Source organism: Mesoplodon bidens, assembly GCF_964165515.1.
Source record: "Mesoplodon bidens genome assembly, chromosome: 13".
NCBI classification, from domain to species: domain Eukaryota; kingdom Metazoa; phylum Chordata; class Mammalia; order Artiodactyla; family Ziphiidae; genus Mesoplodon; species Mesoplodon bidens.
In genome coordinates, this window is record NC_138169.1 from 17,503,590 (window position 1) to 17,647,768 (window position 144,179).

The 144,179-nt window shown below is 41.6% G+C and overlaps 1 protein-coding gene across 1 annotated transcript; it reads right to left on the reverse strand.

The window, feature by feature from the left end:
* Positions 1–2,465: 2,465 nt before the first annotated feature.
* Positions 2,466–119,181, reverse strand: SPPL3 (signal peptide peptidase like 3). Its single transcript, XM_081252507.1, has 11 exons — positions 118,979–119,181; positions 43,471–43,548; positions 20,962–21,050; positions 13,682–13,801; positions 12,833–12,911; positions 11,805–11,917; positions 7,330–7,436; positions 6,683–6,846; positions 5,740–5,939; positions 4,571–4,680; positions 2,466–3,597 (listed from the first exon to the last, which is right to left on the reverse strand). The coding sequence occupies exons 1-11, from the start codon at positions 118,999–119,001 to the stop codon at positions 3,526–3,528; spliced, it is 1,155 nt and encodes a 384-aa protein (XP_081108633.1). The 5' UTR covers positions 119,002–119,181; the 3' UTR covers positions 2,466–3,525.
* Between the last annotated feature and the right edge of the window lie 24,998 nt (positions 119,182–144,179).

Here is a 144,179-nt window from a genome sequence, read left to right on the forward strand (position 1 = left end):
AGGAAAAGGTTGGGGAGGAAACAAATTATGGCTTGCCACAGTCAAAAGAAGGAGTGGGAAAAATACTGTCCTGGGAGAGGCTCCATACACGAGAAGCTGGATTCCGAACCTGAAGAAGTTAAGAGCCTTGCAAGTAGAAAGCAGTCTGTAAATTGCATAGGAATAGAAATAATTTCTGGATTAAAAAAAAAACCCCAAACCCCTCTTACCTGGCTTATCCTTCTGAGAAGAGGGGAGGGCCCGAGTTTCACTACTAGATTTGCAGCTCTTCAGTAAAAACTCCTGTAGCAAGGTTGACACCTGTGTTAGGAGCCCTTGTTCTTGATTTCAGTGACGGAAATTGCCAAAAAAATGGAACTGAATGAAGGAAGGAGGTTGTCCAGGCCTGTATGCACTGGAAGACCAGAAGCAAAATGGGCTGGTTTCCTTCTGAGCCTGTGCTGTCTGACCTGTCTCTGTGGAGAAGAATTACAGTTGACATTCACATATGTACAAAACTGCTACATTCCAAGGCTCTGACATAAATGTTAGGCTTTACAAAACACAAATGTCTACATACAACACTGGATCTGGTCAGCAGTAATGTGAGAGCTGCTATGCAGACTCGGCAGATTCTATTTTTAACACTTCATTGGCAAAACTCCCCTCCATTCTTACAGAGAACTAGACCTTTTGTTTTTCTTGTGGGTAACATAACTTACCTGCTTAACCAAGGCTTGTGTTGACAAAGGCAATTCAGATAGTAGCCTACCGCCCCCCTAGCCCCCTGCAAAGCCCCCCCAGTTTCAGTTTGAACTGTTCCTACACAGGGAGCTGTGCAGCTGTCTTATTCAGAAAAGGCGTTAAGTGGTAATAATAGTAGTGGAACGTGCTAGGCTTTGGATAAACTTCGCTGCCATATCTCCATTAGCTCAAATTAGAAAGAAGAAAGTTACTGTGAAAAAGTGAGAGTTCCAACATGCAGACTCTTTGGGGGAAGATCCCCAGACCAGGGAGGGAGGGAGGAAGGGGGTCCATGCTGGAACTTTGTCAACATGCCTTGCCTTGCCTAATGCAAGAAACTTCTTAGATACAAAACCCCAAAACTCAGTATCTGAGAATCCAGGAAAAATAAGACCAGGATGTAAGTATATGAAGCAGGGGAGAGAGGGAGGCTGTAGGAGAAACTGAGAGCATGTGCTTTAACTGCACACCCCACCCTCAACCTCTCCCCATTAGAAGAGCCTGACACTTCCAGAACCGGGCAAATTCTAGCGTGTCTCCTGTGTTTAATTTAAAACAAAAGGAACATTTGCAGTTACTCTGCCAAAGTTTCAAGGGCTCTGAAGACTACAACTGGAATCCAAATTACATTCAGGAGTCCTGTATGGGTATTTTCCCCCGAAACCTGCACAAAAGCAAGGACAAAAATTTACATTCTTTCCGTCTGGAATTTAGTTTTGTAATGAAAAGTTAGAAAACTTAAAATGACAAACTGCCAGGATATTATTTTTAACTATTACTGGCACTTGCCGCTAATCAGAGTCATTCTGGAAGATTCCCCCCACCCCCTGCTCTGCTCCCTGTTTAAGGGGCCCTTAGCATCCCCGAGGGCTAAAAAAGAAGTACAGCTGCTCAGCAGAGAGTACACGGGTGTACTTCTGGTCTTCACTAAACCCAGAGGCTGTTTTGAGTTCTGTGGACAGCAGAAGCCTCCGTTCTCTGACGTTTGTAGGCTGAACCAGAGCTGCAGGGGACCCCGTCTGGAGACAGACAGGGACTTCCTGAAGTCAGTCTCATGAACAGGCAGAGCAGGTAGGAGGGGACGGGAGCTCCATTTGGTACCAACAACCAAAAGTGAAGATGAGTAACAAAGGCTAGAAAGGAGTCATTTATTTAAAAAAAAAAAAAACCCAACAACAAAAAACATACAGCCTTCAGCAGGATCTGAAGACATGACGGAGGAGTGCACCATCCTCACCGCCACGTGCACCACCTGTGAGTGCCATCCACTGCGACCTCCAGCCATGGGGCCCACAGCGCCCCAGTTTATACACAGGTCACCTGCTTAAAGGAGAGCCCGGGAAACATGGGCCCTTCTCCAACCCCTGCTCTCAGGTGGGCAGGCCAATCCCCGGCTTCTCTCTGCCTCCAAACAACGGGCAATTTCCCCTCAGGCTGTGGACACCACTCCCACTAGTCACTGCTGGGACACTGGGTCTCCAGCCAAGGCCATAGCACACAGGCGGATTTAAGGGTCACAGCAGCTCATTCTTGCCACAATTCCTGGAACGTAGGGCCCATTTCCGGGGGTGTTTGACATTTGTCCCCAAAACCCAGTTGTCACAACAGGTAAACCAAGACTATAATCACAACAGCAAGGACAGGATCGTGTTGCTTTTTTCCTTTTTTTTTCTTAAAGGAGTGAGGGCATGGAAAATACAGCACACCAATGAAACAAAATGCCAAAAAAAAATACAAAAAAATAGAAAATAGAAAAATGTATTTACAAGTAGTACATTACTATGATCAGAAAGCACAAAGACACCTGCTGCTATAATACATGCACTGTTTCAAGAAGAAACTATCAAAAACCCTGCGAGGGAGAAGCCTGTAAAAATGAAAAAAGGGTCAAAAAGTTTTAACTTTTCATCCCTAATTTGCTACACTGATCAAAACCAAATGAGCATCCCCTAAAGTCCATGAGTATATCAGTACAAATACTATACTGTTTTTTAACTGCACGTTCAGTTGTGGAGGGAAAGACAGCCGCTTATCCATATACAAGGAAGCCAGAGTGAACTGCTCTACATGCTAAAAATTACAGCAAGCCCCTGTCTGCTATACAGCATGATCTTAGCAGGTTTTAATTTTTGTTGATTCATATATATCCATGTGCATGTGTGTGTGTATGTATAAAAACCGTGCCCTCGTTCACTGCCAACACAACATCTGGGTGGACATGAACTCATTACAACAAATTCTTATGTGTATGTTGTTAAGAAGTCACTCAGTGTCTGTGGATTTAATAAGTCACTTCACACCACAGAAAATATTTAATAAATCCAAAAAACGGAAAGAAGAATATAATGACAGAAGAGTTTCTGTCTCAGTTCTCTGAAACTGAGTCCCCCATAGGAAACTGGTCCCAAAAGTTCTTGAGGGTTCACTGAAGAAACCAGTTTGCTAATGTTTTTCATCCTTTTAGTGTTCAAAGGTATAGAACGACTCCTTGCCCTTGTCAGTTTAAACAGTCACATCTCCGTCCCCCAAAGGTTAACAGTCTGGTGCAGATCCATAAAAACAGGGGAGGGAGGAGCGCTGGGGAAGGCCTGTCACTTCAGGAGGGGCTCCAACCTCTCCAACGGCAGGAAGAGAAGGAACCACGCAGGCTCCAGCACCTCACTCCTGAAAATGCATAATCCGGTCACATGGCAGTCCTTAGACAGCTACATCTCCGAGTACCAGGCCAGCTCTAAGAGGAAACAAAACCACGCGTGGACAGAAAAGGACTGAGAGGCCATTCTGGTCGCTCTCTGTGATCCATCATACTTCCAGGAATCGGGAGCTGCTGGACTTGGAGTGGAATGGCTCAGACCACATCCGCCGTAGGTCACCCTGGGAAAGAAGGAACTTTACTAAGTCATAGATTTCAACTCGAGGCATACATACCTACAAGTCCATTCTGACTCCTGATCTCAGATTAGATTGCTTCTGTGGAGAATCAAAGAACATTCAAATTTTACTCATTGAAAAGTAACCCCTCATTCTTTGAAGAACTCCTAGAAGGGGTCTTAGGCCCCTTGAGAGGGTAAGAGCTTTTACCAACTCCATCCTGGTGGCAGTTTTATCACTTATGATTCAGATGATCTAGGCAAGATAATTAACCTCTGTGCCTGTTTCGTCATCTGTAAAATGTGGATGATAATATAAATCTTGTAAATCAGATAATGCCCTTAGTTTTTACAATGCATTTCTTAATTATTTCCAAACTTTAATGCAGAGTACTAAAGGGCTATTAGGTGGCAACAGGGTGCTGTTTTTTTTTTATTTTTATTTTTTGCAGGAGGCGGGCCTCTCACTGTTGTGGCTTCTCCCCTTGCAGGGCACAGGCTCCGAACGCGCAGGCTCAGCAGCCATGGCTCACGGGCCCAGCCGCTCTGCGGCATGTGGGATTCTCCCGGACCGGGGCACGAACCAGTGTCCCCTGCATCGGCAGGCGGACTCTCAACCACTGCACCACCAGGGAAGCCCCCAGGGTGCTGTTTTTTAAGAGAAGTAGGAAGTCTCTGTTGCGGGGCTTTAGGGATTTCAGTTAATTAATCTATGACCAGGTGGTAAGGGGTCTACTCATTAGTATTGTCAGCCAATGGCTGTAAGAACCTGGAAGAGGTTGCTAATATCAGGTTAGCAAAAACAAGCAAGCAAACAAACAAAATCCTCCCCAAACAACAAAAACAGAAAGATCCCACTCTCAAGATCAAGAGCTTAGGGTCTTAAGCAGAACCACCTCTAGCAAGGAGAATACATACCCAAGTCCAGGGTCAATGCCATGTTATTGCTTTCACTGGTTTATAACTGCCTCTCTCACCTTTAAATAGGCCATCGTGAGGAGTGGCAATAAGGTAAATGGCACCAAGTAGAGCAGGGCGGGCTGGGCTGCTCGGTGGATTCGGGACGCCACAGTAGCAGTGAGCAGACCTGCGAGGAGAGAGAAACATTTGTGAATAACTCCAAGGGGACAGCCCCGAGAGAGGAGAGCCACTGTTACCTGGCTGCTTCTTGGCACAGTCCTGAGATTGTACAGCTGTAATGTGACACATTCCATCCAATGGTGGGGAGTGAAATGCCCAGCTTGAGCAGGTAAAGAAACAGGGAGCAGCACAGCTTTTAAAAGCGTAGAATTCCAAGGACCTGTGAGTAGCCCAAGTCCCACTCCGTGCCCAGGTCCCCGGTTCCAGGCCTCATTTCAGCCCTGGGTGTGCCTGGTCTCCCTCTGTCTCCTGTGGTATATGATGATAGACTTGGAGGCAGAAGATCTGGGTTCAAGTTTCAACTCTGCTGCTTATGACAGCCATATAACCTTGGCTAAGGCCTTTCACATCTTGAGCCTCAGCCTGCGCATCCGTCTAATAGGGATACCACAGTTGCCCTGCCCCCACTCAGAGCCAGTGGAGTGGAGTGGCAATGAACCCACGCCTATGAGAGCACCGTGGACTATGAAGTGCTCCTTCAGTAGGAGGCACAGAGGCAAGAAAGGTGCTTCTTTCCGTTCACTGTCGTAGCGGTTGGAGTACAGACAGGTTACTAGCCCAATTACAACCGTCTCTTACTGTCTGCCCGAAACGGAGCTGGCTAGAGAAAAGCTGGCCAAGGGAGAGTCCGAGGTCAGAGGTGATGGAAATGTTAGAGCAGATGAAGGGAAGTATCTGTCTAATAAAGTAGGAAATAAACGTGACATTCGTTAAACTCAAGCCGAAGATTTCATCGCGTGGTAGGTCTTCTCAGCTTTGAGGCCTGACCACCCTTTTCCTGCAATGTTCTTCAAACATATTATTGGATAGGGAACTAGGCTGCTGGCCAACACATAGAGCATTTTTCATCTCGTGGGTCAGTTTTTTTTCCTTTGTGGTTGTTTATAACAGCAACCAGAGTCACTGCTTTCCTTTCATCTGGCATCTGCAGCTAGAAGACCTGATTTAATTCCAGGGGTAGGACAGCCAGAGAGGGGCCTGCATGCAGTCTCTCTGGTTCTCTTACCTACGAAGTATCCAATGAGGGTGCAGTGAAAGTAGGAAACCTTCTGCATGCGTCCGGAGATGTTGGCGGGTCCAGAGGCACTGCAGGAGTCACCGTTGGCTTGCTTTTTGTAATTGTCGTAACGAAGGACAAAGCACAACAGGAGTCCAGGCATCACGATGTCTCCAATGCCCAACATAGAGAAGTGACTGCCAGTGGAGCTGGAATGTAGTGTCACATGTCAGGGGTGCCGCCTTCTACAACCCCGTTTCTCCTCCTGCGCAAAGTCTGTTCACTTTCTAAGAAGTCAAAGAACTTATCTGAACGGTAGATGGCAATCTCTATGGGTTTAACAACACTCGTTTTTAAGAGTCCAGAGATTAAGAGCCACAACAGTACTGGCGATTGAGGTCTTCAGCCCCACCCTCAGCGCTTCGGGAGAGCACCGCATAAGTGACTGCTGGAGCCATCTGCTTGAGCGCTGCCGCCTCTAGAAACGTCAAGGAGCTCACTATGTGTCACATTCACTGCTAAGACTTCAAATAAGCACCTACTACTACCAGACATGGGAGATTAAAGCAGCACATTAATTTTTCCAAGATTATAGTTTCAGGAACTGTATAATTTTAGCATTAAGACATTTTTACAAATGTCTTAGAAGTAAAAAGATCCAGATTCTCCCATTAATTCCCTCTAGCCAACTTTAAACTATGGTAACAGCGGTAACAGGGTTGTTTGATAACATTATTCAGTATTAAAAAGCTGCACCTGTATCACTTAATGATCAGTCTTTGCAAGTTAAGTCAGTATTCTTGTCCTCATTTGTAAAATGGAGATGACTCACAACCCTTTTCCAGTCCAGCATCAGAATGCTGATGACAAAGACAGACAAACTGGGGAACAGAGGGCCAGAGGAAGGCAGTGTCCTCACCATCATGAGATGAGGCCGACACGCCAGTCTTACCTGGGGAAGACCAGTTTTCCAGGCAGAGACAGGCGAGGAACATCGCGCCCAACATTGGGCCCCAGGTGGAGCTTCCGGGATAGAACGTCAAGGGGATTGTCAGCAGGCTGTGTGGCCACCTTCACCATGACATTGCTATTAAAGATGTAGGCAGAGAAAAACACCTGCCGAGGGGAGAGTCACCTTTACCAGAGGGAGCTGGAAGCACCCCGATCTCAGCAACAGCCCTCTTTGTTCTTAAGAGCAGAGTCTCAGTACTGCATCATCAAGCTTTTTAGACTGCACGCTTTGAGGAGAAAGAAAATCTTTGCTCCTGTGTGTACGTGCAGATTTTTTCTCTCCACACCCACAGAGGAAGCCCTTACAGCAGAGCTGCCAGTGCTCCAGGGCAGAGAACCTTGCCTGCCTGCTCCCTTTTCCACCCCGAGAGTCACACGTGTACTCTCTATTGTAACAAGTCTCGACAAATACAGGCACGGAAAGCTGCCTGCTCACCTTTTAACAGGTACAGTGCAGGCCGGGAGTGGTCTCAGCCAGGAGGTACTCTGGCAAGCAGACTTTGGATATTTAGAGTTAAAAATTTTCCTGAGTGAATGTCCCAATTAAACACAAAGGAGAGCAGCAGCTCTGGGGAAACAGACACTCACCCAGAAGACATCGTAGATTAAAAGCCCTGAGAGAAGCAGGCAGGAGACCTTGAGGCTGGGCAGGCGGACGAAGGCGATCATAGCGACACAGAGACCCATGGCCAGGGCTGCAGAGGATACAGCAGTCAGTGTGGAGCACAGGCTCAGCTTCTCTCCACAAGCTACTCAGCTCATAAACCTAACAGAGTTTGTAAGTCCCCCCAAAAATCAGGCAGCCCTAAACCTCAGTCTAAGATGTTTACACCCTACTAGTGCAAAGTGTCCACCGTTAGCCCACTGTGACCTGCTCGTATTTGGGGAAATCCCTTTTCTCATGCTATAGATGGTGCTCAACTATCTAAGACCCAGGGGACTGTTCTGAATGCTAAAGCTCTAAGCCAAGCTCAGTTCTGGCCTCCCAGCTCTCATCTCCTGCTTCCCCCCATTACTTCAGATGCATTGCCCTTGCTCCTTTAAAGCCAATGCACACCCTAGATCACATCTTTTTCACTTACTTAAGGACACTGTTCCAGCCACTCATTTTACACTCATCCTCCCCACCTGGGTCTAAACTAAACACGACAACTCAGAACTGCTCAATGACAGGATTCTCCATGACTCCACACAATGTCATTCTATCCCTAATCTTCCAAACAAGAAACTCTGGGTTCTTTTTCATCTTATCGTAACCTTCATCATACACACTCAGGCTGCAACCACTCTGGGGTGCTCTTCTTGACTGTCACGGCACACCCTGGTCATGATTCTCATACTTCCTAGTGTGATGTGTGTATCCTTTCCCATTTTCTGTCTCTCTCCCCCACTTACTCTTCACTGCCATTGTCAAAAATCAGTTCACATCATTCCCTGCCTTAAATCACGAGGTCCCCTACTCTCTGATGGATCAAGTCCGACTGTGAAGGCATAACTCACACAGAATGGCACTGCACCACACGCGCTTGGCCTCAAGCCTTTCTTTTGCTCCTATGCCTCCACCTACTCCTTCTAAGTTGGGCGATAACCTCTTTCCAATCATGCCCACCAAGTCTCCCCACCGTACTCCATGTTTGAAGAGGCAGCATGCATCCCATCTGACTTCTTCAGAGAAGGTTCTTAATACAAGCATGTTGAATGAGAATCACTCCCACCCCCAACTGAACAGTGCCACCAGCCATGTCACATCCCTGAAACACACGCTCAACTATTCATCCAGTTTGCCCCTCTTTTTCTTCATTCATCAGCTTTTGCAAACATACCACACCACTTACTGGTCAAATTCTTTCAAGTCTTCCCAAATTTAAAAGATTAATTTGTAAGATGAAACTGAGTAGATAAAAAGTTATAGATTTAGTTCAAAAAACTCTGAAGTACTTTCTTTTTTTTTTTTTTTTTTTTTGCAGTATGCAGGCCTCTCACTGCTGTGGTCTTTCCCGTTGCGGAGCACAGGCTCTGGACGCACAGGCTCAGCAGCCATGGCTCACGGGCCCAGCCGCTTCGGGGCATGTGGGATCTTCCCGGACCAGGGCACGAACCCGTGTCCCCTGCATCGGCAGGTGGACTCTCAACCACTGCGCCACCAGGGAAGCCCTGAAGTACTTTCTTAATATTAATGCTTCTTGGTATAACTCTGAAAACATATTTCATGCCTTGCCCTTTAAAATAACCACATTTATCATTCTGTTTTCAGAAGAACATATTTCAGAATGTTACAGACACGTGCTAGAAAGCTATCTTTTCTGTTAATAGCAGAAAACAAGTCAAACACACATCAAATACCAATCTGAGAAACAAACAACTAAAAAGCTCAAAGACTCCGTTTTTTGTTTTTGTTATTTTTTGAGGGAAAACTAAGCTTGGTCACAAGGGCAATTTAACTAGTGTAAACTGGTAAGAGCTCCTTGGACAAGTAGATATTAGAAAGTAGCAACAATGACAGAAAACGATATAAAAGTTTACAAGTTAAGGCCAGTAAGGGTTTGGGGAGCCTCCCTAAACACTCAATGACAGCACCACTGTAGCTGAGCCATCCTCAGAGCTGCCAGGGACACAGTGCCTGGAGCAGAGGAGCCCCTCGGACCTGGCACTGCCTCCAAAGAGCTCTGTTCCAAGGTCTGGATTAGCCTCGTGGTTGCTTGGAATGGGTAACAGGAAAAAGTGTGATCCATACCCATAATCTCTGCTTTCCAAATTCCTCCCTTAAAAAAATTCTTTAGATAGTGTTACAAACAGTATAAAATTGACTTCTGTGTTTCAGCTTTCTTCCCTTCTGAAACACCAAGAAAGGAAAAGGTGATCAGACTTTGTGGGGCAGAGCAGTTAGATAAAATTTCGTGAGATTAATAAAGCAAACTATGAAAATAAGAGAAGTAATAAGGACTGAACGAAGAAAGAGGTGGAGATGGTTACAGGGTCTTCAATAAAAGTCTAACAATGTCTTAAGGGAGAGAACAGAAGAATAATGGCGGACTTTGAGAAATGTCCTTCTATCAAAACAACTATCAAGATGTTTTGATAGTAAGTATGAAACATACACAGGAGTTCTGTGACTGTGGTTAGTCACTTCTTAGAACCTGTTTCCTCTTCTGTAAAATAAGAACAATAATAGTACCTACTTCAAAGAGCTGTATTCAGGATTACATGAGAAAGTCCATGTAAAGCACCCAGCAGAGTGCCCAATGTATAAAAAGCACTCAATAAATGTTAGCTATTAGTACCTTTATAAAATGATATAGACATGTATTTATATTATTACACAAACGAAGTCTATCATATAGAGACTCTAACATATTATATGTCTCTAACATATTATATGACATACATTATATATTCCACATATATTTATATATAATATGGATATTATATTACAGTGTAATTCCATTTATATTAAGAAAGTATAGTCTACACAAAAATCTGTATTCCAATTTTCACAGTAGCATTATTCACAATAGCCAAAAAAGTGGAAACAACTGATGAATGGATAAATAAAATTGATGCATCTATACAATTAAACCGTATTTGGCCATAAAAAGGAATGGAGTACTGATACAAGTTACAACATGGATGAACCTTGAAAACATTATGCTGAGTGAAAGAAGGCAGACACAAAAGGTCATATGTAATTTTATTTAGGCAAAATGTCCACAAGAGGCAAATTCACAGAGACAGAAAGTAGATTAGTGGATGCCCGGGGCTGGGTGGGGAAACGAGGAAGTGACTGCTACTGGGTGTGGGTTTTGGAGGGTGGGTGTGAAGATGCTCTAAAACTAATTGTAGGGGACTTCCCTGGTGGCACAGAGGATAAGACTCTGCGTTCCCAAAGTAGGGGGCCCGGGTTCAATCCCTGGTCAGGGAACTATATCCCACATGCATGTTGCAACTAGGAGTTCACATGCCACAACTGAGGCGCCAGTGAGCCACAACTAAGACCCAGCGCAACCGAAATAAATTTAAAAAACAAACAAACAACAAAACAAACTGGGGACTTCCCTGGGGGCACAGTGGTTAAGAAGCCACCTGCCAATGCACAGGACATGGGTTCGAGCCCTGGTCCAGGAAGATCCCACATGCCGCAGAGCAACTAAGCCCGCGCGCCACAACTACCGAGCCTGTGCTCTAGAGCCCATGAGCCACAACTACTGAGCCCACATGCCACAACTACTGAAGCCCGCGTGCCTAGAGCCTGTGTTCTGCAACAAGAGAAGCCACTGCAATGAGAGGCCTGCGCACTGCAATGAAAAGTAGCCCCCACTCAGCAATGAAGACCAGCCCCTGCTCAGCAACGAAGACCCAATGCAGCCAAAAATAAAAACAATTAAAAAAACAAAAAAAACCCCAAAATGATTGTAGTGTTGGTTGCACAACTCTGCAAATATACTAAAAACCACCGAATCGTACACTTTATTTTTTTAATAAGTTTAATTAATTAATTAATTAATTAATTAATTTTGGTTGCACTGGGTCTTCATTGCTGCGCGCAGGCTTTCTCAAGTTGCAGCGAGCGGGAGCTACTCTTCGTTGTGGTATGCGGGCTTCTCACTGCGGTGGCTTCTCTGTTGCAGAGCACGGCCTCTAGGCACACGGGCTTCAGTAGTTGTGGCTTGCAGGCTCTAGAGCGTAGGCTCAGTAGTTGTGGCGCACAGGCTTAATTGCTCCATGACATGTGGGATCTTCTAGGACCAGGGCTCGAACTGGAGTCCCCTGCATTGGCAGGCGGATTCTTAACCACTGCACCACCAGGGAAGTACCCTGAATTGTACACTTTAAATAGGTAAATTGTATGGTATGTGAATTACATCCTAAAAAAGCTGTTATTAAAAAAGATCTTAAGAATGTAGGTAAAAATAATAAAAAATTTGATACATAACACCATCTTTGGACATCTAATTTTCATGGTAATCAGAGGTACCACTACTAAAACACAGAAAGTAGAGGAAGAGAGGACAAATTTAACCATAAATGATATTAAAATTTCAACTCGTCACATAGTAGTTACTTACCATCCATGAGAAGCCAATGGCCAGTGAGAACCCAGATGAGGACGAGCATGACAGACAGAGAGAATGATAGTAATTCAGCAGCAGTGAAACGCCCACAACAACCAAAGGAAATCCTGGAAAATACACAACATGTATTGGACTAATGGAGAATAAATTATATTCAGTAATCAAACTCTCCTTTGGTTCTTCATGATCAGAATTTGTGACGGCCAGATTAAAATAGTAGGCAATACCTAGATACCCAGAAATCCAAAATACCCAAATCTCTTTGGAAAAAACTACAGAAAGTTCAAAGGAATTATACTTCTGCACCCATTAGATAATGTACTTTTTATCCCAAGTTATCAACATGGGTATTGAGAGGTTTAAAGTGATAATATCAATCTTTAGAAAATCTAAATGTAGGGGAAATTCTAATTCTTATGAGGAAAACAAAATGAAGAAAGTCAACAATTCAATTCATTAAGCAAAGATGAATAAAATTAAGATGGTACATCTATGGTTATCACTAATTCCTGGGAAAATCAGCTGCCCCAAGTGACTGATTTCCTAAGTGCATACAGCATTCTCCATTAGCACAGCATTTTGTTTCCATGGAGCAACAGCTTTAGGAGTTAAGGTGTGAACACTGGGATTAAACCTAAGTGGCTAGTATATATTCTAGGTCATCAGAGACGAAAGGCAAAGAATGTTTGTGTCAAGCACTATTTTCATATTCCATTAACTAGTAAAGGAATGAAAATGTTGCTTCAAAAGAAAACTATCTTTCAATGTAATCAAAGCAAGGAAGCATATTACAGTGACTCTGACTTCCTAAGATTTGTTTGTATTTCCTCTGCTATGAAAAGGTGCAAAAAGAAGTACTATCTTACAGTTTTAAAAAAATCAAACTTTTCACTTTCCAGTCTTCTGGCATTTGTGTGCTTCAGTCAATACCAAAAATTTAGACCCCTAATACTGCCATCAAGTATGAGACAAAAACATACATATACAAGTTTACAATTTAGAGGAGAATCCCAAGTCCTTACTTGTTCTGAGGTGAACAGGGTCTTGTTAAATACTGGCACATCGGGAGAAGAAGAAAAGCAAAAGCTATCGTTGCAAGAACTAGAGAAAGAAAACGTATGGTTAATTTTTTTGTTTATTATTTTACTAAGCATAAGAAAAATGGCATGACTTAAGGAAACAATCATTGCCCAGAATACTTTTCTCGACAAGTGCATACAATAGTATTAATTAACTAGAGAAGAAAAGTATCTTTCTTTAGCACCACACAGACAACCTCTTAAAAAAAGATTACCTGATTTGAAGTAGGGGTAGCATTGGTAGGTTTTCTCTTTCTCACCTATCTCAACAAGAAATGATAAACAGCGGGCCAGGGTATGATCTAACAAGTCTAGCATTTTGATGTTTCACCCATGTCCATCATCTCTCAGCTTGAAAACTGATCAGATAGCTGACAGTCAAATTACTGTGATTAGCTATGAGTGTTTCTATCTGCAGAAACATGGGTAGGGGTTGCCAATGACTACTCTGCCAAACTGGACTTTCTGGTAACCTATCAGACAAGGAGCCACAGCCAAAGCAATCCTGCTCTGGTGCCACAAAGCTCATGAATTTTCAACCCCTGGCCTTTCATTCAGATTGGGTTGGCAGGTCTGAACTGATGATACAGGTATCAAGTATCTTGCAGGACTGAACTGATGATACAGGTATCAAGTGGTTCAAGGAGGAGTGGGGGGAGAAAAAGCCAGACTTATGAAGAAAAACTTGCACGGTGCAGTGTATAAATCTTAATTTTTGAATGATGATTTTAAAAAAGGTTTAAAAATTTCCTTTCAGCTTAATGTTAAGATCAGATAGAGGAACTCATTTACCTGCTGTACATATTGTAAAAACTACTTGAACTGAGTCAAAGAAGAAGAACATTACTAGGAGAGAGACAGATGCTCCAATTGGAAGGAACAGGGCCTGGGTAGAGTCAATAGTTTGGATACCTGAAAGAGAAAAAGGGACATATCAACAACTTACCTAATAGACACTGTACCCATGTACTTCAGATACATTAACTCATAAAATGCAGACAGTTCTAGGGATTAGTATATAAAATATAGATTATCTAGGCCCTTGGATTCTCTCCTTCCCAGTGAGACTGTGAGCTCCTTGCTGTCCTCATAGTGCCTTTATTATAGTAGGTGCCCAAGAAATACTTGTTGAATTGACTTACTACCTCCTGGTGCTAACCATCTGGATGACAGGGTGCCAAAACAAACAAACAAACAAACAAACAACAAACAAGAACATTAAGAGGTAGTAAAAATTCGTTTTAGTCAGTTTGAGTACATCTGTGGTCCTGTATATATAGGTTTGGTAAAAGAGGTGGTTTAAACCCCCTGACTAAAATAATTTCTCATCATCTGTGGATTTAATGTACTCATGTTAATTCTTCCCCATTGCTGCTAATAGTTGAGACTGACTTTGGCCGGGGAGGGGGGAGAACAAGATGTATCTGGAAACAGTAAATCAAAAACATTTCTTTGTGGGAACATTTTAAAGAGTAAATAGGAGATAAATGGGGGAACCAGAAGCTCTTGGGATAGAGCAGGATTTAGCACAGTGGTTCTCAAGTCTTGGCTGCTCATTAGAATCACCTGGACAGCTTTAAAAAAATCACAGTGCCCGGGCCCAACCCCAGAGCCAACTAAACTGAAATCTCAAGGGGTTAGTAGGTCCAGGAAAAACTCCCCACAAGATTTTATTTTGGGGGCTTCCCTCGTGGCACAGTGGTTAAGAATCCACCTGCCAGTGCAGGGGACACGGGTTCGAGCCCTGGTCCGGGAAGATCCCACATGCCGCAGAGCAACTAAGCCCATGCACTACAACTACTGAGCCTGCGCTCTAGAGCCTATGAGCCACAACTACTGAGCCCACGTGCCACAACTACTGAAGCCTGCACGCTTAGGGCCCGTGCTTCCCAACAAGAGAAGCCACCGCAATGAGAGGCCCGTGCGCCGAAACGAAGAGTAGTCCCTGCTCGCCACAGCTAGAGAAAGTCTGCGTGCAGCAACGAAGACCCAATGCAGCCAAAAATAAATAAATAAATTAAAAACAAAAACTGCTCATCAGTATTCAAATTTACCTGTCCTCAAGAAAGTTATTTAGGGATTTTTTTAACATCTTTATTGGAGTATAATTGCTTTACAATGGTGTGTTAGTTTCTGCTTTATAACAAAGTGAATCAGTTATACATATACATATGTTCCCATATCTCTTCCCTCTTGCGTCTCCCTCCCTCCCACTCTCTCTATCCCACCCCTCTAGGTGGTCACAAAGCACCGAGCTGATCTCCCTGTGCTATGCGTATTTAGGGATTTTTGTGAAATGAATATTAAATATTTCTAACAAACAAAATTGCTTCTTATTGGCTAGGTAGATGAGTCAAATAATTCACTAAGGAATAGGGCAATTCAATTTCAGAAGAGTGAGCCATGTGTCAAGACAAACAGAAATGATCTGGAGAAGAGTCTGACCTGAACTGCAGTCAAACCCATTCATCTTGGCCCGTGGATAGGTTTTCTTTTTTTTTGGGGGGGGGCGCATATCTTAAAGTATCTTATGGGCATTTGTAAGGCAAAACTCTATGAACTCTCTAACTAAATTTCACCTAAATAGTTGTTTTTATTTGAGTGTTCTACAACAGTTCAAAGAACTACTTGAGGAAGCTAGAGTTCAGGTGACTTTCACAACAGAAAATAATGGTTTCTCAAATAAATGATTATTTGTTATATAAGAAACAAATCTTTTTAAAAAAATCTATAAATCTGAAAACACACACTCACACTCCCCTCCTTCTGTAAAACAAAGCATCATATAGGCTACAGATTAATTACACTGGTTTAAAATATGAGAAGAAAAAAAATCAAATGACTGGCTAGAACAAAGACTGTTTACTAAAGCAGGCATATAAGTATTTGTTTATAATCAATCTAAATTTTACAAGTTCAGTCTGCAATTAAAATGTGAAACAGAATACAAAGAACCTTTCTAGAATATTAGATAGAATGCACAGATTTTTGTTTGTTTGTTTGTTTGTTTTGTTTTTTTGCGGTACACGGGCCTCTCACTGTTGTGGCCTCTCCTGTTGTGGAGCACAGGCTCCGGACGCGCAGGCCCAGCGGCCGTGGCTCACGGGCCCAGCCGCTCCGCGGCATGTGGGATCCTCCCAGAGCGGGGCATGAACCCGTGTCCCCCGCATCGGCAGGAGGACCCCCAACCACTGCGCCACCAGGGAAGCCCCAGATTTTTGTTTTTTGAAAGCACAGATTTTAAACCAGTAAGTATTAGACATCATTTCCATTAGTTTTATAGAAGGACTGCCCAAGAGAGTTTATCAAACAGCAACGTCACAGGGCAAGTGAAGCTCCTTTAATCGCTGACAATATGTTACCAAAAATAATGTACACAACTCTAATACTGCACTTCCTAAAGGTCTGGAAATAATGGTCCTGAAGGGGAAGGAGCTAATTAATTAGAAATTTTAGCCAAACTCCAGTGACAAAACAAAACAGAGCAAAAGCAAAACAGAGCAGCCATAATTGGGCGGACTTACTCAACTGCAGTGGCATTATCCTTAAAGGCAAAATCAACGTAAGAAACAGGCATGATGATGGAATTAAAAATTATGTACAGACACATTATTTTTTGTATTTAGTGAACAGGTTGCAGAGCAATACGCCAATGTAGTACTGATAACTGTTTATGAAAGTTACTGATTTTGCACCTCCATGAGAGAAGCAACGGATTTTTTTTTAAAAACTCATTTCCAGAGCTTATGGGGTTTGCAGTCTAGGTGGGGAGATTAAGATGTGTTTCTCTATTAATGAAGAGAATTCTAACTGTACATCTCCATCAGTCTTCACAGTTCAAATAAATTATAGGGGAAGCCTAGTAAAGAACTTCAAGATATCAGATAACTGGAGGTGGGGGCAGGGTTTAAACCCTCTTAATGCTAATTAGATGAAGGAGTGGTGTGCCAGAAGGGGAAAATTTCTATATAGGTTTCCTGGGGCAGATTCAGGGATAAGACAGGAGTTAGAACAAGGTTAGGGAAAATCAGAGAGGACCTGGAAGGAACTCCCTCCCCTCCACTTTCTAACCATTTTTACTGTAAAACATAACACACATACAGAAAAGTACATGAAACAAAGATGTAGAGTTCAGTGAATCATCACATGGCTAATACCACCCAGGTCAAGAAAGAGAACCTTGCCAAGGCCATAAGTCTTTCTTTTGTCCCTCCCAATCACTGCTCTTTCTCTTTCCCCCAAAGGGAACTACTATTATATCCTGGCTTTTACAGTACTTTTTATTTGCTTTATGTTTTCTACCAAGCATGCATCCTAAAATACTAATATTTATTTTGCCTGTTTTCTGAACTTACTATATACACTGAATTATGTAGTATGTATTTTTTTGTGTCTGGCTTCTTTCACTCAACATTGTTAGAAACATCCATGCTGTTATACATAGCTGTAGTTCACTAATTTTCATGTCTTTTTCACAAATTCCTTGATTCGTATTTTGGGAGTAGGCAACTGCAACTTTTAAAAAACCTATATCTACTCTTTCTCCTTCATTAATTAGTTCATTACACTTGGCCAAATCTTAACACTAAAGTCATACTCTCCTTTTCTTAGAACTCCCCCCAGTTCTTCTTCATTGTTAAGCATTTCAATCTCCTCAGCACCTACACCATCTCATGTTTCTGTTCATTTTTCTGGCTATTATTATTTCTTTGATTTTTGATGACTGCATCCAATTTTCCATGCCACCCCTTCAAACTGGAATGATACCATATTCCATAATCAAGTTCTGGCCTTCTCTGCAATGGCCATTTCTTACATTATGTTTTTCCTGATTATGTGGAAGTGGACTGCATTCTGTCCTGGTCTGTGCTTATCCTTTTTGGTATCCATGGCCCAGATTAGGCACTGAAGAAATACTTTTGTTGAGGATAATTTTAGCACAACACAGGAGGTAGATTTAAGGAAATTACCATTAAACAACCACCAACTACTCTTTAGATGCTGATTAACAATGAGAAATACAAAACTCATGTTACCAGGTAAATTCCTTCCACTGCATGGACTGACTTAACCATTTATTTATTTGAGGATAAAATGGTACTTAGATACATACTATTGATTTCTTTTAGATTTATGTGATGCAATGCACAACAGATTTGTAATCTGGTTTAAGCACATCATTTGTATATATGCTATATAACAGGAATTTAAAGGAGTTTCAAGTGTATGTAGTGATTTGGTTTAAACTATTGATAGAAGGTAAGCTGCTATGTAATAATTTAACCCTAAAATTGGATACTGACACTGGGTTTTACCTGGTTCCTGTGAAGTTATTGGTATGGTATTTTACTTAATATAAGGATCTGTGTCATAAGTTTTTGTGTGTGTGTGTCATAAGTTTAAGAAAAGGCTCATTCTATTTAAATGATTCTACTTACTGTATTTGTCATGCCCTCTTTACATTGCTGGGGACAATGAAACACATTTAACTCAGTGAAAATTGGGCAAGTATAATTTAGTTGATGGGGTATTATAATAACTAGAGAAAATGAAATAGATATTAAGTGATCTCTTTTCAATTTAGTTTCTAAGATCCTCCATCAATATTCTATTAAACTTTATATTAGATCTCCAGTCTTTCCTATTAGGCGGTGACCTTGATTTGTCCTACAAGTCACGCTTATTCTCCTCCTCTGTGCCTGTATTATATGCTCTTCCCACCTGGAGGAACTTCTCCAGCAATCCAAGTTCACTGTTTCATGTCAAATTCACTTTCTCCAGGAGAGTCCCTTACTAACTTGATCCACTGTTGCTCACTTTGGCTTGCCTTTCTCTTTTTTCTCTTTGTACATGGATGTCAAAATGACTTCCCTCTGGTGCTTACTCTGATCGACTGATAGTAGATTCTTGTTCAGAAGGATTCTGAGGCTATGGTAAGGGTCCATGAGAAAAAGTACCTGCTCTAGGTATAGTATGGAAAGTGGTATTTGCTCTGTCTTAGCACTTTATTAACACCTTGGGAAGTATTTTGGCCACACTGCCTACGTGACGGCTTGAGTACCAGCTCTTGTACTTTTGCATCTTTCAAAATATCTCTTAGTATTATCAAATCAAGTCTCCTTACTTCCAATTCAGTTCTCTTTCTATAATAAGCATTACCAATTTTCTAGTACAATTTACATACCATAAAATTTACCCAGTTTAAGTGTGTAGTTCAATACCTTTTTTTTTGTTTTTGGTAAGTTTACCAAGTGTGAAACCATCACTATAATCTAGTTTTAGAATATCTTCATCACCTCAAGAAGATCCCTCATGCCAGTTTACTGTTAATTCTCCTTCCCATCCCTTGCCCCAAGCAACCACAAATCTGTTTTCTGTCTCTATATAGTTGCCTTTTTGGAAATTTCATATAAAAGGACTCATAAAATACGTAGTTTTTCTATCTGGCTTTTTTTACTTAACAATTTTTTTTTAATTAATTAATTTATTTAGTTATTTTTGGCCGCGTTGGGTCTTTGTTGCTGCACGTGGGCTTTTTTTTTTCTAGTTGGGGCGAGCGGGGGCTACTCTTCCTTGCAGTGAGCAGGCCTCTCATTGCGGTGGCTTCTCTTGTTGCGGAGCACGGGCTCTAGGCGCGCGGGCTTCATTAGTTGTGGCACGTGGGCTCAGTAGTTGTGGCTCACGGACTCTAGAGCGCAGGCTCAGTAGTTGTGGCGCACGGGCTTAATTGCTCTGCGGCATGTCAGATCTTCCCGGACCAGGGTTCGAACCCGTGTCCCCTGCATTGGCAGATGGATTCTTAACTACTGCGCCACCAGGGAAGCCCTACTTAACAATTAAAAAAAAATTAATTAATTTTATTTTTGGTTGCGTTGGGTCTTCGCTGCTGTGTGCGGGCTTTCTCTAGTTGCGGTGCGTGGGCTTCTCATCATGGTGGCTTCTCATTTCGGAGCATGGGCTCTAGGTGCACAGGCTTCAGTAGTTGTTCCTTGCGGGCTTAGTTGCTCCGTGGCACGTGGGATCTTCCCGGACCAGGGCTCGAACCTGTGTTCCCTGCGTTGGCAGGCAGATTCTTAACCACTGCGCCACCAGGGAAGCCCTTAACAGTGTTTTGAGGTTCATCTATGTTGGAGCATATTTCAGTAATTAACTTTATTTAATGCTGAATAGTATTCCATTGTATGGACATACCGTATTTTGTTTATCCATTAACTAGCTTATTGATCTTTGAGTTGCTTCTACTTTTTGGCTATGATGAATAATGCTGCTGAATACTTGCCATATAGCACACTTCTGTTTTTTCAAAGCAAATATTCTTTAAAATCTTAAGTATCAGAAAAGATACAATAGTTTTACAATTACTTCAAGTAGCTATCTTTAAGAATCACTAAATGAATTTATGATCAACACCTACAAAATTATCAACCTCACCAAAGGATTTAAATGAAGTTATAAGCAGGCAGATACCCACCTATCCTGTTCGTCTTTAAGAAAATAAAGAGGGCTTCCCTGGTGGCACAGTGGTTGGGAATCTGCCTGCCAATGCAGGGGACACGGGTTCAAGCCCTGGTCCAGGAAGATCCCACATGCAGCGGAGCACCTAAGCCCGTGTGCCACAACTACTGAGCCTGTGCTCTAAAGCCCGCGAGCCACAACTACTGAAGCCTGCGTGCCTAGAGCCCATGCTCTGCAACAAGAGAAGCCATCACAATGAGAAGCCCGCGCACCGCAACAAAGAGTAGCCCCCGCTCGCCACAACTAGAGAAAGCCCGCACACAGCAACGAAGACCCAATGCAGCCAAAAACAATAAATAAAGTAAAATAAATTTATTAAAAAAAAGAAAATAAAGAATCTTGGCAGCAAGCTTTTAGGCATGAATTAAAAGCAGTACACAAGGAATCCGTAGTTCAGGTTCAGAACATAAGACTTTAACAAATTATACCATATAGATTTAATTTTATCATTATACCAAACATAATCCTTGAACCCAGTAAATTATCTACTGGGATTATAGAAAGAATCAAATTAAGATAACTACATGTAGAAAACTAATTGTCATAAAATGCCTTACTATTATTGGTGCTGTTGCCATTGAAAGACCCAGAAGAACTGTTACTGTCTTTCTCCTTATCTTGATTTTCAAAGTCCATATTAAGGGACCTGTGGGAAAAAATTGTATAAGTAAGTTTTAGTTTTACTTAAGAAGCAGACCAGAAAAGTCAGTAATGAAACATACTTTTAAATGCTAAAGCATTAGGAAAGAAAGGAAGATCTCTTTGAACAGCTCTGCAAAACACTTCTTGATGCCACATTTAAAAAAACAATCTACATTCCTTACAGTGTCAGTTCAAGAGCTTTCCTGACTGCAGGTAAAAGCATTCCATTGTGGCTGAATATTCCAGCCATATCTCTGTGCACATCTTTAATTACTTCCTTATGCTAAATACCTAGAAGGAGAAATATTGGGTCAAAAGGCAAGCACAATTTTGAGACTTTTACATACCACACAATTGCTTCCAAAAAGGGTGGACCAATTCACTCTCTGAGAACAGTGTATAAGAGCACTTGTTTCTCTACACCTTGCCAGCTCTCATTCAACAACACGGATTTGAGTTTTTGCTATATCTGGGAATATCCAAGGTACTGGAGAGACAATAAAGAGTGAGTAAGATATGCTCTCATGGATTTTACATTCGAAGAGGGGGGAGACTGACAATAAACAAGAAAAATAAGTTAAATATAGGGTATGCTAATTGTAAGAGCTAAGGAGAAAAGGCAGGAAATGGAGAGGGTAGATCTGACATTTTAAACAGGGTAGGCAAGGGAAGGCCGCACTGGTGTGATTTCTGAGTCAAGACCTGAAGGAAGTAGACACAGTCAATCTGGGGGGCTAAAAATGCTGTCTCTGTCCTAATTTAGAATTCTTTAACTATTAAACAATTTTATGTACCTGAGCTTGCCCATTTTCTCTTTTTGTGAACTAACTGTTCAAGTCCTTAGCTCATTTTCTACTACTGCGTTCCTTTAAAGTGTTTGTGCGTCCAAAAGAACTTCCTGTGATGGTGGAAATGTTCGGTACCTGCACTGACCCATTTGGTAGATATTAGCCACGTGAACACTTGAAATGTGGGAGCACAACTGAGGAACTGAATTCTACATTTTATTTCATTTTAATTAATTTAAATTTAAATAATTGGAGAGCTAAAACTATAAAACTTTAGAAAAAAATCTTCGTGACCTTGGATTTGGCAGTGGATTCTTACATATGACACCAAACACACAAGTGAAAATTTGATAAACTGGATTTCATCAAAATTAAAACCTTGTGTGCTACAAAGAACACTTTCAAAAAAATGAAAACACAACCCCAAAGGATGGGAGAAAATATGTGCTATTATGTATCTGATAAGGGCCTTACATTTAGAATACAGAAAGAACTCCTCCAATTCAATACTAAAAAGACAACCCAATTAAAAAGTGGGCAGACTCTGAATAAATATTTCTCCAAAGAAGATAAGCAAATGGCCAATGAGCACATGGAAAGTTCTTTTGTTTTTTACACATATATACATGTACATGAAATATTTTTATTGTTGTTAGTTTTACAAAAACAGGGTCATATTATTCACATTTTCTGCATCTTCTTTTCCTTTTTATTTTGAATTTTATTTTTATTTTTTTAAACAGCAGGATCTTATTAGTCATCCATTTTATACACATCAGTGTATACATGTCAATCCCAATCTCCCAATTCAGCACACCACCACATCCACCCCCTGGGGCTTTCCCCCCTTGGTGTCCATACGTTTGTTCTCTACATCTGCGTCACTATTTCTGCCCTGCAAACCAATTCATCTGTACCATTTTTCTAGGTTCCACATATATATGTTAATATACGATATTTGTTTTTCTCTTTCTGACTTACTTCACTCTGTGTGACAGTCTCTAGATTCATCCACGTCTCTACAAATGACCCAATTTCGTTCCTTTTTATGGCTGAGTAATATTCCATTGTATATATGTACCACAACTTCTTTATCCATTCATCTGTCAATGGGCATTTAGGTTGCTTCCATGACCTGGCTATTGTAAATAGTGCAGCAATGAACACTGGGGTGCATGTGTCTCTTTGAATTATGGTCTTCTCTGGGTATATGCCCAGTAGTGGGATTGCCGGGTTATATGGTAATTCTATTTTTAGTTTTTTAAGCAACCTCCATACTGTTATCCATAGTGGCTGTATCAATTTACATTCCCACCAACAGTGCAAGAGGGTTCTCTTTTCTCCACACCCTCTCCAGCATTTGTTGTTTGTAAATTTTCTGATGATGCCCATTCTAACTGGTGTGAGATGATACCTCACTGCAGTTTTGATTTACATTTCTCCAATAATTAGTGATGTTGAGCAGCTTTTCATGTGCTTCTTGGCCAGCTGTATGTCCTCTCTTTGGAGAAATGTCTATTTAGGTCTTCTGCCCATTTTTGGATTGGGTTGTTTGTTTTTTTTTAATATTGAGCTGCATGAGCTGTTTATATATTTTGGAGATTAATCCTTTATCTGTTGATTCTGAGGGTTGTCTTTTTTTGTTTTTGCGGTACGTGGGCCTCTCACTGTTGTGGCCTCTCCCGTTGCGGGGCACAGGCTCCGGACACGCAGGCTCAGCGGCCATGGCTCATGGGCCCAGCCGCTCCGCGGCGTGTAGGATCTTCCCAGACCAGGGCACAAACCCGCGTCCCCTGCATCGGCAGGAGGACTCTCAACCACTGCGCCACCAGGGAAGCCCCTGAGGGTTGTCTTTTTGTCTTGTTTGTAGTTTCCTTTGCTTTGCAAAAGCTTTTAAGTTTCATTAGGTCCCATTTGTTTATTTTTGTTTTTATTTCCATTACTCTAGGAGGTGGATCAAAAACATCTTGCTGTGATTTATATCAAAGAGTGTTCTTCCTATGTTTTCCTCTAAGAGTTTTATAGTGTCCGATCTTACATTTAGGTCTCTAATCCATTCTGAGTTTATTTTTGTGTATGGTGTTAGGGAGTGTTCCAATTTCATTCTTTTACATGTAGCTGTCCAGTTTTCCCAGCACCACTTATTGAAGAGACCGTCTTTTCTCCATTGTATATCCTTTCCTCCTTCGTCATAGATTAGTTGACCATAGGTGTGTTGGTTTATCTCTGGGCTTTCTATCCTGTTCCATTGATCTACATTTCTGTTTTTTCGCCAGTACCATATTATCTTGATTACTGTAGCTTTGTAGTATAGTCTGAAGTCAGGGAGTCTGATTCCTCCAGCTCCGTTTTTTTCCCTCAAGACTGCTTTGGATATTAGGGGTCTTTTGTGTCTCCATACAAATTTTAAGATTTTTTGTTCTAGTTCTGTAAAAAATGCCACTGGCAATTTGATAGGGATTGCACTGAATCTGTAGATTGCTTGGGGTAGTACAGTCATTTTCACAATATTGATTCTTCCAATCCAAGAACATGGTATATCTCTACACCTGTTGGTATCATCTTTAATTTATTTCAACAGTGCCTTATAGTTTTCTGCATACAGGTCCTTTGTTTCCCTAGGTAGGTTTATTCCTAGGTATTTTATTCTTTTTGTTGCAATGGTAAATGGGAGTGTTTCCTTAATTTCTCTTTCAGATAGTTCATCATTAGTGTATAGAAATGCCAGAGATTTCTGTGCATTAATTTTGTATCTGCAACTTTACCAAATTCATTGATTAGCTTTAGTAGTTTTCTGGTAGCATCTTTAGGATTCTCTATGTATAGTATCATGTCATCTGCAAACAGTGACAGTTTTACTACTTCTTTTTCAATTTGTATTCCTTTTCTTTTTCTTCTCCGATTGCCATGGCTAGGACTTGCAAAACTATGTTGAATAACAGTGGCGAGAGTGGACATCCTTGCCTTGTTCCTGATCTTAGAGGAAATGCTTTCAGTTTTTCACCATTGAGAATGATGTTTGCTGTGGGTTTGTTGTATATGGCCTTTATTATGTTGAGGTAGGTTCCCTCTATGCCCACTTTCTGGGGAGTTTTTATCATAAATGGGTGTTGAATTTCGTCAAAAGGTTTTTCTGCATCTACTGAGATGATCATATGGTTTTTATCCTTCAATTTGTTAATATGGTGCATCACATTGATTGATTTGCATATATTGAAGAATCCTTGCATCCCTGGGATAAATCCCACTTGATCATGGTATATGATCCTTTTAATGTGTTGTTGGATTCTGTTTGCTAGCATTTTGTTGAGGATTTTTGCATCTATATTCATTAGTGATATTGGTCTGTAATTTTCTTTTTTTGTAGTAACTTTGTCTGGTTTTGGTGTCAGGGTGATGGTGGCCTCATAGAATGAGTTGGGGAGTGTTCCTTCCTCTGCAATTTTTTGGAAGAGTTTGAGAAGGATGGGTGTTAGCTCTTCTCTAAATGCTTGACAGAATTCACCTGTGAAGCCATCTTGTCCTGGACTTTTGTTTGTTGTAAGATTTTTAATCACAGTTTCAATTTCATTACTTGTGATTGGTCTGTTCATATTTTCTATTTCTTCCTGGTTCAGTCTTGGAAGGTTATACCTTTCTAAGATTTGTCCATTTCTTCCAGGTTGTCCATTTTATTGGCACAGAGTTGGTTGTAGTAGTCTCTTAGGATGCTTTGTATTTCTGCAGTGTCTGTTGTAACTTCTCCTTTTTCATTTCTAATTTTACTGATTGGAGTCCTCTCCCTCTTTTTCTTGATGAGTCTGGCTAATGGTTTATCAATTTTGTTTATCTTCTTAAAGAACCAGCTTTTAGTTTTATTGATCTTTGCTATTGTTCTTTTTGTTTCTATTTTATTTCTGCTCTGATCTTTATGATTTCTTTCCTTCTGCTAACTTTGGGTTTTGTTTGTTCTTCTTTCTCTAGTTCCTTTATGTGTAAGGTTAGATTGTTCATTCGAGATTTTTCTTGTTTCTTGAGGTAGGCTTGTATAGCTATAAACTTCCCTCTTAGAACTGCTTTTGCTGCATCCCACAGGTTTTGGATCGTTGTGTTTTCATTGTCATTTGTCTCTAGGTAGTTTTTGATTTCCTCTTTTATTTCTTCAGTGATCTCTTGGTTATTTAGTAATGTATTGTTTAGCCTCCATTTGTTTGTGTTTTTTACATTTTTTCCCCTGTAATTGATTTCTAATCTCATAGCACTGTGGTCAGAAAAGATGCTTGATATGATTTCAATTTTCTTAAATTTACTGAGGCTTGATTTGTGACCCAAGATGTGATCTATCCTGGAGAACGTTCCATGCGCACCTGAGAAGAAAGTGTAATCTGCTGTTTTTGGATGGAATGTCCTATAAATATCAGTTAAATCTATCATGTCTATTGTGTCATTTAAAGCTTGTGTTTCCTTGTTAATTTTCATTTTGCATGATCTGTCCGTTGGTGTAAGTGAGGTGTTAAGGTCCCCCACTATTATTGTGTTACTGTCGATTTCTTGTTTTATAGCTGTTAGCAGTTGCCTTATGTATTGAGGTGCTCCTATGTTGGGTGCATATATATTTATAATTGTTATATCTTTTTCTTGGATTGATCCCTTGATCATTATGTAGTATCCTTCCTTGTCTCTTGTAACATTCTTTATTTTAAAGTCTATTTTATCTGATATGAGTATTGCTACTCCAGCTTTCTTTTGATTTCCATTTGCATGGAATATGTTTTTCCATCCCCTCACTTTCAGTCTGAATGTGTCCCTAGGTCTGAAGTGGGTCTCTTGTAGACAGCATATATATGGGTCATGTTTTTGTATCCATTCAGCAAGCCCGTGTCTTTTGGTTGGAGCATTTAATCCAGTCATATTTAAGGTAATTATCGATATGTATGTTCCTATGACCATTTTCTTAATTGTTTTGGGTTTGTTTTTGTAGGTCCTTTTCTTCTCGTGTTTCCCACTTAGAGAAGTTCCTTTAGCATTTGTTGTAGAGCTGGTTTGGTGGTGCTGAATTCTCTAGGCTTTTGCTTGCCTGTAAAGCTTTTGATTTCTCCATCAAACCTGAATGAGATGCTTGCCGGGTAGAGTAATCTTGGTTGTAGGTTCTTCCCTATCATGCCACTCCCTTCTGGCTTGTAGAGTTTCTGTTGAGAAATCAGCTGTTAACCTTATGGGAGTTCCCTTGTATGTTATTTGTCATTTTTCCCTTTCAATAAGTTTTCTTTGTCTTTAATTTTTGCCAATTTGATTACTATGTGTCTCGGCGTGTTTCTCCTTGGGTTTATCCTGTATGGGAGTCTCTGCGCTTCCTGGACTTGGGTGGCTATTTCCTTTCCCATGTTAGGGAAGTTTTCGACTATAATCTCTTCAAATATTTTCTTGGGTCCTTTCTCTCTTCTCCTTCTGGGTCCCCTATAGTGCGAATGTTGTTGCGTTTAATGTTGTCCCAGAGGTCTCTTAGGCTGCCTTCATTTCTTTTCATTCTTTTTTCTTTATTCTGTTCCACAGCAGTGAATTCCACCATTCTGTCTTCCAGGTCACTTATCCCTTCTTCTGCCTCAGTTATTCTGTTATTGATTTCTTCTAGTGTATTTTTCATTTCAGTTATTGTGTTGTTCATCTGTTTGTTTGTTCTTTAATTCTTCTAGATCTTTGTTAAACATTTCTTGCATCTTCTCGATCTCTGCCTCCATTCTTTTTCCAAGGTCCTGGATCATCTTCACTATCATTATTCTGAATATTTTTTCTGGAAGGTTCCCTATCTCCACTTCATTTAGTTATTTTTCTGGGGTTTTATCTTGTTCCTTCATCTGGTACATAGCCCTCTGCCTTTTCAACTTGTCTATCTTTCTGTGAAGGTGGTTTTTGTTCCGCAGGCTGCAGGATTGTAGTTCTTCTTACTTCTGCTGTCTGCCCTCTGGTGGATGAGGCTATCTAAGAGGCTTGTGCAAGTTTCCTGATGGGAGGGACTGGTGATGGGTAGAGCTGGCTGTTGCTTTGGTGAGCAGAGCTCAGTGAAAAGTTCTTAACAACACTAGTCATCAGGGAAATACAAATCAAAACCACAATGAGGTACCACTTCGTACCCACTAGGATGGCTGTAAACAAAAAGTCAGATAATAACCAAGTGTTAGGAAGGCTGTAAAACTGAGACCATCACACGTTGCTGGTGGGAAATGTAAACTGGTGCAGCCACTTCGGAAAACAGTCTGGCAATTTTCAATTTCTTTAATAAGTATAGGGCTATTTGGGTTACCTATTTCTTTTTTAATTTTTGATTAATTAATTTTTGGCTGCATTAGGTCTTCATTGCTGTGCGCAGGCTTTTCTCTAGTTGCGGCCAGCGGGGGCTACTCTTCGTTGCGGTGTGTGGGCTTCTCACTGCAGTGGCTTCTCTTGTTGTGGAGCATGGGCTCGAGGCACGTGGGCTTCAGTAGTTGTGGCGCATGGGCTTAGTTGCTCCGTGGCATGTGGGATCTTTCCGGACCAGGGCTCGAACCCGTGTCCTCTGAATTGGCAGGCGGATTCTCAACCACTGCACCACCAGGGAAGCCCTACCTATTTCTTCTTGAGTGAGCTTTGGTAGATTGTACCATTCAAAAAATTTGTCCATTTCATCTAAGTTGTCAAATTTATTGGCATAAAGTTGTTTATAGTAGTTCCTTATTATCCTTTTAATATCTGTATGCTCTAGTAATATCACCTCTCTTACCTCTGATATTAGATTTGTGTCTTCTCTTTTTTTCCCCAGATCAGTCTGGCTAGAGGGTTACCAATTTTATTGATTCTTTAAAAAAATCAGCTTTTATTTTCACTGATTTTTCTCCAGTAGAGGAAATCTATTTGATTTACTTTGGCTTTGATCTTTATTCTTTCCTTTTGTCTACTGAATTGGGTTTCATCTGCTCCTTTTTTCTAGTTTATTAAGAAGGGTAAAAGCTTAGATCATTGAAAGTTTTTGCTCTATTCTAATCCAGGCATTTGGAGCTACAGTTCCCTAAGCATTGCTTTTGCAGCATTCCATAAATTTGGTGTGTTGTGCTTTCACTTTGTTTTAATTCAAAGTATTTTCTAATTTCCTTCTTGATTTCTTATTTGATACATGGAAGCATGTTATTTTTGTTTCCAAACATCCGGGAATTTTCCAGAGCTCTTTCTGCTCAATTCAATCGTGACTTGTTAGTCACAATTCACAAACTGAATGTTTGTGTCCCCCAGAAAGTTCATTTGTTGAAGCCCTAACCCTCAATGTGATGGATGGTATCTGGTGATGGGGCCTTTGGGAGGTAATTCTGCTGAGGTCCTGAGGGAGGGGCCCTCATGATGGGATTAGTATCCTAAGAAGAGAAAGCAGAGAGTTTGCGTGTGCACTCTCGTGCTCTCTCCTTCTCTCTCCTGGAGCATGCGCGCACTGAAGAAAGACCATGTATGTGAGCGCACAGTAAGAAGCGGGTCATCTGCAAGCCAGGAAGAGAGTGCTCAACAGAACCCACCCATGCTGGCACCCTGACCTTGGGTTTCCAGCCTCCAGAACTTGAGAAAACAAATTTCTGTTGTTTAAGCCACACAATCTGTGGTATTTTGTTATGGCAGCCCCAGCTGACTAACAGAGATCAGAGATCATACTTTGTATGCCTTGAATCCATTTACTGAGACTTTTTTTTATGTCCCAAAATACATTCTATCTTGGTAAATGTTCCACATGCACTTGAGAAGAATGTGTATTCCATTGTTGAATGGAGTGTTCTATAAATGTCAATCAGGTCAAGCTGGTTGAGAATATTGTTTAAGCCACTATATCCTTACTGATTTTCTGACTACTTTGTTCTATCGATTACTGAGAGAGAGGTACTAAAATCTTCAGCTACATTTGTGGATTTGTTTTACTTTTTCCTTGAAGTTATATCAGTTTTTGCTTCATGTATTTTGAAAATCTCTTATTAGATGCACAAACATTAAGGCTTATTATGTCTTACTCCTTAACTGACCCCTTTATCATTATGAAATACAGTTTTTTGTCTGTGGTAATATTCCTTGCTCTGAAAGTTGCTTTGTCTGAATCAATATAACCACTCCAGCTTTCTTTTGAAGAGTATAATGTGTATCTTCTCCCAACCTTTTACTTTAAATTCTTTTTCTGGCTTTATATCTATAGTGTGTTTTTTGTAAGCATCATGTAATTGTATCTTGCTTTTTAATTCAATCTGACAATTGCTGTCTTCTAACTGGAGTTTTTAGGCCAATTTCATTTAATGTGATTACTGTTACAATTAGGTCTGAGACTATCATGTTTGTCCTATCTCTTCTGTTGTTGCTCCCCTTTACCTGCCCTCTTTTGGATTAACACAGTATTTTTTATGATTCTGTGTTATTTCCTCTGTTGTCTTATTAGCTGTAGGTCTCTGCTCTTTTGTTTTAGTGGCTGTTGTACAGTTTATAGTATACATCTTTAATCAGCACAGCCTACCTTCAAGTTATATGGCAGTACTGCATATATAGTATTAAAACCTGATAACAGGGGCTTCCCTGGTGGCGCAGTGGTTGAGAGTCCGCCTGCCGATGCAGGGGACACAGGTTCGTGCCCCAATCCCGGAAGATCCCACATGCCGCGGAGCGGCTGGGCCCACGAACCATGGCCGCGGAGCCTGTGCGTCCGGAGCCTGTGCTCCGCAGTGGGAGAGGCCACAGCAGTGAGAGGCCCGCATACAGAAAAAAAAAAAACAAAAAAAAACCTGATAACAGTTTATATTTATTCCCCCTCAACCTTTGTACTATTATTACCATGCATTTTATTTTTACATGCTATGCTATGAACGCCATACTATATTATTATTTTTGTCTATACAGTCAATTATCTTTTAAGGAGTTTTAAATAATAAGGGGAAAAAACCCTTTTATATTTATCACTGTAGTCACCATTTCTTTTTCTTTTCTTTTTTTTTGGCTACGTCCTGCACGGCTTGCAGGATCTTAGTTCCCTGGCCAGGGTCTGAACCCAGGCCAGACCAATGAAAGCACCGAGCAAGTCCTAACCACTGGACTGCCAGGGCGTTCCCATGTAGGCGTCATTTCTGGTGATCTTAATTCCTTTGTGTAGACCCAGACTTCCAATTGGTACCACTTTTAATCTGCTTGAAGTACTTCCTTTAACACTTCTTGTGGTGCAAGTTGGTTGGTGAAGAATTCTTTCAGGTTTTGTGTGTCTTGAAACATCTTTATTTTGCCTTTTCTTTTGGAAGATACATTTGCCATAGAATTCTATGTTGACAGTTTTTCTTCCTGTACTTTAAAGCTGTTGTTCCACTGTCTTCTCACTTATATTGTTTTCAGTGAGAAATCAGATTCCCTCCCACCTCCCATCCCCTCACCCCCTCGGCTGCTTTTTGGATTTTTTAAATCACTGGTTTTGAGCAATTTGATTATGATGTGCCTTGGTGTAGTTTTCTTCACTGTTCCTGTGCTATGGGTTTACTGAATCTGTGGGTTATAGTTTTCTTCAAGTTTGGAAATATTTTGGCCATTCATTCTTCAAGCATTTTTCAGTCCCCCTCTTTCTTCTCTTCCTTTCAGGGATTCCAATTACCATATTAGGCCACTGGAGATTGCTCTTTGATGTCCAATGATAGCTCAATAACACTTTTCATTAAAAAAATTATATTTTTCTTCTCTAAGTCTCTTTGGATAGTTTTTATTGCTGTGCCTTCAAGTTCATTAATCTTTTCTTCTGTAATGTCTAACTGCTGTTAATCTAACCCTATTTTTTTTTTTTTTTTTTTTTTTTTTTTGCGGTACGCGGGCCTCTCACTGTTGTGGCCTCTCCCGTTGCGGAGCACAGGCTCCGGACGCGCAGGCTCAGAGGCCATGGCTCACGGACTTAGCCGTTCTGCGGCACATGGGATCTTCCCAGACCGGGGCACGAACCCGTATCCCCTGCATCGGCAGGCGGACTCTCAACCACTGCACCACCAGGAAAGCCCCGAACCCTATGTATTTTTGATCTCAGACATTGTTGTCTTCATCTCCAGAAGTTTGATTTGGGTATTTAAAAATATCTTCTATGTACCTATCTAACTTCTTGTACATATGGAATATATTACCATGGGTCACTATTACACAAAACAGAAACCTGGCTAAATGAGGTTGTGAGGCCCCATATATTTGTTCAAACACGGAAGATACATGCATTCCAGCTTTATAAAATGACATCCTGGACCTAAGTTTAGCAGATCCCAGGCTTCTATGACTGGGGTCTAGTAATGGTTACCCACACTGCATAGCTGACAGCAAACTTAAGCTGTTAAATAGAGCCTTTGTAGAAGACCCTGCCTCCTGAGCTATCCAGGGACCATTGTGAATTATGGATCTTTATCCCAACTTACTTGGTAATCTTTATTAACTCTACAGATATGAAATTGCTTGGCTGGACCTAGAACAGTTTGTTCCATCTTCATAGAAGACTACCCTTCAATCCCCCCACCCCTGCCATCACAACTCTATTGTTATTACTATGCAATAACATACAATATGATATTTATACATCATAATGTTATTACTAGATATTCCATCCAGATTGTATCTTAGCTATCTGCTTAACAAACAGCAAGTCTAGGTTACTGAAATCAATGTTTAAGTAGTAACAGAAAGACCTGAGCTATGGCTGTTCCATCACAGACAACCATTTACCATTACGGAAAAAGCCATCTAAATTATAGCATATTATTTGCTATTTTCAATTTGTCTTTTCACCAACTATGACTAAACAGGAAATAGTTACGGGTGTCAGTTGTAGGAGGCAGACAAATTTCCAATTATCGATGCTCATATAGACCTACATTAAGAACCTACTACTGAGCTTCCCTGGTGGCGCAGTGGTTGAGAGTCCGCCTGCGGATGCAGGGGACACGGGTTCGTGCCCCCGTCCAGGAAGATCCCACATGCCGCGGAGCGGCTGGGACCGTGAGCCATGGCCGCTGGGCCTGCGCGTCCGGAGCCTGTGCTCCGCAACGGGAGAGGCCACAACAGTGAGAGGCCCGCGTACCGCAAAAAAAAAAAAAAAAAAAAAAAAAAAAGAACCTACTACTAAGAATCCAAGTAGAAGAGATGGTCTTCTGACTATGCAGCCGTGGATTAAAATATTTTTAATAGTCAACATTTATTGAGCTTATACTGTCAGGCACTATGCTAGGAGCTTTGCAGTCAATATTTCTTTTGATTCATAGAATAACTATAATTAAAAATGTGACTGCATTTGGAGACAGAGCCTTCAGAGAGGTAATTAAATTAAAATGGGGTTGTTAAGGTGGACCCTAATCCAATATGACTGCTGTCCTTATAAGAAGAGGAGATTAAGACAGACAGAGAGACAGATACACTAGACACATGCACACACAGAGAAAAGACCACAGGAAGGGCACCATCTACATGTGAAGATGGTCATCTATAAGCCATTTCAGAATGAAACCAACTCTGCCAATACCTCAATCTTGGACTTCTAGCCTCCAGAACTGTGAGAAAGTAAATTTCTGCTGTTTAAGTCACCCAGTCTGTGGTACTTTGTTATGGTAGCCCTAGCAAACTATACAGAGATGCTCTATTATTATCCCTATAGTAAGGAAACCAAGGTTATTATACCACTCTGCCTTGGCTGTATCATCTCCCCTTACAAAACAACCAAACTTCTATATTTTTTTCTGAAAAAGTAATATATATGATTATTTAAAAACTCAAACAATAGAGAATGGTACAAAAGACTCCTATAATCCCTATCTCCAGAGATATATATGTTTGGTATATATTTTGCCTTTTAAAAAAATGAGGATTAATATGTCATCTCACAAGTTAATTTTCATTCAGTAGTATACCAAGACTATCTTTCCACATCAATACATACAACTCCTTTTCATTTAAAAACAACAACAACAAAAGCTAAGACTACTTCTCCTTGGGTTAACTTGATCTGACATTATTTTTGGATGAATTGCATATATCCTGCCTTATTAGAGAGAAATAGTAAGAAAAGCAACCTTTTACAGGCAGATGATATGGTTTGATCTTGATGGGTGGGGTATAACTGACAACTGAGCCTGCTAGATAAGTAGTGTCAGAAAGAATGACAACTGATCAACATTTTTCAAATTTAAGTTGATGTATAAGTATAAACCCCAGGGTGCATTTTTTGGTCACTTTGATGTATATTTAACAAGTAGTTTATCACAGACAGTACATCAGGAAGGAGTTTAACATTCTCTGAGTGCTTTAATAAGGTTTCATTGCGGCTGAGGTAGAGATCTGGTTATATTTGCTCCAAATTTTTTTCAGGCTAAAACTAATTCAGTTGTAAGGAACAGAACTTGAGGAAGTCAACTATTAGTATCTTTAGGTACTAGACTGGATTATACAGGGTTTTCTGAGAAAGTCCTAGGCCCATGAGAACTTCCACACCTTGCTGAGGACAAGGGGAAATATGGGCTTATAGTTAGGCCATTTTACGTTCCTTGGTTGTGACAAAAATGCAAATGTGCTGTAAGAACTGTTAAGACAAAGAGGTCTGTATTCAGCCAGCCACAGAGTACACATCTGGACCACTGCCCACAGTTATCAAGAAATCAATATTCAGGAATAATCAGTTGAAGAATTAATAACCCATTAATTTCTCCAGGTATTGTACAATGTAACATTAGACCACAGTAAGCTAGCAATCTAGACCACAGCTTTCTGTTGCTGGCTGTGTCTCCCCAGTTTTGGAGAAATTGCTTTTGCTGAAATCTATTTTCACAAAATGCTACCAGCTAATACTGAAGGGTACTAATTCATTCAACAAACAATGAATGCTTATTATGAATGCTATGAAATTCAATGTTGCATCCTCTTTCTGAGGGTCTTTGGGATAAAGGTCTGTCTAATCTTAAGACCAAGAATAACTGCAATTCACCTGAACAACTGGGTTCTTTTTATTCAAGGACATTGTAAAGTTTTTCTTTCTTTCTTCTGAAAGTTGGCTGCCAGAAAGCTTACTGTGGTGTCCATGGACCACCAGTAGTAAGGGTGCTGGCCAATATGGTATACATTTTTAGGCTTATTTTTGGCTCTACTTTGTCTCCACCCATACTTTTCTTTGGCCCCATTTTAATTTACCTTATCTCATCACAACTTGTAAAACTTAATAAATGGTCTGAAATCCTTTTGCACAGGGCAGAGCAAAAATAAACAATTGCAGGAAGCAAAATGGAGCTGAGAACACATTTACTGAAAGTTATACTTGTTCATCTGTTTGAATTCTGATAACGGAGTACAACTGTGAATACTGGAGGAGAAAGGCAAATTGAAATTTTTTATTTTAATATTTTAATTTAAGAGTACCATATTTTTTGATCATTTCAGTTTTGGAAGCAAGCACAATGAAGGGGAGAATTCACCTGGTCAAGGTAAACACTATACGGCTGAACTTGGCTTTATGCTAAATGTATGTTCCTAGAAAAGTTACAGTGGTTTTGATAAACGGAACAGTGAAAAAGGAACTGACAGAACTGTTAAATATATCAAGGAACTTGTCCATATACATTACAAGGTACATAACCATTCCCTACATTATCTAATAAATTCAGATTTCTGTATGTTTTCTTAAAGTAGGACAGGTTATGAGAGGGCAAAAAGAACAATTCAAAAGATAAGCATATCACACATCAGTGTGTGCTAAACACATCATGACATTTGTGAACCATAGTCAGACTTATTTTGGTTAACCTGATGTAACTTAATTACATGCATTTAGTATGAAGGGCAACACAATCATATAAAGTGCATTTCTTATCATCTCTGTGGTCTTATTAACTTGAAGACATTGTCTTCCTAGAGTAGGTTTGGGTATAAGCAAATAAACTATCCTCACCATTAAAGAAAGTGCAGGTAGGTGCTTGCCTTAAAAAAAAGGTAGTAGTTACTCTAAAAGTTCCATTATTCCTTTATATAGCAACTTCACATATACAGAGATATATGTATTATAATTATATATTAGCTATTTGTCTATTGATCATAAAGTATATCTTCCTTTTTTTTTTTTTTTTTTTTTGCGGTCCGGGGGCCTCTCACTGTTGTGGCTCCTTCAGCTGCGGAGCACAGGCTCCGGATGCGCAGGCTTGGCGGCCATGGCTCACGGGCCCAGCCACTCCGCGGCACGTGGGATCCTCCCAGACCGGGGCACGAACCCACGTCCCCTGCATCAGCAGGCGGACCCTCAACCACTGCGCCACCAGGGAAGCCCTATCTTCCTTTTGATTTCCTTTTACATCTACTTCATTTTTTAAAAAATTAATTAATTTATTTATTTTTGGCTGCACTGGGTCTTCGTTGCTGTGTGCGGGCTTTCTCTACTTGTGGCGGGGGGCTACTCTTCGTTGCAGTGCGCAGGCTTCTCATTGTGGTGGCTTCTCTTGTTGCGGAGCACGGGCTCTAGGCATGTGGGCTTCAGTAGCTGTGGCAAGCCGGCTCAGTAGTTGTGGTTTGCAGGCTCCAGACTGCAGGCTCAGTAGTTGTGGTGCACAGGCTTAGTTGCTCTGTGGCATGTGGGATCTTCCCAGACCAGGGCTCGAACCCGTGTCCCCTGCATTGGCAGGCGGATTCTTAACCACTGCGCCACCAGGGAAGTCCCTACATCTACTTCCAACCTGTTATTTTTTTGTCTATGATTCCTGATGGGACAGAACTTAAGTGTCCTGACAGTAATAAGCTGCCTAAGAAATTCTAAATCATCCTCACATTGTGATTCTTGGGTCCATATGCCCATCAGGACAGTCCCTTTCTCCTCCCCTCTCCCCTCCATTAATGTTCTCCTGTTGATTGGTCAAAGGCTTTGGGGACATACATATTAGATGAGTAATTATGCTATTTTTTTCCTGAGCAGCTGGAAAGATTAAGGAGAGACAGGTGTCATCTTTAAGAAATATAGGAAGTCCAGCTAGCAAAGCTCAGCCAAGGGATGGCGAACGTTAAGGGTTCCTAAATCAAGGAATTGTTCTGGGCTTTAGAATCTCATTTTATTTGGCACAGTTTTCCCCTCTGTACTTTGAAATGTGAAAGCCTGGGGGTAAATAACCAGTACCATTCACAAATCTTTTATCCTGTATTTTATGATTTTCTCCATGTCATCCCAGCTCTAAACAAATAAAATGGAATAATTTTTTTTTTCTTTGCGGTACATGGGCCTCTCACTGTTGTGGCCTCTCCCCTTGCGAAGCACAGGCTCCGGACGCGCAGGCTCAGCGGCCATGGCTCACAGGCCCAGCTGCTCCGCGGCATGTGGGATCTTCCCGGACCAGGGCACGAACCTGTGTCCCCTGCATCGGCAGGCAGACCTTCAACCACTGCGCCACCAGGGAAGCCCAAAATGGAATAATTTAAATGAGCAAATAATATATTTTTATGGTCCCAAATCAGAGGACATAAGAACATATTAATATTTGGCTGGGCATTTGGAGGGGCAATAGGGTTAGGGATAAACAAATTCAAGAAGCATTTTTTTTGTGCATATCCTATATGGAATGGAGCATGAAAGTGAATCATGGAAGCCAAGGGAGGAGAAATTTGCAATAGTAAGTGGTGGTAAACCATCAAGGCTTATCAAGGATGAGGACTGAGGGGAAACTTTTTTGATCTAGCAAAAAGGGAAACTCTGAGAACTTCAGGAGAACTTCAACAGAGTTGTAAAAGTTAAATAACATATCAGTGAATGGATCCGTAAAATGCTACCAGCAATGAAGAACCAACAACTTAAGTGTTAGGTAAGAGTTTATCAAAGTGTGCTGTGTAGGTCACCTGAATGAGGTGCTGGGCCCCCCATCCTAAGCCTACTGAACAATCTTCCCCAGGTGATTTTTATGCACAATAAGGTCTGAGAACAACTGCTGAAGAAAAAAAATCACCAAAAAGGGGTTTTTAAGAGAGCTTCTCATTCCTTCTGACTTTACTACCAGATCAATTTATTTGCTTCATATTTAAAATTTTACTATTATTCTCAATAGCCAGCAGCAGTAAAGTACTGCTTGAGTTTGAATCCCAGCTCCATCACTTATTACTTGGGTAAGCTACTTACATTTCTGGGTCCTAGTTTCCTCATTTATAAAATGGGAATAACAATACCTATCCTGCTGAATTGATGTGAGGATCAATGAGACTTTATGTAAAGCACTTAGCACTGTACTTGATACATAAATGTTCAGTAAAATGTTAGCTATTTTCTTCATCAGGTTTCTTTAATATAGTCAAGGTCTAAGTAAAAAAAAAATTATCATAGCCAATAAAAATCATACATCTCTACCCAATCCCCTCAGAGTAGGAAAAAGAAGTCACTCACAACAATTGAGAGGCATCTAAACTGGTAGAAATGGTAGAAGTCAGAGAGCAAGATAGATTGGGAAGCATCATTCAGCACCCTAGGGTACCCAACTGGCTGTGTCTTAATGAAGAACTCCCGTAAGTATTTTCATCAAGGAATCCACATCCAAATAAGTAACAGGTCAGTTCTTCTTCTAGCTATCCCTTGTTTACATTAAAGCAAGAATCAAGGAAATTACCCTGCTACCAGTTTTACCTCACTGACTACTTTTGATAAGAGGCATTCCTAAAAGCCCCCACGTGATCACAGGTCAATGAGTAAAAAGAAACTATCAGTTGAACTACAATATTTGACAAGTTTTGACCTATCAAAACAGTATGGTTTGTTTATTAAATACTTAGAAAGAGATGTGAAAATTTGTTGTAAAACTATTTGGTTAAGCACTACTAAACAATACACTTACAAATCACTCTGGAAAGCTTAAAGAGAGAGTGTATTACAAATCAGAATATAGTTAACCCTATGCCACTATTGTTATAAATTATAGTTATAGTACTCATAATTAATGAAATAACAACTTTCAAGATATGGGTTCACAGAGGTTAAGTTACTTGCCCCAAATTGAACAGTGGCAAGAGCCAAACTGGAACCAATATCAGTCTCTTAACAAATTGTGTCTGCTTTGTGTATCAAGTTTCCATGAAAAATCTGCTTGTCTTACAGAGCTTCCCATCTCAAAAATGGCACCATCACTGGGTCCAGCTGTTTCAGGCCATAAACCTTGGAGTCACCCTTGACTCTTCTCTCTCACACACTATATCCATTCCATCAGCAATCCTGTCCTAAATCCACTGATATCTCATTCCACCATTATTAGCTTAGTTAAAGCACCATCATTTTTTGCCTATACTAGGGCAGCAGTCTCCCATGTTTCCCTTATTTCACTCTTTCCTCTTATTCAACAATCTATTTCCCATACAGAACCTAGACCAACCTTTCTAAAACACAAACCAGATAATATCACTCCCTGCTCTCAACACTCTGTTGTAGGTTGATTTTTCCAACTGCATATGGAACATTCTCCAGGACACATCATATGTTAGGCCATAAAACAAGTCGCAAATATTTAAAAGGATTGAAACCATAAAAAGTATGTCTCTGAGCACAGCAGAAGTGAGCCTGTTGAAATTCTTTTAAATAACAGAGAGAATTTTGACATATTCCAATTATTAGGAAAGTAAGCGACACATTTATAAAGAACCCACAGGTCAAAGAAAAAAAATCACCAGGAAAAATATCTTGAATTGAATGAAATGAAAATACAACCTAACAAAATTTATGGGTTGCAGTTAAAGCAGTGTTTATAGGGAAATTTGTAGCTTTAAATGCCTATGTTAAAAAAGAAGAAAGGTTTCAGGGCTTCCCTGGTGGCGCAGTCATTGAGAGTCCACCTGCCGATGCAGGGGACATGGGTTTGTGCCCCAGTCCGGGAGGATCCCGCATGCCACGGAGTGGCTGGGCCCGTGAGCCATGGCCGCTGAGCCTGTGTGTCTGGAGCCTGTGCTCCGCAACGGGAGAGGCCACAACAGTGAGAGGCCCACGTACCGCAAAAAAAAAAAAAAAAATCCCAAACAAAAAAAATGAATCAACAAAAATATAAGGGAAAACAGACAAATTCCAATCACAGCTGAATACTTTTAACTATCCTAGAAATTAACAGATAAAATAAAAGGCATTCAGATTTGAAAGGAAGAAGCAAAGCTGTCTTTACTTGAAGGCTGCATTATCCTGCATGTAGGGAACACCAAGAAGTCCATACACAAAAAACTACTAGCACTAATAAATGAGTTCAGCAAAGCTACAGGATACCAGGTTAATATTTTTAAATCATTCATAGTTCTATATACTTAGCAATGAAAAATCTAAAAATAAATCAAGGAAAAATTCCATCAACAGTAACATCAAAAAGAATAAAATACTTAGGAATAAGTTTAACAGAAGTGGTGCAAACCTTGTACACTGAAAATTACAAAACATTACTAAGAAAAATTAAAGATTATCTAAATAAATGGAGAAACATTCCAGGTCCCTGGATTGAAAGACTCAATACTATTAAGACAGCAATTCTCCCCAAACTGATCTATAGATACACAATACCTATCAAAATCCCAGAAGAGGGCTTCCCTGGTGGCGCAGTGGTTGAGAATCTGCCTGCCAATGCAGGGGACACGGGTTCGAGCCCTGGTCTGGGAAGATCCCACATGCCGCGGAGCAACTAGGCCCGTGAGCCACAATTACTGAGCCTGCGCGTCTGGAGCCTGTGCTCCGCAACAAGAGAGGCCGCGATAGTGAGAGGCCCGCGCACCGCAATGAAGAGTGGCCCCCACTTGCCGCAACTAGAGAAAGCCCTCGCACAGAAAGGAAGACCCAACACGGCCATAAATTAAAAAAAAAAAAAAAATCCCAGAATTTTTGTAGAAACAGACCAGCTGAACCTAAACTTAATAGGGAAATACAAAGGATCCATAATAGCCAAACACTTTTGAAAAAGAACAGAGCTGTAGGGCTTATACTACTAGATTTCAACATTTACTATAAAAGCTGTAGCAGTCGGACTTCCCTGGTGGCGCAGTGGTTAAGAATCCACCTGCCAATGCAGGGGACATGGGTTCGAGTCCTGGTCCGGGAAGATCCCACATGCCACAGAGCAACTAAGCCCATATGCCACAACTACTGAGCCTGTGATCTAGAGCCTGCAAGCCACAACTACTGAAGCCCATGTACCTCGAGCCCATGCTCCTCAACAAGAGAGGCCACCGCAATGAGAAGCCTGTGCACCACAACAAAGAGTAGCCCTCACTCACCGCAACTAGAGAAAGCCCGCGTGCAGCAATGAGACCCAACACAGCCAAAAATAATAAGTAAATAAAATAAATTTTTAAAATAAAAAATAGATAGTAACATGTGTTTTAAAAAGCCCTTACCAGCTACTGAACTGTATGCTTAGAAATGGGTTAAAATAGTAAATTTTATGTTATGTATATTTTACTGCACACACACACAAAGCCTTTACCAATTCTTTAAAAAAAAAAGATGAATAAAGCAGGAAAAACCAAAGCCAACCCCCCCCAAATCTTCCATCTTTAGATGGCTTCTCTGGTGATTTCTATCAAATATTTTAAAAAGAAGTAACACAATTTCACGTAATCTTTTCCAGAAAACAGAAGAGGAGGAAATACTTCCAAATTTACTTAAAATGAGGTAAATTTAAATGTATAATTAAAGGCATCATGATTTACTTTTTGCAGAAAGTGCATTATTAAAGTATAAAAGACATAAAGTATTGGACCACAAGTCTTAAGAACTGGGTTCCAATCCAGATTTTGTTACCAACTAGTTGTATAATCTTTAGCAAGTTACCTCATCTTTTTTTTTTTTTTAAATTTAATTATTTGTTTATTTATTTATGGCTGTGTTGGGTCTTCGTTTCTGTGCGAGGGCTTTCTCCAGGTGCGGCGAGTGGGGGCCACTCTTCATCGTGGTGTGCGGGCCTCTCACTGTTGTGGCCTCTCCCGTTGCGGAGCACGGGCTCCAGACGCGCAGGCTCAGTAGTTGTGGTGCATGGGCTTAGTTGCTCTGCGGCACGTGGGATCCTCCCAGACCAGGGCTCGAACCCGTGTACCCTGCATTGGCAGGCAGATTCCCAACCACTGCGCCACCAGGGAAGCCCAAGTTACCTCATCTTGTTGGGCCTCAGTTTCCTCATTTGTAAAATAAGGAGACGTACCAGAGAAATCCTTTCCATCCACATAATATAATTCTATGGTATATTTATTACATAAAATTTTGTTTAAAACTTGCCCAATTCTAAGTTGGTGTAACCCTTCTGGAAAACAACATGGCAATATGTAGTAAGAGCCAGTTCATACTCTTTGGAGAAGTTTTTCAATTTTTGGATACTTATCTTAGGGATATTTTTCAGCCAAAGCAAAAGAATACATAAAAAGATGGTCACTTTAACAACTCACATGTCCCAAAAGAGTGGAATAAGATAGTAATACAAAGAAATATCAAATTACTAAAAATTAGTATGAAGAGGATAATGAAAAATATTTTTGTTAGATAATAATCAGAATATAAATTATTTAAACTATAGAAATGTACACAGTATATAAGTATGTGCCAAATAAAATGTCATATGAGCTAATGAAAGGAGTATTAGAGTTGTGAGTCTAAAGGTTTTTTTTAATTATAAAGACTTTTGAAATGTTGAAACATTATATACTCAAAAAGAAAAACCCAAAAACTTGTCCAAAGGATAGAGATACCAAATATCAGGGTTATGCTGATGAGGTTCTAAATCGCCCTGGCTTGACTAATGCTTCCTAAGAGTGGTTATGAACCTAGGGCTCCCAGCTGAAGTCTCAATGATTAAAACTTTTATCAACTGATACTGGAATTATCAACAGTATTTTACTTGTCCTACTCAGTGTTGGGATAAAGCCTGGAAGTCTTATGATTTTACCAAATACCCATTAAAATCCAGATATAATACTGGATAGTTCAAAATCCTTATGCCTGATTATTTTATCACTGTTGCTCCCTTTCAAGTTCTCAATTTAAAATTTCTCAGGCAGCCTTCATTTTTAAATGTATCAGCCACAAAACTATTTGAGTTATACAACCACCAAATTTCCTCTAAAGTAAGAATAGTGAAAAGAAGGGAGTACCTAGCTTCCTGATTTTCCTTTGTATTTCTATGGCTGTTTGCTAGGATGGGAACTTCGAAAAGGTCAGCAGAGAGAATACTTGGTAGATGCTACCATGCACAATCCTCATAAAAGCAGGTTGAACCATATGATATTATTTGTGTAGGTCAAAAATTTGACTATCAGCAGTCTCATATGGCTCAACGTAGGTCAGTGCCTTTTCTTTAATTAAGAAAAACTTTATGTCCCCTTTGAGACTCTGTAGAATCACTGTCAAGGACTCTCCTTAACCCTCTCAGTGAGTGTATTTACATGAATCCTTTTTTTCAGAACCAGAATTTAAGCAATTAGTTTTTGCTTGTTTGCATTAAAATGCCAAAGCCATAAGCAAAACCAAGAAGTGTTTTAACAGAAGCCAACCAAAGAATAAATATCAGAAATATCCTGTTCAACTCAATTCCTGTCAAAGTCATGTTTTTCCTCACAGAAGCAATAAGTTTGGGTGCCAACATTTTTAGAGCAACGCTTCTTTCACTTCCAACAGAAATCAATCCCATTTTGAGAGCATCTTACCTGAAACTACCATAGACTATAAGTAGAATGGAAATCAGAAATGTAGACACTTGACTGGAATCCACCAGGGAATAGGCCCTAGAGAAATAAGAGGAAAAAAATTTTAATCACATGGCAGCAAGTCCTCATGGAGTTTACAGTCTAGTGGATTTCTATAAACCCCACTAAGTTTTATTTTTGTCTTTAGGAAGGAAAACAGGTATAAATTAGCAATTAACAAAATACATAATTAAAACATAGATCTGCTAGCTTAACATTAAGAGTAAATGTATGACTCACAGCTATTATTAGTTAACATTCACAGGATGTTAAATGACATTAATGTAAAAAATGCCATCTCCGTATGATAGGCAGTATGTGCTTCCACTCCCAAGTTAAAAAGTACCGGGCTTCCCTGGTGGCGCAGTGGTTGAGAGTCCGCCTGCCGATGCAGGGGACACGGGTTCATGCCCCGATCCGGGAAGATCCCCCATGCCGCGGAGCGACTGGGCCTGTGAGCCATGGCCACTGAGCCTGCGCGTCCGGAGCCTGTGCTCCGCAACGGGAGAGGCCACAACAGTGAGAGGCCCGCGTACCACACACACACAAAAAAGTACCAAAACATCTACCAACTCTGTACACTTGAATTATCAATAGTATTTTACTGGTTTTGCTCAGTGATGAACTAAAGCCTGTGTCTCTCTCCTGGATTCTAGTTTTATTTTTATAACTGCCTATTGGTTGTCTCCATCTAGGTGTCCCACAGAAGGTTCTTTAAAGTCAACAAGCCCAAAACTAAAGTCATTATCCTTACCTTCATACCCAAATGTCTTAAGGAATGATATCATGATTCCCTCAGCATTCTTGACACCCTGTTCTCTTACTTCCCACATGTGACGACAGTCAGTAAGTCTCACAACTTCCACTTCCGCAAATACCCTACTTCTCTCAGGCCTACTACCAATTCCTTAGCTCCCTTCTATGGCTTGACTATCAGAGATCGTTTTTTTTTTTGGTGGGGGGTGGCACACATCGTTCGGCTTGTGGGATCTTAGCTTACGGACCAAGGATCAAACCCAGGCCCCCTGCAGTAGAAGCGAAGAGTCCCAGGGAATTCCCAATGTTTGCAAGTCTGTCTTCAGGAATTCACCGTTCACACTATCCATTCATGTTATGGATTTTCCTAAAACAAATTTCTCTTCATTTTTTTCCCTCAGTATATATTAATGATGCTTCTGTGCCCAGCACTCTGCTAGCCCCCAGGGACGTAATAAAAATCAAGACTGTCTTGGTCTTGTCCCTGAACGTCTTTTCTAAAGGAATTTAAAAATTACATTTTGTTCTAAAGCAATGAAAACAAAAAGTTAACATAAGCAAGTGAATATAATTGTTGAAAATGTTATAAATTTTCAACAAGTATAGGGTACCTTGAGAATGTATAATAGGTGGATTCTACCTAAGAACTAGGGGTGGGGGGGCTTCCTTAGGGGGCAGATGAATGAGAGAGATACAAGACTCAACAAAATAGGATTTGTTGATTGTTTATGAGGCTAAGAGAGGATCCCCAGGTTTCTGCTAAGCAGCTGGTGGATGGCTATACCATTTGGCAAAAAAGGCAACAGGAGGAGCAGATCTGAAGTTCTGGATGTGCTGAGGAAACAGTTGGCTATCTGGGTCTAGAGTTCAGAAGCAGCTCTAAGCTAAGGATACATATTGGGAGCTCATAGCCTTCCACATGGTAATTGAAGCCACGGGTATGGGTGAGAAGAGGACCCAGGATGAAAGCCTGAAAATTCAGAAATTTAAAGATCAGAAAGAAGGAGGAGCTGCAAAGAAAACAAAATGAAACAGTGAAAGAGGAAGAAAACCCAGGATAGCAGGTAACTGATGAAGTGTCTTCAAAGAGGAGCAGGATCAGAGATGCTGCCTGAACTTAAACTGCTCTACCCCTTACCAGCAGTTAGTTTTCATTTGCGTTATTAATTACTTTTCTGATGTAATTAATTTTAAAGTGAATTAAAGTGAGATTGAGCAGCTTTTCATATAATTAAGGGCCAATAGGTATTTTAAAAAGCAACTTAAAAGTTTTTCAGACTCTTGATCTATAAAATATGAAGGGAGCCTGTTTTTGTGTGTGGGGGGGCACTTTTCTTTTGACGGTGTTTTACTTAGATGACTTAGCTTTTCTGTACCCGTCATGTTCTGAAGCATATTGCCATTCCCTAAAAGGTAGATTAAACATTTAAACTTCCCAAACTCAGTGTCTTAAGGTTTGGTACTATTGTTTTTTTCTTTTGCTATAACTCTCAAATCAATGGAGACCCTCCAGAGACATCACTTAAGACTTCTAGAAGTCTGGGTTGAATTTTGGTTAAACCAGCTCTTTCTTCCTCCTCCACAGTTTCTCTATGCTGTGCTCTACTCTGTGTGACTAACCATACTTAGTCACTGACTTTCCTCACAGTCTGTTTTTCAAGGTGCAGTCTTGGCCATGTGTTAAATAAATACCTTACGAAGAGGCTGATTAGCGCTACCAGTTCTCATCTCCATTTTCTGGCGATAAGCATGCTACCCACTACAGAGCAAAATGCATGGTTTCAGAAAAAATGTTCTGATGTTTCATTTAATGGTTTCTTCTATACTGGACCAGTTTATTTTTCAAATAAATCTGTACCAAGAAAATATGGTTAAAACTGACTCCTAATATAGTTCATGGTATTTTATAATTTACAGTAAAACTTTTTAAAAAGTTTGAACTTTGCAAACTACCAAATATCACAAAATTAGAAGTTATAATTTATTTCACAGTGTTATTTGAACTTTCATATATTTCAACTCAAACTACCATTATGGAAGTTTTACAAAAAGCCTTTTAACAAAAAGAATTTATTATAAAATACAGAACATGGATTAAAATCAAAGGCCAGCAATCTTTTTTTTTTTTTTTTTTTTTCTCTTTGCGGTACACGGGCCTCTCACTGTTGTGGCCTCTCCCGTTGCAGGGCACAGGCTCCGGACACGCAGGCTCATGGGCCAGCCGCTCCGCGGCATGTGGGATCTTCCCGGACCGGGGCACAAACCCGCGTCCCCTGCATCGGCAGGCGGACTCTCAACCACTACACCACCAGGGAAGCCCCAGTAATCTTATTTTACAGCCCCTCTGTATCCTATACTTCAGACTCTACCAAAGCATCAACAGAAATGTATCATCTCTCAGGCCCTCCCATTGAGGTGACTGTTTCCAGAGACGCTGCATTCACGATAAAGAAAGGAGGAATTACTCTACACTCTGAAGTAAAGGAATTCTTACAGAGATGCAAAAAAGAAGCTACATACATGCATTTGAGACACGCTGAAAGCAGGTTAGCCAAACGCACTAAAAACAGACTTGAAGACTTTGCCAAATAATGTATTAGTATAGGTCAGCTGTTGAGTTGAAACATTTTATATGGTCATTATGAAAACCATTAATTCTTTAACTACACTCCCCCAAGTCTTAATAGACAAAGAGCTACCAGAAAGTTCTCTCATATATAAGGTTATATTTCACACCCTAAGATTTTTAGAACCATGCTGGATTTCAGGAGCTGCTCTACAGTCAAGCATCTATTTCTAGCTGCTTTACCAGCAAGTGCTTAGACACATATCCTGCTAAAAATCATGCCAAACTGAGACACTGAGAGTTCTGTTCTATAACGTGTTCTATGTGTCAGCCTGCCAGCTATACAATGAAAGCATTCTTGTCCACCCAACAAACCAAGCAACTACTATTCCAACCCTGCACACTGACCTAGAATAGCACTTGGCAAACTTTTTGGTCTTGAGACCATCTATACTCTCAAGGACCCTGAGTGCTTTTGTTCCTGTGGGTTACAACTACTGATATTTACAATACTAGAAATTAAAAGTGATAAAAAATTTAAATGCTTATTTACTAATTCATTTAAATATAATAAAACCATTACACGAGCACATAAATTACATTTTTGAAGGAAAGATAACTATTTCCCAAAACAAAAAATTTAGATGAGGGGCATCCTTTTACATTTTTGCAAACCTCTTTAATTTCTGGCTTAAACAGAAGATAGCCAGATTCTCATAATTGCTCCTGCATTCAATCTGTTGCTATATGTTACTTTAGTTGAACTTTATGAGGGGGAAAAAATCTGGCCTTACACAGATGTGTAGCTGGAAAAGGGAGGAATATTTCAATAACCTTTTCAGATAACTGAGGATATTCTTCTTTGATACTACACTAAAATTCAATAAGTGGTAATTTCTTAAAGGTTACTTGCAGTGTGGAATCTGAAACCTTATCAGTGAATTTAAAAAAAAATATATTACATTAAAATCCCATGGACTATATTATAGTTGAATGGATCTTTTACCCATGGATGATTTTGTAACATCACGCACTGGTCACCTGGAAGACACTGGTCACTGAGTTATGCAGCTCTTCCAGATGTTGTTACATTTCATTACACAATATTTGAAAAACCACATTTGTTAATTTCACTTTTTAAATTTTTTTATTTATTTTTGGCTGCTTCGGGTCTTCGTTGCTGTGCACGGGCTTTCTCTAGTTGTGGCAAGTGGGGGCTACTCTTCGTTGCACTGTGCGGTCTTCTCATTGTGGTGGCTTCTCTCGTTGCGGAGCACAGGCTCTAGGCATGCAGGCTTCAGTAGTTGTGGCACGTGGGCTCAATAGTTTCAGCTCACGGGCTCCAGAGCACAGGCTCAGCAGTTGTGGCACATGGGCTTAGTTGCTCTGCAGCATGTGGGATATTCCTGGACCAGGGCTCGAACCCATGCCCCCTACATTGGTAGGCAGATTATTAACCATTGCGCCACCAGGGAAGCCCTGTTAATTTCACTCTTGAGGCTAATGATAATGGGCACAAAATTTCCAAAATTCCTATTTTCATGCAAATTTTATCACTGGCAAAAATAACTTTTTTCCCCCTTGAAGTAACAGGCTCACTTCATTCATTTTTGAGAAACTGTCTGCCACACACCCAAGTGTGAATAACTCCATAGTTTGTCCACTAGTCATCCTTCAAGTAAAAATGGAAGGTTCCAAGAAAAAAGTAGCTAGTTTAGCTAGCATTTTAAATGACTGCACAAGTGTTTTTCTTAAGAAAACCAATGGTATTTTATTATATAGCAGAAATGCTTAATAAGAACTTTAAAAATTTTAATTGAAGTATAGTTGACTTACAATATATTAGTTTCAGGTGTACAACATAGTGATTCAGTATTTTTATAGATTACACACCATACAAAGTTATAAAATATTGACTACACTCCCTTTGCTATACATCTCTGTGACTTATTTATAACTGCCGGTTTGTACATCTTAATTCCCCTCACCTATTTCGCCCTTTTCTCCCCTGTGGTAACCACTAGTTTGTTCTCTGTATCTGTTTGTTTTGTTATATTCATTTGTTTGTTTGGTTTTTTTTAGATGCCACATACAGTATTTGTCTTCCTCTGTCTGACTTATTTTACTAAGCAAAACACCCCCAGCAGGTCCATCCTTGTTGTCACAAATGGCAAGATTTCATTCTTTTTTATGGCTGGGTAATATTCCACAGTGTGTGTGTCTATGTATACATACACATGCCTCCACATCTTCTTTATCCATTCATCTGTCAGTGGGCACTTAGGTTACTTCATGTCTTGGCTATTGTAAATAATGCTGCTATGAACATTAGGGTGCATTACCTTTTCGAATTAGTGTTTTTGTTTTCTTCAGATAAATACCCAGAAGTGGAACTGTTGGATCATATGATAGTTCTATTTTTAAATTTTTGAGGAACTTCCATACTGTTTTCCATAGTGACTGCATCAATTTACATTCCCACTGACAGTGCACAAGGGTTCCTTTTTCTCCACATCCTCACCAACTCTTGTTATTTCTTGTCTTTTTGATGATAGCCACTCTGACAGGGGTGAGTGATACCTCATTGTGGTTTTGATTTGTATTTTCCTGATGATTAGTGACACTGAGCATCTTTTCATGTGCCTGTTGGCCATCTGTATACCTTCTTTGGAAAAGAAGGTCCTCTGCCCATTTTTTAATCGGGGGAAACTCTGTGTTTTATTAGAAAAAAACAAGTGTGCTCAAGGATTGAGATTTAATAAAAGCAATTTTCACTGCTTTGCTCTAAGTGAAACTGCCTTTCTTTTTTTTTTAAGCAGTGTGTGCATAGTGGTGAAGAATACAATGATTATTAGCTCAGTTTGGTGCCACTGCGTTGATGCATGTTACAGCAGCACAGCAATGGTTTTTTTAAATGCGCCACTGCTTTTCACTGCAAGAAAAAAAATGTCAAAATGAAAAAGGCAAATAACTTTATTAGCATTATGAAAATAGTCTGACCTTGTAGACTCCCTGAAAGGGTCTGAGTAAACCCCAGTGATCCACAGGCCACAATTTGAGAACTGCTGCCTTATACAGTTCCCCACAAGCCCCGGCTATATAAACTGCTAGTATTTTCTCACATGCAATTCTAACACATCACAAAACACCAAGGGTAGCTACAATTTTTTTGTGCTTTGCAAAATATTTGGCTTCAAATACAATATGCAGAAAATGACATATTCCAGGCCTAAGAAATGTTACAATCTTTCTCTTCATGATGGAATATATTGAAACAGAATTTAATTTGTATTTTTATCAAAAATATTGTCTATCATAAGGTCCACAATAATTCTCTTCCACATTTTTTCTTATTTTAAGGGAAAAAAGCAAGTATGTATTCTAAGCATAGTAATGGAACAGGTGTCTCATCAAATAAAATTTTAATAAATTAAATCCATGTTTAAGATACAAAAAGACAAGAAGTAAGACAGTCATTTAAGAAGGTTACAATCTAGTAAAGACACACTGTACAAGGCGGCAGAATGTAATGTTTAATAGGAAACAAACTGCTATGGGACCTAATCAAACATAAGCTTTTGCACAGAAAAGGAAACCATAAATAAAACGAAAAGCTAACCTATGGACTAAGTCCCCATATAATCAAGGCAGCTATGAAGCAAACACGGCATTTCTTCCTACAAGAGATTACGTGGTGCAAGCTCAGGAGCAGATGTTGGGTTGCTTTCCAAATGAGGGTGGGATGCGGTTTGGGGAACCTGGAATTTAAATATGACCTGTGTTATAGTAGCTGCTTAAATTTTTTTTAGCTGCCTTTTGATGAATTAAGGTATGGAAGTTTGCTGCTGTTTCCTATGTGAAAAGCTGTATCAGTAATCAGAATAGCAATAGTATTTAGTGCTGAATCAAGATATCAATTGATGTGATGTGACTAAATAAATCTTAAAACACATATGTAATTGCAATGTTGGTGCTTTTAAAATTTTAGAAAACCTTCATCTTTAAATTTGGCTCTCTGAAATAAAATTCTACTATAGATGGGATGTTACATTTAACTGTAAAACAAGCTTCTAGCATTTGGTCAAAAATAAATGAAGGGGCTTCCCTGGTGGCGCAGTGGTTGAGAGTCCGCCTGCAGATGCAGGGGATACGGGTTCGTGCCCCGGTCCGGGAGAATCCCACATGCCGCGGAGTGGCTGGGCCCATGGGCCATGGCCGCTGAGCCTGCGCGTCCGGAGCCTGTGCTCCGCAACAGGAGAGGCCACAGCAGTGAGAGGCCCGCCTACCGCAAAAAAAAATAATAATAATAAAATAAATGAAAAGTATAGCCAAATCAGAAATCACAAACACTTCTTTGTCCTTTTCTTAACGTGCAGATCTTAAACACATTTTTGAAAAATTCAGTGTTATTTAAAAAATTCAAATAATAAAGAAATGTGAAATGATGAGTACCATTTTTAATAAAAGTGGGATTATGTGATATATTGGTCTTCAGCCTGCTTCTTCCTGTAACAGTTTTCCACGCTGTTCTTTTAAATTTCTTCATAAACAAAACACAATGACTGTAGGAAAAAAAAAAAAAAGTTGAGGGAATTCCCTGACGGGCCAGCGGTTAGGACTCTGCACTTTCACTGCCAGGGCCTGGGTTCGATCCCTGGTCGGGGAATTAAGATACTACACGCCACGCTGCACGGCCAAAAAAAAAAAAAAAAGTTGATTCACCTCACTTGTTTCAGTTAACTTCATCTATAGAAGGGGGATAATAATGTAAAGTATTTAATACAGCACTTGACACACTACTCAATAGAAGACGGTTGTTATTACTTAGAGGAGGGAGTCACCAGCCTATATATATAGCGCTATGGGTTGCCACACACCAGGAGTGGACAAACCATGACCTACTGCTATTCCAAAAAACAGAGCCAAGCTCATTCATTCGGGTACTGTCTATGGCTGCTCTAGAGCTTCACTGGCAGAGGTGAAAACAGTTAACCCCTGAACAACGTGGGGGTTAGGGGTGCCGGCTTAGAGTTGGCCCTCTGTATCCGAGGTTCATCTGTATCTGTGGATTCAACCAACCACGAACCGGGTAATACTGTGGTACTTACTACTGAGAAAAATCTGCCTTATAAAGTGGACCCGCACAGTTCGAGTGGACCCCCATGTTGTTCAAGGGTCAACTGTAGTTTTGACAGCGACCATATGACTCACAAAGCTCAAAATATTTACTATCTGACCCTATACAGAAAGAGTATGTCAACCCTTGCTGTTTACTATTGTTACTGCACAAGGGTACCTGGCCTAAGTTAGTAACCTCCACCCCAATCACCTTAGAAGTACTAGGTGCTTGCTACCCTGCTCTATCTTCTGCTGGCTTGTGCCCAGGGATGAAGGACTGCCGTTTCCCTGGCTCACCGCATCCCCTTGCTTCTGGGTCTGTAAGTAATAAATCTTATGACTATTTCCTTGGTGTGGGGGTATTGAAACTGCACCTTCCATCAGAACGACCCTGTGGATTTCACTTCCCCAAAGTGGGAGCTCAGATGCTGAGGAAACTACCTGGGGACCCCGCGTGGGTGGTTTGTGCCCCCTCATCCATCAGGTCGAAATCTACATGTTCTTAATTCAATACACCAGCTCCAGCTTCACAACACAGTAGGTGACAAAGTGTGGATGCAAATTCAGACAGTTTGAGCCCAAAGCTCTAAAGTACTCTGTGCTAAATATCTCCCGAAAGCAGACACTCCGCTGTCTGGAGAGGGCTCTTCTGTCCTTAGCAATAACAAGAATATTTAATACCTTTGTTTTTTTCTAGAGATACACACAAAGAATTAATGACTGAAGTCTTTAGCTGGAATCAATCCACTATCACGCCTTTAAAAAGATTCAGATCAAATAACTACTGTCCAAAGACTCCAAGAGGAGGGGAAAAACCCCAATACAAATATACTGTTAGAAACCTAAACAATAATGAAAAGTCCTGGGTGATTCTACTTGTGAATTTTCTAATTAATCTTGACAAAAAGTGAGACATTCATAAGATGAATGTCCAAATTTTAAAGTCACACTAAGAAAAGACTACTTTTAAGTTGGTAGCTATAAAGGATGCTGGACTCTATTCTATAGTTGGAGACTTCTGCCACTTGTGAGAATATTTTCAGAGAAAACTGTTGGTTTAGTATGAGTCGAACTCTTGTTTACAAACAGAGATTAAATTATGGTGTTTTAAAAGGTTGGGCTATATAAATTCCCCAAAACTTGCAGTCTTCCTCTACACACAGGTGCCGCAAACACTCAGACAAATGTTACCTGGCCTCCCATAAATAATAAATATGAGAACAACCTTTAAAAGGTGAGTAATTCATTAAAAAGTGTCCAAAGCCCTATCTGAAAGGCCTATGAGACTGAGAAATAAAACTGCTGTTAGAGTAACAGTAACAGCAACAACAATAGCTAATGCTCTTGGGGCTCTCACTATGTGTTTAGACACTGTACTAGCTGTTTACATCTAACTCATTTTATCTTCACAACATTCCTCTGAAAAAGGCGCTATTATTATCAGCTCTAGAGATGAAGATAATGAAGCAGAGAGAGATGAACTAATTTGCCCAAGGAGGAATAAGAGCTAGCATGCCAACCCAGGTAGTCTGTCTCCAGATCTAGAGGTCACTCACACTCTAAACCATTTCACAATATAGTAGTTACCCCCTTATCCACAGTTTCACTTTCCACAGTTTGCTACCTATGGTCAATTGCAGCCTGAAAATATTAAACAGAAAATTCCATAAATAAAACAATTAATAAGTTTTAAATTGCACATCGTTCTGAATAGCGTGATGAAATCTTGCACCGTTTTTCTCTGTCCTGCCTGGACGTGAATCATTTCTTCATCCAGCATATCAACTCTGTATACCTACCCTCCCATTAGTTACTTAACCTTCTCAGTTATCAGATCAACTATCATGGTGTCACAGTACTTGTATTCAAGTAACCCTTATTTTACTTAATAATGGCCCCTAAAGCGCAAGAGTAGTGACACTGCCACAGTAAGATATTCTCTTACCGTGCTTAATTTATAGCAAAATGGTACAGTCACTTTAGCAAGTTTGACAGTGTCATATAAAGGTAAACAAGTTAGCATATTGACCCAAGAGAAATGAAAATATATATCCACACAAAATCCTAAATGTGAATGTTTACAGCAGCTTTATCCAAAATTGCCAAAAACTGGAAACAATCCAAATGTCCATCAACTAGTGAAAGGATAAACAAACTGTGGTACCTTTATACAGTGGAGAACTACTCAGCAATAAACAGACACAAACTACTGAGCAATGCACTATGTATGGATGAATCTCAAATGCATTACGCTCAGAGAAAGAAGGCAGACTCAAAACACTACAAATACATCCCATTTATATGACATTCTAGGAAAGACAAAACTAAAGGGAGAAAGAAGAGACTAATTGCCAGGGGTTGGGGGTGGGAGGAGGGATGATTACAAAAGGGCATAAGGGAATTTTGGGGGGCAATGGAAATGTTCTATTTCTTGACTATGATGGTCCAAGACTATGTGTGTTGTCAAAATTCACAGAACTCTACTCCTAAAAAGAGCGAATTTTACTGTTTGTAAATTATACCTTAAGAAATCTGACTTTTAGAAAAGTAGGGATGACTGGCTGATGTATTAAGAACATATTATGACTTCTCTGGCGGCCCAGTGGTTAAGACTTCACCTTCCAATGCAGGGGGTGCACGTTCGATCCCTGGTTGGGGAGCTAAGATCCCACATGCCTTGCGGCCAAAAAACCAAAACACAGAACAGAAGCAATGTTGTAACAAATTCAATAAAGACTTTAAAAATGGTCCACATCAAAAAAAAATCTTAAAAAAAAAGATTATAGAAGCAACCTAAGTGTTCAATGACAAATGAATGGATAAAGAAAATGTAGAACATATATATAAAATATATTTCATATAAAAAAATATATAAATAAAATGGACTACTACTCAGCCATAAAAAAACAATGAAATTTTTCCATTTGCAACAACATGGATGGACTTGAAGGGTATTATGCTAAGTGAGATAAGTCAGACAGAGAAAGACAAATATTGTATGACACCACTTATATGTGGAATCTAAAAAATACAACTAGTGAATATAACAAAAAAGAAACACAGATATAGAGAACAAACTAGTGGTTAACAGTGGGGAGAGGGAAGGGGAAGAGGGTAGAGGGTTAAGAGGTACAAACTACTATGTGTAATATAACTAAGCTACAGGGATATATAGTACAACACAGGGAATACAGGAATACAGTCAAAAATTTATACTAATTATAAGTGGAACAGAACCTTTAAAACTGTGAATCACTATGTTGTGTACCTAACACTTACATAATATTATACATCAACTATACTAAATAAGTAAGTAAATAAATAAATATCAACCTTGGGCGGGGGGAAGAACAGATTATAGTGCGGTAACGCAGAAGCAGAGAGAACGGGCTACTGTGATAATTCAGGCACAAGATGACAGATGACAGATGATGGCTGGCACTGGGGTAAAAGTCATGGCAACAGTGAGAAGTGATCTGATTCTAGTTATACTTTGAAGATAAAGCTCTGCAGAATTTCCTGATAGATTGAACATGGAGCACGAGAGAAAGAGGAGCAAAGGATGACTACCATGGTTTTAGCCCAATCAAGTGGAAAGATGGAGCCACCACCAACAGAGATGGGAAGGCTACAGATGGAACAAGTTGGGGGTGGGGGAGGAAGGGAGGTTGGGGAGTGGGGATCAGGAACTCAGTTCTGAGTTCTAATCTGCTGTAAAATAGAGATTATGCCATTACTTAACTCATAGTTTGTTCTGTTTCTGTAAACATCACTGCATTCTCCATTTCAGTTGGAAGTCCTACTATGCAGACTTTGCTGTGATCCTAGAAGGAAGCCCAGGCATCATATAGTTCTGCTCATTGCAGCTTGATGGGTCTACCAGCTCTCACTCCCAAGTTAAACATGTTCCTCTTTTACAAAAGGGAAAAATGTGTTCACTATCTTTGGCTCCTTTAATCAGGTTCCACTTACACCCCTCTTGAAGAAATTCCTCCATGTTACTATTTCTATATTTCACTCCTTATGTTCAATGTTTATCCCACTAGTTTATGCGAAGGAGAGGTTGTATACTTTGGGAATTCATGTCTGAATCACTTATATTTCTGATACAGCTTTTCCTTCCTATTATGGAGTTTTTCATTTCTACTAGTAAAGTGCGTGCTTAATAGAAAAAAAACAAAACCTTTTTGTTCTCATTTCTCCCTTCTGTTAGCAGTTCCTCCTAAGTTCTGTAGCTCCTGATCCTTTTTGCAGAGTCTCTCTATTCTCCCCTTTACATTGACTATCATTTTAATCTGAGAGTTGAGAAGAAAGAAAAAGCTACTATAGATTCCTACTGAAAGGTTTTCTTCCCTTAAGAGAATGCCAGTGCTGTTTCCTACGGTAGCACTGTCACCTAGAAACCAAAATTCTCAGCTGACATAACATTTCAGGGCTAATCTAATTCCTAGGAAACTACTTGGCACAGTTCAATACATAAAAACCAGCAGTATACTTGCCTTTATACCACGAACAATCTTAACTCTCCAATTGTAAATTCCTAATAGTAATTATAGCTCCTTGGCTTTACCGACCATTTAATATGTGTGGGGTGCTGTGCTATGTGCTTTATTTATTTTTTAAGCAACTTCATTGGAGTATAACTGCTTTACAATTGTTAGTTTCTGCTTTATAACAGAGTGAATCAGCTATACATATACATATATCCCCATATCTCCTCCCTCTTGCGTCTCCCTCCCACCCTCCCTATCCCACCCCTCTAGGTGCCCACAAAGCACGGAGCTAATCTCCCTGTGCTATGCGGCTGCTTCCCACTAGCTATCGATTTTACATTTGGTAGTGTATATATGTACATGCCACTCTCTCACTTAGTCTCAGCTTACCCTTCCCCCTCCCCATGTCCTCAAGTCCATTCTCTACATCTGCATCTTTATTCCTGTCCTGCCCCTAGGTTCTTCAGAACCTTTTTTCTTTTTTTTTTAGATTCCACACATATGTGTTAACATACGGTATGTGTTTTTTCTGACTTACTTCATGCTGTATGACAGACTCTAGGTCCACCCACCTCACTACAAATAACTCAGTTTTGTTTCCTTTTATAGCTGAGTAATATTCCACTGTATATATGTACCACATCTTCTTTATCCATTCATCTGGTGATGGACACTTAGGTTGCTTCCATGTCCTGGCTATTGTAAATAGAGCCGCAATGAACACTGTGGTACATGACTCTTTTTGAATTACGGTTTTCTCAGGGTATATGCCCAGTAGTGGGATTGCTGGGTCATATGGTTAGTTCTATTTTTAGTTTTTAGTGATGTTGAGCATCCTTTCATGTGTTTGTTGGCAATCTGTATATGTTCTTTGGAGAAATGTCTATTTAGGTCTTCTTCCCATTTTTGGATTGGGTCGTTTGGGTTTTTTTTGATATTGAGCTGCATGAGCTGCTTGTATATTTTGAAGATTAATCCTCTGTCAGTTGCTTCATTTACAAATATTTTCTCCCATTCTGAGGGTTGTCTTTTCATCTTATGTTTTCCTTTGCTGTGCAAAAGCTTTGAAGTTTCATTAAGTCCCATTTGTTTATTTTTGTTTTGTATTTCCATTTCTCTAGGAGGTGGGTCAAAAAGGATCTTGCTGTGATTTATGTCATAGAGTGTTCTGCCTATCTTTTCCTCTAACAGTCTGATAGTGTCTGGCCTTACATTTAGGTCTTTAATCCATTTTGAGTTTATTTTTGTGTATGGTGTTAGGGAGTGTTCTAATTTCATTCTTTTACATGTAGCTGTCCAGTTTTCCCAGCACCTCTTATTGAAGAGGCTGTCTTTTCTCCACTGTATATTCTTGCCTCCTTTATCAAAAATAAGGTGACCATATGTGCGTGGGTTTATCTCTGGGCTTTCTATCCTGTTCCATTGATCTATATTTCTGTTTTTGTACCAGTAACATACTGTCTTGATTACTGTAGCTCTGTAGTATAGTCTGAAGTCCAGGAGCCTGATTTCTCCAGCTCCGTTTTTCTTTCTCAAGATTGCTTTGGCTATTCGGGGTCTTTTGTGTTTCCATACAAATTGTGCAATTTTTTGTCCTAGTTCTGTGAAAAATGCCACTGGTAGTTTGATAGGGATTGCACTGAATCTCTAGACTGCTTTGGGTAGTATCGTCATTTTCACAATGTTGATTCTTCCAATCCAAGAACATGGTATATCTCTCCATCTGCTTGTATCTTCTTTAATTTCTTTTATCAGTGTCTTACAGTTTTCTGCATACAGGTCTTTTGTCTCCTTAGGTATGTTTACTCCTAGGTATTTTATTCTTTTTGTTGCAATGGTAAATGGGAGTGTTTCCTTTATTTCTCTTTCAGATTTTTCATCATTAGTGTATAGGAATGCAAGAGACTTCTGTGAATTAATTTTGTATCCTGACACTTTACCAAATTCATTGATTAGCTCTAGTAGTTTTCTGGTAGCATCTTTAGGATTCTCTATGTATAGTATCATGTCATCTGCAAACAGTGACAGCTTTACTTCTTCTTTTCTGACTTGGATTCTTTTTATTTATTTTTCTCCTCTGATTGCTGTGGCTAAAACTTCCAAAACGATGTTGAATAATAGTGGTGAGAGTGGACAACCTTGTCTTTATTCTGATCTTAGAGGAAACAGTTTCAGTTTTTCACCATTGAGAACGATGTTGGCTGTGGGTTTGTCATATATGGCCTTCACTGTGTTGAGGTAAGTTCTCTCTATGCCTACTTTCTGGAGGGTTTTTATCATAAATGGATGCTGCATTTTGTCAGAAGCTTTTTCTGCATTTATTGAGATGATCATATGGTTTTTCTCCTTCAATTTGTTAATATGGTTTATCACATTGATTGATTTGCATATATTGAAGAATCCTTGCATTCCTGGGATAAACCCCACTTGATCATGGTGTATGATCCTTTTAATGTGCTGTTGGATTCTGTTTGTTAGTATTTTGTTGAGGATTTTTGCATCTATGTTCATCAGTAATATTGGCCTGTAGTTTTCTTTCTTTGTGACATCTTTGTCTGGTTTTGGTATCAGGGTGATGGTGGCCTCATAGAATGAGTTTTGGAGTGTTCCTCCCTCTGCTATATTTTGGAAGAGTTTGAGAAGGACAGGTGTTAGCTCTTCTCTAAATGTTTGATAGAATTCGCCTGTGAAGCCATCTGGTTCTGGGCTTTTGTTTGTTGGAAGATTTTTACTCACAGTCTCAATTTCAGTGCTTGTGATTGGTTTATATTTTCTATTTTTTCCTGGTTCAGTCTCAGAAGGTTGTGCTTTTCTAAGAATTTGTCCATTTCTTCCAGGCTGTCCATTTTATTGGCATATAGTTGCTTGTAGTAATCTCTCATGATCCTTTGTATTTCTGCAGTGTCAGCTGTTACTTCTCCTTTTTCATTTTTAATTCTGTTGATTTGAGTCTTCTCCCTTTTTTTCTTGATGAGTCTGGCTAATGGTGAATCAATTTTGTTTATCTTCTCAAAGAACCAGCTTTCAGTTTTACTGATCTTTGCTATCGTTTCTTTCATTTCTTTTTCACTGATTTCTGATCTGATCTTTATTATTTCTTTCCCTGTGCTAACTTTCGGGGTTTTTTATTCTTCTTCCTCTATTGCTTTAGGTGTAAGGTTAGGTTGTTTATTTGAGATTTTTCTTGTTTCTTGAGGTAGGATTGTATTGCTATTAACTTCCCTCTTAGAACTGCTTTTGCTGCATCCCATAGGTTTTGGGTCGTCGTATTTTCATTGTCATCTGTTTCTAGGTATTTTTTAATTTCCTCCTTGACTTCTTCAGTGATCTCTTGGTTACATAGTAGCATGTTGTTTAGCCTCCATGTGTTTGTACTTTTTACAGTTTTTTTTCCCTGTAATTGATATCTAGTCTCATAGTGTTGTGGTCGGAAAAGATACTTGATAAGATCTCAATTTTCTTAAATTTACCAAGGCTTGATTTGTGACCCAAGATATGATCTATCCTGGAGAATGTTCCATGAGCACTTGAGAAGAAACTGTATTCTGTTGTTTTTGGATGGAATGTCCTATAAATATCAATTAAGTCCATCTTGTTTAATGTATCATTTAAAGCTTGTGTTTCCTTATTAATTTTCTGTCTGGATGATCTGTCCATTGGTGAAAGTGGGGTGTTAAAGTCTCCTACTATGATTGTGTTACTGTCAACTTCCCCTTTTATGGCTGTTAGCATTTGCCTTATGTACTGATGTGCTCCTATGTTGGATGCATAAATATTTACAACTGTTATATCTTCTTCTTGGATTGCTCCCTTGATCATCATGTAGTGTCCTTCTTTGTCTCTTATAATAGTCTTTATTTGAAAGTCTATTTTATCTGATATGAGAATTGCTACTCCAGCTTTCTTTTGATTTCCATTTGCATGGAATATCTTTTTCCATCCCCTCAGTTTCAGTCTGTATGTGTCCCTAGGTCTGAAGTGGGTCTCTTGTAGACAGTGTATATATGGGTCTTGTTTCTGTATCCATTCAGCCAGTCTATATCTTTTGGTTGGAGCATTTAATCCATTTATGTTTAAGGTAGTTATCGATATGTATGTTCCTATTACCATTTTCTTAATTGCTTTGGGTTTGTTATTATAGGTCTTTTCCTTCTCTTGTGTTTCCTGCCTAGAGAAGTTCCTTTAGCATTTGCTCTAAAGCTGACTTGGTGGTGCTGAATTCTCTTAGCTTTTGCTTGTTTATAAAGGTTTTAATTTCTCCGTCAAATCTGAATGAGATCCTTGCTGGGTAGAGTAATCTTGGTTGTAGGTTTTTCCCTTTTAACAGTTTAAATAGGTGCTGCCACTCCCTTCTGGCGTGCAGAGTTTCTGCTGAAAGATCAGCTGTTAACCTCATGGGGATTCCCTTGTATGTTGTTGTTTTTCCCTTGCTGCTTTTAATACTTTTTCTTTGTATTTAATTTTTGATAGTTTGATTAATATGTGTCTTGGTGTGTTTTTCCTTGGATTTATCCTGTATGGGACTCTCTGTGCTTCCTGGACTTGACTATTTCCTTTCCCATATTAGGGAAGTTTTCAACTATAATCTCTTCAAATTTTTTCTCAGTCCCTTTCTTTTTCTCTTCTTCTGGGACCCCATAATTCAAATGTTGGTGCGTTTAATGTCGTCCCAGAGTCTCTGAGACTGTCCTCAATTCTTTTCGTTCTTTTTTCTTTGTTCTGCTCTGCAGTAGTTATTTCCACTATTTAATCTTCCAGATCACTTGTACGTTCTTCTGCCTCAGTTATTCTGCTATTGATTCCTTATAGAGAATTTTTAATTTCATTTATTGTGTTGTTCATCATTGTTTGCTTGCTCTTTAGTTCTTCTAGGTCCTTGTTAAATGTTTCTTGTATTTCCTCCATTCTACTTCCAAGATTCTGGATCATCTTTACTATCATTACTCTGAATTCTTTTTCAGGTAGACTGCCTATTTCCTCTTCATTTGTTTGGTCTGGTGGGTTTTTACCTTGCTCCTTCAACTGCTGTGTGTTTCTTTGTCTTCTCATTTTGCTTAACTTACTGTGTTTGGGGTCTCCTTTTCGCAGGCTGCAGGTTTGTAGTTCCCATTGTTTTTGGTGTCTGCCTCCAGTGGCTAAGCTTGGTTCAGTGGGTTGTGTAGGCTTCCTGGTGGAGGGGACTGGTGCCTGTGTTCTGGTGGATGAGGCTGGATCTTGTCTTTCTGAAGGGCAGGACCACATCTGGTGGTGTGTTTTGGGGTGTCTGTGACCTTATTATGATTTTAGGCAGCCTCTGTGCTAATGGGTGAGGTTGTGTCCCTGTCTTGCCAGTTGTTTCACATAGGGTGTCCAGCACTGGAGCTTGCTGGTCGTTGAGTGGAGCTGCGTCTTAGCATTGAGATGGAGTTCTCTGGGAGAGCTTTCGCCATTTGATATTACGTGGAGCCAGGAGGTCTCTGGTGGACCACTGTCCTGAACTCGGCTCTCCCACCTCAGAGGCACAGGTCTGACACCCGGCCGGAGCACCAAGACCCTGTCAGCCACACGGCTCAGAAGACAAGGGAGAAAAAAAAGAAAGAAAGAAAGAAAAAAAGAAAATAAAATAAAGTTATTTAAATAAAAAATTAAAAAGTCATAAAAAAAATAAAGAGAGCAACCAAACCAAAAAACAAATCTACCAATGATAACAAGCACTAAAAACTATACAAAAAATAAATAAAAAAGGACAGACAGAACCCTAGGACAAATGGTAAAAGCAAAGCTATACAGACAAAATCACACAAAGAAGCATACACACTCACAAAAAGACAAAAAGGAAAAAATATCTATATCTATATATAAAAAAAGAGAGCAACCAAATCAATAAACAAATCTACCAATGATAATAAACTCTAAATACTGAACTAAGATAAACATAAAACCAAAACCAAATTAGATGCATAAAGCAAACCTCAAGTCTACAGTTGCTCCCAAAGTCCACTGCCTCTATTTTGGGATGATTCGTTGTCTACTCAGGTATTCCAGAGATGCAGCGTACATCAAGTTGATTGTTGAGATTTAATCCGCTGCTCCTGAGGCTGCTGGGAGAGATTTCCCTTTCTCTTCTTTGTTCGCACTGCTCCTGGGGTTCAGCTTTGGATTTGGCCCCGCCTCTGTGTGTAGGTCGCCTTTTGGCATCTGTTCTTCCCTCAGACAGAACGGGGTTAAAGGAGCAGCTGATTAAGCAGCTCTGGCTCACTCAGGCCGAGGGGAGGGAGGGGTATGGAATGCCGGGGGAGCCTGTGGCGGCAGAGGCCAGTGTGACGTTGCAACAGCCTGAGGCGCGCCATGTGTTCTCCTGGGGAAGTTGTCCCTGGATCACAGGACCCTGGCAGTGGCGGGCTGCACAGGCTCCCAGGAGGGGAGGTGTGGACAGTGACCTGTGCATGCACACAGGCTTCTTGGTGGTTGCAGCAGCAACCTTAGCGTTGCAGCCTTAGCGTTTCATGCCCATCTCTGGGGTCCGCGCTGATAGCCACGGCTCGCGCCTGTCTCTGGAGCTCGTTTAGGTGGTGCTCTGAATCCCCTCTCTTCACACACCCCGAAACAACATTCTCTTGCCTCTTGGGCAGGTCCAGACTTTTTCCTGGACTCCCTCCCGGCTAGCTGTGGTGCACTAGCCCTCTTCAGGCTGTGTTGACGCAGCCAATCCCAGTCCTCTCCCTGGGGTCTGACCTCCGAAGCCTGAGCCTCAGCTCCCAGCCCCCACCCATCCCGGCAGGTGAGTAGACAAGCCTCTCAGGCTGGTGAGAGCTGGTTGGCAGCAATCCTCTGTGGGGGAATCTCTCCACTTTGCCCTCTGCACCCCTGTTGCTGCGCTCTCCTCTGTGGCTCCGAAGGTTCCCCAACTCTGCACCCCCACCCCGCCCCTGTCTCCACCAGTGAAGGGGTTTCCTAGTGTGTGGAAACTTTTCCTCCTTCACAGCTCCCTCCCACTGGTGCAGGTCCCGTCCCTATTCTTTTGTCTCTGTTTTTTCTTCTTCCCTACCCAGATACGTGGGGAGTTTCTTGCCTTTTGGGAAGTCTGAGGTCTTCTGCCAGCGTTCAGTAGGTGTTCTGTAGGAGTTGTTCCACGTGTAGATGTATTTCTGATGCATTTGTGGGGAGGAAAGTGATCTCCACGTCTTACTACTCCGTCATCTTGAAGGTCTCCCCTGTGCTATGTGCTTTAAATAAATCAGCCCATTTAATACTCAAAATAATCCTGTGACAAAGTTATCATTACTGTTATTCCTATTTTACACATGCAAAGATAGCATTCAATTTAAGATAACGTTCATAAAAACAGGAAGTATTATGTCAACCTTAGAAATAAAATAAGCAAGCACCAAGTACCTAAAATTTGGTTTGAATGTCCAATATTTAGGCAGTATACTAAGGAGTATGGCATTTAATTAATCCCCAAAGGATCATGAGAGATCGGTTTCTGCCTTATACTATTATTTCCTGGCTCTAACATTAAAAAAAAAAGAAAAAAAAATAGAGGCATGCTCCTCTTAAAGAAAGTGGATCATATGAAGATGTCAAGCTGCTCTCATAGCAGTTCAGAGCTCACTATACTATACAGGCAACTTGTTGCCACGCTGTTGTTTAATATTAGATATCTGAACTACAAGGAAGACTATTTTAAACAGTGTTTGGGACAGATGTTTTACCGAGCCCTTCCGAAGTATAAGGAATGCTTTATGCACTACATCAGCCCTATGGGGATATGGTGATAACTCACAGCTCCTGACTTCAAGATTACAATCTAAGTGGGAAGAGAAAACGCACATAAACAACTCTAAATGAACCAGAAAGACATCTAAAATTCTGTAAAAGGAACAGACAGACAGCTACAGGGGAGGAGGAAGAGACTACTTCTAACTGCAGAGTTCAAATTAGCCTCTTCTGAAGACGTGACATTTGAGTTGTTCTTGAAAGATGAGTAGGATCTGGATATGTGGAATCCAACAGGGAGAACATTCACAAGCAAAGGCTACAAGACGAATGATGGCATAATGACAAAGAAGTATGGGGTGTGCTAAGTACCTGGAGGTTACTTGGAGCACGGGGACCAGAAAGGAAATAGCGGAAGAGAAGCCTGGTCAGGTTGGTTAGGCTGGGCGCAGACAGGCCTTAAAAAAGGGAGAGAGACTAGGAGAGAGTCTAGACAGGAAGAATATCTGAATCATTTTAAGAGGTAGAAGAGAAGTAGAATGGACAGCATTTGGCAGCTGACTTGGTATAGCAGAGCAAGAGAGAAATAGGAGTGAAGCTGGGTAAATAAGAAGGTGGTAGTACAGTAAAACAAAAATAATAAAAGTGTGGTGCAAAGGAGGAGAAACGAATGCGTGCAAGTAGGGACAGGGAAAAGAGTTGCTCTTTATATACTAAGCTTCAAGTGATAGATATATAAGCGGTGAGATCCACTTTTGTTTTATACAACAAAAGTGGGCTGCAAACGTGGGGCTAGAGCTCAGGATTGAGATTTCATTTTAACATACACACAAATATGAAAGGTGACTGTAAATCTGCACAGCACTGACCTTCAAAGACTCAGAATAAATGTGTCAAGGATCAGACACTTTCACTTATATTCTCCTTTAATCCTAATGAGATAATACTTATTTCACAAGATTACTTATCACCATTTCCTGAAATTTTAATATTTGGCCTATAAATTCTTCCTAGCTAATGAGTTCACTAGTTGTGATTAACATACCAGTTTATGTTAATCACAATATGGAATGCAGAAACAAAGGAAACCTCCCCAGACTGAGTTTTAAAAGTCTTCAGTTCATAACAGGCAACCAAGCTAGCAAGAGAATCTTTCTGTTCATTTTCAGCACAATCACCTGTGCTAACCAATTTCAAGACAACTGTGCCATGGTTAATAAGGGGGCCACAGAGTAGTGAGAGGGGCTCAGTGGTCCAGAAGTCTTCTCAGTCATCTCCAACAGGGGTTGTGAGTGGGGTGGTGGGTGAGGATCCTGCCCTCTGAAGCACACTTTGAGAGACTGCCTGAAAGACGGACAGATGGGCCATGACAGCTTCCTCCTGGACACCTAACATTCAGGAGGTGGGAAGCAAAAGAGGACCATGGATGTTGCCTAAGAAAGAGAAGTTAGAAATGTCTACTAAAACAAGGGAAGACATTTCCTCCCCGTTGTCTATGTCTTGATACTTCTTTCTGCAATTTAAGATTCATTCTCCTTTCCTATCACAGTGAATATGGATCAGCTGAGCTATTCTCACCATTATGAATGGTATGAAAAGCACTAAATGAAGGTCTTGAACCACTCTGGTTTAACCAAAGATAAAAACAACCTTTGTGTTTCCCTTTCTGTAATTCTATATTTCATTAATGAATAATAAAACAAGTGTTCACCTGTGTGCACCGTGGGTAAAATGTGCCAAAAATACGCAGTAATACATCTTCCACACCATCACATGGAATCTGATGCATCTTATAAAAAAAAAGTGTAAGCCTCTAATAATTGAAACCTATGTTTCAGAATCACAATACTTTAGAGATGGAAGAGAACCTGTCCACATTTATTTTACAGCTATGGAAAAATGAGGTTCGGGCAGCTTACTTAGCTTGCTGTCTGTAACATTCTCTCCTTGTTTTGAACTTTATAACAGCTATTTGTGAACATCTTATTAGCCCCGTGGGACCACAATCTCCTGGAAAATAGGGACCCTGTTCTAACTTTCTTTTAATGATGTCTAACAGAGTATCCCATGTATAGAGAGTGCATAGTAAATGTCTGTGAAATCAGTTACCACTCAGAAAGGAAGGAGGAAAGGAAACTCTCAGCCAAATAACATATTGTTCTAAAGCTCAGAGTGAAAGGTCATTTCTATATTGGCAACCACACTATACCTAATCATCCCCATGATTTACTAAAGGCTCTCTAAGCATGTAGCCCTCACTGAGCACTAGCTTGAGTTACCTCTCATTCCACAAATTCTATGAAAGCTCATTCCTTACAATATAATAGATGATCAAGAATTTTTCTGGCAAAGTTCAGAATCTCTAACCTTTAACCCATTCTACTGCCACTCTCAAACAAAACAAAGGAAATGTAACATTTGATAGTAAAAAAAAATCTTAAAAGAAAAATGCTCTTCTGGTTTCAGATCCTTAGCTGAAATGAGTATGTATCCCTTTCCTTCTACAATCTTATTCCCTCTTAAGAGATCTATTCTATGAAGTTGAAAATACCTTGAAAAACAATATCCTTACATCCTACCTAAAAAAGCTTAATGAAAGGAGGAAAATCTGTACGGTCTCTTAAAGTTAGTAATATAGAAAGCTGGAACTATGTATACAAAGCCCCTGCTATTGTAAGATCACGAGAAAACAGCTAGCCTGGGAAAATAAAAGAGAGGTGAACCATTCCTAACATCTTAACAGACACTTCAAGCAACCACTTGTTCTACAAATACCACAGGTCCCCTGGGAATCCTCAGATCTGGTTGCTAACTTGAACTCAGCAACTTGCCTTGCAAAGGAACCGTTCTCTGCACACACCTGCTGCTCCTCCCATCAAGACGCAGAGTCTGTTTCCCCTCTCCCTCGAACCCTGGTTACCCCTGTGACTGCTCCAACCAACAGACTACTACAGCAGTAAGGCTGTGCCAGTTCTGGGCCTAGGTCAAAAGAGACTCGGCAGCTTCCATTTGTGCCTTCTTGGAGCCCTGAGCTGGCATGTAAAAAAAAAGAGAAGTCCAGGCTCTACTGCTAGAAGCAAGAGGCCACATGGAGAGAGAGGCTCTGGAGGAGAAGAGACTATACGAGAGGCCGTGGGGAGGAGCACTTCGACACCCTAACAGAAAGCCAGCACCGAGGCTCCAGGCCTGCGACTTGAGACCACATTGGATTCTCCAGTCCCAGTAGAGTCCAGCAGATACCACATGGAGCAAAGACAAACAATCCCAACTGAGCCTCGCCCCAAATGCGGATCCACAGACAAATACACATGAGCAAATACACTATTTCTGAAAGGAGAGAATTTAGAAATGGCAGACAGTGGCTGCCTGTGGTAAGGAATGAGACTGAGAGTGGCAGCTCAGCATCGAGAGGGAGGTGGGTATGGGGTATGCTCATAAAAGGGCAGTATGAGGGGTACTTTTAGTGTTGTTAGTCCTGCCCACTACCTTGACTTGGTGGTGGATGCAAACACACACAGGTGATAAAACTGTACAGACCTTAACACACACACATGCACACACACCTGTGCAAGTAAAATTCGTGAAATCTGAATAAGATCAGTGGATTGTATCAATGCCAATATCCTGTGATATTACACTAGAGTTTTGCAAACCTTACCAGTGGGTAAAGGATACACAGCAATCTCTCCATATTACTTTCTTTTCTTTCTTTCTTCTTTTTTTTAACCACTGCATGTGAATCTACAATTATCTCAATTAAATTTAATGTCAATTAAAAATGGTTATTTTAAGCTATGAGATTTTGAGGTAGGCTGTTATACAGTAATAGAAGTGACACAGAGTAGTAATACTTTAATGTAACTAACAGCTCAGCTTTATAAGAGAAGACTTAACAAGTGCTATTAGTAGTGGTATGTTGCATTATTTTTACCTAGTTTATTTGCATTTGAACAAACAGCTCTCAATTACACACAGTAAAGACACCTCCAACAGGCTAGGTAGAGAGAAATGGAAGGAGACAAAAGCCAGACATGAAAATGTTTAATACTGTCAATGACACACTTTCCCACATTTTAACATCTCTGAAATTGAAGTGTGTTTTACAGTTGACAGTATATTTTTTAGTGGCACAAAATAATGAGCCATTTTAAATTAGCAGTCTAGGTTAGCTGAAATACATTATATTAAAATATGAGCCTTTTTAAAGTCCAAATATTTATTTAGCTACATTTTAAACACAAAACATTTGTGTTTTTTTTATAGTTGTTTCCTGTATAAGCCACTATTACCTTGAGTTTTTATTACATACAGTTAAACCTAATCCTAATAAATAAATATGGCCTACAACAGTATTATCCAAAATGTACCTCATGGAAGCTTAGTTTTTCAAAATATCCTTTTCTTGTGGAAAAGAGTTCCATAGTTCAATTAGTAGGGAAAATACTGTCCTAGCCATTAAAACCTAGATTCCTCAAAGTCTACAAAAGTCACTTCTCTGCCAGCACTGGAAACTCTCAAAAAAGACAAAAACAAATTTATAATTCTTTCTATGGGAACTACATACAACGTTCCTGAAATGTTCCTTAGATGACCTAGATGTTTCTAAATATAATTTTAAATGCCTTACCTTTTCACTGCTTCTATATTCTAGCTGTTATGAAAGTCTTATAACGGCTGATGTATAAACTGACCAATTAGTAGTTTGCCAAGTTTTAGAGAAAGAATGGGAATAAGAATTGGTTAATTAAAAAAAAAAAAAAAAGAATTGGTTAATAATTTAGGACTGACCACAGGCTGGCATTTCAGGCCCTATTACAATTTACACCAGAGGGGACTTCCTTGGTGGCACAGTGGTTAAGAATCCGCCTGCCAATGCAGGGGACACGGGTTCAAATCCTGGTCCGGGAAAGATCCAACATGCCGCAGAGCAACTAAGCCCGTGCACCACAACTACTGAGCCTGCGCTCTAGAGCCCGCGAGCCACAACTACTGAGCCCGCGAGCCACAACTACTGAGCCTGCGAGCCACAACTACTGAGCCCACAAGCCACAACTACTGAGCCCGCAAGCCACAACTACTGAAGTCCACGCACCTAGAGCCCGTGCAACGCAACGAAAAGTAGCCCCCTCTCGCCGCAACTAGAGAAAGCCCGTGGGCAGCAACGAAGACCCAACGCAGCCACAAATAAAATAAATTTAAAAAAAATTTACACAAGAGGCTAGTATTAAAAATTGCTAAGCAATTTAGCAAGGGTCTTCAGACACTGAGGTGAGGAATTGAACACAGTACCACCACAGTTGCTTTCTCAGACAGCAGTAAACAAAACATCATTTATTAATTTAGTGTGAACATTACTAATCATTTTAATCAGATTATTAAAATGTACCCAAGTATATTCTTACATAATACTAATATACTCACTCTACAGAGAAATCTGCTTTTGTCACACAGTTTTATGCACCTTTATTCCTAGGATAATACCTATGGCTAAGTAGATTATCATTCCCAATTCTTCACTCCATCCTTATTAGAATTATACACCCGTGTTGTGTGACTTTGCAGTCTCCCACTGTGAGAGCAGTATTTTCCTGGCTCCACTGATACTGGGCTTAGCCATAAAATTTACTTTGTCTATTAAAACTGGGAGAAAGTTATCAATGTGCTAGTTCCCAGATGAAGCCTTAAGAGACAATGCATGTTTCTACTCACCCTTCTTAAACTCCTGCAAATCTATATAAGAAGATCATGTAGCCACATGCCCAGGGAGCCACTGCTTCTCAGCCCAGGCTCCAGAATACAAACTCATGAAAGAGAACTGAACCTGGCCAGAAGTTTAAGCCCAGCCTGGCCTAGACTAGAAAAGCCTAGATCAGCAGAACTACACCAACCTGAATACCCATAAACAAAAATAAAAGTTGTTGGTTGTAATTCACTGTGAGGTTTTGAGGTTGTTACCCAGCAGGGGGAAAAAAAGGCCAACAGAGCTATACAAGGAAAGTTATTAAATTGGATACAATTCACATGATATGCCGAAACTCACCTAATGCTCGTCTCATTCTCCTCACTGATGCCCAGACGGGGATGTTTAAAGCCACCTAATTCAGTATTATTATTATTATTTTTTTTTAGTTCTTTATAGGAATTTACAAGGTATTTCACACATAAAACCTTTGAGCCTCACAAATCTCTTATAAGACTGATGGAACAGCAGGTATTATCCTCATTTTACAGCTAGAACAATTAAAGCTGAGAGAGCCTGTTTTTGTCAGCCAACTCAACCAGTAATGACAAATCTGTTAATAAAATCAGGAAACCGGGGCTTAGACTTGAGGTACCCTAGGATGGGGGGCAATCAGATGGGCTGGTACGGCAGTGACACGACCTGGCTGGGCACAATAAAAACTAGGGCCAGGGCCAGGATGTAGATTAGAACTGCAGGTGATCAGGCTCTGAGATTCCAGATCCCAGGCAGGAAAGCAACACAGGTCAGGAAACCTAGAAGGGGTCCTCAGCACAGGTGGAGACCACAGCTGTACTTCCGGTCAAGAGCAAGGTGGTAGTTAATACCTAAAAGCCAAATAATACTGTGGTACTCTTTCTACAGTGGGGGTGAACATAGAACTACCACTACAACACACAAAAAAATCAGCACCTAGTTGGTCACTGACGTGTAACAATCAAAGTACAACTAGTACTGTGCATCCCACCTTAAGACCGCAATTTACTGTAAATTAGCATTGCTTAATCGTTTGTAATCCGCCCACTTCTTTGTCCTGTTACTTATTAGAATTAACTGGAAGGGTCATGTAGAGAAGCTGCTTCAGACAAAACTCAAGTTGCACTGGTCATTAAAAGCCCAACCTTGTATCAAACAAGACTATGGTTGAGCAAAAGTAATAAAAACATTATTCACTGTTTCTTTAGAATTAAATCTCAGACACAGTGATTATGAATACAGCCCACACCTACCACTTAAAACAAAGGAACCAGTTTTGTCTAACAAAGCTATAAAATACTTAACCAAACAAATACTTAATAATAAAAAGGCACAGACATCCAAAGGATCTGCAGGAGACGCTAGAAAAAGAAAAGGGTTGGTCTTTTGAGGAAAGATGGGCTTTCTGAACTCAGTAGGTTATCAGATACAGACTCAAGTGCAGTGAATACGTACTTATTTTTTCCTTATCAGCTCTACAGAAAGAGAGGTGTGGCTCTGCAGTGCACCCTTGCTGGTATTTTTCCAGCACACATTCCTCCTTCCTTTCCTAACAGACACTGACATGGATTGTACCCATTCCCAGCTCTAGCTTATTCCAAATCCTGACCAAAGATAAGCACACAACCCAAGGGCGAAAAAGATTCAACTGGGCCTTCTGTTTAAGCCACCAGGGAACTCTAAGAGTGAAGGAACAAGTCTTGCCCTAAGCCAGCGCTACCTGGACTTTTCAGTTATTGTTCTAGAAAAGCCTCATTACTGCTTAAGCCATTGGGCTTTCTATCTTATTATTTGCTTCCAAACATTCAACTGATAAAATTTTAGAGTTACCAAGGAGCAAATGTGAAATGAGAATTAGAGTACCAAAGTACTATACATAAGTTATCATTCCAAGAAAGCGGGCAGACTCGAAAAACCCCATGAGCTACCTTGAACTCATCTTTAAGAGTCTTTCTCTTTAAATAACCAAAGGTGGAAAATAGTATAATAATACCCCTAGCCCCAGGGTTAAATTATTTTTTCACTATGTAGATACATCTGATAATTTAATTCAATGGACTAGTCGACAACTATATTACTTAACAATAAGATAGACTATAAAATGGAGCAATTCTATTCCTAGGTATATACTCAAGAGAATTGAAAACACATGTTCACACACAGAAAAAACATGTACATAGATATTCATAATCACTCAAAAGTGGAAACAAAGTCCACCGCTGAGGAATGGATAAACAAATTGTGGTATATCCATGTGAAGGATAATGTGGGCCATAAAATGGAATGAAGTACCGACACATGCTACAATGTGGATGAATCCTGAAAACACTATGCTAAGGGAAAGAAGTCAGACACATAAGGCCACATATTGTATGATTCCAATTACATGACATGTCAGAAGAGGCAAATCAATAGAGACAGAAAGTAATTAGTGGTTGCTTAGGGCTGGGGTGGGGGATGGGGGATAGGAGAATGGAGAGTGATTGTACATACGAGTTTCTTATGGGGGGCATAAAAATAAGATCATGATGATGGCGACACAACTAAAAACCACAGAACTGTGTACTATGAAAGGATGAATTTTATGGTATGTTAATTACATCTCAATAAAGCTGTTATTTTAAAAAAAGAAACAATAAAAGTTTTGAATTGTTCATATCTTTATTATCCACTGGTTTTCTCTGCTATGCACTTTTAAGTGAAAATAATACTTATATGCAAGACATCTGGGTTGTCTCCTTCCTGCAACTCAGTTTTTCATTATTATAGATTTCTGAAACCTTCATGTTGTAAGAGGATGAAAAATAAAAGGCTAAGTTACATATTTTCCTTAAAAGAGTGAAAAGAGAAAACTGCCTCAGTTTGTTCCTTCATGTGAATTAGGTTAAATTACTTGACTGTGTAAGTCAGAAGTTCTGGATTATGAAATAAAATGTGTTAACCGGGCAAGTCCCAGTCTGTGCTTTATACAATTAGCCCAATGTTACAGAAACAACTACCCTTTGTTATCCAAATCTATTCAGTTTCTGAGTTTGGAAAGTGAAAGGTCAGACACAAGAGTGATAACTGAATTTTCCTTCCGTTAGACAGTCTCAGTATCTGACTACCTAGCAATTACAACTTCTTTCTTCAAAGCAAAATAAGCATCAACATAACTTACCTTTCTCCTATTACTACTAATCAACAGCCTGAATCACAGAACTACTGGCTTGCACATTTAAATGTGCACCAGTACTGTCAGGCATTTAAGGCAAAATATGACATAATAACTATTACATTCTAAGCTTCTAGCACACCACAATACTAGCTTACTATCTGGAATAGCAAATCTAAGGATCTGCAGGCTGAATTTATTTTGATCACCAACACAGACTGTCTTGTATCCCTTCTGCTGGACTATCTCAGTACAGATAGAAAATAAAGTGCAGCTATAAGCTGTGATGGCAAACAGAAAAGAATAGCTCAATTTTTGAAATGATGGGTCAGAAGCACACACAAGAAGTCAATACTTTTTAGGTAGAGTAATAAGAGAAAATAGTCATAAAAGTTCTCTGATGGTCTACTTGATTGATAAAATAATGCCAACGGGCACCACAAAGTTAAAGACATCTACAAACAAATATCAGAAACTCTTGTTCCTCAACCTAAGATAGTGGCAGAGCATTATACTACTCTCCAAGTTACAGAGAGTGGGGGGAACCTTACCAATAGCTTAGAAGATGTTCCTATGTAAAAAGGTTCCTGAACAAATTATTTTTCAAAAATACTGGAAAAGAAAAAATATAGTATTAAAGACAGAGCTCTAACAAACATTCAGTTAATGGAAAAAACACCAAGGAGGCATTTTTTTAAATACAAAACAGGACCTGATCAGTGATCTGGAAGCTGCAGGAGGCAGTACACACATACATACATACACACACACCTTCCAACTATGCATTTTACACTATTTCTAGCGTGAAATATATTGAATTACAGCCTCAAACTAGTAGAGTGAGTTCCTTAGCACATCCCCAGGAGTGCAGCTACATGAAGGACCACTGTGCCTGTGCTCCATTCAATAGCATTCACACCATGAGACTTTGCAGTTCTAATCTGTGTCTGGGTCCCCAGGTGGCGGATACACATGTATAAATTATATAGTGATATTTCTGTTGATTTACATTAGGAACACAGTATATGTTTGCTATCCCTGTTCTCTCTTAGAAAACATAATTACCTGTTATATCTACTCTTGGTATAACCCTTTGTGATTCAAGAGTTGTGTATAATCACTGTCTCCTTCCTCACGTCTATTCTCTCCTTGACTCCACTGAGAATGCTGGTGTCAAGATCATGAGTGATTCTCAAAACCAATGTCTCTGTCGTTCTTATTTAACTTGATCTCTGAGTAGCATGTTGGTTTCTAGGCCTCCTTCTTGAAACTTTCAACTTTTGGTTTCTCTGATGCCACAATCCACTGGCTTCCTCCCACCTCAATGGTCATTCCTCCTCAGTCACCTTTGCTGGCTCTCTCTCCTGAAGTCCCCAGGGTCACCTACAAATTGGCACTTGCCATCTACCTCTACAAGGATTAAATTATGAGCCGCTGCAGCTGCTGACCTTCAACAACCCCTGAAAGGAGTTCAGGGCAGAGATCAGAAATGAGGCCCTCTGTGCTCTGCGAAAAACCGGCAGAACAGGTCTTCAAACAGTTAGATATTTTCAGGAGATGATTTTACGAGCCCTATTCTTGCATCTCCTCATATCTAGAAAAGCACTAAAATCCTTCATGGTGACATCTGCTCCTCGTGACTACCAGAAAACTTCTCCACAACTATGTGCTTGATTACATGTACTCCACCCTTCACCAAAATCACATATATACTAACCTTCCCCCCTACCTCTTTGGAGCATGGAGCAGTTTCTCAGAGTATCTGAAATGCTGTCTCCCGGGCTACAGTCCTCATTTTGCTCCAAATAAAACTTAACTCACAACTCACGTTGTGCATTTTTTGTTTCTTTTTTAGTCAGCAGTACTAGGTCTTCTCCTCTTCTCAATCCACACAATTGCCCTCATGATTTATAAAGTCCAACGGTTTTAAATAGTACCTGCTCTCTACTGCTTAATCCTAAATCTACACCCACAGACCTGGTCTCTCCTGGGAACTCCTGAGTTCAAATTAGCAATACTCAATTGCTAATTTGAGATCTACAGTTGGCTATCTAATAATAGGTATCTTGAGCTTAGAATGGACAAAACAGAAACGCTTGATTTTTCCCAAAAAGCTGCTCTTCCCCCCGTTTTACCGTATCAGTAAAGACACCAGCCATCCTGGTACTCAGGTCAATATCTACAACACAAGTGAATCAACCGTACCTCCAAAACCTATCCCAAATCCTGCCAGTTCAATCTCCAGTGTAAAGCATCCTAATTCAAGTCACCCCCATCTCTACCCTAAACTACTGCAATGGCTTCCAAACTGGTCTTACTTCCATTCTTTATGCCTGTTAAAATCCTCCAATGGCATCTCACTGTACCAACAAAATCCTAGCTCCTGTCTGCCTATCTGACATCAAACTTACCCTTATTCCCTAAAAACATCCCCTCCCTCACCCCATGCTATACACAAACACTTTCAGCCTCAGCGACCATACTTCTGTTTTGAATACCCAACTTATTTCCACCGTAGGACTAGGCCCCCTGCTTAGAATATGCTGCCTCTGTTGCATGGCTGGCTCTTGTTAATAAGACATCAGCTTAAATGTCACCTTCTCAGACAGGCACTTCCTGCCCACCCAATGTCAGGGCCATCCCAATCACTATATATCATTCTCTATTCATGCTCTGCTTAGAATTCCTTCCTGGTACCTTCTTTACTTGTTGACTGTTCCCCATGAGCTAGTAAGCTCCACTAGAGCAGGGGCTTTGACACCTTGGTCACTGCTGTATCCCTACCACCTACAACAGTGCCTGGCACATAACTGGAGTTCAGTAAATATTTTACATGACTGAAAAACTGAAAAGTAGGGCCACACCAAGGGGACTGATAAAATAATTTTATAATTTCATAATGCCATTTGCAGCAACACAGATGGACCTAGCGATTGCCATACTGAGTGAAGTTAAGTCAGACAGAGAGAGACTAATATTATACTGCTTATATGTGGAATCTAAAAAAAAACAGTACAAATGAACTTATTTACAGAACAGAAATAGAGTCACAGATGTAGAAAACAAACTTATGGTTACTAGGGGGGAAAGCGGAGGGGGTGGGGGATAAACCGGAAAAGCGGGATTGACATATACACACTATACATAAAACAGATAACTAATAAGGGTCTACTGTACAGCATAGGGAACTCTTCTCAATACTCTGTAATGACCTATATGGGAAAATAATCTAAAAAAGAGTGGATATATGAATGTGTTAACTGATACACTTTGCTGTAGAGCAGAAACTAATGCAACATTGCAAATCAACTATACTCTAATAAAAATTAAAAAACAAAAACAAAAAATAAAGCATTTGAAGTGAAAAAATTTCTAATTTCATAAATTCATTTCAAATACATGCACAGTATGGCACATTTGTTTAGTGTGTCACTTAATTTTATCAAAGGTATATGTCGAGCTCTTCAAATAGATTTTTAATTATAGTAAAAGCAATATTTTACTGTTTTGGGACTTCCCTGGTGGCTCAGTGGTTAAGAATCCGCCTGCTAATGCAGGGATCGAACACGGGTTCGATTCCTGGTCCCGGAAGATCCTACATGCCACGGAGCAACTAAGCCCGCGTGCCACAACTACTGAAGCCCATGCGCCTAGAGCCCGAGCTCCGCAACAAGAGAAGCCTCCGCTTGCCGCAACTAGAGAAAGCCTGCATGCAGCAATGAAGACCCAACACAGCCAAAAACAAATAAGTAAATAATAAATTTATTATTCTTTTTAATTTACTGTTTTAAGATGATGAAATATCCTAGTTTCTGGTTTACTCACACAGCTGCTATTTCACTTTAAAGTAGTCGTGTGAGAATCCTAAAGCCTGAACACATTTTATCCTATAAAGGCTTTGGAGAGTAAAGTAGTGAGCCAGGGCTGTTTTGCTTATTTAGTGTATGCTACTTAAGACTAAAAAGAGAAACAAGTTTTAAAATTGGAGTTTTAAAAACTTGCAGCAGGGACTTCCCTGGTGGTGCAGTAGTTAAGACTCCGCAATCCCAGTGCAGGGTGCTGGGGTTTGATCCCTGGTCCAGGAACTAGATCCCATATGCATGACGCAACTAAGAGTTCGTGCGCCACAACTAAGGAGCCAGTGAGCCACAACTAAGGAACCCACCAGCCACAACTAAGGAGCCCGCCTGCTGCAACTAAGACCCGGTGCAACCAAATAAATAAGCAAATATTTTAAAAAAATCCTTGCAGCAAATTAGGTAAAATACAGTAGGTTTTCAAGAAAAATAACCAATTTTTTTTAAATAACAAAAAATGGCTTGGAGAAAGCTGGCAAAACAGAAAGGAAGTAGTAGAGTTTTGAGCATTTAGTTGAGCCATTTATAAGGCTTCTAAACCAGCTTCACAGAAGCTCTTGGATTGGATTTCATAACTAAATGGCTCATTTAGTTGAGCCATTTATAAGGCTTCTAAACCAGCTTCACAGAAGCCCTTGGATTGGATTTCATATTTTTGTTTGCCAGACAGAGGGCAGGATTAGAAAACCCACCAGAGTTCACGGGGGTGGAAGTGTGGAGGCTTTTCTCAGGCTTTCATCTGGGTATTTATATTGTGACAGCAAACTCTGTGGGTTAAGCTTGTGCAGTAATTAAGCAGTGTGTTTATAACTTAAATCTCAACGGACTTTTCTAAGATTTTCCCCTCAGGCTCAGGAATAAGTGAAATAGGATTCTGACTTACAAACACAAATAAATGGAAGTTTTATGTCACTGAATACCCACACCAACAGCCTCAAGCTTCACTATGCACAGAACCAAACATCAGGAAAAAGGAGATTCAAACAAACAAAGGAGATCTTCCACCAAAAAAAAAAAAAAAAAGATGTAACACTGATTTCAACACTAACCAGAGAGAAAGAAAACAAGAAAAAGGGGGGCGGGGAACTAATTTAGTTAGTCTCTCTGGGGAGGCTGGAAATACAGATTAGGTTTATTTTTAAAGTAGCCATTTGACCGGCTTTTAAACTAATTTTAAAAACAATGCCAATATTCATAATTAATGTTCCATGGCAGAGCAGTGGTTTTCCTGTTCTTCTGTACCTACATGCCATCATCAGCTTGGGTGTGTACCCCTACTTTATAAATGCCACAGTGAACATGAACCTGTGTTCACCTGAACTGCTCAGATAAAGGGGAAAACCTCTATTTGGACAGAGAGTCATTTTTGTGTGTGTGTGTGTGTGATACGCGGGCCTCTCACTGTTGTGGCCTCTCCCGTTGCGGAGCACAGGCTTCGGACGCGCAGGCCCAGAGGCCATGGCTCACGGGCCCAGCCGCTCCGCGGCATGTGGGATCTTCCCAGACCGGGGCACAAACCCGTGTCCCCTGCATCGGCAGGCGGACTCTCAACCACTGCACCACCAGGGAAGCCCCGAGAGAGTCATTTTTATAAGCAGTTGAACGTCTGGTGACAGAAAAGGGGAAGTACGGCATTATGCAACAAAACAAAACTAGTCTTGTTCACCAACACTGGAGTGGGATGAGAAGGTGGTATATGTGTACAAGAGTAGATTCTGACCTAGACTATAAACCACCTCCTGATGAAAAGAGCAGCCAGAATCCATTAGAGGGAAGGAACAATTAAAGAACAGAGAAACTCAAGGCTGTTCTAGTTGGCACTGCAAGCAAAGTTGTACTTGCAATGTCTAACCTCATTTTCTCCAATGGCTTCTTTCTAATATACCAGGATCAGGACGTAAATCTCAAGGCAAGAGTCTCAGAAAACAGGCCAAACCACAGCCACTGGATCCTAAAATCCTGGAGTGGGCTGAGAACTACAGGGATGCGTATGGGTCTAGAATTATTGTCATAGGCACAGAACCTCAAATTAAATTCTCTCAACAGGAGGGGTGCAAGGAAGGTGGGACATGAGCACTGCTACTTCTTGTCCAGTCTGAATGACTGAGAGTAGTGGTGCCATTGAGAGAATGGCAAGAGTTTATTTTAACTAATTTACCTGCCCCCACTCCCCCCACCCAAGTGAGCTAGCTTAATAAGTATTATTTTAGAATTGCTATACTACTTTAATCATCTGCATATCTCACATATAGATTAGTTGTGGAATTAATCTATATACTTAAGATAAAAGAAAACCAAATTTATAATTTTTATAACTACTTTATATTGGTTTCATTTCCAAACATCAAACTTTAACCCAGAAGGCTACAAAGGGAAAGGCTAGGTTTTTCACAGGTGTTTTAAAATACTGCTCTTGTAGCATATCTTATTATATCTAAAGAATAAGGAAATAATGAAGGAAATAAGCAGTCAGGAAAAGAATTCAAAAAAAATCTGCATATAAACTATTCTTTATCACCTCTGTGATATATAACACCAATGACAAAAAAATGAGCATGCTAAAGATGATCTGTATGACATTCATTCATTCATTTATTTATAACCATCTTTCGGGGCCCAGGATGTAATGCAAACTTGATTAGTGTATGTAAATATTTTTACATTAATGAAAGTAGAATTAAACTTACATATACCACCCCCCCAATACTCTCCCTTCCCTCTAACAAAGTTACCAGAGATGGGATCATCAACTCTAAAAAGATTTCTTGTATATGAAACCATCTAAGTCCGTTTTCTAAAGGTAAAAAAATTCATGTAATTTGTACCAACTTCTACAAAGTTGTAGCCAACTGACAGAACATTTCCTAAACTATTGTTTAAGTAGCTACTAATGGATTAATGGGCCATCATAGAGGCAGATGAAATGGGTGATCTGTTTACAACAGTAACTGTTTAAAAAATCATGAGTTTTACTTAGAAAATCAAAGCTGCTCTAAAAAACAGAGTCCAACATATTCTGTGATTTCTGCATGTGGCATCTGAGAATATCTCCAAGAAAATATCTGGCTTTGTCCCAGGCATTCTAGTTAGCTGTGAGTAATACATGTGGTCTATACCTTTTAGGACTGGGCAAATCCTATTTAGCTGAGATTCCTGAAAACAACTCTGGGTTATAGACTCCTAATCTTTTCACACATACCCTCCCCCTAAAGTTTTCATGTCCTCAAGCCTCACCATTTCTTAATGATAGCCTCTGCTTTATAAATCCATAACTCTAGTGTAAAATATTTTCATTGGAAAAGTTAAGACTGAAAAAATGTGGACAAGGATTCAGTAAAAATAACCATTCCTAACAGTGTAACAGATACATTTAGGCAGATTCTGGTCAGATGCTTCCCTCAGCTGAATCACCAGGCCATGCAAAACCCCAAGTTTGCACTCAGAGAGGTTCTGAAATACTACCCTCTGGTGTGCAAACTTAAAGTATATTAAGCTTGGAGAAACTGTTTAAAGTAAGTTGCTGGACCAAGCTAGATTTGGAAATATGATGGATGATCAGTAAAGGATCAGCTCCAGAAGCTACCAAGGGAACTCAGTTCCTAGAACCTTTTCCATTAGATTAAGCCTTCTGGAGACACTCTTTTTTTTTTTTTTTTTTTTTTTTTGCGGTATGCGGGCCTCTCACTGCTGTGGCCTCTCCCGCTGCGGAGCACAGGCTCCGGACGCGCAGGCTCAGCGGCCATGGCTCACGGGCCCAGCCGCTCCGCGGCATATGGGATCCTCCCAGACCGGGGCACGAACCCGTATCCCCTGCATTGGCAGGCGGACTCTCAACCACTGCGCCACCAGGGAGGCCCTGGAGACACTCTTTATCTCAGAGGTACCAGAGGCTAATGAGTCCTCCCCACTGCCCCTTTCAAATCTAATTACTTACTCAGTCTCTAGAGCCACCCGAGTGTTAAGGCCAAAGGAAATCACCAACATGCCCACACCATGGAAGTTTATGCCACAGTGCAGGGAAGTCTAAAAAGCCAACTGCTGCTATTCCAGACTTCACACTATGAAAAAGAATGCTGAATAATGAACTAATGGTTTCTTAAAGGAAATTTCCCTGTTTCAACTTGAGTAATACTCTATTTTTGTTTTCTATTACTCCTGTAACAAACTACCACAAACTAAGTGACTTAAAACAACACAAATTTATTCTAGAGGTCATAAACCTACAACAAGCCTTACGGGGCTAAAAATCAAGGTGCTGGCAGGGCTGGTTCCTTCTGGAGGCTCTGAGGGGAAGATTAGTTTCCTTGCCTTCTTCAGCTTCTAGAGGCCTGCCTGTACTCTTTAGGTCACCTACTCTTCATCACATCGCTCCAACCTCTTGTTTCCATCAAATCTACTATGCACTCTGATCTCCTGCCTCCCTTTTCTAAGGACCCTTGTGATTATATTGGGCCCACCTGGATAATCCAGGCTAATTCTCCCATCCCAAGATCCTTAAGTTAATCACATCTGCAAAGTCTCTTTTTACCATATTCACAAGTAACAGGAATTAGGATATGGACATCTTTGAGGGGCCATTATTCAGCATACCACACACCTGTATAGAGATTTTAAATTCTATAAAGCATATTTATCTACAGTATCTCATTTAAACCTCATGCAGTACTATCATTACTTTTTTATTAATGATCAAGTAGGTCTAGAAAAGTTAATTTCTCGGGCATCATAAAGTTAGCCAAAGAACTAAGACTCAAAACCAGAACCATATACTGCCTTCTCCTCCACAGTGCTGTTTATAATTCCCTGGCCTTTCTCCCTTTTTTTTTTCTTGAACAACTTCTTAACACACTGAAAGTCCAAAATTCAAGTCACTAAAAAAATTTAGACCACACCAGAGGTTCCTAAACCTTCTCAGGTCACTGCTCTCTTAGAATGTAGGTCACTTTCTCATGGCACGCCCTAGGCCAAAAGGAATGCCTAATAGTCTGTTAGGTCCAAACTTAATAAGCATTTATGGCCTAACAACTTAACTTCGCATCTTTTGGGTACTCCACAACTTCTCAACTTCTGATTCTAATAACATGAAGTAGACTTTCCCAGTAGAAGAGCTTCCAGATAGCACAATAAATGAACAGAAATAACACAGATTAATGGTATTTTTCAACCACCCAACTAGAAACTGGCAAATATATATAAACAAATTTTTATCAAGTAAATCATAGGTCCCTGCTATTTAAAATTATGACTTAAAAGCTTTATTTTCTTTTTTTATAAATTTTTTTAAAATTTATTTTTGGCTGCATTGCGTCTCTGTTGCTGTGCCCGGGCTTTCTCTAGTTGTGGCGAGCGGGGGCTACTCTTCGTTGCAGTGCGCGGGCTACTCATTGCGGTGGCTTCTCTTGTTGCGGACCACAGGCTCTAGGCATGCGGGCTTCAGCAGTTGTGGCACATGGGCATAGTTGCTCTGCGACATGTGGGATCTTCCCGGACCAGGGCTTGAACCTGTGTTCCCTGCATTGGCAGGTGGATTCTTAACCACTGTGCCACAAGGAAAGTCCAAAGCTTTATTTTCAAAAAAAAGTTATCGGTCTCAAGTAAAATAATACTTGCTTCAGAAATGTGCTGTTTTCTTTCCAGCAGTAAAACAACCTTACTCTTTTTCATCATGGAGAAAATATGTCACTCCTCCAAGGAGTGGAGGAGTACCTGAAGCCCAAGAGCCACACCAGGATGTTATCATTTTCAGATACTGTGCCTATCCACCACATAGATGTCCCTGGGAGGCAGCTGAGAGAATTCCAGTCTTAAGAGTGAGTGGAATTCTGAAAGGCCCAAAGGGTGACTCATGATTAATGTAATCCAGCACTGTCTAACAGAACTTTCTGTGATGATGAAAACATTCTATATCTGCACTGTCCAACAAGTCAGCACTTGAAAAGTGGTGAGTGCGACTGAGGACCTGAAACTGTAATTTTGTTTTATTTATTTATTTTTTTTTGCAGTACGCAGGCCTCTCACTGTTGTGGGCTGTCCCGTTGTGAAGCACAGGCTCCGGACGCACAGGCTCAGGGGCCATGGCTCACGGGCCCAGCTGCTCTGCGGCATGTGGGATCTTCCCGGACCGGGGCACGAACCCGTGTCCCCCACATCGGCAGGCGGACTCTCAACCACTGCGCCACCAGGGAAGCCCCTGTAATTTTATTTCAATGAATTTAAATTTAAATAGCCATGTGCAGCTAGTGGCTACCTTATTGGACAGCACAGATTTAAGAAAATCCTGGGGATTCCAGTCCCCTTGGCAGTGATCTGGCTTAGGCGTTTGATGCAATTCTGACCAATGAGATATGGGGAAAAGGCTTCTCTTGTACCAGGAAAAAAAAAAAAAAAGGACACACCACAAGGCAGAGAAGTTTCTTTTTTCTGCCTCTGGATGTGGTCTTGAGATGTAATGTCTAGGAAATGCTGCAGCCATCTTGCAAATAGTAGCGCAGCAAACCTACAGATGAGACAAATACGCTGAAGAGAGCAGAACAGAAGAATGCAAAGAACACGACCCCTTGAAACTATCAATGAGCTAGCTGCCCGACCACTGTTGAAGAAATAACATTTTAATCTATTTATTTAAGATATTTTAGATATTTCCATTTATTCAGATATTTCCTAAGCACTGACTAGAGATACAGCAATGAGCCTAACAGATAAAAATTCCTGTCCATAAGAATTAAACAAATTCTTACTGTTTAAGTCAGCCAAATCAGGATTTTTTTGGTTAACCATAGCTGAAGATATACTAATTCACAAGAGACACAAAGTAAAAGTAGATGAAGTAAACTGTCCTCCTTGGAGCAGTAGTGAAATAAACCTAGGTATTTAAAGATTAGATACTGATGTCAATTCCAAAAAGAGTAATTCTAGAACAAATATATCCTAAATAATGGATCATAAGTACTTTGCTAAAGATCATTTGTTAGCAAATATTAAGGCCAGACTACTAAGGAACATAAGTAAATATGGTTAACAGTAAACTAACCACCTGTACACTACCATCCAAGGACTCATTTAAAGTTATCACTATTAAGATGTAGGTACAAGGTTTCCCTGGTGGCGCAGTGGTTAAGAATCTGCCTGACAATGCAGGGGACACGTGTTTGAGCCCTGGGCTGGGAAGATCCCACACGCCGTGGAGCAGCTAAGCCCATGCACCACAACTACTGAGCCTGCACTCCAGAGCCCGCGAGCCACAACTACTGAGCCTGCGTGCCACAACTACTGAAGCCTGCATGCCTAGAGCACATGCTCTGCAACAAAAGAAGACACCGCAGTGAGAAGCCTGCGCACCAAAACAAATAGTAGCCCCGACTCGCCGCAACTAGAGAAAGACCGCAGCTACGAAGACCCAAAGCAGCCAAAAATAAATAAAAATAAATTAATTTTTTAAAAAAAAGCTGTAGGTACAAACAGAAAAATTTTCTAATTTACTTTCTCCTCCATTCAACTCCCTCTCTACCGTTTTAAACAATTACAAAACGTGCATTATTTAAATTCTAACTGTTCTCAAACCAAATAATAGTCCAATAACACATTATGAATTTTACTAATCATGTAAACACAGACTAAATCATGTTTCCAAAGTGAAATAACTGAAATCTGTTTGGTACCCCTAATGGATCAAGTAAGTGTATCACACCAGAGCTTTTCCACCATATTGTGTTAAACAGACTACATGCACATTTGAAGTTAAAAAACAAAACCCAAACACTACTGTCCTCAATTTTTGCCACTTTTCTGCTTAAAAAAAAAATTAAAGAAATTTAATTATGGGACAGGATTCTAGAATGATGGCAGCAGCCAGGGCACAGTTGTTTTTGCATCCTCCTGAATTCTCCCATAAAAATCACATGGAGCAATCTGGATAGCAAAACTGAAAGCCTGCATTTACAACAATGCTAAGTGATAAGGTATTCTCATGAAACCCAGAATACAACTGGTGGGGACAAACTACTGACTGCTAAAGACTCATGTGGAACTACCATCTGCATGAGAAAAAACAGAGGGAAGCAACAGGGTATTTGATGAACCTGAACTTAGGAAAACCCTAAAGAGACAACAGATACTCACTGGAAAGTGCACTGGGCCAAACTGAGAACAGCAGTTGAAAAGGAAAGGAGTTTTGCATATTTCAACTTATGCGTGAGCACAAGGAGACTGGCAGTCTGAAGGGGATGAAGTAATCTGGGCCCTATAAACTCAAAGTTAACCATCTGAAGCTCCTTTCAGAACAAAGTCTTGTGCTGAGGAAAAACTACTGGGAACAGAATCCAAATTAATAAGCAGAATAGAGACAAGAGCGGTAAAGCAAGAAGGCAGCCCAGATATGGAACTGGGAGGAGAAAGGGCCAGGAAATGTATGAAAGTACAAGGTTCCCACAAAAAAACTCAGAAGAGGGAGCTCTAGAACCATGAAGCTAGAAAAACTTTCACGACTCACCTCTTTTTTCTAATAGTTTAGAAAAATTAATCTAACTTTAAAATGAGCACGGGAAAGCAGTGTGGTTACACCTAAAAGTCATTATAAGGAAAACAAAAAACCAAAAAAAAGGGGACGGGGGTACAGACAGCATTCCTAAAAACAATGAAAGCATACTAGAAAAACAATACTTTAAAACAGATGAATATAATTTTATATTTCAAAATCAGCTTTAAAAATTTAAGAAAATGACATAATAATGCCAATAATGCCCCAAAAGGGGAAAAAAAAATCAAAGCAATGCGACGTAAGAAATACTAAATAATTACAATTTAAGAAAAATTTCACAAAAAAAATTCTATATTGAATCAATCAATCCCTAATGACCAACTCTGAGAAACATTCTAGTATAATTACTGGATCTTTTAAAAAGCAGAAGTCCTGGCATCCTGGCAAAAAGTCCAAGTCACTTGTAATGTTAAGACTATCAGGCTATCATTAGTCTTTGACAGCAATGCTACATGGCAGAAGACAACAGAGGAAACCAAACGTGAGCCAAGAACTTACAGGCAGTCAAACTAGTAGGAGTGAAACTGTAGGGTCATATGGTAAATTTGTTTAACTTCTTAAGAGCCAGTTTCTTTTTAGAATCTATTAGTGTTCCCCTTATTTATTAACTGTATTTAGGATCCTTACAGTACAGTTATATTTTCATTTTTTATTCTGTCTCATCATGTTTCTCAGAGACACAGTAAAACAACTTTCCAATGGGGAGATTTTATGTATAAATTTATAGCGCGCTACAAGCAAAATATAAAGATAAGTGCTAACACGTCACCTAAATAAGATAAAGACTGCCGAATCTAAATGCTTTTATCAAGCAGTAACTGAGGTTAAAATTGTGGTAGTATAGTATACATACTATATATAATACTGTGTGTGTGTACGTAGTTTACTTTGCCCTCCCACCAAAAAAAAAAAAAAAAAAAAAACAAGAAAAACAAAACAGGGGCTTCCCTGGTGGCACAGTGGTTAAGAATCGGCCTGCCAATTCAGGGGACACGGGTTCGAGCCTGGTCTGGGAAGATCCCACATGCCGTGGAGCAGCTAAGCCCGTGCGCCACAACTACTGAACCTGTGCTCTAGAGCCTGTGAGCCACAACTACTGAGCCCACATGCCACAACTACTGAAGCCCACGTGCCTAGAGCCCATGCTCCACAACAGAGAAGCCACTGCAATGAGAAGCCCGTGCACCGCAAGGAAGAGAAAGCCCAATTCACTGCAACTAGAGAAAGCCCACGCACAGCAACAAAGACCCAACTCAGCCAAAAATAAATAAATATTTTTTTTTTAAATTAAAAAAAAAGGGCCTCCCTGGTGGCGCAGTGGTTGAGAGTCCGCCTGCCGATGCAGGGGATACGGGTTCGTGCCCCGGTCTGGGAGGATCCCATATGCCGCGGAGCGGCTGGGCCCGTGAGCCATGGCCGCTGGGCCTGCGCGTCCGGAGCCTGTGCTCCGCAGCGGGAGAGGCCACAACAGTGAGAGGCCCGCATACCGAGAAAAAAAAAAAAAAAAAAAAAAAAAAAAAAAAAAAAAGAACCTACTAAATTCTTTTTTTTTTTTTTTTTTTTTGGCGGTACGCGGGCCTCTCACTGTTGTGGCCTCTCCAGTTGCAGAGCACAGGCTCCGGACGTGCAGGCTCAGCGGCCATGGCTCACGGGCCCAGCCGCTCCACGGCATGTGGGATCTTCTCGGACCGGGGCACAAACCTGTGTCCCCTGCATCGGCAGGCGAACTCTCAACCACTGCGCCACCAGGGAAGCCCCTCTACTAAATTCTTAAAAAAAACCAAAAACCCACCAACAGTACCTGAAACAGAAATTCTTTAAGAACCACTGATTTAAAAGAATTTTTTGAACACTTATGCCTACAGTCATCATATTGTCCCTATTAATAAGGAAGCTATGTTAAGTTTCAACACAATAGAAAAACATATAGAGTCCAAAAGTCCTCTCAATCACTGAGGTGATAAAAGTATACATCAAATGACCTAGGAAGGATCTGGCTCACCACGGGAAGAGTCACATCACTTTCATGATATACCTTCATCATACTTAACCACAAGTGTATACAACGTATAATATACCTGGTCTACAAAAATACTTGCATGAAAGGGGTGAATAAATTGTATAAATGTCAAAGTTTTCTAGTAATACATTGACTACTAAAACAGGACTATTCAAAGGGTGGTTCAGCCCTGGTGTTGGTCCACGAACCATTGGTAACCGATCCACTTCAAGGTAAGTAACAAAAAAGAAAAAAGAAAAACAATAAATGTTTCAAAACCTTTACAGCAATTTGGTAATTTTATGCCTGTTGACCCTGATAATGAAAATTTGGGGCATGCGTTTTGTAAGGTTTTTTAATCTGGTAATTTATTTTTAGTGTATTTTAACAAAAAAATCTGTTTGTGACAAACTGGGAGGAGGGAAGAAGGAGGAACTGGTACATTACCAGAAATAATTTGAGAAGCAGAAGCCAGCAAACTTTTTATGTAAAGGGCCAGATAGTAAATATTTTAGGCGTTACAAGCCATACAGTCTCTGCTGCAACTACTCAACTCTGCCATTACAGCATGAAAGAAGCCACAGATGACATGTAAACAAAATGGGTATGGCTGTGTTACAAGAAAACTTTATTTACAAAAACAGACGGTGGCTCAGATTTGGCTTGCAGGTCACAGTTTGCTGATTCCCATACTGTAACATTCAAGAAAAACAGAATAAGAAAGGAGGCATAGCACAGAATGTTCCAAAAGGACAGAACCTTGGAAAGGGTTCTGAATAAAGTAAAAGGAAAAGAGTAAGATTTTTGGAAACCAATCCTGAAGAGACTGCTATCAATGTGGTCTAGATCTCATTTAGCAATGCCATCAGCCATGTTTCTAGTCATATGTTAAACAGGCTGTGGTGGATTCTTGCTTTGTTATAATAAACTACAGTGTCCTATGATGATACTACACAGGTAAGATGTCTTTGTTTATATACTTCTTAGCAAAGGACTGAATCCTAGTTTAACTGGCAGAGGAGAACACTGTCTGACATTACACTTATATAATCAAATCTCTGGTTGATTTAAAAAAAAATCACATCCTTGAAATCATAACATATAAAACAATCCAATCTCCTAACAGATTAGTTCTGTCCCTCATTATTTGTGTTTTGAAATAGTTTTTGTGCCTAAGAGTTGCAAAGCTCTGCTGGTGGTATGCATTATTAAGGGTATAAAAATAAGATTTTGCCTTCAAAAAAGTTATATTCTAGTGATTAAAGTAAGATACATCCATAAATACCCAAAATGCAAAGCAAAAATGACACTACTTTTCCTACTAGACCCTAAGTTACTTGAGAGCAGGATTCTTCTTTCCATCTCTTCTAACAAGCACATAAAATCAACCAACCAACCAACCACCCAACCATTTGTTGAATGAGTAAAGTGTGAGTAAGGGTGAGTAATTGCTACCTGCCTTTCACAGATGAGGAAGCTAAAGGAACAAAAATTTTATAGCTGGTTAAAAGCAGATTCAAGACCACAATCCAGATTTCCTAACCCCTATTATTCAGTTTCCCACCAGACCCTGATTTCCTCAATATATGTAAAGAACAAAATCCCACCAGCAGCAGACTTCCAACCATCTTAAATAAAATTAGGAAACTTAAGAGATACCTAAAATATCTCTGAAGAACAATCTCTCAACTGTAAACTGTAAGCCAGTAACTATACTACAGGAGTAACACAGGTAATTGATGTGGCAGAAAAGGAGGGAAGAGCAGAAAGTACCCTTCAAAATATGACCCGGATCCCTGATACCCAAGAGTTCCAAGATACCAAAGAAGAACAAGAGGGCTACAAGAGAGTTAGAGGTAAGAGATAACTCTCAAAGGATTGAGACCACAGCTTTGGGTGGTAGCTTTCAACATTTTCATGTTTTCCTCATGGTTTCAATTCTAGAATTTTGGGCAACGTACTTGAAGGGACTAAGACTCAAAAACAACAATAATTTAATCAACAATAAGTTTAATGCAATCAGTACTACTGTAAAATAATGTCCATAATGTCTAATGTAGCTAGCTGTTCTCAAACTTTTGTTTATGTACATTATATCTATTGATATTTATGTCAGAATTAAAACTGTGAACGTTAAAAATATTTATTTTGAAACAATAAAAAGTATTACATATTACATAAATCACATGTTTTAATGAAACATAACTTTTCCAAGACAAACAAAAAATAGAATGGCACTGTTTTACATTTTCGCAAATATCTTTAATGCCTACTTTAACAGAAGTCAAGTGCATTCTCATATCTACTTCTGCATTTAATCTGACGTGATCATTTGTTTTGGGTGAAGTATATGAAGAAGATCCAGCCTCACCCAAATCTGTAGTTTAAAAGGGGAGTACTGGGACTTCCCTGGTGATCCAGTGGTAAAGAATCCGCCTTACAATGCAGGGAACGTGGGTTTGATCCCTGGTCAGGGAACTAAGATCCCATGTGCCGCGGGGCAAGTAAGCCGCACCAGGGCACGAACCCGTGTCCCCTGCATTGGCAGGCGGACTCTCAACCACTGCGCCACCAGGGAAGCCCTGAAAGGGGAGTCTTTTAATAGCCTTTCGGATAACTGATATTCTTCTTTAATACTGCAACAAAACTCAACAGATGGGGACTTCCCTGGTGGCGCAGTCGTTAGGAATCCACCTGCCAATGCAGGGGACACGGGTTCAAGCCCTGGTCCGGGAAGATCCCACATGCCGCGGAGCAACTAAGCCAGTGTGCCACAACTACTGAGTCTGCGCTCTGGAGCCCGCAAGCCACAACTACTGAGCCCACATGCTGCAACCACTGAAGCCCACATGCCTACAGCCCGTGCTCTGCAACAAGAGAAGCCACCGCAATAAGTCCGCGCACCGCAATGAAGGGTAGCCCCCGCTGCTGCAACTAGAGAAAGCCCTCGCGTAGCAACGAAGACCCAAAACAGCCAAAAATAAATAAATATTAAAATAATTTAAAAAAATTTTTTAAACTCAACAGGGTAGTTTCTTAAAGGTTACATGCAGTGTGGAATCTGAAACCCTACCAATGAACTTTTTGTTCTCTGTTACATTAAAAACCATCAGTCTATTTTGCACTTTGCACGAATCTTTACTCAGCAAATAGTTCACTAGTGTTGTGTGACTCCTAAAACATTGATACACTTCATTATTCAATACCAAAAATCCATATTTAACATCACTACTGATCTCATCAGAGAAGTCTTTTTTTGTTGTTGTTTTGTTTTGTTTTGTTTGCGGTACACGGGCCTCTCACTGCTGTGGCCTCTCCCGTTGCGGAGTACAGGTTCCGGACGCACAGGCTCAGCGGCCATGGCTCACGGGCCCAGCCGCTCCACGGCATGTGGGATCTTCCCACACCGGGGCACGAACCCGCATCCCCTGCATCGGCAGGCGGACTCTCAACCACTGCGCCACCAGGGAAGCCCCAGAGAAGTCTTTAAATAGTGGTAATTTGTCAAACTCAAATTTTATCATTGGCAACAAATACTACCAGCTCCTTCATTTTTGAGAAAATGTTGCCAAATATTCAAATCTGAATAACCACAGTTTTTCTGTCAATTATTCTCTCAAGTAAAAATGGTATCCCATGAAAAATGTTGCTAGGTCAGCGTGCAACTCAAACAATCCTCCATGTTAAAACCACCACGGAACTTCAACTTGCAGAAGTAAGTGCCTTATAATTTAAGGTACTTATAAGAAGTTATAAGCGCCTTATAACTTCCCACTACATCACACAGACTATTAAAAAGAGGTGTGCTCTAGTATCCACCTGTTAGTCACTTACTAGCCAGCCATCTAGCTCTGTTGAGGTATCACAGTGCTTGTATTTAAGTAACCCTTATTTTACTTAATAATAGCTCCAAAGCACAGGAGTAGTGATGTTGGCAATTCGGACATGTCAAAGACAAGCTGCAAACTGTTTCCTTTAAGTGAAAAAGTGAAAGTTTTCAACTTCATAAGAAAAACAATCATATGCTGAGGTTGCTAAGATCTACACAGTACGAATGAATTTTTGAAATTGTACAGAAAGAAAAAGAAATTCATGCTCATTTTGACGTCACACCTCAAACTGCAAAAGTTACAGCTACAGGGAGTGATAAGTGCTTAGCTAAGGTGGAAAAAACATTAAATTTGTACAATAAAGTATTTTGAGAGAGGGACCACATTCACATAACTTTTATTACAATATAATTGTTCTAATTATTAGTTGTTAATCTCTTACGGTGCCTAATTTATAAACTTTATCATGGGTATGTACGTATAGGAAAAAGCATTTAAAAAAAAAGTATATACAGGTTTTGGTACTACCATGGTTTCAGGCATCCACTCGGAATCTTGGAACAGATAAAAGGAGACTATACTATATCTCTACAACAAAAGCAGACTTTGGAACAAGGAATATTAGGAGAGATATTACATAATGAAGGAGGGGTCGATTCATCAAAAGGACATAATCCTAAATATGTATATACCTAATAAGGGGTTCAGTACTCACAGAACTGAAAGGAGAAACAGGCAAAGCTGGAAACTTCAACGCACCTTTCTCAGTAATTGATAGAACTTTAAAAAATCAGCAAGGATCTGAACACTGTCAATCAACTTGACCTAACAGATATTTATATAGCATTTCAACACACGTAAAGCTGCTCAATATAATCAGTCACCATGGAAATACAAATTTAAACCAACAATGAGATGCCATTACACACCACTAGAATGGCTAGAAAATGAAGCAACTAAAACTCTCCACTATGAGAATGGAGCAACTGGAACTTACACATTGCAGGTGGGAATGCAAAATGCTACAGGCTTTGAAGAACAGTTTGACAGTTTCTTTAAAAATTCAACATATAGGGCTTCCCTGGTGGCGCAGTGGTTGAGAGTCCGCCTGCCGATGCAGGGGACGCGGGTTTGTACCCCGGTCTGGGAAGATCCCACATGCAGCGGAGCGGCTGGGCCCGTGAGCCATGGCCGCTGAGCCTGTGTGTCCGGAGCCTGTGCTCTGCAATGGGAGAGGCCACAACAGTGAGAGGCCCGCATACCACACACACACAAAAAAAATTCAACACATACTTACAATATGACCCAATATTCCCACTCTCAGGGTTTTTTTTTTTTTTTTTTTTTTTGCGGTACATGGGCCTCTCACTGTTGTGGCCTCTCCTGCTGTGAAGCACAGGCTCCAGACGCGCAGGCTCAGCAGCCATGGCTCACGGGCTTAGCCACTCTGCGGCGTGTGGGATCTTCCCGGACCAGGGCACGAACCCATGTCCCGTGCATTGGCAGGCAGACTTTCAACCACTGTGCCACCAGGGAAGCCCCCCACTCTCAGGTTTTATGCAAGAGAAATAAAATCATGTGTCCAGAGAAAGACTTGTATTTGAATATTCATAGCAGCTTTATTTATAATAGCCAAAAATAAAAATAAAAAAACAGCATCCATCAACTAACTGGTGAATGGTAAACAAATTGTGATATATCCACACAGCAATTAAGAACAAACTTCCAGGGAATTTCCTGGAGGTCCAGTGGTTAGGACTCAGTGCTTTCAGTAAGGGCCTGGGTTCAACCCCTGGTAGGGGAACTAAGATCCTGCAAGCCTTGAGGCAGGGGAAAAAAAAAAAACAAAAAAAAACAACTTCTGATACACCCAACAAAATACATGATTTCAAAAACATTATCCTGGGCTTCCCTGGTGGTGCAGTGGTTGAGAGTCCGCCTGCTAATGCAGGGAACATGGGTTCGTGCCCCGGTCTGGGAAGATCCCACATGCCGCGGAGCGGCTAGGCCCGTGAGCCATGGCCGCTGAGCCTGCGCATCCGGAGCCTGTGCTCCGCAATGGGAGAGGCCACAGCAGTGAGAGGCCTGCGTACCGCCAAAAAAAAAAAAAAAATTATCCTAAGTGAAAGAAGCCAGAATCAAAAGACTATTGCTGTATGACTCCAGTTATATGAAACACTAGAGAAAGCAAAATTATATATATATATAGAGAGAGACAAAATGCAATCAGTGGTTGCTAAGGGCCTAGGAGTGAGAGGAGAAAATTAACTGTAAAGGGGCACAAGGGAATTGTTTGGAGTGATGGAAAGAAATGTCCTATTCTTGACTGGGATTGTAGTCTCACAATAATAGCATGTATTTGTCCAAAGCTCACAAATTATTACTTTAAAATGAATGAATTTTATTGAGGCAAATATACCTCAGAAAGTTGATTAAAATTTTAAAAATTAAATGGGAAAAGAAAAATCTCAAAGCTGGAAGTGGGAAAGAAATCATAAGAGCCAAAGTAAAAGAGCTCAGAATTACTGGAGAATACCATACACATTTACATGCTAATAAATTTTAAAACTTGAGTTCAATGAGTAGTATGCTAGTAAAATGTTAAATACCAAAACTGAAACAAGAAAACATGAAACAAATCCGTAACAGAAGACGCTTACCAATATAACAAAAAATTACACAATCATCCCTTCTTTACCTCCACGAGAGCACTAAAACCCAACAGCATTACACGAAAATTTAAAGATTTCTAACAAAAATGTGGCAGGTAGGGCTTCCCTGGTGGCACAGTGGTTGAGAGTCTGCCTGCCGACGCAGGGGATATGGGTTCGTGACCCGGTCCGGGAAGATCCCACATGCCGCGGAGCGGCTGGGCCCGTGAGCCATGGCCGCTGAGCCTGCGCATCCAGTGTCTGTGCTCCACAATGGGAGAAGCCACAACAGTGAGAGGCCCACGTACCGCAAAAAAAAAAAAAAAAAAAAAAAAAAAAAAAAATGTGGCAGGTATATTCACCTCCAAGTGCTGTGGAGGAAACACGTCCTTAAATTGATAAGATAAAATGAAAAAAGAAAACTATACGACAATCTTGTTTACAAATAATGATGTGGAAATCTTAAATAAAACTCAAACAGTTAAAGCAATACCTCAAGAGATTTATTAAATACTACTAAACAGGTTTTGTTCTAAGAATGCAAGGGTTTTAAATAAGTATAACTATTGATATCATACAAGCAAAAGATTCATGCAAAATGTCATGACAGGACTTCCCTGGTGGAAGAAGATAAGAAGTGGATAAGAATCCGCCTGCCAATGCAGGGGACACGGCTTCAATCCCTGGTCTGGGGTGATACCACATGCCATGGAGCAACTGAGCCCATGTGCCACAACTACTGAGACTGCGCTGTAGAGCCTGTGAGCCACAACTACTGAGCCCGCATGCCACAACTACTGAAGCCCATGCACCTAGAGCCCGTGCTCTGCAACAAGAGAAGCCACCACAATGAGAAGCCCACGCACCGCAACTAGAGAAAGCCCACGTGGCAGCAACGAAGACCTGTCGCAGCCAAAAATAAATAAATAAATTTATTGAAAAAAAAAAGAATGTCATGACAGCAAGATTCTAACTTTTAGGGACTTCCCTGGGGGCGCAGTGGTTAAGAATCCGCCTGCCAATGCAGGGGACACAGGTTCAATACCTGGTCCGGGAAGATCCCACATGCCGCAGAGCAACTAAGCCCGTGACCCATAACTACTGAGCCTGCGCTCTAGAGCCTGCGAGCCACAACTACTGAAATCTGTGTGCCTAGAGTCCCTGCTCCGCAATGAGAAGCCACCGCAATGAGAAGCCCGTGCACCGCAACGAAGAGTAGCCCCCGCTCGCCACAACTAGAGAAAGCCCACGTGCAGCAACGAAGACCCAACGCAGCCATAAATAAATAAATTAATTTTAAAAAAAGACTAACTTTTATAAAATTCAATGAATCCCACACTTTTAAAAAAAGTGATTCAGGGCTTCCCTGGTGGTGCAGTGGTTGAGAGTCCGCCTGCCGATGCAGGGGACACGGGTTCGTGCCCCGGTCCGGGAAGATCCCACATGCCGTGGAGCGGCTAGGCCCATAAGCCATGGCCGCTGAGCCTGTGCGTCCGGAGCCTGTGCTCCGCAACGGGAGAGGCCACAACAGTGAGAGGCCCGCGTACCACAAAAAAAAAAAAAAAAAAAAAAAAAAAAGTGATTCATAATTTTTATTGGCTCCTCTCCCTTTTAAAATTATTTATTTGTTTGTTTGTTTATTTATTTATTTATGGCTGTGTTGGGTCTTCGTTTCTGTGCGTGGGCTTTCTCTAGTTGCGGCGAGCGGGGGCCACTCTTCATTGCGGTGCGCGGGCTTCTCACTGTCGCGGTCTCGCTTGTCGCGGCGCACAAACTCCAGACGCGCAGGCTCAGTAGTTGTGGCTCACGGGCCTAGTGGCTCCGTGGCACGTGGGATCTTCCCAGACCAGGGCTCGAACCCATGTCCGCTGCATTGGCAGGCAGATTCTCAACCACTGCACCACCAGGGAAGCCCTCCTCTCCTTTTTTATAAAAAGCAATAAAAAACTTTTTAAATATAATTAAAACAATCCACATTACAAATATGATGGTTAAACATTAGGGGTCTTCCACTTAAAAGACCAAGGGACACCTGATTCAATTAGTTATAATAGTATATTACAGATTCTTTACTCCAGAGTAATTTTTTTTGAAGGGACAGATAAAACAAGAGAATTACAAAAATTACTGAAAAATATATATCACTACTTGATTCTATATAAAATTTAAGCAAAGAACCATTAGAATAATTTGTCCACCATAGTTGTTGGATATAAAGCAAATCTGCAAAAATCAATGTTATTTCTATACACCAGTAATAACCACCTAGAAAAAGAATGGGGAAATATCTCCATTAAAACAGCAACAAAAAGTATAAAATACTTGGTAATTAGTGTAGTGAATATAAACTTTAACGGGAGAAAAACTTGGTTAGTTGCAGAGAAGAAACATACCATAACATCATGAAAGAGACAATTCTGCACAAGTTAAAAAACAGTTGTGTGGGGGAGCAATAAATTAGGAATTTGGGATTAACAGATACAAACTACTGTATATAAAATAGATAAACAACAAGGATCTACGACAGCACAAGGAACTAAATTCAGTATCTTGTAATAACCTATAATGGAAAAGAATCTGAAAAAATACATATATGTATAACTGAATCACTTTGCTGTACACCTGAAACATTGTAACTCAACTATACTTCAATAAATACATACACAAAACTTAGAAAACAGATGTAATGTACTCCCAATTAAAAACACTAACGAGGGACTTCCCTGGTGGTCCAGCGGGTGAGACTCTGTGCTCCCAAAACGAGGGACCCAGGTTCAGTCCCTGGTCAGATCTCGCATGCTGCATCTAGGAGTCCGCATGCTGCAAGTGAGAGGTCCACGTGCCAAAGCTGAGAAGTCCGCTTGCTGAAACCAGGAAGCCCGCATGCTACAGTTAGGACCCGGTGCAGCCAAAATAAATAAATATTCTTTAAAAAATTAAATAAATAAATAAAAATAAAAACACTAACAAGGGAATTCCCTGGCAGTCTAGTGGTTAGGACTCCACACTCTCACTGCCGAAGGCCCAGGTTCAATCCCTGGCCGGGGAACTAAGATCCACAAGCATGGTCAGGCAAAAAAACACAAAAAACAAAAAAAACAAACATTAACAAGATACTTTACACAACTTGAGAACTTGGAAAAATAAATGGGAAAAAAAATCAAAGAGCAATCGGTGAAAAAAAATAGGATTAGCCCTTTGGAATACTAAAAGCAATGCCTAATCGAGGGGTTGGGTCTCAAACTGATAAATGACTTTCTCTTACAAAATAAATGCAAATAGATGGCTGATTCATTCATTTGCTGACCATATCTAACACTAGTTTCTGTCCAGTGTTTAAATGTTACCCTCATAATAGACACAATCTTTCATTTCCTAAATCATAGCTTATGCTACCTGTGGTACAGCTAAAATGAACAATTCATGACCAAGACAGAATCTTTAACACAAAGCTCATGTGTAAGAAGTACTGCAGGTCAAATGTTATTTTTTCTTAAATATCTCTAAATGAATGTCTTAGATCCTTTTGTTGTATTATAGTTTTATCATACCATACACACTGAAATAAAGCTAGAACTTAATACTCGTCATGTGGACAAGGGAAGTTGTAGTCACATGCAATTCACCTCTGGAAGAGCACCTGTCCTTCTGAGTTACCTCACAGTAGACTATGGGGTATAAGCTGACCCTCACTCTCCAAAAAGCTATAAACCTGGTCTGTGTTTGGTAATTCTATAGGCTGTTCATTTTCACCAAGTTAGGATTTAATTTCCTGTCCTTAGCCTTTGAGATTTGATACAAGAGAACACAACTGTGAGTGGCACTTCCCAAAACAGTGTTAAGGGAGAGCTGTTCCAGGTACTGTTAAGATGCCAAGCAAACTCCTCCCTTGAGCAAGTGTCTTTTAACATTTAAAATAAAATTAAACAGGTTTCTTTTTTATTGTCCAACTTACCAGAGCTCATAATATGCTAATTCAAACTATGAATTTCCAAAAGAGGGATTTAACAAGCAGCCTTTCTCAAGCTTACTTGATTAAAGGTTCCCTTTATTCTCAGAGAACCACTAATGGCAAAGAGCCCTGGCTTTGGAGTTAAAAATACTTGTGTTCAAATTCTAGCTCTGCCACCCAGTAACTATATAATCTTGAGTAATCAGTTTTTTCAACTGTAAAATGGGGGAAACAATACATAAACTTCAGAGGACTTGACTTAAGGGTAGGTTATACACACAGCGTGTTAACAAATGTACCTGATAAATTTTCAACAATACTGCAATTTGTCCTCCTGAGAACAAAAGTTGATGATACTTATTCCCATACACTCCCTCTCTCCTTACTTTTGTCTTTTCCTTTCAGTGGTCATTCCTGGGCTTAACATTCCTATTTGATTTTCTTTTAATTTAACTATTAAAGTCATACTCAAAAGCTCTCCTATGTATTGACTCACACCTTTCAACTGAATACTAGAGTAGAGAACAAAAGGAAACAAGTTAGTGGGGCTGAGATACACTATTAAGTGAAAAAAACAAGACACAGCATCATAGTGTATAGTATGCTATCATTCTGTTAAAAAGGCATTACACAAAAGAATGAAGTTGAACACTTACTACCATCTACAAAAATGGACTCAAAACAGATCAAAGTTTTAAGTGTAAAAAGCCAAAACAATAAAACTCTTAGAAGAAAACATATGAAAAAGCTTCATGGCTTTGGATTTAGCAAGATTTCTTAGATATGATACCAAAAGCACAGGAAACAAAAGGAAAAATAAATTGAGACCTCATCAAAATTCAAAACTTTTGTGCACCAATGGATACTATTAACAGAATGAAAAGGCAATCTATGGAATGGGAAAAATATTTGCAAATCATACAACTGAGAAGGGATTGATATCCAGAATATGTAAAGAACTCCCACAACTCAACAACAAAACTAAACAACCTGAATAAAAAATGGGCAAAGAACTTGAATACACACTTCTCCAAATATATACAAATAGCCAAATAAGTACATAAAAAGATGCTCAACATCAATAGTCATCAAGAAAATGCAAATCAAAACCACAGTAGATACCACTTCACACCCATCTGGACAGCTATTCTTTTTAAAAAACCAACCAAACAAACAAAAAACCAGAAAATAACAACTGTTAGAGAATATATGGAGAAACTGGAACCTTTGTGCATTGCTGGTGGGACTGTAAAATGGTACTATGAAAAATGGTATAACTTCTCAAAAAATTAAACAGAGAATTACCATACGACCTAGCAATCCCACTTGAGTATGCATCCAAAAAATTTGAAAGCAAAGTCTTTAAGAGATATTTGTACAGCCATGTTCATAGCAGCATTACTCACTATAGCCAAAAGATGTAAGCAATCCATGGCCATCGATGGATAAATGGATAAACAAAATGTGGTATATCCATACAACTGAATATTATTCAGCCTTAAAAAGGAAGGGAATTCTGACACACGCTACAACATGGATGAATCCTGAAGACATTATGCTAAGTGAAATAAGCCAGTTACAAAAGGACAAATATTATATGACTCCATTTATGTGAGTTACCTCGAGTACTCAAATTCATTGAGACAGAAAGTAGAATGGTGGTTGCCAGGGAACGGGGAGAGAAGAATGGAGGAAATAGTGTTTAACGGATATGGAGTTCCAGTTTTGGAACATGAAAAAGTTCTGGAGATGGATGGTGGTGATGGTTGTACAACAATGTGAATGTATTTAATGTCAATGAAATTATACTTAAAAATGGTTAAAACTGGGCTTCCCTGGTGGCTCAGTGGTTAAGAACCCACCTGCCAATGCAGGAGACACGGGTTCAAGCCCTGGTCCGGGAAGATCCCACATGCTGAGGAGCAACTAAGCCTGTGCGCCACAACTACTGAGCCTGTGCTCTAGAGCCCGTGAGCCACAACTACTGAAGCCCACACGCTAGAGACCGTGCTCCGCAACAGGAGAAGCCACCGCAATGAGAAGCCTGCGCACCACAACGAAGAGCAGCCCCCACTCGCTGCAACTAAAGAAAGCCCGCACACAGCAACAAAGACCCAATGCAGCCAAAAATAAAATAAATAAAATAAATTTATTTTTAAAAATGGTTAAAATGAAAAACTGTTTTGTATATTTTACAATAATAAAAAAAACAGGGTTATACACATACATGTGCCTATATGCATATATTTCTAGAAGAATGGAGAGAAAACACATGTTATAAATTTTCTTGTAGAGGGAGGCTGTAGGATCAGGAATGAACACAATAAAGAGGGGTTGAGTATAGTGGTCTACTCTGTATACACTAAAAACCAATCTATAAAATATTAATGGTATGAAAAGATGTTCATGATATATTAAGCAGATAACAAAATACTATTTACCATTTAACCTTACACTTACATACACACACACACACACACACACCTGCCCAGAAAGAGTCTAAGAAGTGACATTAAAGATCATTAGGGAAAGATGGGACTATTCAGTAAATGGTGCTGGGACAACCAGATTCCTAACTCACCCACAGACAAATTAAACTTTATTCTAGACATCTTAATTTAGGCTTATCTAAAGCCATCTCAATTTAGACTAAATTCTAAGTTTGTGAAAGGCAAAGCATTAACCCTAACCCATTCCTACTTACAGAAAAATATAGGCGAATATCTTTAAGACCTCAGGCCAGAAAAGGATTTCTTATGACACAAGAGCACTCGCCATAAAAGAGACTGATAAATTCTAGCCCTAGGTATAAACCCTAGGAAAACTCATAAACACGAACACCAGGAATACATACAAGAATGCTCATAGCAGAACTCTTTGCAATAGCCCCAAACTAGAGGCCTAAATATCCATCAACAGAAGAACAGATAAATAAAGTATGGGATATGCACAGGATGGAACAATATACAGCAGCGGAAATGAGTACAGTAACTCAGACAAGTCTTGGAAACAATATTTATTGAAAAAAGCAAATTATAAAAGATAATATATATCTTTATAATACTCAAGTTTATAAAAACAGAGCAAAACTAAACATTATGTTGTACAGTAAAACATAAAAACACAGTAAACGTAAAACTCATTTTTTTAAAAAGCAAAGAAATGGTAAACACAAAATCACAACAGAGGTTACCCTGCAGGGGTAGGGGACAGAGGCAGGAGGAGGGATCAAGGAGTATATAGAGAACTTCAAGAGTATTCGTAATCCTGTAGTTATTTAGTTATTTGGTGATGTTCATGAGTGTTGATTATGCTTCATAACTTACATACACAGAACACATTCTTCTGTAGATATTAAACATCACATAAAAATGAAAACACAGTATGAAGCTGTTCCTATTTTTGTGTAAAAAATGATCTACCCCAGGGGTTTCCCTGGTGGCGCAGCGGTTGAGAGTCCGCCTGCCGATTCAGGGGACACGGGTTCGTGCCCCAATCTGGGAAGATACAACATGCCGCAGAGCGGCTAGGCCCGTGAGCCACAGCCGCTGAGCCTGTGCGTCCGGAGCCTGTGCTCCGCAACGGGAGAGGCCACAACAGTGAGAGGCCCGCATACTGCAAAAAAAAAAAAAAAAAAAAAAACTACCCAAAGGATAATATGAAATGTTACCGTGAGTTTTCTAGGCAATTTAAATTTTCGGTAGCTATAATTTTTAAATTACTCCTTATTTGGTATTTCTGATTGTCAGTGAACTTTTGTGTAAACTTTTTAAAAGGGGGGGGGGGGTCACAAGCATATGCCTTTTTTCTTTCTTTTTTTTTTTTTTTTGCGGTACGTGGGCCTCTCACTATTGTGGCCTCTCCCGTTGCGGAGCACAGGCTCCGGACGCGCAGGCTCAGCGGCCATGGCTCACTGGCCCAGCCGCCCCGCGGCATGGGGGATGTTCCCAGACCAGGGCACAAACCCATGTCCCCTGCATCGGCAGGTGGACTCTCAACCACTGCGCCACCAGGGAAGCCCGCATATGCATTTTTTTTTACAGAACTGAAAAACAAGCAACAAATTTAATGAAGGATTTCTGTGGGTTCGTGGGACCCTGAGTAGTGTTTTTACCGTTTTCTGTTTACCTACGTTTTCCAAAACTGTACCAATAAAATACGTATTACAGTTCCATAATTCCTTATCTGATATTCCTGCAACTAAAGATGTTTCAGAATCCTGATTTTTTCACTTTAAGAAAGGCAACACAGTACATACATTAGCACTGCCCAACATCCCGAGAAGGGTTTCAGGCAGTACTCCACAATCAAACACAAACATTCCTGGGAATTCCCTGGCGATCCAGCAGTCAGGACTCGGTGCTTTCACTGCCAGGGCCGGTTCAATCCCTGGTGGGGGAACTGAGATCCTGCAAGCCGCGTGGCATGGCAAAAAAAAAAAAAAAAGCAAAAACAAAAACATTTCTGCAGCAAAGTGAAGTTACACTAAGTGGGATAAATAGGTCATATAACTAACTTCACATCAGTTAAGGTCTTGTGTTTTTACTACCAGAAGAGATCTAAATTAGGTTTTACTACCAGAGGAGTGGAATTATTTAGTATACAAGACCAGAGAAGAGGTAAGGCTTCCAATTCTGTCCACACTGGCCCAACAAACTTGAAGCTTAGCCACTTGCAGACTGTGCATTCAGCTGAGAACAAGTAAAATAGCCCTTAAATTAATATTTCATCATACCAACAAACCAAAGCATTTAAAACTCAACAACTAAAAAACATTATTATTTGTCTCTTTGGCTAAAGCTTTCAAGACCATTTCAAAAAATGAAGTTAATGAACAAGAGACAAACTTTATTTCGAAATTATCAAAATCATAATGTATATCAAAAACACAACAAAGCCACCATATAAACTGTTCACCAAAAAAAAATAGTACCACTCACAGTATTCTTTAATCCCACAATTGTGCACTGAGGACCTACAATACACAGAGATTTCACGTGGCCTTCAAATTCAAATCCATGAACTCACAAACAGGCCCTGGGTCCACACTATCAAAAATGTAAAGAGCTCAAAGTTGAGTGCATTAGGCTATTCCATGTAAATTAAGTACTGATCTTTGTTTTCTTGGTCAGGATACCATTCACAGACCCCAATCCAAAGGCATGTGAATTCAACTTAGAATAACTGCATGTTAACACTTAGAAAACCAGAGCAATGGCCGATGGAACAATTGTTAGAACATTAAGGTATCCGACTGTCAGTGATACTTAATGCAACGGTCAAATTTGGTGAAAGTATTTGTGTCTTCAATATGCAAGTGCCCATATCCAGTGTCATTGGGGCACTGATCGCTATCTCCTTATCCCTAGCCCATCCTTGAGGCAACGAACTGATCACAGGGGGCCACAACCTGATTGCTTTCAGGGGCTAGGTAAATAATATAAACTAGTGATGTAGAGACTCAGTGTACAGGAGCAGAATGTGGTAGGGACTGAGGCAAATTAGAAAATGTACTCCATGGGGGACTTCCCTGGTGGTCCTGTGGTTAAGACTCTGCAGTTCCACCACAGGGGGAGCAGGTTCGATCCCTGGTCAGGGAACTAAGATCCCACAGGCTGCAAGGTGCAGCCAAAAAAAAAAAAAAAGAAAAGAAAAAAGAAAATGTACACTATGAGTAAAGGCACTCAAATATTAAGACACTTTTGACCAAATTCAGTCCTTCCAGTAATCAAATGATTGGGACACACAGTCTATATAATGGCCCACCCTGAAATCTCCTTTCTCTCAAAATTGTTTTAATTACATTTGCTGGCATTTAACACAGCAAATGCCAAACAGTCTCTAACAACACTGCAAACTCATGGAAGAGAGAGGATCCTGCTTATTCTGCTTTAGTTACTATGCTGGAGTCCCAGCAGGCATAAAGTCATTCATTAATTATAGAGATCAAATCTACTTTTTCTGTCTAACCAAGTGAATTATGTGGTCAAACAGTACAAGTAGTGCATAACTGATAAAGAACAGGCCAAAGCAGACCCTGAACATACAAAACAATTAGAATTAGGACCAAACAACAGCAGATCCAACAGATTTCTTTCAATTGCTAAGAACAATGGAACCTCATACATCCTTAATGATGAGGGAGACCAATGTTTTTCTTCCTCTTGCTAACTAATCCCTACGCACAATAAAAAATTTGACCTGTAAGGAGCTTGCCTCTCTGTACCCTTCTAAAGACTGTCTTCCACATTAAAAAAAACAAAAAGGGGCGGGGGGTCAGTAACAACATAAAATTAAAGAACCAGAAATACAGGCTGATCAAGCACTCATCTGTTTTTCCTAAAGATACACAATCATCGTTCATGTGAGCAGAAATCTAGATCATAAACTCTTAGACCTCCAGGACTGTATTGTAAAATATGGTAGCTGCTAGCCACATGTAGCTACTGAGCTCTTGAAATGTGGCTAGTCTGAACTGAGAAGAGTTCGTGCTAAAAATATAACAAAATATTTTGTTAATAATTTTTGTATTGATTACATACAATAAACGATACGATAAATATTTTTGATATACTGAGTTAAATAAATGACATTATTAAAATTAATTTCACTTATTGCTTTTAATGTGGCTACTAGAAAACTTTAAATTATATATGTTCCTCACATTTCTACTGGACAGTGCTTCCCCAGAGAAGGTCATATTTTACAACTAATTCCTCTAGTGAGTACCTTCCTGGCAAAAAGAGATATGGAGCCCCACCCCACCACACACACACACACACACACACACACAAAACCACAACTTCAGTCATTAAACCAGTCCCAGGACTACTGACGATGCAGCAGGTTGTCAGAGCAATCTGGTCATTCACTTACCCAAAGGGAAGTAACAATCATCTGAGGCTAATTTCTTCCTAAATGATCCTAGCACGTAAAAAATACAAGAAGTAGTCTGCAGAAAAATCTGTGAGCCAGAAGATTATATTTTTTCCCTCAATGCTAGATTTTTAGGTAACTAAAACTGAGGTTCAACTTTGGTACTACACTGTTAAGAACAAACAGATCTAACCTTCTAAAACCACTGCTTTTTTCCTCTTTTATAAACCCTAAGATATAAATATTACCAAAAAAACTACTCACACCCACTAGGATGTCTATAATTAAAAAGATGGACCATGACAAATAACAAGAATTGGTGAGCATTTGGAGAGATTAGAACCCTCAGACATTGCTGTGGGAATACAAAATGGTGCAGCCGTTCTGGAAAACAGCTTGGCAGTTCTTCAAAATGTTAAACACAGAAACCCTAAGAGCCAGCAATTCCATTCCTAGGTATCTACCCAAGAGAAATGTAAACATATCTGCACAAAAACTTTTACATAAATGTTCACAGCAACATTATTATACATAATAGTCAAAAAGTGAAAACCCAAACAACCATCAACAAATGTGTATAAATAGAATGTGGTATATACATACAATTGAATATTTGGCAATAAAAAGGAATGAAGCACTAATAGATGCTACAACATGATGGACCCTGAAAACATTAGCGAAGTGAAATAAGTCAAAAGACCACATATTTTATTACTCCATTTATATGAAATAGACAAGTCCACAGAAACCAAAAGCACATTAGTGGCTGCCAGGGCTGGGGAAAAGGGGGAAACGAAGTAGTTGCTAACAGGTACAGGGTTTCCTTTGGGATGAAAAAAATGCTCTAAAATTGACTGTAGTGATGGTTGCACAACTTTGTGAATGTACTAAAAACCACTGGATTGTATATTTTAAATTAGTGAGCTGTATAGTATGTGAATTATATCTCAAAAAAGCTATTTTAAAAACATAAACCATTAGAATGAAAACCATAATGTTATAGAAAGGGACCTATATGAAATCCTTCATTTTAGATAGAACAGAATGAACAAGTGAAAGCTAGCCATATGAAAAAGAAGAGAGAATTTCAACTATGGCTGTCTGCATTACTGGCCCGAATTCCTCACCCCTCCCCAAATCTGCTCCTTAGCCCTGTGATTCTGCAGCTCCTCCCACAAAAAGGGCAAGGTTTAGTTTTGTGGCTCCTTGTCTTTGGGTTCCACCACATGACTTGTTTTGGCCGAAAGAATGAAGCAGAAATGGCAGTGTGCCAGTTCTGAGCCTGAGCTTCAAGAAGCCTTGCATGTTCCCACTTGCCCTCTTGTGCTTCTACCACTGTCATGAGAAGAACTTCCCTTGGGCAGCTGCTGCCCATTCAGCCTGGGCTCCAAAATGAACACACATGAAGCAGTCACCCAGCTGACTTATAGATCTGAAGCAAGAAGCAAAGTTGTCCGAGCCAACGTGCAGATCAATTGCTATTTTAAGCACCGAGTTATGGGGCAATATGTTATGCAGTATTATGGTGGCAATAGTTAACCAATACAGCGGCCAATTCTCCCACTGTATTTTGAAAAGGTTCCAAGAATGAAAGTGATTATCAAGGTAGGTCCAGCTTAGCACCTTGAATAAAAAGTTTCATTTACTCAGCTTAAGAGAGCGATCTATGTATCTCAAAAGATATTTAATGCTTGTCCCTTTAAGCTCTTAAACTAAAGGTTGAGAGCAATTTAAGATATTACATACTCTTCCATCTTACTAATTTTATTATTTTAGGATTATTATTTTAAAAGATTAAAGACAGAACACTACTAATTTAAATAAACTAGGTACCAAACCACTGAAGATAAAGACATGAACAAACTATAACTCATGTCCTCAAAACTTTACGGGGAGATAAACAAGGAAACAAACAACTGAAAGAGGCAAGTGCAGTGTACTATGAGAACACAAAGAAGGGTCATCCAGGAGCAAAAATGAGAAAGAATGAAGAGGTTACCTATTATTCCCTTTTTTCTAAGTTGGTTGATAACCTTTAGTTTGGCTTTTAGAATTTCTGCTATCCATGAATACCAGCCTAATACATCACCCTTAGGCCTGCAGGTTATTTTCACCATCGTGCAGCATGCAAAGGTTCAAAAACAAACTCCTAATTCCCCAAACTTCTGGTTTATGCCTAATACATCACCCTTAGGCCTGCAGGTTATTTTCACCATCGTGCAGCATGCAAGGGTTCAAAAACAAACTCCTAATTCCCCAAACTTCTGGTTTATGCCTATTCCAGATGACTAGGTTATTTACTTACTTACTTAATTAATTTATTTATTTGGCTGCATTGGGTCTTCGTTGCTGCACGTGGGCTTTCTCTAGTTGCAGCAAGTGGGGGCTACTCTTCGTTGCGGTGCACGGGCTTCTCATTGCGGTGGCTTTTCTTGTTGCGGAGCACGGGCTCTAGGCACGCGGGCTTCAGGAGTTGCAGCACTCGGGCTCAGTAGTTGTGGCTCACGGGCTTAGCTGCTCCGTGGCATGTGGGATCTTCCCGGACCAGGGCTTGAACCTGTGTCCCCTACACTGTCAGGCAGATTCTTAACCACTGCACCACCAGGGAAGTCCCATCACTACTATATCTATGAAATTTAAAATATGCACACACCGGGGCTTCCCTGGTGGCGCAGTGGTTGAGAGTCCGCCTGCCGATGCAGAGGACACGGGTTCGTGCCCCGGTCCACGAAGATCCCACATGCCGCGGAGCGGCTGGGCCCGTGAGCCATGGCTGCTGAGCCTGCGTGTCCGGAGCCTGTGCTCCACAATGGGAGAGGCCACAACAGTGAGAGGCACGTGTACCGCAAAAACAAAACAAACAAACAAACAAAAAAATATGCACACACTAAGCCATATATTTTTAAATTGCCCTTTCTGACAAATATCATATGATATCACTTATACATGGAATCTAAAAAAATGGTACAAATGAACTTATTTACAAAACAGAAATAGAGTCACAAATGTAGAAAACAAACTTATGGTTACCAGAGGGGAACTGGGGGAGGGATAAACTGGGAGATTGGGATTGACATATACATAATAATATATATATAAAATAGATAACTAATAGGGACCTATTACATAGCACAGGGAACTCTTCTCAAAACTCTGTAATGACTTATATGGGAAAAGAACCTAAAAAAGAGTGGATACATATATATGTATAACTGATTCACTTTGCTGTACAGCAGAAACTAACATAACATTTTCAATCAACTATGCTCCAATAAAAATTTTAAAAATTAAAATTAAAAAAAATTTAATTTCCCTTTCTGAATATTAATTATTAAACAAGAGACAATAAAATGAGTCAAAAGAGAAAACAGTCTTTTAGAAACAAGAAAAAAATGAAATATAAGTTTCTACTTTTAAAAATGTTAACTTTTGGGCTTCCCTGGTGGCGCAGTGGTCGAGAGTCCGCCTGCCGATGCAGGGGACGCGGGTTTGTGCCCCGGTCTGGGAAGATCCCACGGCCGCGGAGCGGCTGGGCCCGTGAGCCATGGCCTCTGAGCCTGCACATCCGGAGCCTGTGCTCCGCAACGGGAGAGGCCACAACAGTGAGAGGCCCGCGTACCGCAAAAAAAAAAAAAAAAAAAAAAAAGTTAACTTTTTAAACAGAAGCTTAAATACAAAAAAATATGAATTTCTGAAATAGAACCTAAAGAGAGAAATGTTAAATTCTTCAGAAGCTAGTTTCCATATAGCTTATAGCTCTCCTCACACCTCAAAGGAAGGTTCCTGCAAAATATTTTCATTTGAAAAAAATTTCCCTAAAACTGTTTTGCTAATTGCAGAAACAAAATAGTAGAGCTTTTCCACTTACATAGGTGTCACATATGTCACATATTTAACCAGTACCTGTTTGGGAGATAAATTATAAATAGTTAGCAGTCAGCCTGTGGGCAGCTGAAGAAGACTGGAGATAAATGGAGATGACTACTCTAAAGGGCCTGTGGTCCTTTGTAAATGTGTCCCTTAGGAGATCAATTCCCAGGCTGAGCCACTTTCATTCTCTAGGTGCTGTATGGATATTAAGAAGTTAGGGGAATCTGGCCACAACACATGACCCAATTTAACAGTAACAATTTTACTTTTGTATTTTCTTCAAAGAGGAATGAGACATTATGCAAGTTATTATTTTCTCTCTTCTATGTGCCCTGTCATTTTATTTTTAAGGAGACATTCTATTCTAAAATCCTGCACCTGACAAACTTCACCTCTAAAGTGGTCATTCTTTAAAAGAAAAAAAAAAAGGGACTTCCCTGGTGGTACAGTGGTTAAGAATCCGCCTGCCAATGCAGGGGACATGGGTTCGAGCCCTGGTCCAGGAAGATCCCACATGCCATGGAGCAACTAAGCCCGTGCACCTCAACTACTGAGCCCACAAGCCACAACTACTGAGTCTGTGCTCTGGAGCCTGCAAGCCACAATTACTGAAGCCCATGCGCCTAGAGCCCGTGCTCCGCAACGAGAAGCCACTGCAATGAAAAGCCCACGCACTGCAACGAAGAGTAGGCCCCGCTCGCCATAACTACAGAAAGCCCGCACTCAGCAACGAAGACCCAATGCAGCCAAAAATAAATAAATAAATAAAATTTTAAAACGGTCTGAGTCTCTATTATGCATATAGGTCGTTAAACCATGAAATTAATGCCTTTGATCCTACCTTTACAGAGTTCACTGACAACGTGGGAAAAGAGCCACATAAATACATTCAATACAAGGTCAGAAAATCGTAAAAGCACTGTCATCTGACAGGATCAGATAAAGAACTACACGCATCAGAAGAATATTTCTCCTGGGCCAATCAGAAGGCTCTGTAACAAGAGGACAGCACTTCAGCTGGACCTTGAAAAGACAGGTAGGATTCACATATTTCAGAGCCTTGGGAGAAAGGCTAACCAGGTATACCAGCCAGCTTAAAGAAAAGGGGAAAGAGCGAGTAATCCAGTTTGGCTGAAATAATGAATTTTTAAAGAAAAGTAGGGTTACAAGGCCAGATTATTTTGAAAAGCAGACCGAAGATCGGATTTTATACTGTAGGCAATTAAAAAAGCCCTAGGAATCCAAATGTAATACAATACAAACTAGTGACAATGTAAAGATCAAAAGAAACAAAGACTGAATGTACACTACATAGCATTCATTCCCCATTAAGTCCTCTTCACAACTTCTAACTGAAATCCATGACTTAAAAAAAAAAAAAAGTAGAAATCTCTAAAACTTTAACTACAGTAAAAAACCAATTTCTTTCCAAGATCAATTTCTCCTCCTTGGCTTCAAATACACAGTTCTCTCCCTTATATAAAATAAATAAAAACAAAAGATCCTTATGACTCTGCTGTCTATATCAGCCATCCTCTTTCCTTATGTCTTTCACATTCCATCTCTCAAACAAATGGCCAGTACCCAAAGGACACCTTTATTTCTTCATTACCCATCCCTAATTTGGGTTTCACCCTCACTACTCTGATCTTTATTAGAGCACTCTCAGTAACGACTTCCTTTGCAAAGTCAACAGCCTGTTTTTTCTTCATTCTCTTTGAATCCTGAAGCTTTTTACACTACTGCCCCTTAAAAATTCTCTGTGTCTTTTCTTTAATCACCATTGATTGCACTTTCCTAATTATCCTACCTCTGATGGAGCTTCCCTTGACTCCTCCTCTTCCTCCCATTTCTCAACTGTGAGTTTCCCAGGCCTCAACTCTAGTCCTCCATTCTGTCCTCTCTACACTCTCCCTCTTGGTTAACTGACCTCACCTCAAATCTTTAACTAACTTTAGCTAACCTAGCTGTGGTCCCAGGATGTATTCCTGTAATAAGACTAGATTGAACCCCATGAAGTTAGGTTTGAAAATGCTTTTTAAGATATTAGACCTTAATATTTTTAAGGTATCAGTGCTTGTGCTAATCAGTAGCGTAAGTAAGAGCATTCACTCTCTAAAACTAGCTTTTACTTCCAACAGTAGTATTTTTGCAAGCACTTTCGAGAAATGAATGTAAATTTCTGGGCATTTATAAAATCCGAGTGTACAAAGGTTTAAAAGTTAAGGCTGTCAGGCAAGGCGTGAAGATTTAGTCAAGTTTGGAAGGTCAAGCTAGACAATTCTGGGCAAAAATTAAGACAAGGAAATAACAAAAGGTCAAGCACTGTACTTAGCTCAAAATGTGTGTATAACCAGGTTGAAGAAACAATTAACAAAACTTTGCTACACATGTCTTATTTAGGTCAAGAGTGAAGCCCAAGCCTGAAGCCCTCAGATAAAGGGAAGTGAGTGTGCCTGGCAGACTTGGTGTGCAGTAAGAAAAACAGATAACCCACCACTAACAGCCCCTCCTCAGGCATTTTAAGGTAGAAAATTTTCCTGTGCATTTAAAAACAAAACAAAAACAGGGCTTCCCCGGTGGCGCAGTGGTTAAGAGTTCGCCTGCCGATGCAGGGGACGCGGGTTCGTGTCCCGGTCTGCGAAGATCCCACATGCCGCAGTGCGGCTGGGCCCGTGAGCCATGGCCGCTGAGCCTGCGCGTCCAGAGCCTGTGCTCCGCAACAGGAGAGGCCACAACAGTGAGAGGCCCGCGTACCGCAAAACAAAACAAAACAAAAACAAAAAAGAGACAAAGACTAGGATTATCCACAATTATGAGGGAAACTGCCTTCAAAAGATCAAAATACAATTATTACGAAAAAATTTAGCCTTTATTCAAGTCACAATTTTTCTTGTTTTGTGGTAAGCAGCACTGGACTATGAAACTTGGGACTAAACGGAGATGACCTTATAACACATTTCAAAGGCAACAACAGAAATCAATGACAACTTGCAAACTAATATTTCTATTTCTTTTTATATGGCATCATTCAAACATCTCCATAGAATTCTTACTAAAATAGATACCTCAAAGTTTAAATGCTGTTTAAATTGTGAAACAAGAAAAATCTTTTTTGTGGGGGAGGGGCAAGATAGGGATAGGAGATTAAGAAGTACAAGCTACTATGCATAAAATAAATAAGCTACAAGGATATACTGCACAGCACAGGGAATAGAGCCAATATTTTGCAACAACTTTAAATGGAGTATAATCTATAAAAAATACTGAATCACTGTGTTGTACAGTGGAAAGTAACATAATGTTGTAAATCAACTACACTTCAATTTAAAAAAATATTTTAAAAAAGAAGAAAAATTTTTTCTGCAGTGAGGAACTCTATCTGGAGCTGATCCGGGTCTAAAAATGTAGAGAACAAATAACTTGCTTCTATATTGCATGTAGCAATTTTCAAAGCACTTTCACATATATTACCTCACTGAATCCTTGCAGCAACCCTGTGGAGTATGACAGGCATAACCATTGTAAAAAATTCAACACTGGGGCTAAGACTAGGTCACAGTTAATCAGAGATGAAAATCACCTTCAAACTAAAGACTTCTCAATTTAAAGAAACCAGAACATGGGACTTCGCTGGTGGTACAGTGGTTAAGAATCCACCTGCCAATGCAGGGGACATGGGTACGATCCCTGGTCCGTGAAGATCCCACATGCCATGGAGCAACTAAGCCCGTGTGCCACAACTACCGAGCCTGTGCTCTAGAACCTGCAAGCCACAACTACTGAGCTCACGTGCTGCAACTACTGAAGTCCACGCACCTAGAGCCCGTGCTCCACAAGAGAAGCCACTGAAAAGAGAAGCCCATGCACCGCAACGAAGACTAGCCCCCACTCGCCGCAATTAGAGAAGCCCGCACACAGCAACGAAGACCCAACACAGCCAAAAATAAATTAATTAAAAAAATAGAAAGGAAAAGAAAAAAATAAATCAGAACAGAATTAGATCCTATCTTAGGATTTCAAATAAAAATTTAATGAGTGGTACTGACAGAACTGAATACTTTGAGTGATCACTTATATTCAGTATAATTTATAAACATGTAAAAAGCAATTAAAACACACCTCTACTTTAGTGCATTTTTTTAATCCTTTAGTGGTTCTTCATTATCAAACCTGGAACTCCAAAACAGAGATTATCAAGTTTTCTTACCAAGTTAGGGTGAACCGGACCAATCAAGAAATGGGATTTTCTCTTAGGTCTCTATTTGGCTAATACATATTCATCAGTCTAATGCCTTAAAAGTATTTTCAAACGTTACTTTTTCATAGGAGCTCAATCTAGTCTTATCACAGCAAATGAGTGGGTCTGATTTATTTTAAGCTGTGGCCCTAATGAAACCTACTAACAAAATCTGAGAGGTAATTCATTGTGAGCATCATGGGAACTAACTGTAGATTTTCCCTGTAAAACTGAATTTGGTCACATGGAGCCCCTCTAGACATCTAAGAGGTTAAAATTCCAGAAAAGGAGCACTCCGCCTCTAACTCTTTAAGCGAGGATTAGAAAATATGCTATAGAAACTCAAAGTTGCAAACGTTTCTTGATTTATACACACAACAAATAAAACCACTCTTTTCCTTTAACTCCTAAGAAGGAACCATTAAACTCCAGAAGATATATTATAGAATTTTTGAAAATAAAATTATACTTATGGCTCTACTGTCAAGGACAGCAATCACATAAAGTTTCAGGTACTAAATATAGCCAATTAAAACTTCATTAGACGTTTTCTTCTTAGGGCATCCTTGATTTTTCATGAGTTGGTTTGATGAAACAGGTAAGAATGATGAAAACTAAATAAGTTATTAATGTTGAAGTAAAATACAGTTATACAGAACTACCTAACACCTCAATTCAGTGGCATTTATCATCTCTAAAATAAATGATCACAGAAATCTATTTTGAGAGATGCATGAACATTAGGCATTTTAATTCATAGTACTACTTGATAAATTACAGGCTGATATGGTTACCAAGTCCCCAGATCCCCAACACTGAGAAAACATAAGAAACATTGAGGAAGGTTATTTCAATACAAATTCATGGTCTGGTCTTTGGCTAATTTTAGCTTGAATCATGTATCGCCAAAACATTATTATCTTTTTTTTTTTAATTTACTTATTTTGGTTGCTCCAGGTCTTAGTTGTGGCAGAAGGACTCCTTAGTTGCAGCATGCAAACTCTTAGTTGTGGCATGCATGTGGGATCTAGCTCCCCGACCAGGGATCGAAGCCATGTCCCCCGCACTGGAAAGCGGATTCTTAACCACGCCACCAGGAAGTCCCCAAAACATTACTATCATAGCACTTTACAGGCAAAACATGTTTTAAAAATAATAAGCAAATCTAAAGTCTATAATGCTAAGACACATTTTCAAGTAAATAGTTTCTTTCTGAGAACCTTTCACCAGATGTGATGATCACAAGACAATCAGATATGATCATAACAGATACAGTGATACATAACAGAAATCCAAAACCAGATACGACTTCCATTTGTTCTAGAGATCTGCTTTGCTTTTCATTCTCCAGTTTAGAATTATTTGCAAATACCTGACATTGACAATGTTCACTGTCACACAACATATCACCTCAATATAATGCAGTCCTTAGAACAGATTTTCAGACAGGCAGCCCAGGGGGAGGCATGTTCATCCACTGTTCAGTAAATATTTGCCAAACCACCTATTATATGCCAAGCACTGGACAGAGCACCAAAGGAGAAAAACTTTTACCTCTGTGTAACCTGTAGCTTGTTTACTATCTGTCATCCCTCAAAAACACATACAAAATGAGACCATGAAGAGCCCCACTAATGAATGTGGATTTTATTTTCAATGTGGCCAAAAGCCATTAAGGAGTTTTAAACAGAGGACTGACATGACCTGAGTTAGGCTGTCAGAAGACTACTCAGGAGAATGGATGGCCACTGTGCGGAGAATGGAGGGAACCAGTGAGGAGGCTAACAAGGAACTCAAGCAAAAGAGGGCTGGCTTAGAATAGTGACTGTGGACAAGGAAGCAGACAGATACAGTGTTGGAATCTTGGTGTCCAACGGTCTTGACTTAGAACCCTTTTTCTATCTTATCCTTGGGCAAGTCACTTACACTCTCTGAGCCTCAGTTTCCTTACTGAGCAATGATTGTAAAGCCCCAGCACACAGAAAACACACAATAAATTATGATAATACTACTTTGGTAATGAAATTCATGTGAATGAGGTTCACATGGACTGACTTCCTTTTCCCCCTACACACCAACATTAACCCTAATATAAGTAATTTTTACCAAGATTCAAGTGCAGGTATATACAAGTACTGCACTGACTCCAACAAGAGAGAAGGTACTGTTTCTCACAGAACTTATGCTAAAACAACTGCTCATAAATATACATTGAGCAAGGTATTTCTCTCAAATTAATAAAAGTCTAGTTTGCACCTTCGATGTGTGTTTTCACATGCATGCTTTTATTTCCTCAGTTTTTATGAATAAAAAGGATACAAGCAGAATCTTGTGGTTAATCGTGACCCGTGATAAAGACTGTGGTGTTACTACCAATTATTTTAATTTCTTCTGTCAATCGCTTTTATTTAAAACTATTAAGGGATGGTACCCTTCACTCTTACAACACTGAGACACCAGGAAACTAAGCTACCAAAAGCTCTCTTTTTTAAGTATGTATGTATGACAAACACTCATCTATCTGTAGCTTCCTCTTACACTTAATATTCTTTCAACAAAGGACGAACCACCCTGAAAACCTATCATATTCAATCGTTCAGTATTTACTAAGCAGGAGCTATGGGCAAGACAATGTGCTAGGCACTAGAGGAGGACAAAGGTTAGTGTAACTGCATCCTTACCCTCAAAAAGCTTACCATCCAGTGAGGAGACCAGGTATTTACACTTGAAAAGGAAGAAGTGAGGCAGACAAAACAAGTGTCAAAAACAAAGAGCTGGGATTTCCCTGGTGGTGCAGTGATTAAGAATCTGCCTGCCGGGCTTCCCGGGTGGCGCAGTGGTTTAGAGTCTGCCTGCCGATGCAGGGGACACGGGTTCAATCCCTAGTCCGGGAAGATCCCACAGGCCGCGGAGCTACTAAGCCCGTGTGCCACAACTACCGAGCCTGTGCTCTAGAGCCCTCGAGCCACAACTACTGAAGCCTGCGCACCTAGAGCCCATGCTCCGCAACAAGAGAAACCACAGCAATGAGAAGCCCGCGCACCACAACAAAGAGTAGCCCTGGCTCGCCGCAACTAGAGAAAGACCGCACGCAGCAACGAAGGCCCAACGCAGCCAAAAATAAATAAATTAAAAAAAAAAAAAAGAGCTTACTTTCAGTTGGGGTGGTCAGAAAATGCTTCACAGCTGGGTAACAGAACTTTGATAGAATTTGCAAAGAAAAAAGCAGGCACAAGAAACCAGAGAACAGCATGAACTTCTGTGTAACGGCTTTTTTTTTAAAATCTATTTATTATGAAAATGTTTAACATGTAAAAGTATACAGAATAAATGGACTCACCACTGAGATTCAACAATAATCAACTCATAGCCAATCCTGTTTTATAATTTACATGTCTTACTCCACAAAAATCCTAAAGGAACCTATTTTCATATGTTCCTATCTTCTTCACTGACTCCACCTCAGACAAATCCATACCATCACAGTAGTCTCCACAAGGTTGATTTTCATAAAGGCCACATACGAATAAAGTGCAAACCTATTTTCAAAAAATTCAACTCTTGATTGTTGATCAAACCAAGGGAACAGTGACAAAGATACTGCAAAATGACAGACAACCCAAAACGGTTTACATGTACTTTGGGCATACCTCTTCCATACTTATATTTCAATGAGAATGAATAAAATCATGGAGAATTCATGCCAAACAACAACAACAAGAAAGAGCACCACAGTTGAAGTATCTTGGACAAATCATTTGGGCTCCTGAGCCTAAGTTTCCGCCTCTATAAAATAGAGAAAGATCACCTACCTCAGGGACTTGTGAGAATCAAGTGAGTGTATATTAAACGTCACATGGATAGTTCTTTATATTATTGCCTGGTTGACCTGGGAAGAACTAGTCAGGAAGAAAGCTGCCTGACTTCCCAATCCTTTCCCTCCATACACCACCTTCTTCCAAGATGCTGTAAAAACTTTCTCCATCTCAAAACATGCTAAAGGTGAGGAGCTAAGCATTCTGATTGCAAGGAGCTTCTTTCTTTACCTGTAAAGCAAACTAAGGGACCTGAGATTGAAGGAAGCATTTCAGAAGGTTAATCTTATAAACTGTCAAAGTTCACTAAACAACCCTCCTTTAAGTAGCAGAGCCATCCAACATCACACAGTGTGTGGCCAACCTACCTAGTAAAACACTCTCATTATCCCCAATTCTTGGCCACTGTGCTTACTCTTTGAACCATCCACGGCCTCTCTACAGAACAGTACAAACAGAAGGATCGTCATCAGGACTCTCAGCTGGGCCAGAGTGTTAAGACGCTCAAGATGAGTTAGTTAGCACAAGGCACGCAGAGGCACCTTCACTTCCTTTCTTATTCTGTCCATAAGAAAGCTCTAATTCTTTAGAAACATTCTAATCCTGTGTTCCAAATCACCTGCTACAGAGAGGCAGCTCACTGGTGCTCAAAACAAAGTAGTTTAAACGTCTTTTAAAAATACATATGTTGTCACAACTGTTCACTAAGATTTTAATTCTTGCTTTAGCATTGCTTTCTCTCAACCTCTCAGTTATCTTCTTTTTGAGACTGTATACATACAACACTGAAGTTCCCGTTTGAATTACCGTCTTCAATCACCAATCCTCTTCCCCTATGTGAAGACACAATGAGTTCCTGACTTCTCATAACCCCAACCACCACAAATCATCCACTCAGTTAAAGCCTTCTATCCAAAGCCATTCCTTATTTTCAGATATTACCCATTTCTTTGCTGTCTCCCTAAGATAATTATAATATACTAAAATATGGCACCTTACAGTTTACCCTGTGCTTTGTAAAGTTATTCATTTAATCCTTACAGCTTATGAAAAAGGTAATCCCATTTTACAGGTAAGGAGAAAAGAATGGAAAACTTACTATCTTGTCTAGTTGTAAAGCGAGTTAAGTGGTGAACCCGACACCCAAACCAACTCTAAACGTCATGCTCTTCCCACTCTACTATGCTCTTTTCTAAGAAGGGAAAGAAAGCCTCTAGTTCTATCCCAAACCACGTTGGCTTCACAGAGTAAACCATCTTCGAACAATCGCTCTAGACTGCAACCAGATTTTCCATCCCTGCACCTACCATCATCCCATTTCTTACTTCCTCCCTACTCCACTCCTCAAGGACACTATTGCCATTCCTTCAACTCCCTCCTGCAAATATTCCACCTCTGCCTGCTAAAGGGAGGTGTCTCATCCCCCTTTCCCCAAACCGCAGCACTCCCTTCTCAAGATAGGTATGTTCTCACTCCATAAACTACACAGTACGCTTCTCAGTCCTTAACAAGATATTTTATAACTTTAAGAAGTCCCATTAAAATGGACATAACTTGTAGATCCTCCACCCCCTTATGTGACCCAGGGCACCGGGCCGCTTCATATTCTACAGAACAGGATACCAACCCTTACAAAGATTCTGCCCAGACCCCACTGTCACCAATGACTTCCTGTCCAGAATCTAGTTATCCAAACAGTCTCCCCTTCCAACCTCTTCACCAGGGTGTCCCGCCAGGGTTCCCAAGACTCTCTCCTTCCGCAGCTTTCCTCCGCTCACACCTGGGCCTCTGCCCACCTTACCAACTCTCCATTCACTCCCCATCCCAAGGCTAAGCAGCAGCCCCAGTAGAGGTGGCTCCTCCTCTCTCACAACTTCCAAGTTCGGCCTCTTATCACCTGTTCTCAGAAGATGCCTCTCAGCTCCGTGGCCCACCTTTGCCCCAGGCCACCCCTCTCCACCTTTTCCATTGCTCCTGCCCATCAGCCACCCCCTCAGGCCAGTTCCGGAGTGCCCGAGGGAATCCACTTCCCTTCCGTGGGCTTCCCACCCCGGAGTCAAGTTCCCCTTCTCCATCACCTGCTCCGCCCATGACCAGATGACATCCGCCGCGGAGGCCTCCTCCTCCTCCAACCCCCTCCTCGGACGCTGGGTCCCCGGCGGCTCAACGCCTTCCCCGAGCGCCTGCCGCCCCCTCCGGTGGGGGTGAGGGGGGCGTGCACCCCTATCCCGCGGCACCCCCAACAGGCACCTGTTCCTTCTCCTCTTCCCCCCGGGCTGGCCTCGCCGGCGCCCCGACCCCCACCCTCGCCGCGCCCCGGTCTCCCGGAGCCCCGCACTCACCACGAGTAGGTCTGCTCCGCCATGACGCTGACTCTCGAGGGCTCCGCTGCAGGATGTGACCGGGCCCGGCGGCGGGGGAACGAACGGACGGCAGGCTCGCTCTGGCCGGGAACGGAAGGCGCGGCCGCGGCCCGGCGCTCGCTCGCTCGCTCGCTCACACCGCGGGCGGGCGGGCCGGGACAGCGGCTGGCGGGGAGAGGCCGGGCTCCGAGGCGGCCCCGCTCCCTGGGCCCCGGGGCGGGGCGGGCTCCGCTCTCGGCCTCCCTCACCGGCGGCGGCGGCGGCGGCTCCGCTGCGGCTCTGAACCCAACATGGCGGCGGCGGCGGCGCTGAGAACAAGGGGGCCCCGGGGCGGGCGAACGGCAAGAGGGCCCCGCGCTCACTGCGCGCTGGGCCGCGGGAGCCCCGCGCTCGTGCGGCGGCGGCGGCCGGAGGACATGGCCAGCGGGCGGAGACGGAGGCGGCGGCTGCGGCGGCGGCGGCGGCTGAGGGGGGCGCTAAGCGGTGAGCCGAGGCCGCTCGGCTCACACCCGCGAAGGGGAGGTGAGGAGGGGGCGGGGCGAGCCTTGGCCCTGCGCGGGTCACGTGTCCAAAACACGCTCACGTGATGCGCGCGCCCCGCCCCTCGCACCGGGCCCATGCGCGGAGACGTCGGTTCCTTAGTTCGAGGCGACAGTTGCTCTCTCCGTTTCTGGCTGTTTGGCCGCCTCCCGCCGCTTGGTGCCGCACCCTCCCCACGCGGAGCGGTCGCCTCGGACCCCCCCCCCCACCCTCCCCTTACCCTTTCCGAGGGGCTGCTGCAGCCAGCCAATCAGGGGCCCCGATGCGCGTCTGTTGGCTGCCACTCAGCTGTCACCCATCAATCAAGAGTCTGCTGGCAGCGGGTTCCCAGCTGTCAGTCAACTTGTCAGTCAGCAGGCGGAGCGCTGCATGCCTTCGTTCGTATGTTCGTTGGTTCATTAATTCGTTTAGCAAATATTCCACGCAGCCAGCTTTTATTGCGCCCAGACTCTGTGCCAAGTCCTCTGGGGCCAAGTCGAATATGCCACACTTGCCTTCATGTAATCAATCAACAGATATTTACTGGGTGCCAACTATGTATCAATTCATACTGCTGGGTCTCTGCCCTCTGAGAGCTTACATTCTAGAGGAAACGACATAGATAGCCCAAGCCAACAAATAAGTGAAGATCATTTCAGATGCTGCTAAGTTTTATGAAGATTATAACACAAGGTAATTGGACAAAGAGTGTGTAGGGGTGGGGACTAGTTTCTATAGGATGGTGAAGGAAGGCCTGGTGGAGGAGGTGACATCTGAGGATGAGGAGGAGCTGACTACGCAATAGCAAAACTCAGGGAAGAGCCCATCTGGAGGACTGGAGGCAGGCACAGAAGTAAACTTAATAGAGCTAGACCCAGAGACCGACAGAGTGAATCTGGGGCTTAGGAGGAGAGAGGAGGGAGAGATGAATTGAGCCCAGGGGCACTGCGGAATACTTTCCCAGGAGCTGATGAGGCAGTCTGAAAGAGTGAGCGGCTTACTAGGAGAAATGACATTACAGAAAAAGAATGACATGAGGAAAGGCCCAAAGATGTGAAGGCTTGGAGTGAGCTTGGATCCAGGAGAAGGATAGATGATTCCTGCTGGAGAGTGTTGAGAGACTGAAAAAGTGCTCTGAGGCCAGAATTTGAAAGGCCTAGCTAAGCCTCCCTGCCACTTACTATGTTCACGAATGAAAATGAGCAGTGCAGCTCCAGGTTTTAGAAGCATGCCTGGGCAGCAGACACACTAGACTTCCCAGACCCCCGTTCTCCGCAGGGAGCAGAGCTGGCACAACTGAAACCAGCATACTCGAGATCCTCCGCAGCTGGACCAATTTCAGGCCAGGATCCAGCACTGCTCCAGTTTCCCAAGACCTGCCCAGCCTTACACCGCGGAACACCAGGGAACACCGCGCCCTGAATCTATCTCCAAATGGATCAGTTAGCCATTGCCCATACATCTGCCACTTGCCCATTCCCCAGGGGGAACCCTTTCATGAGAAAACCAAGTACACTTTTCCTTCAGAAGCCATCTCTCCTTCTTCCTCCTTCCACCACTGCCAGGGGCTAGGACCAGTCAGTTTCAATGTGTTTCCTGAAGCTCCACCAGAGAGCCCTGGGAAAGGGTAAGATGATAAGATCAAGGTTTCCCCAGAGGGTTAGAGGCAGGGCCCCAAGAATATACCAGATCACCAAGGGCCACTCCCCCTGACCATTCACAGAAAGGTACCAGCCTGCAAATATCTGCCCAGCTCTAAATGGCGCTGGATGTGGAGATATTATGGGGAGACAGGAAAGCAAAGAGCCTACATTTTGTATTTCATTTAGCTCTTACAGCTTTTCCAGGGGCTCTTACAGAATGTCAGCTGTATGCTTGAATGTGATATACAGTCATTCTGAGTCTCAAATGGGTGAGGCTTCAGGCCCCATGAGAAAGGCCAGAAACTATTGGCACAAATGGCTTTGGGAGGTGCAGAGGCTCCTTCCCTGGAGAGCTAAGAACAAAACAGACCAGACATGTCACTAATGAAACAAAAAGACACACTGAGGCCCTGGGTAATTCACCTGGGCTTTCATTCCCAGTGAGTCAGAGAAGGCAAAGCCAAGTGCAAACTTGGTATTGGAGGGATGGAACAGGAGGTACTGAGGAAAGAAAGTCAAGGCCTTCCCAGAAGCAAAGGGACCATTTTTTTGCACTGAGAAAAATCTTGTGGAAGAAAGGAGGGAGAAGGGATCTGGGTGAAGGTATGGGGTCCGAAATGAGAAGTAAGGTTTTCTTCTCTCCGTGTAAACCAGAGGCCCTCCAAGCATCTCTTGGGAAGACATGGGAACGCAGACCGTATAAGAAGCCAAACAGCATTTGGCAGGGCTGGGAGGTATCCAGGCCATGGAAAGCCTGTGTGCACGGTCCAGGCAGATGGAGTGTGAGCCCAGAAAATGGTGGCTTAAGTGTCTCAGGCTAAGGTTGCCCAGATGTAGAAGGTACCTCCAGGTCCTGGTCAGGACCTCTGCAGGCTTGAAGTCCCCTGGAGAAGGCCAGGCTGAAATAAATCTCAAGTCTGTCCATTGGCTGGAGGCCACCCAGCCTGGGGTACTTGGGGAGTGACTTTCAGTCCCTCTGCCAGCAGCACTCAGCTCCAGGCTGGAGCGGTCCCAGGTGGTATCTATGGCACCTCTGGACCTCAGCTGGGGAGTCAGGTGTGCTTGGCAGGAGACACAGGCACAGGCTCCCCCCACTGACCCCCAACTGCCACACAGGTGGGAGGGCCACAGCTTGTGAAATATTTGTTGAAAGAGGCAATGGAAGTTCCTCTAATTATCACCACGGTAATTATAGGATTGCTCCTTCTACCAAGTGTGTTCAAAAGAGACTTGGTGAGTCTCCCCAGGACATGTCATCTGCCTCAGGTGCAGGCTCCAGGGAGCAGGCATTGCCAGGTTTGACTGGGCCGCTTAGGTGCTGCTTCTGAGAGGGTCAAAGGCTCAGTTCTTACCGGTCCCCGCCTGCCTCTGCAGCCCATTTCTCACCTCTATGCAACACTCGCAACACACACACACACACACACACACACACACACACACACACACACGCACTGAACCGCTTGCAGTTTCCAATGGGCTACGCTCTTCTTTGCTTCTAAATCTCTGCTTCTCAACTGCGGCTCATTAAGTTTGAAGCTTGGCTTCTATGTCCCCTCCTTCAGGAAGTCTCACTTGACCAAACCTAGGCTGGGTTAGGTACTCCTCCCCCACGCTCCCACAGACTCCTGAATTTCCCGGTGTCCTAGCACTTAGCACAGAGAATGGTCACTGCCTGTTTACTTGTCATCTTCTCCCTCTGGATTGTGAATGCCTTGTGGGAAGGGACCGTGGCTCGTTGCCAGTTCCATCTTCTGTGTCCAGCGCAGAACTCAGCTCAGAGAAGCTCAAAGTTTATGGAATGAATGCTTGAGTGAGCGAGAAGGCAAGCCAGCTTTCGGAACAACTGGTTCTGCCTGATAGTCCCATGATTCTGTCCATGATCTCAAATTCAGCACCCTCTCCCGTCCCCCACGGCCTCCTCCCGGCCTGAGAAAGAGAATCCTTAGGGGCAGAGAAATCTCTGTTAGAGACATTATAGGAAGACAGATGATTGGAGGTAAGGTACATGGTAAGCTTATCAGGTATCAGCTCACTTGCAGTCTTTGATCATGGGTTTTTTTTTTTCCAAAAAAAATACTTTACTTTTTAAGAGCAGGTTTTTTAAAAAAATATTTATTTATTTTGGCTGTGCCTGGTCTTCATTGTGGCATGTGGGCTTCTTAGTTGCAGCATGTGGGATCTAGTTCCCTGACCAGGGATCGAACTCAGGCCCCCTGCCTTGGGAGTGCAGAGTCTTACCCACTGGACCACCAGGGAAGTCCCTTAAGAGCAGTTTTAGGTTTACAGAAAAATTGATGGGAAAGTACAGAGAGTTCCCACATACTCCCTCTTCCCCAACAAGGTTTCCCCTATTATTTACATCTTGAATTAGTATGGTACATTCCATACAATTGATGAGCCAATAATGGTATATTCTTATTAACTAAAGTCCATAGTTTACATTAGGGTTCACTCTTTGTGTTGTACATTCTATGGGTTTTGACAAATGTATGATATGTATCCCCCTTCACAGTGTCATACAGAATAGGTTCACTGCCCTAAAATTCCCCTTTGTTCCCCCTATTCATCCCTCCCTCCCTTCCTCCCTCCCTCCCACTAAACCTCTGGCAACCACCAGTCTTTTCACTGTCTCCATAGGCTTGCCTTTTCTAGAATGTCATATAGTTGGAATCATACAATATGTAGACTTTTCAGATTGGCTTTTTTCTCACTTAGCAATATGCTTTTAAGTCTTCTCTGTGGGACTTCCCTGGTGGTCCAGTGGTAAAGAATCTACCTTGCAATGCAGGGGACAAGGGTTCTATCCCTGGTCAGGGAACTAAGATCCCACATGCCGCGGGACAACTAAGTCCACGTGCCACAACTACTGAGCTCACGCGCCTCAACTAGAGCCTGCGTACCGCAAACTACAGAGCCCATGCACCCTGGAGCCTGTGTGCCACAACTAGAGAAGAGAAAACCCACAGGCCACAACTTGAGAGAAGCCTGCACACTGCAACGAAGAGCTCGCGTGCTACAATGAAAGATCCTGCATGCCTCAACGAAGATCCCGCATGTCACAACTAAGACCCAATGCAGCCAAGGGAAAAAAAAAATCTTCTCTGCCTTTTCGTGGCTTGATACCTTGTTGCTGTTGTTTTTTAATCACTGAATTGTATTCCATTGTATGAATGTACCAGAGTTTGCTTATCCATTCACCTATTGAAGGACAGCTTGGATGCTTCCAGGTTTTGGCAAGTGTGAATAAAACAGCTATAAATATTCATGTGCAAGTTTTTGCATGGACATAACTTTCAATTTATTTTGGAATACCATGGGATTTTTTTTTTTTTTTGGTCTGTGTTGGGTCTTCGTTGCTGCACGTGGGCTTTCTCTAGTTGCAGCGAGTGGAGGCTACTCTTGGTTGCGGTGCACGGGTTTCTCATCGCGGTGGCTTCTCTTGTTGCGGAGCATGGACTCTAGGCGCGTGGGCTTCGGTAGTTGTGGCACATGGGCTCAGTAGTTGTGGCTTGCGGGCTCTAAAGCACAGGCTCAGTAGTTGTGGCACATGGTCTTAGCTGCTCCACGGCATGTGGGATCTTCCCGGACCAGGGCTTGAACCCGTCTCCCCTGCATTGGCAGGCGGATTCTTAACCACTGCACCACCAGGGAAGCCCCGAATTGAATACTTTTTAGTATTGCATTTTAATTCCTCTCCTGGCTTTTTTAGCTCTACCTTCTTTGAATTGTATTTGTGATGGTTGATCTAGTGATTACAACATGAGTCTTTAACTTATCACAATCTACTTAAAATTAGTATTTTACTACTTCACATAAGATGTAGGAACTTCACAACAATATAGCTCCACTTATCCCCACTCTCACCCTGTATGCTACTGCTGTTATACAAATTACATCTCTCTATGTTATAAACCCCACAATACAAAGTCATAATTTTAGCTTTTAAACAGTCCTATGGGGACTTCCCTGGTGGTCCGGTGGCTAAGACTCCACGCACCCAATGCAGGGGGCCCAGGTTTGATCCCTGGTCAGGGAACTAGATCCCATATGCCACATCTAAAGATCCCGCACGTGGCAACGAAGATCCCACGTGCCACAACTAAGACCCGGCACAACCAAATAAATAAATAAATAAATATTAAAAATAAACAGTCCTGGGCTACCCTGGTGGCGCAGTGGTTGAGAGTCCGCCTGCCGATGCAGGGGACGCGGGTTCGTGCCCCGGTCCAGGAAGATCCCACATGCTGCGGAGCGGCTAGGCCCGTGAGCCATGGCCACTGAGCCTGCGCATCCGGAGCCTGTGCTCCGTAACGGGAGAGGCCACAGCAGTGAGCAGCCTGCGTACCGCAAAAAAAAATAAAATAAAAATTAAAAAAAATAAACAGTCCTATGTCTCTTAAAGGAATCAAGAGAAGAAAAGAAGATAAACAATAAGGACCTACTGCATAGCACAGGGAACTATATTCCATATCTTGTAATAACCTATAAAGGAAAAGAATCATATATATATATATATATTCATACATATATGAATCACTTTGCCGTATACCTGAAACTAACACATTATAAATCGACTATACTTCAATTTAAAAAATGAAAATTAAAAAAAGAGAAGAAAAAAATAATGTGTTTTATATTCACTCACATATTTACCATTTCAAGTCCTTTTCATTCCTTTCGATAGATCTGAGTGTCCATCTGGTGTCATTTCCCTTCAGCCAGATGAACTTCCTTTGGCATTTCTCATAATACAAGGTTGCTGGTGACAAATTTAGTTTTTGTTTATCTGAAAATGTGTCTAGTTTGCCTTCATGTTTAAAGCATATCTTCACTGGATGTAGAAATCTGGTTTGAGAGGGTCTTTTTTTCTCTTTCAGTACATTAAAGATGTTGATCTATTAGGCTCTATCTTCCTTTGTTTGCAATGAGAAGTCAGCTGTCATTTGTATCATGGTTCTCCTGTTTATAATGTGCCATTTTTCTCTAGCTGTTTCCAAGATTCTTCTCTTTATCTCTGGATTTCAGTAGTTTGACTACACCATGCCTGGGCCTGGTTTTCTTTGCATTTATCCTGCTTGGACTTCATGGAGCTTTGTGAATCTGTAAACTTATCTTGGATTAAATTTGAGAAATCATCAGGAAATATATCTTCGATTTTTTTTTTTTTTTTTTGGCTGCGCCGCATGGCTTGCTCCATCTCAGTTCCCCGACCAGGGATTGAACCCAGGTCATGGAAATGAAAGCCTGGAATCCTAACCACCAGGCCACCAGGGAACTCCCTATCTTCGAATATGTTTATGTCCCATTCTCCCGCTTTTCTTTTTCTGAAATTTGAATTGCATGTGGTGTGTAGATCTTTGAATGTTGTCCCACTGGTCCATGAAGCTCTGCTTAATTTTTTCCAGTTATTTCTTTTCCTCTCTGGTCTTAAGGATGGATAATTTCTATTGATTGATCTTCAAATTCAGTATTTCCTTTGTCATCTTCATTCTGCTATTGAACCTATCAAGTTAATTCTTCATTTCAGTTATTGTACTTTTTAGTTCTAGAATTTCCATTTGACTTTTTTTTATAGTTTCAGTTTTCTGCTGAGGTTCCCCATCTGTTCCTTCATTATGACTATATTTGCAGGGAGGGGCTTTGAAAATATTTATGAGTTGCTTTTAAATTCTTGATGCTAATTCCAACATCTGGGTAATCACTTTTTCTCTTTGAAATTGAGTCCGTTTTCTGTCTCTTCCTATGTCTAGCACTTGATTTTTGTGTGCTGGTCATTGTCAATGATACATTGTAGAGACCCTGGATTCTATTATGTTTCTCTCCAGAGTGTTAATCTTATTCTAGCAGTCAATTAGCTTGGCTGGATTCAAACTCCAAACTTTGTTTCCCTTGTAAAGGGCAGCAGCTGAAATTTCCACTCAGTTCTTTCAGCTTCCAGCCACTGATTTCACTGGGATCCCTGGAGCTTCCTGTGCATATGTGTAGTTCCATATACAGGCAAGGATTTAGACAGAGTTTATATACAGATTTTGAGGTTCCGCTACAGCTGATTTTTTCCCCTGGGATTTCCTGCTTAATTTTCCAGCAATTAGTTTGGAATGCTGTACTCTTGACACCTCAAACCAGTAAGATCAAAGCTTTCTACACATCCCCACGTCCCACACAGATTAGAGAGTGCCAGAGGTAAGAGGCCACAAAAACTCAAATCTCATCGAATGCAGCTCTTAACTTTCAAGTGTTGACTTCCTTCACATTTCTGCCTCCTATTGGATGTTGTCTCAGTGCCTTCAAATAATTGGGGTTTTCTGGTACATATTTTGTTCAGATTTTATCATTATTTGAGGGGAGGTTAATTCTGCTATTACCACCCCTTATATCTTTAACCCTTTATTCATCAGGGTATCCCCTTAAGGTCAGTATAATTAGCCCCCATTATTAAGTGGAGGAAACCGAGGCTTTGAAAAAAGTGAAACCATTTGCCCAAGGTCACATACCTAGTTCATGGCAGAGTCACAATTTGAAACCAACCAAATGACATAACCGTATCCTTGCTGCACTTCACAACCATTCCCAAACATCTTCAAGGTGGTTTGGATTCTAGCCTAGAGCCCACTGGAAAATATCCAAGGATGGGAAGAGGTGAGATCCCTCAAAACCCCTATTCAGGCTAGGGCAGTAGTTTTCAACCCACATCAACAGAATCATTTGCAAAACTATGCAAAATAGAGATGCTAGGCCCCATTTAGTGGATTAGTATCTCTAACAGGAGGGACTAGGAATCTATATTTTATACTGTTTCCTGATGATTCTAATGCCCAGTCAGGGTTAAAAATCCCTCTGGTAAAGGCAAAGTACCTCCCACCAGTATTCCTCTGTCTGCTGTAGCTCAGGACTCTCACTTTTCCATCATGCTTCACCTAGGTAGTGATACCAGTGCTGGGGTTAAGGCTGAAGGTTCTAAAGTCACTCCACTCACTTAGATCCACATCTTGGCTCTATCACTTGTTAGCTAGGTGGCCTTGGGCAGGTGACCAGACCTCTCTGAACCTTTTGTCTTCTTTCCTCTTAAATGGAGATAATAATAGTAGCAACCTCACAGGGTTGTTGTAAAGATTCCATGAGATAATGCACATGATGCATTTTGCACAGCACCTGACACCTGTAAGCACTCCACAGAGAGTAGCTATTATTATTAACACATCCTCAGCTTTTCTGCCGCCTTGAACTCTGTTCTGTCTCCTACCTAAATCTGACTTGCAGAATTAAATCAGACCTACATTTTCTAAGGTATTTCAAAATCCCCCTCTCCCAAAAGTTAACCCAACCTCTATCTTTGCCACTGATCCATCCCCACCAACCCCCTCTGACCTGGAGCAAGAAGCATTTAAAATTGAGCCCAGAGCCTGGGAGAGCTCCTTAGAAGTGACTCAGATGCCCTGGGCCTCAGCTTGTGCTCCTTCTTGCCTATGTTTGGGACCTTCTAGGCCACACCCTCAGTGAAGCCCTGAGTGGAAACTCTGAATACCAGAATGGGGTGTGAAAATCACAAAACCAGACTTAAATTGTTGAAACTAACCACCTCTGTTGCTGAGAGTCAGGCCTGAGTCAGACTCAGGGGAACCTGGGCCTGAGTAAGAGAACCCACAGAAGGGACTTCCCTGGTGGTCCAGTGGTTAAGACTTGTGCTCCCAATGAAGGGGGCACGGGTTCGATACCTGGTCAGGGAACTAAGATTCCACATGCCACACAGTATGGCCAAAATTAAAAAAAAAAAAAGGACCCACGGAAGGCAACCTCCTATCACCTCATTTCTAGAAGCTGGATAGGCAGCTCGGGGGATATGAAAGGACTCACCACCACCCTCGGAGCTGGCTCCCCATCTGCCAGACTTCTCCTCAGGACTCCTCCCCAGGGAAACCTTTACTGGGTGGCACATGGCCTGCCCCAAGGTGACTAGACCCTCCTGGGACTCTACTGCCAGCCAGAAGCATCCCTCAGCCTCCATCCCGTGTCAGGTCTACAGGTTTTAGTGAACACTGAGGACCAGAGGCAGGCTCGGAGCTGGGAATGCTCCTGGGAAGGAAGGCAGGAGGATCCCCCTATTTATTGGGGTTCCTCTATGTGTCAGATCCTGCACATCCTTTATCTTACCTTAGCCACTGTAATGTTGGCTGTTTTCCTCACCACTGAATCCCCAACACCTAGCAGAAGAGACACTTGCTATTTAATTATGATAATAGTGAAATAGCTACCAATTATTGAATGCTTATTACATGCCAGGCACTGTTCAAAGTGCTTTGGGTCTCTTAACTCACAAGATATTTGCTGGATGAAAAATCTGATAACTACCCTATGAGGCTAGATTCTTTCTTCCTATTTTATAGAAGAGGAAACTGAAAATGCAGAGAGGGAAATAGGATGTGGTCGAAGGGCAGACAGGTAATAAATGGACAGGGGCCAGGCTTTGAATCCAGGGAAAGGTGATGACCTGGGAAGTGAAAGATCTGGGGGTGGGGGGAGTATGGTCTGGCTTTGAGGAATGAGATGGGGGTGCAAGGGCAGAAACAGAGTGGACTTTCGAGGAGGCGCTTCTGAGGGAGAAGGAGCAAGCAGGGGGTGGGTGGGCGTTGTGTGGGACAGCCGGCTGGCTGCCTCCTAGAGCAAGTGTTCTGGATGCTGCAAGACAGCCCAGTCCACTCCCCTAAGAAATGCTGACATCATGTCCTCAAGGACCACACCCCCTGCCCACAGGAAGGGGTGGAAATGAACTTTAAATTTCATCATGGCCACTATGGGGTCTGCAGCGGGGTAGGGTATGGCTGCTGTCCTAGCGATCGTAAACCCCTATTGCCGTAAGCATCTCTGGTCACATCCTCTCCTAGAAGCCCAAAGCCGGGGCAGAGTTTCTGTGTGTGTGTGTGTGTGTGTGTGTGTGTGTGTGTGTTTGGTGGGCGGTGGGGGTGCAGCAGGCGGCTCCGCAAGTGCCACCTGAGATGAGTCACAGGTGACGCCCCAGCCCTGGAGCCTGGGCCTACCTGGGCAGGTAGGAGAACATTGCCAACCCCACCAGTGGTTCTGAGGACACCCACCCAGTTGGTGTCATTCTTAAAATGAGACAGCTGGGGTTGGCTTGCTGAGAAGGCTGGAGGGTTGACCTGCCCTCCTGGGCAGGCCATTCCATGGACCTGAGTTCTCAGGGGGGACAGGGGCCCCCGCAATGCAGGACCTGGGAGGAAACAGCGGTGGCCCCTCTGCCCCTCCCTAGCTCATCCCACGGTGACACAAAGGATCAAGTCTGCCCTGGACACTCAGCCCCACCTACCTCAGCCACTGGGACGCGTCACAAAACATATCACTTCCATGTTTCCTTGACTCATCTAATCACTTGCTTGTTATCTCCTCCGCTGCCTTGAAGCTCTCGCCCATTTGCTCCCACTGTACACCTGGGACGGAGCCTAGCACAGAGCAGGTGGTGAATAGGTGGAGATGAGCCGCAAATATAATAGGGACCACAGGTACAGCCACACCTCTACCTACAGTCTTGGTACTCCAAGGTCCCCCCAAACCCCCGCACCCCACCCCCACCCTGAGCTGCGCCAGCAGGAAGTCCTGTCCTGGACATGGGACCCCTTCACCAAGCATCCCAGGGACGCTCCGGGTTCTGACAGGCGCTGTGGCTCTTTCCAAGGTCCCGGAAGGGAGGAGTTGCCTCAGGTGTGACTCAAGTTGCTGTTTGCTGTCTGGGGTTCTCAGGCACTGCCCCCCTTGCTGGCTTCCCCGGCCTGTCGACGGAGGAGGCTATTTGCTGACCCTGCGATGTTTCCTGTGGAGCTCCTACAGGGAGGGGGATCCCTTGGCAGAGCTGTTTGGGCTCCACGTGAGCCCCTTCTAGCCTTCACACCACAGGCTTCTCCATCCGGAGCAAGCGAGGACCACGTGGGCATGAAGGAGGGCAAACAGAGCCTCAGATTGTTCCTTGAACATCTGTTCTCTCCAATCTCAGGCCCAGCCCTCTGTCAGGCCCTCTCTGCCAGTTATCTTCCTCCTGTGATTTTCCCTCGGGCCCCATTCCTCCCTCTATCCAGCTTGCTTCTTCCCCGCCAAGACTGTTGGGCTGGTTTGAACCTGTCTGAATCCCAGGTTCACACCCTTGGACAGGATATCAGTTCTTTCCCAAGAAGCCCTCGGGTCCCATGCAAATCAGGGGGTGTGGCTGGCCGTACCTCATACCTAATGTCCCAAAGCTATTCAGGGACTGGTCTATTTCTAGCCCACAAGACTCCACTGGAGGGCACGTGGCCTGATTGCCCAAGCCTCTCTCAGCCAAAACATCCTTACCTGGGGACTCTGCCCAGCAATCAAGAAGCTGGGGGAAGAGAAAGCACATTTTCAAAGCACCCACTCTGAGCCTGGGCCCTACTGGGCCCTTCCAAATTTAAGATCTCAGAATCCCCTAACTCTTCCACAAACTTATTTTTTTTTTAAATAAAGTTATTTATTTATTTATGTTTGGCTGCGTTGGGTCTTCGTTGCTGCGCGTGGGCTTTCTCTAGTTGCAGCAAGCGGGGGCTACTCTTCTTTGCGGTGCGTAGGCTTCTCACTGCGGTGGCTTCTCTTGTTGTGGAGCACAAGCTCTAGGCGTGCGGGCTTCAGTAGTTGTGGCACGTGGGCTCAGTAGTTGTGGTTCGCAGGCTCTAGAGCACAGGCTCAGTAGTTGCGGCACATGGGCTTAGTCGCTCCGCGGCATGTGGGATCTTCCCAGGCCAGGGCTCGAACCCGTGTCCCCTGAATTGGCAGGCGGATTCTTAACCACTGCGCCACCAGGGAAGTCCCTCTTCCATAAACTTTTAATGAACACGTCCTCTGTGTCAGGCTTTATCACTTATCTTTTTTACAACATTCTTGTGAACTATTATTTCCATTTGAGAGTTGAAGGGGCTGAGGGTCAGAGAGGTTAAGGGACTTTCCCAGGGTTATACAGCTAGTAAATGACTCCAACGTCTGTGCTTATCTCACACTGCCACATCTTATCCCCAGCTGTGGCCTTAAAAGACATGCTCAGGCTTCCCTGGTGGCGCAGTGGTTGAGAGTCCGCCTGCCGATGCAGGGGACACGGGTTCGTGCCCCGGTCTGGGAAGATCCCACATGCCGTGGAGCGGCTGGGCCCGTGAGCCATGGCCGCTGAGCCTGCACGTCCGGAGCCTGTGCTCCACAACGGGAGAGGCCACAACAGTGAGAGGTACAGAAAAAAAAAAAGACATGCTCAAGGAAAACAAGGTAGGAACTACAGCATTCTGCCCACCTAAACAAGAGATGCAAACCCCAGTGCCTCCCGGTCTCCAATAGATCATTTAAATGAATGAAGCCGTCCAGGTGTAACACGAAAGGGATGAGTGGAGACTGTAGATAACTGGAGAAGTCACACTCTATCCAAAGAGGGTAGGTGCTACTCAGCTCTAATCAAATGCTGCCATGTGGGACTTCGGGTCAGTGTGGACAGATCTTCTGATTTTCTGAGAAAATCTGGAAATTTTAAACTTTTATGTGAAATTTGCAAAGGGTATCCACATGCTGGCTGTATCGGGTTGACAATTTGGTCCCCTAGAAGATGCTCCACGATCTTTGGAAGGATTCCATGTCTTTGAACCACCCGGTTTTGAGTTTTGCACTACTTGGGGACCCTCAAGATACCTCTCTATCTGGGGAGGGGAAGCTGGGGGCGGTGAGATGTAAATCATACACATCCAAAAGGCAAGACACTTAAGAAAATACACATGGGGGAATTCCCTGGTGGTCCAGTGGTTAGGACTCGGTGCTTTCACTGCTGGGGCCCAGGTTCGATCCCTGGTCAGGGAACTAAGATCCCGCAAGCTGCACAGTGTGGCCAATAAATAAGTTAATTAATTAATTAATTAAAATGATTGGGTTTTTTTTTTTAAAGACACATGCTTATGTCACAGGATCACTTGAAGGTCTGAGCCCAACAGTTGCCAACAACACAATCCAATTCTAGGTAACTTAGGCAGAAAGGAGTTTGTTGGAAGGATGTCAGGAAGCTTAGAGAATTGATGGGTGGGACAGAATCTGAGAATTGGCAGAAACCCTCAGGAGCAGGAGGGCTGGAACCACAGCTAAGATTTCCCCACAAACAGCCTGCTGACTCTTCTGGACACTGGCGGCCACCTGAAGTCCAGACCACCTCTCCTCCTGTGTAGCCTTCAGCCTGTGCTTCGAGGGATTCCCTCCAAATGACCCAGCTCGGTGAGAACAGTATTTGATATTTTTGTTCCACACAAAATCTGATTTGATCTACAAAGTGGATCCTCCAAACACAGGAATGAGGTTCCCGTGCTGGAAAGACAAAGACACACACACACACACACATACACACACACACACAAGGTCCAGTCCATGGTCTAAGCTGGAAGGGGTCTTGAAGAGCCTCTTATCTTTCAGTTTCAGAATGGAGAAACTGAGGCACAGGCCAATGACTTGCTCAAGGTCACAGAGAGAGCTTGTGGTCAAACATGCTGAACACAGACCTCCCGACTCAGGTTTTCCAACTGAGCTGTAAAGTACTTCAGAACTCATGAGAAAGGAGAGAAATGTGAGGTATGGCACACAGGAAGCCCTCTTGACAGAGGAGGATGGAGAAAGATGGAAAGATCTTTTTTTTTTTTTTTTTTCAGGCCGCACCTTGCAGCATGCAGGATCTTATTTCCCTGACCAGGGATTGAACCTGCACCCCCTGCAGTGGAAGTGCTAAGTCTTAACCACTGGACCGCCATGGAAGTCCAGGAGAGACCTCTTAAGATGGCTAAAGCTGGGGTAGGCCATAATAAAGAAATGAAAATAATAATATGAAAGCCATAGCTTTGTTGTTGGAAATGCAGAGCCTGAGGCCTGGCTTCCATTTCGACCAGATTACCAGGTGATTCCAGAGCATATTAAAGTTTGAAAAGCAATGTCTATTCAGTGTGGGGAAAGCAATGCAAAAATAATAAAAAATAAAAATAATAGCTTCACAAGAGATAATGTTCTAGGTCATAAATTAGGAGGTGGGTTCCCGGATGATGTTTATTTTGTAATTAAGTTTTATAACATATTTCAGGGTTTTGCTCAAAAATTACCTCCTCAGTGAAGCTTTTTAAGGTCATGCTCTTTAAAATTATACCCCCTATTGCCCGCTCTGTGCTCCTTTACTTCGTTCCTACTTAATATTTTTCTGGAACACTTATAACCATGTGAGAGATGAAAATGTTAATTTTTGTTTGTATATCATCTATAGCTCTTTCTACAAGGTAAGCTCTGCGAAAGCAGCAAAGAAATCTCAGTCCCTGCTGTACCCCCGGCATCTACAACAAGGTCTGGTACCCAGCAGGTCCTTCATAAATGGTTTTGGAATAAATGTTATATGGTATGTGTTGAATGTTATATAGTACAATGTCTTTTTTCAATGGAAACAGTTATTGGGGTTGCTGTGTACCATGCTGTGTGTTGAACACTTTATGTACAGTAAGATCTCCTTGAATCCTCACACGTCCTCGTTATGCAGATGGTGAAACTGGGGTCCGAGACCCTGTTCTTTGCCCAAGCTCATAGCTAGGATGTGGCAGAAGCGGGATTTGAACTCAGCAAAGACAAGAGCCTGGAGTAATCTGGAGGTGGACTGGGGACAAGGCTGGGCTCAAGAAGCTGTGGAACTGAGGTGAGGTCCTGGAGGGGGGAAACACTCTCCTAACGCAGAGCTCTGTTGTTTAAGAGCTGGGGTTGGCCAGGCGAGCTCAGGTATTTACCTGGGGACTCTGAAGCCACTCGGAGGAGGCAGGCGGTGGCAGGCAGTGGCGTGGGGACTCCTGCCATTGTCAGCACAGCCTGGGGCTTGTCATGATGCGCTCAGAGTACAACGTGCTGTGTAATGCTGAGAAGGCAGCTCAGAGCCTCACAGCCTCATCTCCTGCAGTCCATCTAGAGGCTTAGAGGCCCGGAGAGGGCAAGCTATTTGCAGAAGGATACACAGCCAATAAGCCATTGAGGGGAGGCATCAAAATCTGAGTCCCAATGCTGCAAGGCCTCTCCATACCCCAAGCAGCTCACACTGGGGAGCGAGTGACTCTGCTACAGGCTCCACAGTTGCTGCTGCTTCTGCTTTGCTCCCAATAACAGGGTTTTAAAAAAATTTTATTTATTTATTTATTTATTTATTTATGGCTGCATTGGGTCTTCGTTGCTGCGAGCAGGCTTTCTCTAGTTGCGGAGAGCGGGGGCTACTCTTCGTTGCGGTGCGCGGGCTTCTCATTGCGGTGGCTTCTCTTGTTGTGGAGCACAGGCTTAGTTGCTCCGTGGCATGTGGGATCTTCCCTGACCAGGGCTCGAACCCATGCCCCTTGCCTTGGCAGGCAGATTCTTAACCACTGTGCCACCAGGGAAGTCCCTTTTTCTATTTCTTTACTCTTGTATCTATAGGAGATGATGGATGTTCACTGTACTTATTGTGGTCATCATTTCATGATATATGTAAGTCAAATCATTGTGCTGTACACCTTAAACTTGTACAGTGCTGTGTGTCAATTATATCTCAAGAAAACTGGAAGGAGAAACTTAAGGGTATTAATTCTATTCATGAGGGCTCTACCTCCCAAAGACCCCCCCCATCTCCTAACATCATCCTATTGGATGTTAGGATTTCCAACATGTGCATTTGAGGGGCTCACAAACATACAGATTATAGCACCATTCATCACACAAAAGGATAGGATTCCCCCCCAAAAAACCCCAAAACCATTATGTAAGAATGTAAACTGCAAAATAGATTTGTTTATTCATTCTGCAAATACACCTGGTGTGTGACAATCTTAACAGTTGATGGGCTAACTACGCGCCAGGCTCAGTTTTAAGTGCTTTACAGCTGTTAAAAATTAGTCCTGAAAAAACAATTATTTAGCTGGGTTCTGTTATGCCTTAGTCCGTTTGGCCTTCCATAACAACATAACCATTGACTGAGTGACTTAAACAACAGGAATTTTATTTCTCACAGTTCTGGAGGCTGGGAGTCCAAGATCAAGGTGTCAACAAGGTAGATTTCATTCTGAGATCTCTATTCTTGGCTTAGAGGTGGCTGCCTTCTTACTGTGTGCCCACAGGACCTCTTTGTGCTCTGGGAGACAGAGAAGGTGAGCTCTCAGTTGTCTCTCCTTTTAAGGTCACTAATCCTATTGGATCAGAGCCCCACCCTCATGACCTTGTTTAACCTTAATTATTTCCATAAAGGCCCTATCTCCAAATACCATCCATTGGGGGTTAGGGCTTCAACAAGTGAATTTGGTGGTAGTTGGGGGGGGGGCACAAACATTCGGCCCATAGCAGTTCCCATCCGCATTTTACAGATGAGAAAAATAAAGCAACGCTCCTGAGCTGACAGTCTGGTGAGAGAGACTGATATCAAATGACAAATTTCTATCATCTCTGTGGAGGAAAAGCTTGAGGAGTTATGCAAGCCTAGGGAAGTGGAACCCTGTCTAAGTTTGGGGAGTCAGAGAAAGGGACTTTCCTGAGGAAGTGCTGGTGAGCAAAGGAAGGGGGTGGGGCGGTGGAGTGGAAGGCAGAGTGGAAAACCCAGAGGCAGACAGGAGCAAGGCACCTTCTAGAAACCAAAGAACTGTGGACATGATGCAGAAAGCCAATGGAGGACCCAACAGAGGACAGTGGTTGAATTGGGGTTGTATTTTGAAGACAGGTGACTTAGGGGGACAGGGAAGAGCAGGGAATGGCCCTGTATGAGTCCCTGCTTCACTCAAACTGTTATTGGGAGACTTCCCTGGTGGCGCAGTGGTTAAGAATCCACCTGCCAATGCAGGGGACACGGGTTCGGACCCTGGTCCAGGAAGATCCCACATACCATGGAACAACTAAGCCTGTGCGCCACAACTACTGAGCCTGCACTCTAGAGCCCGCGAGTCACAACTACTGAGCCCACGTGCCACAACTACTGAAGCCCACGCGCCTAGAGCCTGTGCTCCGCAACAAGAGAAGCCACCACAATGAGAAGCCTGCACACCGCAATGAAGAGTAGCCCCTGCTCGCCGCAACTAGAGAAAGCCCGCACGCAGCAATGAAGATCCATCGCAGCCAAAAATAAATAAATAAAATAAAAATAAATAAATTAAAAAAAAAAGAAATAGAAAAAAAATTTTTTTCTTGTGATGAGAACTCTTAGGACGTACTCTCTTAACAACTTTCATATGTAACATACAGCAGTGTTAATCATATTTATTGTATTGTACATTATATCCCTAGTACTTATTTATCTTATAACTGAGGTTTGTACCTCTTTTTTTTTTTTTTTTTTTTTTGGCCATGCCCTGCGGCTTGAGGGATCCTAGTTCCGCCACCAGGGTTCTGGGTCCTCAGCCCTGAAAGCGTGGAGTCCTAACCACTGAACCGCCAGGGAATTCCCTGAGGTTTGTACCTTATAACTGCCTTCATCCAACTCCTCCTCTCCCTACCCCCACCTCTGATAACCACAAATATGATCTCTTTTTCTATGAGTTTGTTTTTGCAGTATAATTGATCTACAACACTATGTTAGTTCCTGTTACACAACATAGTGATTCAATGTTTCTACACATTTAAAAATGATTACAACGCTAAGTCTGGGTACCTGGCACCATATAAAGATATTGCATAATTACTGACCATATATAATAGTTTCCTTAAAGTGAACTTACCTGCATTATATCCTAGGATAGTCACAGATGAACTCCTTATAAAGGGAGTTTATTTTAAAAAAAAAAAAATTGGAGTTGTAACAGGCAGTGCGTTTTCAACTCTTTTTTTCCTGGAACGTCCACCAGAGGGCTTCTTGAGCTCTTTCTCCTTCCGAAATATCCTCAGCCCCTGAGGTGACCACCATGGGAAGGAAGAGAGTGGAGTTTTATCCACAGGAGTAAACAAAGCTAATACAATCATAGTTGTAGCTGGGTGGGGAAAAAAACTCAAGCTGGGGTGAGACGCAGCAAGGGGGTGTCTTAGTTTCACTGGCCCTGGGTGGGAGTCTTGGTGACTTCTCTGAACATCAGTTTCCTCGTCTAGAAGTGGAGATAATCCTCTCGAGCATACAGCGTTGTCGGGAGGACCAAATATTGATAAAAGCATTTTGTAAGATGTCACCTGTTGCTATCGAATCACTAAATTTCATGGACCTACTTGACCTGAGGTATCTTGTCTTAGGGATAGTGCAGGGACCGCCCCCCAACCCCAAACTTGCCCAGTTCAGCCCACCAATGTCTGTTGCTTAACACTTAGAACTTGGATGCATTTGGACTGGACATAAATTATTTTTGCCATGGTCTCTGCCATATATGCTTGTCTCACTCTTGCTTTAATTCACCTGCCTGGCCCCTAAAGTTCTCTGAGCTTGCAACTTCTGGTCTAAATAGAGAATTCTGTGTCGGTCAGATGATACCTGGAATGCTGCATTAATAATTCCAATCACTGCTATTTATTGAGCCAGGAACCAGGCTTTCTGCGTAATATATGTAAAACAAATATACCCAGGGCTTCTGGTGGCCTTGTCTCTGAATGGTGACTTGTCAGAAAAATGGAAGTAATTAAAATCTTTTCCCAATCTCTCAAAGAATGCAAAGGGGTGAGTACATTTTAACAAAAGCTTTGCTGTAGTATAATTGACATACAATAAGCTGCACATATTTAAAGTGTATAATTTGACAAGTTTTGACATAAGTATACACCTGTGAAACCATCAGCACAATCAAGATAATGAATATACCTGTAACATCCAAAAGTTTCCTCCCGTGCTTTGTAATCCTTTCCTCCTGCCTCTGCCACCTTCCCTCCATACCCGATAACCACTAGATTGTCTTCTATCACTGTGGATTACCTTGCATTTTCTAGACTTTTTTTTTTTTTTTTTTTTTTTGCGGTAGGCGGGCCTGTCACTGTTGTGGCCTCTCCCCTTGCAGAGCACAGGCTCCGGACACGCAGGCCCAGCAGCCATGGCTCACGGGCCCAGCCGCTCCGCGGCATGTGGGATCTTCCCAGACCGGGGCACGAACCCGTGTCCCCTGCATCGGCAGGCGGACTCTCAACCACTGCGCCACCAGGGAAGCCCTAGACTTTTATCTAAGTGAAATCACACGGTATGTTCTCTCTCTCTTTTTTTTTTTTCTTGCCGCGCTGTGCAGCATGCAGGATCTTAATTCCCCAATCAGGGATCGAACCCGTGGCCCCTGCATTGGGTTCGATCCCTGGTCGGGGAACTAAGATCCTGCATGCCCCACGGCCAAAAAAAGAAAGAAAGAAAGAAAAGAAACTACAAACTCCGAAGTATTTGCAACACTTTACATTTCTTGTGTGTGTGTGTATGTGTGTGTGTGTTTGGCTGCGCAGGGTCCCTGGCAGTGGAAGCACAGATTCCTAACTACCGGACACCAGGGAATTCCCCCACTTTTACATTTCTAACAGCAGGGCCTGAGAGTTCCACTTGCTTCACATCCTCACCAGGGCTTGATTAGGTCAGTCTTTTTCATTGTAGCCATTCTCATAGGTGTGGTTTTGGAGGGAGCTCATTTTCAATGCAGAGTAAGACTTCTCCAAAACACTCCTTCCCCTACAGAGGTCTCCCTGGGAAAGGCAGTCCCTTGGACCCATACTCAGATCTCAAACTCCATGACCACTTTTCTCCCAGGCTCTAACCCGTGGCTGGGATCTTGCAAAACAAAGGGAAGTTATCATGGAGCTGAGTTGGCAAGAATCCTCTCCCCTTAGAGGGTGGGGAGGGAAACAGTATGAATAATCAATCACACCTAGATAAAAATAAGTTAGCTCATCTGATCCTCATATTAACCCAAGAGATTATAAAGATCCTTAATCAAATTGTAGAGATGAGGAAACAGGCTCAGAGAGAAAATGACCTGCCCGAGGTCACATGGCCACATCCTGGATTTGCATCCTAGCACACCTGATTCTAAAACTTGTGTTTGCTCTCCTCTCCTGCAGAATCCTCCGTTCTGGATGCCACAATCTGAGAAGATCTCCTCTAGGTTCCAGGAGTTAACACTGGGCAAGTGGACTGTCTGAAATGTGTCAGCTGAGGAGTGGACAAGGGAATTAGGGCCATTTAGCCAGGAAGAGAGAATTCTCAGCAGTGGCATGAAATAGTCTTCAGACACTTGAATAATTGTACTCGACCCAGAATAGACCATCTGTAACACTCACCTCCTTTAGGTGATAAAAATATTTTCAATATTAATCATGTAACAATCAATCATCATCATCATTTTCTTGATTCATTCTTTCATTTTAAAACCATTAACAATTAGGAAGTAGGTATATATTTCAATTTTAAAGATATTATTGAAATTCAGTAAAATATTTCATGCATGAACCACAATTAGCATTGACCGACCAAAAGTATGACACTTTGTCACTTACATGCTGTTTCACTGTTTTAAATTTTAAACACAAATGAAAACTCCAAGTGGCCATATAGATTGACAGAACTGAAGTAGGCTAGGTTCTGTTTCTTCATCTTTACAATCACTGTATTATTATTTTTTTTAATCTACTGTTTAAATGAGGAATATGAAGTACCATAGGGGTTGGAGTCATAAACCAGGTCCAGTGATTTCATATTATTATAAACTTACTTTTGAAACCAAGATAATTGAGACCAGCTGTGTCAGGGACCAGCTGTATAACTGGGAATTCTCTGAATTAACTTCTTACATGGAGACTACAATGTTTATTAAAGAGGAGTTATTCAAAAGTGCTCGTTTTTAATTTGTATTATTTGTGTTATATTTTAACTTCTATCATTATATCATCTTTTTTTTTTTTTTTTTTTGCGGTACGCGGGCCTCTCACTGTTGTGGCCTCTCCCGTTGCGGAGCACAGGCTCCGGACGCACAGGCTCAGCGGCCATGGCTCACGGGCCCAGCCGCTCCGCGGCATGTGGGATCTTCCCGGACCGGGGCACAAACCCGCGTCCCCCGCATCGGCAGGCGGACTCTCAACCACTGCACCACCAGGGAAGCCCTATATCATCTTTTTTTTCTTCTTTCTTTCTTTCTTGCCACGCGGCTTGTGAGATCTTAGTTCCCCGACCAGGGATTGGACCCCGGCCCTCGGCAGTGAGATTGTGGAGTCCTAATCACTGGACCACCAGGGAATTCCCTATATCATCATTTCTATTATTAAAACTCAACAGCAACCACAGAAATTGTTTAGAACCCAAGCCAACTCAGGGGAGAGAGTCTTGTCACTGACATTGTTTAGAATTGCTATTGAATTTTCTTTTGCTTTTATTATTTTTCCCCAGTTTTATTGAGAAATAATTAGAATTGCTATTGCATTTTGATCTTTAAAATTGCCATTACACTTTCACAATAAAGGACTTTTAGCCTGTTTTATTGCTGTTTTAAAATTCTCTACACAAAATGTTCCCCTTTGCTGCCTGACCGCTCCCACTGCCCCGCCATTGTTACATCACACGGACATCTCACATGGAGTGGGTGGCTGTGTGTAGCCATGTAGCAGCGACTTCTCTGAACCTCAGTTTCCTCATCACTAAAATGAGAATTTAATAATATCCCTTCTAGAGGACAGCAGAGAGGTCAAATGACGTAATATGCATGTAGATTTTTGGGGTTTTTTCCTGTCCATTGGGCTTTTCCTTTTCCTCTGGGGTGGGGGGGGTGGTCTTAAGAGGAGACTTTAGTCTTGCTATCTCCTTACTGCAGATGAGGACTCCTGGGTCCACTTGGTCCCTGTCATCACACTGTCGACAGCGGGAGCTGCACTGCCCACTGAAGAGGGTATTCTTCCCATCCCCCACCCTCAGCCCTCCTCACCTACCTTCGTCCAAAGTCATCCTCACGCACAGACCTTGAGAGCAGTTTAAGAAGACCTTTACCTAAGGCAGGGGTTCGTGCATCAGAATCCCCGGAGAGCTTGTGAAAATCCAGCCCGCTGGGTCCCACCCCTAGTGTTTGTGATCCAGCACGTGTGAGATGAGGCTGAAGGACCTGCATTTCTAACAAGTTCCCAGGTGACGCTGATGCTGCTGGTCCTGGAACCACACTGAGAACAGCTGGCCTAACTTAACCACGGCAATTCCAAGCAATTCCATCTCCATCTCGCTTTGCTAGTGAGTGATTCAGAGTGGGCCTGAACTGGTGGACCAATGAGATGCAAGGAGGGGCGTGGTCTGAGCTAATGGGCGTGAGCAGTTCCTCCCTCTCCTCCCCGCCCACCCTCCGCAAAACCAAGATGCCTCACTGAGTGGTGGCAGCCACTTTGCGACCATCAGGGGAGTTGGCCTTCAGGGAAGCTGATGCTGTAGACTGCTGAGAGGGAGTATGGAGAGAACCTGGGATCCTAATGTTATCTCAAGCCCACCCAACTTTGTGATGATGATGATGATGATGATGATGATGATTGGAATCTGCGAACATCACTTAAGTTTTCTGAAATCAAATTATTCCTGACCCAAGACTTCCACGTGTTAGGGGGGTGGTATTTAGGCTTAGTTGTAACTCAGGGCTTCCTATTTCTTGTCTTGTACAGGGGTGGTAGGATTCCTATCCAGGCAAAAAGGTTTGGGGGAAGCCTTCTGGACTTTGGTCTACACTGGTTACCATGATGTGTTCTCTGATCAAGCCTGTGGATCCCCTGAAGGCTGCTAACATCACTATTTCTGTGCCAAGTGTTGGCACAGGGGTCTTTGTTCAGACTGGCTACTCGTATTTCAGATCCAGTCTCCCCAGATGCTCAGGAACCCCAAACCTGTCTCCAGTCCTGGGGTATCTCCCACTGCTTCAGCCTCTAACCCTCCAGCTGTTCTTCTAAGCCCCTGCCCCCACCCCCTAGGTCCTGTGGAATCTCCTTTCAATAAGCCTTTAGAACCACTGTTGTCCTCTCTTCTCTGTGGGTGGGTGTTACCCTGGAGTTGTGCAAAATGGCAGCCCTGTGATGCTCCCTTCCTCTCTGAACTGCCTACTTCTGTCTCTGACCTTTTCACTATTCGTGAAACATCACCCTTCTCTGTAAAAATGTCGAAGTCCCCATGAAGCCCCTTTTTGTAAATTGCTAAGTACACAGTTCTCGGAGTCTGCTGACTGTTAAAAGTCTTTCTTCTCTGAGTTTCTGCTGACGCGCAGAGGGGGACAGAGGGACTTTGGTCTCATTGTTTGTTGACTCCTCTGGGGGCAGGTGTGGGGAGGATGGTGTGGGCTGGAAGAGAGGGGGTTTCCATTGCCAGGTAGTGGCTGGTTCTCTCTCAATGTATTTAAAATCAAACACGTCTCAAACCACAAAGATTAATTTCCTTTTGAAAACATCCCTCCCCCTATCTTTTACATGGAACACTCATATTCTTCCTGGTACAGATTTTGATTCAATTTCATGAGAACCAGTAATCCTGACCTTATTATGCTAAGGGAATATTACCCCTCCCTCTCTGCTGGGTCACAAAGACTTCTCACATCAATGGCTCACAGTGAAGGGGCCATGTCCAAGAGGCTTTGTGTGTGTGTGTGTGTGTGTGTGTGTGTGTGTGTGTCTTCCTGGCTACAAGAGGGCAATCTTTTTTTTTTTTTTTTTTTGCGGTACGCGGGCCTCTCACTGTTGTGGCCTCTCCCGTTGCGGAGCACAGGCTCCGGACGTGCAGGCCCAGTGGCCATGGCTCACGGGCCCAGCCGCTCCGCGGCATGTGGGATCTTCCCGGACCGGGGCACGAACTTGTGTCCCCTGCATCGGCAGGCGGACTCTCAACCACTGCACCACCAGGGAAGCCCAAGAGGGCAATCTTGTTTGACCAGACCACACTTATTAAGTGCTCAGCACTGGGTCTGCCACATAGTAAGTGCTCAATGAGATGCTATTGTTATCATTTGTAGCCAGTTACATTCTAATGTACATTCTTCCCATTTTTTCTTTAGTAGAACCCTGCTCTCATTGCCTAGAATAAAGACACTTCCCAGCCTCTCTCAAACCTAGGC

Coding starts and splice junctions, on each gene's coding strand:
- SPPL3 (XM_081252507.1), bottom strand. CDS start 119,001: ATGGCGGAGCAGACCTACTCGTG. Junction 5,940..6,682: donor GGAAAACTGGTCTTCCCCAG/GTAAGACTGGCG, acceptor ACTACATTCCAG/CTCCACTGGCAGTCACTTCT. Junction 3,598..4,570: donor TCACGATGGCCTATTTAAAG/GTGAGAGAGGCA, acceptor CTTCTTTCCCAG/GGTGACCTACGGCGGATGTG.